General features: G+C 31.7%; 1 long non-coding RNA gene across 1 annotated transcript; it reads left to right on the top strand.

The window, feature by feature from the left end:
• The first annotated feature begins 34,468 nt into the window (after positions 1–34,468).
• On the top strand, positions 34,469–100,695 carry LOC125065685. The gene is made up of 3 exons (XR_007119636.1): positions 34,469–34,591; positions 48,786–48,886; positions 100,481–100,695. It is a non-coding gene; the product is annotated as an uncharacterized LOC125065685 (long non-coding RNA).
• Positions 100,696–129,451: the final 28,756 nt, after the last annotated feature.

Raw genomic sequence — 129,451 nt, forward strand, 5'->3', positions numbered from 1 at the left:
TCACCTCAGCCTTAAGGCTGTCCACCTCTTTGCGCAGGCGTCCATTATCAGCGCGGAGCTTTCGAGTTTCCTCGGCTTCTGTCCGAGACGCTAAGGCATCTACAATGGCCTGTAGTGCAGCCGCCGACTCCCGCAGTTTTTTGCCAAATCCTCCTTTTAGGTTGGAGGACTTTTGTGCCACCTCTAAAATGAGGGCTGCGCTTCGGCCCGCCTGTGCACGAAGTTCCTCCGCGCCCATTTTCGTAGGATCCTCGGCGTGGACATCCGAGGAGGAAGATTCCTCGGAGTCCAAAACAGTCTGAGGAGGTTCCTTTCGAAACGCTCGACTACGAAGCGATCGTTCGAAGGCCTCCTCTCTAGCCTCATTGGTCTTAGCCTTCAGCTCAGCCTTAGCCCGAGCGAGGCCACTGCCACGACCTTTGGCAGTTTTGCCGCGAATAGCAGGCTTGCTTTTCGCAGCCATTCTCGTCTCCGTCTCCGTGTCAGAATCGGAGTTAAAAATAGTGAGGCCCCCATATGGCCGTTTTCGGCGAACTAGGGCGTCGGACGATAACTCCGTGTCGACTTCCATCGCCGAGAACAAACAATACAAAAAAAAAAAAAAAAAGACAACCAAACAATAAAATATATATATAAATATCTGAAACAATAAATAAGGTCTAAAAAGACCTATTCAAAACAACAAAAACCAATCCTTAAACAAAACAAGTGTCCATATACAAAGCAAAAAGTCCAGATGTTACGCGTCAGAGATAACGAAAACCGGTTTACAAGCCAGGTGTCGTTTTAATTCATCAAATCGTAAATTTTTATCGCAATATTCAACACAACCTCAGTCGAAGACGTCCGAACGGCGAATCAATGTTGCCTACCTGGGTTTAGGTTGGGTAACACGAAATCATCGGTTAAGAAGCACGCGTTCTAACCACTGGGCCATCTCGGCTCTCTCCTTAACCTTGGGGGCTAAAATGTTATGTACCTTGTGCTCGTAACTGCGCCGACTCACTTACCCTTTTAACCGTAACACAATTATACTAAGTATTGCTGTTTGGCGGTAGATTGTATGATGAGTTGGAGGTACCTACCCAGACGGGCTTGCAAAAAAATTGCACCAAGTTAAAATGAATCATTTTTAACAAAATCAATGCGCCACCGACCTTGGGGTCTAAGATGTTGCGTCCCTTGGGTCCGTAGTTAGCTGGCAATTACTCGAGAATCGATATCATAAATTGCAAATTCAAAATTCATACTTTTTAGCTGCAAATTCTCCTCAATTCTCGAACCCACGAAAGTAGGTATTTAATGATATAACAATTAATATTATAATAGATGTTAATAGTGGCTTGGAATTAGTAACGCGTAGTTCGTCGATCATATCTACATTAACGTAATTAGATTCGAATTAATTGCGTACGTTTCAAGCTCGGGAGTAAATATTTCACAAACTGAACGTTGAATTAGATATTAATATAACGACGGCGCAGTTAATTAATGCTATCCAATTTTAGAAATGGTGATTTCGATAATTAATTTCCTAAATGCAATGCATGAGTATTAAGACCGTCTTTTTATATACTTTCATTATATTTATATATAGATTTTTTATTTTTTTTTTACAAATTAACAGCCTGTAAATATTCCACTGCTGGGCTAAGGCCTCTTCTTTCTTCGAGGAGAAGGTATGGAGCATATTCCACCACGCTGCTCCTGTTGCTGGAATACACATGTTGGCCCAATGTAAGGTAAGTTAATAGGAAGGAATAAAATTATTTTTAGTTAAATAAAAAAAAAAATACATTTATCATATAAAGTAATGCTCCTCTGACAAATGTTCTCTCACACGGCTTTACGACCGTTCTTAGACAGAGGTGTGTAACACTGCCAAAGCGTATTTCCTTGATAGAAAAATTCAAAATCTTTTATTAGAATTATGAGGGTACGTTGTAGTTAACCATTAAAGCAGTGTACAAACAAATATACACATTAAAATATACCTCTTAAAAACATATATAAACGGACTCAAAAATGTCTAAGCATGATGATTTGTCAACGTTTGGAAATCATATACATAAATAACCACTTTTTACATTTTAAAAGTTAATAGAAATACCGACCAAAATTAGACTATGTTATTCATACTTCTGTTTAAATCCTTATCCAAATAAATCATATTGTTTTCAAGACTGTTTCAATTACTTTTTGAATTGTTCAAATCGGCTATTACATTCAATAGATATTACCAACTTAATAAGTCATAGAAATAGAAAAAAAATCTTATTTACACCCTTGCGAAGCCGGAACGGGTCGCTAAGTAGGTTATATATCAAAATAAGTTGTTCTTAATTTGAATTAGTTACTAGTAGTGACATCTATTGTTTGTTACGTGATTTGTGATCTGTGCCTCAATAAAAGCGTCAGTCTGTTTTAATCCGTGCGACAAACATTTGGCTAACGGATTAGATTAGGAAACAAACTTACTTTGACCTGTATTATTCCGCGCCAGATATCTTATGTAACTAAAATGTTTTCTAAATAATCCTTACACAAATAAGTAACTTGTTCCGTGTTTAAAACTCAGACGGTTAGGATATACATATATGACGGCGCGCTGATTTTTGATTAATTTTAATGATAAAAATTACGAAATTATTATTTACGATTTTTAATAATGTTTTAGTTTTAGTTAATTGTGTTATAGTATTAAAAATATGAGCGGGTAACTCCGAATAGAGTAGTGAGTGTCGCCTCGAGGAAGAGCGGCCGGCATTCGTTTGACAGCTGCCGCACGAGGTGCACACGTGCTAATCTATTGGCTCTAATCCAATTATAATAAAGTGTTAATTGTGTACCTTTTGTGAAAAATTGCAGAACAATAAAACGATAAGACTTTATACAATACGAGTGTGCTTTTATTTTCAAATTCCTGCCGTTACAACGCCCACTATGGATAACGACACCCAGGATCGCTATGAGGCTCCTTCTGACGCTCCTTTATCAGAAGTGGGATTACCTGTGACGAATCAGGAACAGAATACAGGCCAGTGTAATAATATTTCACAAGTAAATGAGTGTGAACGTTGGAAAAATCTTTTTGAAATGCAGCAACAAAACATGATGGAGTTAATTCGTGCTATACGAGAACCACGTGTCTCCAGCATGATTACGTTGCCTGAGTTTAATCCCGATACTCCAGAGCACGACGCTCGCGCCTGGTGTGAGACGGTGGACATATGTTTACAAGAAAAACCTATTTCTGGCAGTGATTTGATAATTACTATGAGCAAGGCACTCAAGGGATCGGCGTCACCATGGCTAGCCCAATCTAGTTTTTCGGGAATTACATGGCCGCAATTAAAAAACCTGTTCTTGGCTAGATTTGACACTGTTGAGACTCCAGCTGCGAGTTTATGGCGATTACTGAATAGTACTCCAAAGGAAGGCGAGTGTTTGTCTGCATATGCCGGACGATTTATGAGTACTTTATTAGTGCAATGGAAATCTTTATCGAAAGAGCAGATTGCGATCGCGATTACTCTAGCACATGCTTCAAAAATTGAGCCGCGATTGCAAAGAATAACATTTACTACCGAGATTGACACTCGTAATAAATTACAACAAGAGCTCATGGCTTTTAGCTTTAGAAAAAGAGCGCCTCCGCCTAATGAGAAGACTACTACGTCTGTGGAAGCGAAGAAGCCACGTATGGAGAATACGCGGCGATGCTATAATTGTGGCAAGATGGGTCACGTATCTAGTGATTGTAGAGGCAACAGTAGTCGTGACAGTAATACTAATACGCGACTTGAGATATCAGACACAACCTCCTCTCAACAGTCGAAGGAAGCTGGCGCGCAGAAGAAGACAATCACTCCGACCTGCTTCAAGTGTGGCGAACGAGGCCACATCGCACCGCGCTGTTCCAGTGTGGATGTCAAGGGCAGCGATGCAAGGACCGAACGGCGAGTGAATGTCTGTTCCATCCAACCAGCTATGGATAAGCTCGTAGATGAAACCGGTGAGATGTTTTCATTTTATTTTGACTCGGGTGCCGAATGCTCTTTGATAAAACAAGTTCTATCAGATAGGTTTCCAGGTAAAAGACAATATAATGCAGTAACATTATTGGGTATAGGTAACGCTTGCCTTAATTGCAATATCCAAATTCTCGCTACAGTTTCAATTCAGGGTTATTCAGTGCAGATACTGTTTCACGTAGTGCCCGATTCCTGTATTTCCAACGATATAATGATTGGAAGGGATCTGCTTGCATTAGGGTTTTCAATTGAGATTTCTGAAAACAATCTTATTCTTAAAAAGAACAGGGTAGTTTCTATTTGTGTCATAGGTAAAAAGGTAGACAAATTCGAGACTATAGAGTGCGACGTATCCGATCGTGAGAAAGAGCAATTAATAACCTTACTGAAAAATCATTCTAGTTATTTAGTTGAGGGTACACCCACTGGTAGGGTTAGTACTGGTCAGCTGGTCATTAAACTAATAGACCCTAATCTCACGGTTCAACGTAGACCCTATAGATTGAGTCCAGACGAAAGACAGGAAGTACGCCGTCAAGTCAAAGAACTATTATCAGCTGGCATCATACGCGAGAGTTCTTCCCCCTTCGCGAGTCCAATTATCCTAGTTAAGAAGAAAGACGGGAGCGATAGGCTCTGCGTAGATTATAGGGAACTGAACAGCAATACGGTGCCTGATAGATATCCTCTGCCACTTATTTTGGATCAAATACAGCGTTTAATGGGTGCAAACTATTTTACTTCTTTAGATATGGCTAGCGGCTACCATCAAATTCCTGTCCAAGAAAATTCTATAGAACGTACGGCATTTGTTACACCGGATGGCCAGTTTGAGTATTTGTCAATGCCTTTTGGGCTTCGCAATGCACCTTCAGTGTATCAACGTGCCATTAATAAAGCCCTTGGGGCATTAACTGAGTCTTTTGCTGTAGTATACATTGATGACGTCATCATTCCATCACGAACAGTAGGCGAGGGCATTGAACGATTACAGCTAGTTCTTAAAGCGTTAACCGATTCTGGATTTTCGCTAAATATAAAAAAATGTAGTTTTCTTAAAACCAGGGTTGAATTTTTGGGTTATGAGGTGTCGGCCGGTGAAATAAGACCAAATCCTCGTAAAATTCGAGCCCTTACTGAGCTTCCACCACCTCAAAATGTCACTCAACTTCGACAATTCATTGGTTTAGCTTCCTACTTTAGGCAATTCGTACCTGGGTTCTCTCAAAAGGCAGCTCCTCTTTATGGGCTTACCTCGGGAAAAGGTAAAATCAATTGAAATCCCCAACTTGAGAAGATTCGTCAGGATATAATAGACATTTTGACTGATAAACCTGTATTGATGATCTTTGATCCTAAACTCCCAACGGAGCTACATACAGATGCCAGCGCTGAAGGCTATGGTGCAATACTTATGCAGCGAGTTGATGGCAAACTGCATGTAGTCGAATATTACAGTCGCCGAACTTCCAGCGCTGAATCAAAATACCACTCATACGAGCTGGAAACGCTTGCAGTAGTGAACGCTGTCAAGCATTTCCGTCACTATTTGCAGGGTAGAAGGTTTATTGTCGTTACTGATTGCAATGCTGTCAAGGCTTCTAAGTCGAAGGTTGACCTTACACCTCGTGTTCATAGGTGGTGGTGTTTCCTGCAAGCTTTTGACTTTGATGTCGAATATAGACTGGGGAAACAAATGAGTCACGTAGATTTCCTTTCCCGTAACCCGTTGCCAAACACAGTGCGTTCAGTCATCAAAGCTGAACAAAAACGTATCCATTTGACTATGATTTCAGACCATTGGTTACAGGCTGAACAACAAAAGGATAATGAAATTAATTCTATAATGACAAAACTTCAAGCAAATGAGCTTAGTAGTGATATCGCTAAAACGTACGAAATTAGGCGCGGTCTTCTTTATCGTAAAATTGACAGAAATAACAAGAGCTATTGGTTGCCAATAGTGCCTAGGGAATTTCAGTGGGCTATAATTAATCATGTGCACGAAAATATCATGCACCTAGGGTGGGAGAAAACATTGGAAAAGGCCTATTGCCACTATTGGTTCCCAAATATGAACAAGTACGTACGAAAATTTGTAGAAAACTGTATAACTTGCAGAACTGCAAAGTCTAATTCGGGAAAAGTTCAAGCTGAACTACATCCAATCCCTAAAACTCCAATCCCATGGCATACCATTCACATGGATGCAACAGGTAAATTAAGCGGTAAGAAAGACGCAAAAGAGTATGTTTTTGTATCAGTAGACGCTTTTACCAAGTACGTCATATTACATCATACACGTAACATAGACGCAAACAGTGCCATTTCGGCATTAAAATACAATGTCTCCTTGTTTGGTGCTCCTACACGCGTCATAGCTGATCAGGGTCGATGCTTTGCTGGAAAAGAGTTTAGAGACTTTTGCAATACACACAACATTAACCTACATCTTATAGCTACCGGCACAAGCCGCGCAAACGGGCAGGTAGAGCGAGTCATGTCCACATTAAAGAATATGTTAACTGCTGTTGAGGTAGATAATAATAAGTCATGGCAAGATGCGTTGCCTGAAATTCAGCTGACCATTAACTGTACTATAAGTAGGGTTACAAAGGCAAGTCCTTTGGAATTGTTAATAGGAAAGGTTGCTAGGCCCCTAAATTTAATGTCATTAGAAACCGATGACATAGAAATAGATTTAAATCATATTAGAGAGCAATCGACACAAGCAATAGAAATGAACGCTTCCTCGGAGAAAGTAAGATTTGATAAAAGTAAAGCTGTTTTAAAAAAATTTCAAGTAGGTGATTATGTGCTTCTTGAAAATCACGAGCGTAACCAAACCAAGCTTGACCCAAAATTTAAAGGCCCCTATAAGGTAGTTGAGCTGTTGGATGGTGACCGGTATTTACTGCGGGCCCTTAACTCTAATAGGACATATAAGTATGCACACGATCGTGTTCGTGCAATGCCTGAATGTTATGTTCCATTAGAGTTAAGTGGCGGACTAGAAATCCCAACCAACCAAATTGAGACAGAATGTGCCGATGACGGCCATAGTAAGTAATTACATTTTCTTTCAATTGTATTTTTGATCTATGTGATATTGACTGTGTGACAAAGACTAGCCTGTGTGGCAATGACTAGCCTGTGTGGCAATGACTAGCCTGTGTGGCAACGACTAGCCTGTGTGGCAACGACTAGCCTGTGTGGCAACGACTAGCCTGTGTGGCAACAAATGGCCTGTGTGGCATTGAATAACGTATGAACCATGTGTGACCCTATACTATGTGTACTTTTTATTTAATTTACGAAACATTACGTTGTATCTGGACGCAAATATTTGTGTGCTGTACCAAACGGAGTGTGCTATAAAAAAAAAAAAAAAAAACGATGTCTTTGGCTTACAGATGGGACACACGAGGACGTGTGATAATGCAGGACGGCCGTGACGGCGCGCTGATTTTTGATTAATTTTAATGATAAAAATTACGAAATTATTATTTACGATTTTTAATAATGTTTTAGTTTTAGTTAATTGTGTTATAGTATTAAAAATATGAGCGGGTAACTCCGAATAGAGTAGTGAGTGTCGCCTCGAGGAAGAGCGGCCGGCATTCGTTTGACAGCTGCCGCACGAGGTGCACACGTGCTAATCTATTGGCTCTAATCCAATTATAATAAAGTGTTAATTGTGTACCTTTTGTGAAAAATTGCAGAACAATAAAACGATAAGACTTTATACAATACGAGTGTGCTTTTATTTTCAAATTCCTGCCGTTACAACGCCCACTATGGATAACGACACCCAGGATCGCTATGAGGCTCCTTCTGACGCTCCTTTATATATATTAATATAATACATTTTTTTTAGATATAATTTTTGATTATAAGATAGATTTATTATGTACGCGTTAATCTGAGACACTATTTTCCTTTTAAAGGCAGTTTGTAATATAAATGTGACCCAGTTATTCATATTTATGTTTGGGATTAATAGACTAGGATTCTATTTGACACCATGAATTTGATATTTTATATGGAGAAGGTTTTTATATGTATTATACAGTATGTTGTAACTCGCCACTAGATAGCGGATCACATAAACATAAATGTACTCACACAAACAGGATTATGTCAGCCAGATTTGACAAATAATATTATAATAATAATATTTTAATAGAATTGGCAGGCCAACGGGTAAATGGGACATCTGATGGTAAGTGGTCGTCACTACCAATAGACATTAGATTAGTAAGAAAATATAAACATTCTTTACATTGCAAATGCGTCACCAACCTTGGGAGCTAAGATGTTATGTCCCTCGTGACTGTATATACACTGTCTTACTGTTCCTTCAAATCGGAACACGACAATATTAAGTTCTGCTGTGGGTGATACCTACCCAGACGGGCTTGCACAAAGCCTTACCACCGAGCTAATCTAAATAAAAAAAGGAATATAACTAACTAACAATTAATTATAACAATCAATCAATATCTATATATCTGTTTTCTACAGTTTTTTATATCACATTCGGTGATATAAAAACTTACTTAGGTCCATCACCTCAATCTCCAACTCCATCCAATCAACCTCTTCGAAAGGTTTTTCTCGTATGAACTCTAAGACAAATATCCATCATAAGTAGAAGCAGCTAGAGAAGGTTTTTTGGGGCTAATTTTATCACGCTGCTCTATTGCGAGTAGATTATACAAGCAGGTTTCGTAACGATGTTTTCCTTCACCGCCAAACACGGGACGAATTGTAAACACGAATCAAGCTCATGACAATCCAGTGGTCCATCGATCGATCGCCTTCTAAAACGCCCTGCTCCGTTCAATTATAACGTCTTTCCTTTCATTATCCTTTTTTTAATTCCATGTATAAATTTCCCATGCAATCTAATTATTATGTTCGTATGTATCTGAACTCTCCAAAACGGCTCGACCAATGTTGATTCAATTATAATATGTTCTTAATTGGGTCCCCGGACAGTCTTGAACCTTGTGGCGCTGCGAATGAGTTACAAAAAAATACCACCGTAGTCAATAAGGATAGTATTAAATCGTCACAGTTATTAAAGAAATAACCAACACACTTATTATAATATCAGTAATTTATACTTTGAAGTATAAGTTTCACGTGGCAAACTTTCATCCGTCACAAGCAGGATTCTTTGTAAGTTTTTCCTGCTCTGGTTGAGCACTATTAAGCAACTTACAATTCAGTGATGCTTTCTCCAAGCCCATGGGTTAAAATTTGCGATTAATTATAACCGTAATGTTCTTTCTATTTTAATCAAGTTGATGGTAAATTTATGTCATTTTTTAACTCAAGATTTAATTAAATATGATTTATAAACGAAACAAGCATCAATCACCATACTAAACGCAGCTAATTATTTTGGTAATTATCATTTACTAGCGACCCCGGCTTGGCAAGGGGTGCAATTTATTAAAAAAAAAGTTATGATATAAATAGGTATAATTTATACGTATATAAATAATAATAATCGTAGTTTTTTACCAGTGTTTTTTTTTATTTGGGTTACTGTCAAAACAACAAACAATGAAATTTAATATTGATCTCGTTTTAATATTAATATCATTGTGTTTAGTTTTGAATCAGATTAAAATTACTCAACCAAAATGATGAGACTGATATCGCTTACGTTTTTACGTATGACTTGATGTCATAATCAAAAAGATTTTTCAAATAAAAAAAATCATTTTTCAATACAAGCAATAGTAATGTTTTCTCGTTTCGTTTAAAACATTTGATTTTATCGAACAATTCGAATAAACATCTGATCTTTTATTTAACTTGATATGTCTGAAGTAAACTTTGTTCAAAGGCAAACAAGAAATTGTGACATGCTTCGAATAAGAGTAGAACTGGCTAGGCTAGGAGGCGGTTGTCGAAACTCGCAAGTTTAATTATTTATTCTACTGGCACAACTTACTTGTTACGCTTTATTCGAAATAGTTGTTCGAGTAGAACAAACATTTAAACTTCATTCGTAACTCAATATAGTTGATTGTGATAGCGCAATTAAGTTCTCGTTCTCGTATAACTTTGTAGTACATTAGTAGCTTAATACACATGCTATATATCAAATATAACTGTTTAAAACCGCTGATTAAAACAATAGTACGATATCACGATAAACTTATTATGATATCAGTATATAATTTTTAGTTAAAACTTTCTTTACGTATTAATAATTTTATTATCAGTTACTACACTTCATTCATATATTTCTCAAAATGTTTATCTTTGTTTTCGATATAGATATATGAACTTGTTGTACAGTTTATGAATATTTTTTTTTTATAATTATGATGACAACTCAAAATTAATTAAAAATTATGACGCTTTTTCAAAGTATTAGTAAACTCTTCAGTACGGTTACGTAATAAATAAAACAATATGCTTAAATCAATTCATGGAATTAACATGTTTTATGACTTTCCATCAATCTTCAGAAATAAGTTATTTAATTATTATAAAATGAAACTAATCGTAATTAGTTTATTTTATTTTTTTATTTTAATAAACATCATGATGTTTTATCTTTTTTTAAGATAATAATTTTATTAATTTAAATTGTATATAAACATTTTTTTAACTAATTAGGTATATATGATATTAGATATTTTATTATTGTTGTTGTTTCTTTGTTTAAAGTGTGTTTTTACAAATAAAATATAAAATATATATATTATACGATTAAACTCTATATTCCGAAGTTGCCTCCCGCAGTACATCCCTGAATCATTAGGCGTTACACTGCCACCGTATATCGACGTAAACACACGGAGTAAACATTATTAGGAGATTGTGAGAATATGAGCGACGTAATTATTTGTTAAACAAAGGAACTGTTTTCATTTAGTTTTTCACTCTTTTCGACGATATAATATGACTGGTGAGTCGAGCAAGTTAAATAAAAATTGTAATGCTTATATTATAAACAAAAACTAATTTCCAAATTAGCTTTCTAGATCCAGTAGTATATGCTGAGCATTAATAGTCAGTCGGACAAAAAACAGACGATTTTATAAGTATAGATTTAGACACACTAGTATCGCTACTTGTTTTCAAAAAAGCAATTAGTGGGAATGTAGATTCGCAAAGATCAGGCTTTAAGTAAAGCGACAAACGAACACTGTAGACCCTTCGAACCCTTCGAATCCTTCGAACTTCTATGTTATTAAGAAATTTATTATTAGTAATTAATTTTATAATTTTTACATTACAGAAATAAGTTACCCACCAACACTTATTTTAAAAGAAGAAGTTCTCTAAGATAAAAGCTTCCTCCATTGTGAATAATATCAAAATCGTTTCAGCGGCTCTAACCTGAATTGAACAGATATTTTCGCATCAATAATATTAAAATCATTTTCGTCCGTTTTCAATGGAAACACAACCTAGTGTCAACAAAAATGGTTGAATTCATCTGTAAATTTGTGTTTACACGATATTATTCTGTTAAAATTAGCTGCTTATAAGATATCTTCTTAAATATGCGTGCTAAGATTTGAAAGCGAATGTTAATTACAATATTCATTTTCCTGTTATATTATAATACAAACTTGACAATGTTACACATACATTGTGTATGTGTAACATTGTCAAGTTACACATACACAATGTATTTGTCGTCATGTTACTTAATACAATTTTTGAGTGTCATTAACATCATATCATCACCAACCCACACTAAATAACAGCGTGGTGGAGTTGTCTCCAAATGTACTAAGGTCCACTTTGCTAAGCAATGTAACGCTTAAAGGCCACCATTATAATTTTTGATATATCTATGCGAAAATTTTGAAACTCGAATATTTTTTTTATTTGCTATGGATAGACTCCAATATTAACTTGTTTTTGAATATCGAATAAATTTTAATAATTCTTTCACCGTTATAAGCTACAAAATCCAGCAGTTACATAGGTTATACTTTATTGCTGCAATAAAAAGATTTCAATATACGAATTCCAAGCTGATAATTCCACGCAGCGGTCACAGTCATCAATAATCTCATTAATTAATTAATATACCCATCGTTAAATACTTATTAAACGTTTAAATAATAAAGCTTAAACCTCTGAGCTATAATGCACAATGAATAAAGTAGCGTGCTATTGTCTAACCAGCTAGTAACTACCGTAAGACAATGGACTTCCTAGCAACAATGGTTTTAATCCTCTAGAGACGGTACCGTGAATGTTCACATATGATATATTGCACAACATTTGAATAGAGGACATGGAAAAACAAGGGAACGTGTTAATTTAATTAACGTTTTCGGTCATGTCAATTATATATATCAAACAAGCATATATAAATATAATTATGTATGTATATAATTCGTCTCGTGCTCGGCAACATCGTAAGGAAACCTGTGTTTCTCTAATTTCAATGAAATTATGCCACATGTGTATCCACTAACCCGCATTGGAGCAGCGTGGGGGAATATGGAATATGCTCCAAACCTTATCCTCAAAGGCTCACAGATTCAAAATATACAGGCTGTTAAAATATGTGTGTATGTATATAATAAATGACATGCAACGTCTGCAATCTTTTCCGAAACGCGTTGCATTTTCTGGTATCTGGTATTATTATTTGACTTGGTTTAGTCGTTTTTTTAGTTAGATAATACAAAAAAATCGTCGCCTCAGTTATTAATATAAATTACTAGCGACTCACCCCGGCTTCAAACGGGTGCAATTTATACGTTACCGGTGTATAATGTATAGCACTCAGGAATAATGTAGCTTTCTACCAGAGATTTTTTTTTTAATTGGATCATTAATCCTAAATACCACCATTAATCCTAGATAACCACCTAAATACAAACAAACGATTTTACCTCTTTATACTGTTAGTATATGTATTTTATATATAAAGCGCAGAAGTGAAACTGAAAAATCTCCTAATTATATATTATTATAATTTAGGGGATAATTTATTATTTACGTTTCAAAGAAGTCGAATAAATAATTTCTGTTTATCTGTCTTTATACAGAAATATATTATAATGGTATCACAATCGTAAATTCTTGGTAATAAAAAATATATACGACCATTATCGTGTACGTCCATACCAATCGCGAATAAAGCGAACGTACTAATATTTAAATTGCAGTGCAATTAATGTACTCGTACATACTAAATTTAGCAGGAATAGGAATTATATTAAATGTCGACACACGTCCTTTTAGTTAGCGAGATTTCTCATTTAAGCATTTCGGATAAAGTTAGAACTTGTTGAGCTTCTATAAGCACCCTCATACGTTTAAATTTGAATTTAGATATGAAAATTAGTTTGAAAATAACGCTTAATATGAACTTTGTTATGAAGTGGTTTTGTATAATATATGTTTTTGTTCAGTTTCAATATTAAGATGATGTCATTGGCGGTTAGTACTGGCCACCAATGTCAAAAATACGTAAATATACTCTCGACCAACGCATTGGGCCAACTTTCTGGCTCTTTGTGTCCTACGATTAGCCAGCACGTTGAGATTACTCAAAACCTTGGCACGTGTAATACTGTGCTAATCCCACATGTGGGAAATGATACTATCTTAGTATGAAGTAGAAATCTAAATGCAATTTGGTGTAGGTCAACGGGTCTTAAATTTTATTGGCCTTTTTTGATTTTAAGCTCAACTATTGCAAAACAATTAGCACATTCAAGAATTCGGACCTCAGATGTCAGATTGAAATCAATTCTCATCCCACCAATAATAAATGTTTGCGAAATGAATTGGAGTTAATCTAAATATAGCTTTAACAATACGGCGCCATTTTTGATGTTTCGAATGTGTACCAAATATGGAAATGAATAGGTAATATTTATTGCTTTATTTTTGAAATGTCAATCTGTCAAAAAATGACAATTTCTAGTTTTTATTTTAATATAAAATTATTTTAGTAAAATATATAGCTTCATGTACCTTAAAATGCAAATTGTAATAAATAAATAAATACATAACACTAACACATACGTAAATAATAATTAATCTTTACGAACATTACAATGTTTAATCACTTAAAGCCTCAACCGACTTGATAGATAGTCTTCAGTTTGATGGTAATATACTGAGAAACATGAAACCGCCCCCGTCCCGCCGCCCTGTAGCCTGCCGACGATCACGCCTTGTGACTAAAGTTTTCCGGGTTAGTTGACGCGTATTGTTACTCAACCGTTTCTTAAACTTTTAGTTTGGAGTTTTATTAATAGAGACTATTGAATAAAAAAAACACAAATCCGGGTTGTAATTCTTGAGTTTAACGTATGCTAAATTAAAACTAATAAATATTATGTGTCAAGATAAAATAATGTAACCTGTCCTCGGCCTTACGTATTCCCACTGTTAAGCTTTACTTTGGTGATGTAAGTAATGGTTAATATTTCTTACAGCGCCAGTAGGTGGTGGTGACCACTTTCTATCAGGAATATTTGTGCCTTACTTACTTTGTACAATAAAAAAAGATTTAACTTGCTTTCATTTTGAGGAGATATTTTGGAAGGATTACGAGCTAATTACTACGCAATGTTGCAATAAATGACGATATACTGATGGAAGATTTTAAGAATTACATACAAATATCTCTGTTTTCTCATCTGTAATCCATATCCCATCTTAACACGGAAGAAAATTATACTTAACATCTTGACGCACGTAAATAAGAATTGGATATGAGACTAACATGTGTAAAATGCCAATGAGCGCTATGAACCTTTGGATTGTGTACGAAAAACCGACACTCACCTGCACAAACACGTTCAACCAACGCATTGGATCACCGCTCTTTCTCTCTTTCTTTCTTCTTTCGCTCTCGATTCCAATAAGCCGAGTTCACGTAAGGCTTAATTTATAAAAATATCCCTGCAGTAGTTTTTGAGAATATCTCAAAAATATATACATACAGACGCGGCAGGTGAATTTCATTTATAATATCTATTGAAGCGTATGTAAGTGAAAAAAGTACTTTTCGGTAAGTAAGTATTTTACATTGTCGTTTTGTACAAAAACAAGTTTATGGTGCATAAAAACTCCAAGAAAGAAAGACAAGAAAATAAAACTTGCAGCAATAGCGGTCTTACCGGTATTAAAATAGCAATATTTTCCAGAAAAACCTTCGGATAACGGACATTGAATATTAAAGTACGCTTAGCAATGAATACGTAAAAACTGGAAAAAAATAAATAAAAAATGTTTCTTATTAGGTACATAAAAATTAAAAATAAAATACTCCAATAATATACAACAGCGGAACAAAAGAACATAATATGCAGGTTATATTTAGGCAGATTAGCAAAGATGGCGTAATTACTTACAGAGGCAATGTTGCCCATTTGCCTGTCCGCCTACCTATACTAAAAAAAAAACTTATTAAATGGGCACCTTCAACTACTAATACTGGCACTGCATCAATCTCTTTGTTCTCAATGCAACGATAACAGTGTAATATTATAAGTCTTTCGTGTCTTTAATTAAACTGGTTTAATCACCATGCAAACCGGACAAAAATCTTAAATAAAAATGGATATACGTTTTGTCTTGTGGCTATAAGTTGTTTCGTTGAGTGTGTGATGTGGGCAACATTGTAAGGACTTGCAGAAAATACAAGTAAACACTTTGTTTGTTAACAAACATTTGCGAGATAAATTATCAAAAAAATGGAGCATTTTTTATTAGTTACTAGTTGTCGCCCGCGGCTTCGTTCGCGTTTTAGGGGGTTGGTTGTCATGTGTTAGGCAAAAAAGTAGCCTATGTCCTTCAATGAAGCAAACTTGAACTCCAAGTTCAAGTTTGCTTCATACCAAATTTCATCGAATACGGTTCATTGGTTTGGTAGTGAAAGAGCGACAGACAGACAGACAGAGTTACTTTCACATTTATAATATTAAGTATTAAGTATAGATAGTATAGATAAAAAACTTACCGGCACTTATATATCCATAATGGCGAGAAGGGCCAATTGAGATAGTGATTAAAACATCTTGTTTTGGGTGGAATTAAAGTAACACATACATATATAGACCATAGTTGCCCGTAAAAGGGAGACCCGAGTTTGAACTTTTGATCCCCATCTTCTATCTACTAACCCATTTCGGCTCTCACATATTCACTCAAAGTAACTTAATTCAAATTCAACAGCATACATCTGTTTCAAAGCAACCATATTCTTGTTCCCAGTAACTGTACTTATATACTTACGTCAGTTTACGTGAAGTAAACTTCGTAGAGGTCCTGTTATTGCTAACATTGTTGAATTGGGTTAATATTTAATATTATATTTATATCTGTAATTATATTAAAAAAAAATACAGTTATTTTTTTTACGTATTAATAATTATTGTCATTAATTCTTTGAATATAAATCTCATTTACCTATATATATTTAAATACTATAGTTAATATATTGAAGTAAATTAAACTTTTATAAATTGTTTTTAAATATTTAAAGACCACAGTATCCACCTAATAATACGTTAAAAAATATTGTTAATTTTAAAGAAAATTGTAATTTAATAAAATATCTGTAACAAACCAATATTCAATATTAAATTTGAAACTTAATATTATGTAAAAATTAATGAATTAAAGTTAATAGTAATGTTTTTGTATGTTATCAATTGATTCAAAACATGTTTTTATCGCGACATTGTGTGTTCAGAAGTAGCACAATACACAAGCGATAGCAGAAAAAAAACACAATAAAAAATTATGATTATCTTATTCAGTAGGAAAGTATTGATGTTTGTTTGAAAATATGAACACAAAGGCACAAAGGCGAAGGCAATAATATGCAAATAAATAATGAAGTAGATATAACCCGAATATTGCGGATTATATTTTTTTTAATAATATTATCCTTTGAGGTCATATTTTCCTTCGCAGAAGACACGACTTTTGCCCAGCAATAGAACGCATCAGAGTAACAGCGTGTGTGCGCAAGTTGTGTGCTTGTATTTGTCCAAGTCATAGTGCAATTTAAATATAAACAACCTCTTGATTTAAAAATATAGTTTGTAACCAACAATAATTACTCAACGTTTATAATAGCATTTCACAATTAAATAAGTGCATTCATATATATGAGCGAGAAAGGGGATAATAGTTATCTCCTTAGTACCGAAGTGAATGAGACAGCCATAATCGGTAGTGGCGATGTATTATGCATAAACAGAACTGCTCGTAACCCTGAATAGCATAGTTGTGAATATGGCTGGAGTTTGTTGTGTCCTAGTTAAGCTAGCTACTAGCTTTAAATGAGAATTCGCAATGAAAATGCATTTCTGCGTGACAAATAAGATGTAATTATAAATGTGTATATACATATAAATAACCTTGTATTTTTTTTATTGGAAATTGGACTGATGGATGGGTCACCTAATGGTGGTCAATACTTCTCTGCCACTTTGACGCTGTAAGAAATATAACAACGCCGATGTATACCAACCTTAGGAACGAAGATGTCATCTCTTGTGCCTACACTGACACACTCACTCTTCAAATCTCAATACAACAATACTGAATAGTTCTCTTTAGCGACAGACTAAAATATGATGATTGATGTGTTTGTGGAACTTACCTAATAATGCTTGCTTTAAGGGTTTCCACGAAGTAAGTTGATTTTGACATAAACTGTGTGTTATAATCTCTTTCGTCGTGGCTTTTAATATTTAAATATAAATGAATACCTACGTCATAAAATACCTACTGACAAAGGGTAATTAAATGTAAGTAACATAATCCTAAGTATTATAATTATATATGGAATAGGCTTGCGGTTTGACTTAGACTACAATAGAAACCAATGATGTAAAAATACGAAAAGGCGCGTCTTGATTTTTATATTTAAATATTTTATAAATTAATAAAATCAATAAATATCGAAGTATATCGTTAATATATTTTAGTTTCTTAATATTATAAATGCAAAAGTGAATTTGTTTGTTTAATCAACCGAATATTATGAAACTTTGCATATACGTTTTCAAGAATAAAAAACATTACATACTAATCAGCATTGTATCTAACAAAACGAGGGGATTATCCCTCCTTGAAGACGCGGACAAAACAACGAGTGCATACTAGTTTATTTTGTTTATAAAAGCAAGTCATAAAAATAATTATCATTCGAAGTATGTATTGTAGAAATGTAACAAAATTGCCTTCAAAATAATTTAGTCTTGAATTTTAAAAAATCAACCACAAACGGTCCTATCACATAAAACTTTGATTTTTTTTTAGTAAATTAACGATAATCAGTTTGAGTTTTATGAATAATACAGTTATTGTTATAGAAATGGACCTGTAAAATCTAGTTTGTACGTTCATTTTACATCCGTGAATATTCGGTCAGGCTAAATCTGTAAATAAATAATTAAACTGCACTCGGCAATTGTTCTCTCCTAGGATTTTCTGTCGGATTCTCTAAAACGGACGGGGGTTTGACTTGGGTATATAGAACAAAGCAGGTTTTTAAGTAATGTTTTTTTATCTTTTTTTTTAAATAAAAAGGTTAATGTACCTTAGGGGTTTCGAAATAATTCATCAGTAAAGGAACAGCTCGTAAATATCCAACTGCTGGGATAAGGTCTATTTCCCTCGTGAGGTGATATTTTATATTTTGTTAAGAAAAGCAGCATTTAATTTTCATGTATTTCATTTAAGATCAAAAACAATCTAATGCCCCAAAAAAAAGTATCGTAAGAAATCTCGAATGTGTCAGAACAAGTTCTGTACTTTATGTATTTGTTTAATCAATACGATATCATGTTGTATTTTTCGTATACAAATTCATAATTTAAAGCAAGATTTTCAGTATCAGTTGACATTTAACGTGAAATTGGTGTTCTATCATCGAAAACTGTCATAGCAAAAACTCAAAATTTGGCTTCAGTTCGTAATATTACGAATTTTTTTTTAATTGCAACGATAACTTTTCCAAATTATTAAAGAATTGATGTTGATAATATATTAATACTTACAACTGACAGGTACTCCATGATAAAAACATTTTAAATTATATTTGATATAAGAATTACGAGAAAATATTATGTACTTGTTTATTTAAAATAATTCTTAAACGCCTTGCTTTGCTTGTTTGGTTGGATACCATCTAATAACCAGCTCTATCACCAAACGGCCACAGGGTATTGCTGTGTTTCAATTTGAATGGTCAGTGAGCCAGTGTAACGTTAGGCGCAAGGGACATAATTTCAAAGTTCTTAAGTTTCTTCAGAGACAATCTCTTAAAGTAGTTAGTAGTAGTTTCGCAAGTATTGCTGTGCATACACAAATACCCAATGATTGTATCGTGCCTTAGTGAAATCTACGGAGTTATATGGTTATCTAGCGTTATATACTATATATAGCATAGTAGCAAACTTCCTGCATCTAAGCCCATGCAGCGGCGTTGCGATCCCCAAGACTCAGTCTAAGACTCTGCACTTCATATACATACAATTGGGGCCGCAACGGGCATCGGCAAAGATCCAACACTCTCATGAAACGTGAGGCACAGAGATTACAGGCCACTCAATCTATAAAAAATGGAAGCTAAAATTGCACGTATCCCATGCAATGGTAACATTATCGCGTCACACGAAAAGCTTCGTATTTTATACCGACGATAGCTAATACGCGTTGGGAACACTGGCGAAGAGGGCACAAATGGGAAATACCTACCTTTTTGATTAAAACCATATAATAATAGCGATCCATGTAGTAGAGATGATCTGATTACTAAGAGACTCGCCGATTACCATCCAAATAGGCTAAGGAATCCTGAATTTCACAACAAATAACAACCGCCCCCCCCCCCCTTCAAGGACATATGTCATTCGAAATCTATTAATATTGCATTTGTATACAATGTTTAGATAAAAAATTATAATACACCATAATAATGGGTAACAACTCTGTAGAGATATAAATATAACAATAAAAAAAGGATTGGTGTTGCTTTTCACGATGTAAGAAATGGTTAATATTTATTTCAGCGCCATTGTCCATTATGGGTTGTTTGCGACCGCTTACCATCATACGCATTTGCCAATTCACCTACTATTAGAAAAAAAACAATGTACACTTACTTCATTCACTATCATAGCTGGCCAATCTAATTTCAATTTTACAGCATAATCATTATTCTATCATTCATTATTATATATATATAAGTAAAAATGCTTTTAAAAGAATAACTACATTGTCTAACTTAAATTCTTTTAGGTAAAACAATGTATCCATTATTTCAAATTTGAAACGCGAATATTTCATTCAAATTTATTTACCACTTAAACTGTTATATCTTAACTTTGATTAAAGAAACCGACGACTTTAGTGAAACTTGGACGTTTTTATGTTCCTGTTTTTAATAACGCTGATTACAAGTGCCCTATTAAAACTCAGAGGATGATAGAAATGCTAAGAAGTTGAACTAGTTTAGTTGGAGCTTTAATTGCTTAATACCTTTTAAGTCTTGTACATTTCGCTAATGAAAACATTAATCGTATGATTGATCTTTTGTACATTTTATAAAAAAAATTATAAAATGTACAAAATATATTATGTTTATATTATTTATGTTTTTGTTTTGTTTATAGTTACAGTTCTAGAAAGAATCAGAATTGATAGAATATCAAAATTAAAAATTAACAGCAAAACTATTGTATTTATAAGGTAAGTTTAAGAAGTTCATAGTAGGAAATTTAACTCCATTTAATTTAAGTTAAAAGCGATATGTATGCATTTTATACCTCCAGAAATTGATTTTTTTACTATGACGGTATCATAGAAGGCGACTCCGTCTCTCCACGCCTATTAACAGGAAAAGGTATCGTCAACTTCAAGAACCAGAATATGTTTCTTTGCGTTCGATGAGGGGAATGGCTCCGTATGCTGGGCAATGGCTCGGTCCACGACACAGTTATAACACATCGTTCTTCAAAACATCATACAATAAGTATATATATCGGTTATGGTTGCATAAACGGTCCTGCTAAAGACGTATGATGACTCGCTGCATTTATCTCATCCAGGCTTTGACTGAAGACTGCTAGGATAGGTCCGACGAACGTATTTTATGCATTGGGCAATCTTGGCTCTTTTCTTTAACTAATTCAATTTTAATTTCACGGAAGCATACGCAAGTCCTCTGAAGAAATGAAGTGGGTACCGCTGGTTTTTAATGGGGATTATGCAGTGTTCGTTCAAAATAAAAATAAAAGCAAATTTAGACTTTTTTAGTATATAAATTTATTTATTCAGAATTATAGATATTCATTTGAATATTGTTAACGTGACTGACCATTTGACCGCAGTCGTGACACAAATGATGACTGCGGTCAGGTGTTATCATGGCACATAAATGAAATACGCCTCTATAACAAATAACATCTACATCATTAAAACCTAATAATCCAAAAAGGTTTAATGGCACCGTTTAGTGATTATCATGATATTATAATTTGAAAAACCTTAATAATAAAAATGATCTTTGATTTGCTTAACTTGCTCAAGTATAAACTATGCTATCAAACCTTAAAAAAATAATTAACTTTAATAGAAGAACTTCTTATGGATTAAACGGTGCCAGGTCTATCGTTTGGAAGCAGGTCCCGGAACTTGCGATCAGGATGAAGGTGTCTCATTTAATGAGCAATTCGCTTATCTTCACTGCTCGTGATGCGCTCCCTACATAGCGCAGCTTTAGATATGTGTTCTAACATAGAACTTTCTGCAGTTCCCAACAGGCCTTTTGGAAGGTTAAAATGAGATGTCACTGGTATTTTTCTCGCTCCAACTTCAACCGCATATAAAATAAACACATATTATGATTTCACAACAAGTTATTATTTTCTCAAAAGTAAGGTAATGAAGATGCGAAAGATCCGGTGCATTGACCCCAACATTATAGTCATATGCTTAGTCTCGTCTTGAGTCTCTCCATATTTGAAGTAAATCGGCTTGCATTTTTATTTTAATGTATTTCTCATACAAGTATTGCATTTTCTTTTCCACTTTAGACGCTGCAGTAACCCTAGCCTCTAGTTGCATTTTAATTCCGTGATACTTTCAAACTTATCCTGAAAATGTATGTATCTATAATATATAATGAAAACTAGTACATAAGACTACATGGAAACGGCTTAATCGTATATAACTATACTGGCATCTCATAGGATATTGTGAACTTGTTAAAAGTCAATACCAAAACGTTAAAATGTACACGCAAACACACATATTTGTAAGAACGCACACATACACATTATTGGATACTCTGTTATATTGAAAATGTAATTCGTTTTTTATCTTTTGCATCTAAAATTATAATTTGTTATCTAAAAAGTAAAATTATTTTTAGGTAAATAACCCGTATATATATGACAAATGATAAATTTATATGTAAATTTAGAATACTGCATTGAAATATATTTCACAAGTTGAGCTGACGAGTAATGAATGTCATGATGAGGTTATACTAACATAAGTGGTCACTCGGTCGTGGAAACGAAGCTCGTGTCTTGCGGTTTTGCTAGTTAATCCCGTGACGTATTGCATTTTTCACCAACTATGAAAACTATATATAAATTTATGTACACGATGACTCATAAAACAAAATAAAAATTTAACTTTTAAATGTGAAAAGTTTCTAATTTAAAAAAAACAAAACATTATAATGACATTTAATGTATTTAGCATAAGTGATACGCATGTGGTAGTCATTTATTTTTATTGTTCATACAGATTGTTTGTTTTTAAATATATTTTATAATAACATAAACATATATGGTTCATGAAAATGGTAAATAATAAGTTTTATAGCAGTTATAATAGGCAGAATTCTCATTCCAAGTGGTACCTTTAGATTTAATTCAGATTGAGTTTCTTACATCGGTTTTTCTTTAGTTTGACATTTTCTTTTCGAACCGGCGGTGGTTTTTAATTTGACAATCAATAAGTAAGTGTAATATTTTCATGTTTAATCAAGGATTTTCATATGATTTGATTTCAATGACCATTTAAACGAGTTTTTGAGAACCTAATTGAATTAAATATAATAAGAATTCCTTTTATTTAAAGTAAGAAATTATACTATCACAGAAGTGACTTCTAACTCTAAACAAACGACGAAACCCATTAATTCTATAATAAAATAAATACATACTTCGTACAAATGTGTTACTAGGTCGTAATATTTGAGGCTTGCTTTAAGTGTAATAGGGGTTATAGATTTTGATGGATTGGGCAAACACTATGTGTTATTATTAATAATTAAATGAAATGACAAAATATTGATTTAGGCATTGCTACAATACAATACTAGTACAACTCATTAGTTTTGTACTATAGACAGAAATCTTTCTGATTGTAGAATAAAAGTTAATTATAAATATTCCGTTTTTAACGTTCTTTCAAAATAGGTTAAACGTGTGTTTTATTATCAATTTTAGAAAGGAAGAAACACAAACGTACATGTAATTGTGGTGGTCATTAAAATGTATAAACCATGCCTAAGATCATCCAGATTAAGAGACAAGCTTCGGTAAGGACTGATGCCCTTGTGAGTGTAATTACATTAGCTCACTCACCTTTTAGACTGAACAACAATAACATTTACTGTTGTTGTTTGACGGTAGAATATATGGTGAGTGGACGCTATTCAACTAGTTGTCAATATCCGTAAAGTTCATCGATATTATTTGAACAGTTATATTTGCCTTTATATATTTGCTTACGTATATTAAACTAATTACAATTCCTACTTACTATACTTCTTTTTTGCTATTTACTGATAATAGCTGTAATTGAATTCTGTAATGTAATAAATGTACCTATTGATCTACAAACGATTAATTTGCATACTGTTTGAACATTGCTGTTTTGGTCGGCAATATTCTGTTATTACTCACTTAGTAACTCACTCGTGAAATATTGAAGATACTCTTTTTGTTGTTATGCTATTTTAAATATTATAATAATCAATCACGGTCGTGTTCAACGGTGACTTTCGTGTTTGTAATTACAGAATAGCTCCACGGAACTCTCTTGACATTGTAAGACGATATTCAGTGTGACGCTACTAAGTAAAGAATTTAAAGCTACAATTTTACATTTTGAATACTCTCTTTTAATATAACTTAAAATAAGAAATGCATGCATAACTGTCTTAAGGTCGTTAAGAGAGTGTCTTATTACAGACAAATTATGATACATCAAATGGAATCTGATTAAGTGTATACATTACACTTTTATTACGATCATACTAAATTATTATTATTATTGTTCATTATTTTATTTATTATTGGACTGAAACAGAAAATTATTAAGAGTCGGAAAATTAAATAAGTAGTAGGCAAGTAGGCTCTTCCAGTCACTTTTAAATCGTTGTTTTACAAAATGATATTTATCATACTTAGCGATAGGGCTAGTGCTAGGGTTTGTGCAGGCCCGTTAGAGAATCAGAAAAATTCTCGTTACGAATTCTTTTCAAGCAATTAAAATACATAGACTTTTTTTTTAATTGCTTATGTGAAAATAAATAAATACTAAATTCTCTGTTTTTAGTTACTCGTCGGTGTGAGCTAAGATATTTAATCATTATATTTTTTTCTTATTCCATTCATAAAAGATCGGTGGAGTGCTCTTTTCTCCCATTAACTTCTAACTTTAATCATACTTTGAATAACTTCTTTCCGATATCAAACATACATTCTTTAGCTTGGTTACTTTCTTTCTTTATGTCTGTCCTTCATTTAATTTCATATCGTGGAAAAATATATATACTAATATAATATATGCGAGTGTAACTCGGTCTGTTACCTCTTCTAGCTAAAACCGCTAAGCCGATTTAAGCGAAATTTACTATGAAGATAGTTTGAGTCCCGGATCTAATTTTTTAATTCACTCCTTGAGGTGGTAAAAGGGGAATGACAGCTATAAATTACGCGCGGGCAAAACCACACGTTAGTAAATAAAAATGTACTTATCAATGAAGGAATATTATGTTAAATTTATTGAAATTTCACTTACTATTTATTTGCTTATTATTAATCATGATCAACACACCCTTAATACCTTTCGTAACCTTAATATTATACTACATATTTAAAATTAAACTATTAAAAAAAATACTATCCTTAAATCTTTTATAATAAATATATCCATTCAGAATAATTACATATTAACGATGAAACTATAGAGCTGGTAAGCCCTTGTTATAGCCCCGTTGGGAAGAAACTAAGCTGTGTTCTGTTAACATTAAATACGAATAGTTAAATACTTCAGCAAAATTCCCGGCATGCAATGTACCTTTAATTTTTCTTGAAAGCAATTTCGATACAATATACATACCAATATGTAGTACCTTCATGTCATTAATGTTCAAATTTAGAGCACAATTGTATAAACGAATCATGAATATATTGCTTACGAACAAGTACAAATTTACTTGGTGGTAGGCGAACCCGTCTGGCAAGGTACCACCGACTCATCAGATATTCTGCCACCAGGCAGCAATACTTCGTATTGTTGTGTCCGGTTTGAAGGCATTAAAGGGACAACATCTTAGTTCCTAAGGTTGGTGGCATATTGGCGAAGTAAGGGATGTTTAATATTACTAACAGCGAGAATGTCTATGGGCGGTGGTGACCACTTAACATCAGGTGGCCCATTTGCGGGTCCACGTACCATATATACGTACTTATTATATAAACAAATATATAAGATAGAAATGGCGTCTTCTTTAATGACACCACGTTTGCCACACTCGAGAGACACTAGCGGGACATATAGAACACGTGTGTGTACACAAGCACACGTGAAATAGTTATCCTATTATACAAGTACTTATATCATCCAGACCGATTTCAGCCACGTTGGCTAATCTCAAGGGAGACCAGCCCAATACGCAAGGTCACATTATTCTGCACAATCGTGGACGCAAACACAGTCTCTACTATCTTACTCTAATTATCCGATGGGAAAATCCAGCTCGACCGGTAAGAGTTCAGGGGCAGGACCATTGGTTTTACGTACTTTTTAAACCACGGGAGTTTACAGACTTCCAACATCCAGACAAATGGCTGTTACTAAGAATCTTTCGACAGAAAAACCCAATAACTTTCGACCCGAATTGGGATTATACCCTGAGATCTCGGGATCTGTGGCCTTATTTCTAACCACTAGATCAATGAGGCAGTCGCTTAGTAGTAAGTAATGTATTAGCCTTGAATAAGAATAATTAATTACCTTGGCTTTAGTAATGCACTATGAGTTTATTTAATTCCGTTACTTTAACATTTTCTCTATTATTCTGAGGCTGAGTCTACGTAACTTTTAGTGGAGCTAATTAGATACACGTAGTAACTGCCTATATTTTTAACTGAATTCAAAAAAGATATATTTTTTCAAAAATGTTGACTGATTACTCGCTGTGCCTAGTGATTAGAACGCGTGCATCTCAACCGATGATTGCAGTTTCAAAATCAGGTAAGCGCCGCTGAATTTTCGTGTGTTTAATATGTGTTTATAATTCATCTCGTGCTCGGCGCTGAAGTAAAATGTCATGAGGAAATCTCTAGGTGACTAGCCCGCATTGGAGCAACGTGGTGGAATAAGCCTCAAAACTTTCTCCTTTAAAAGGAGAGGGGACCTTAGCCGAGTAGTAAGATATATAAAGGCTTACTTAACCGATAACTACGGAATTATATTATATCTATTGTATGATTTATAATATATGATTTCGCTGATGATTTCTTTATACTTTTGAGGTAGGTGGTTTTATGTTCATATTCTTTTTACGTACAATGCACCATTCATTCACCAGGCAAAAATTCTTTACACGGTTATAAATGTAAATTTTTTATTGATTTTATTATTTATTTAATCTAAGAAAAAAAGAATAATGAACGCCGATAACAGCTTAAAAAGCAGACACGATATAAAACTCCTTTTTTTATAGTTTTGACGTGCTATCAATTAAAAACGTAGAGCCACCGTGCTGAGCCAATATTATTCTGTACTTGCTTTTTTCAATTTTTTAATTGAAAAATTCAGTACTGAACTTATTTATAGTCCAAATAAAAAAAATATTGGCAGTGATTAGAGCGCGTGCAGCCGTGCATCTAAACCGATGATTACGGGTTCAAATCCAGGCACCACTGAATTTTCGTGTGCTTAATTTGTGTTTGTAATTTATATCGTGCTTGGCGGTGAAGAAAAACATCGTGAGGAAACTTGCATGTGTCTAATTTCAACGAAATTCTACCACACGTGTATCCACCAACCCGCATTGGAGCAGTGTGTATGCATATGCTCCAAGCCTTCTCCTAAAAGGGAGAGGAAAATTTACAGGCACTTAATGTGGTTATAATTACAATGGCTTAGTCTCTTTCAAACACTTCGGACTAAACAATGCATTCTACCGCCAAACAGCAACACTTAGGTATTGCTGTTAGATTTGTGGTAACCTACCCAGGCGGACTTGCACAAAGCCACTAAGTACAATCAAAACATAAAAGTCATCTATTAGTACTCGTAAATCGGGTAATACGCCCTTTTTCAGCAAATTCGAAGCTCTTTCAACTGATAATGCAGCGCTTTTATGGCTTCAACGGGGTTCTTAATGTTGTTTTTATTACAAGTAGCACTATTACCATGCCGTATATATAAATCATAAGAAAATTACATAATACGGTAATTTTTAACATGAGAACAATCTATGAAGTTATGAAGAAAAATAACATAATAAAAAATATAAACAATTTTACAGGCTCGTCTAATCCAACGTTATACCAAAAAGGTGTGACAATTTATTTACCTGGCAATATTCATGGCGATTATGATCTGTGTGCTACAGCAATCAAATATTTTACGTTACTAGAATCTTTATCATGTCATGTAGAAAATGCGTAGGATTGTGATTCTATAATATTTCGCAGATTTTTTTTAACTTTGCTTTTTGATTCATAAATTTAAATCATTTGTAAAAATAACATTAATTAATGAAGCATATTATTCAAGCGTGGATCTAATATTTGTTGAATTTCAGGCAGGAAATATTATATTTATATATATGTATATACTACTTAAATAAAGATAATATTTGTTTTGATTTTGATAAGTATCTAATACAAGCTAAAGGATCCAGGCTGGTATGAATTATCAGGTTCACAAAAACTTTCTAAAGGCTTTTTAGAAATATATATATTTGGCATAATTGAATGGTTTGGGTTTGTATCGTAATTATGATTCTAAATATATGGTAAAGTTTAACTTGTTAAATAAACTCAACTGTACAATTATTTTTTAATTAAACAAATGTTAAAATTTTACAACATTGCGAATTAAATGAAACAAACGACATTGTTCTCATTAGTCATTTAAATAGCAGAATGTGAAATTAATATCGATCGCAATGATTGTACACCCAACCATACAGCGCGTATAATTTATTAACCTTATTTATTAACAGATAAGAACTATATTTCATTAACTATTGAAGGTATCTCTGAAGCCTGCCGTATTATTCATATCACTAATGGCACTATCCGGTAATGGATTTCTCTTAGTTTTAAAATATGTATTAATGTAAGTGAACGAATCGTGTAATGTTGTGTTTAAGCATCGTGGATGAAATTTTTTCAATGAATTTTATGCAAAAAAAAAATGTAGCAAAAATGTTTTTGTATTTTTAAGTCTATTGCTGATTTCGATTAATTAAAACGATAATTATTAATATATAATGTACAGACTACACAAGTGATTGTATTGTAACTAAAATATTTGGTAGTCAATGGTTCATGAAATAAAACGCTCAAGCAGAATTTAAGTACTTTTAGTTTTTATATAGTATATATAAAAATAACGTTTGTTACATTATTTTATATACTAGCTTATTCTCTATATGCTATACGTCCATGACAGAACCGTAATCATCGTTTCAATCGTTTAATTTCTCTGAATCGCGAACTTTTGATATGAAAATAATATACAGGCGAGGGGAACATACCTACACACAACAACACTACCTTAAATAAATTGAAATTTTGATGTTTTGAAGTTCTATTTCCGTACAAAGAAAGTTCACTTTAAGCAAATACGTCGGAGACTCATATTTTACAATGAAAGGTTCATTTTAATTACTCAGTCTGTATTAACATCCGAAATAGTACTTTGATGTCTTATTCAATATTTAAGAAACAATATAATACGAAGCGTTATATAATTGTTGCGTAAGCTAAAAATCGCAAGAATTGCAAAAACTTAAGGAACGACTTCAATAGTTCGTTTCTTGTAACTTTAAACCGATCATTCACCGATTTAAATTAACGATTCATCAAATATAGGAACCGAATATAATTAATTTATAATTTAACTGGCAACATCGTGGCCAACTCGGACTTTTTACTAAGACTATATTCACAGGATAGAAGGCCTCTGGCTATTTGCATAAAGAAATTTCAAATTTCAAAGAAAAAATGTATAATCTCCTACATTTTCATCATACAAATCAACCAGAAACCCTAATAGTAATCTCGCTGTTCATACACATGACTATAAAGACTATTTTTGCATGTAGTCGTTGCTTAACCTAATTTAACAAGTAACACAAAAGGACCACAAGCGAAACCCATTCGTACTAACATAATGATTTTACGTATTTCAGAGCAAAATCGAGTGACCAACTGAATACAAATGTGGCGAGCGAATGTTAAATACCCGACTATTTTCAGTTGAAAGTCTGTAAATTACTTTGATATGGCCGGAAAAAGCTGCGTTGTTGGTTTTTTTTACATTGTTGTATACTTCTTAATATACCTGCATTATTTTATTTCATATACTAAAAAATATTTACCGTAAGTTCTAAGGCAAATTTATAAATACATTTTTTAAAGAGTTCTTATTGTTATTGATTTTTATTTTCCCTGGTTCTGTAAGTATTTTCTGATGTGTTATTTTTTTATAATGTTATGATTTGCTTGGCTAATTTGTGTTTATAACGTTCTCGTTGGTGATGGTAAACATCGAGTAGAATATATATACAGGATTTTCTTTAAATCTACCTACTCACAGCGTGGTGGAAAAAGCTCCAAAAGTTTTTTTCAATAATATGCATACCTCTACCTAGCAGTGGGTGATATATTATGCTACTTACATAATATTTATATTTTAGTTTTGCCAAGTTTCATCAGAAAAGCGGTCCACGTAATTTTTTATCTTTATAAAAAAATAAACAATAGCAATTAATTTATACTCTGACACGCAAAAAAATATTTATAATTATTATAAATTATTATTAATTATTTTTCAATATGACAATTTCGTTACAAAAATGTATCAATCAATCAATCAATCAAAAGCCAATCGTTGTCCACTGCTGAACATAGGCCTCTCCCAAGGTGCGCTAAAGCTCCCGGTCCTCCGCCTTCCGCATCCAGTCGGTCCCCGCCACCTTCATGAGGTCATCGGTCCACCTGGCTGGAGGGCGCCCTACGCTGCGTTTGCCGATTCGCGGTCTCCACTCTAGGACTCGTCTGCTCCAACGGCCATCGGTCCTACGACATACGTACAAAAATGTATAAGTACCTTTAATGTAAAACATACCCACATTATATAATTTTTAACATATTTTATTACATTGAAGCGAAAGTTTAAAAAAGTTGAAAGGCGGCTAAAATATTTTCCATTCAACAAGTTACCAACACGAAGAATGTCAGAAAAAAGTTGGTCATATCTTTTCACAGCTCTCTTCTATACATTCGGGCTCGAGGACAGTTTGAAAATTTTAATCGTAGCGTAGAGGAGTCACACGAGCTGTCTAGATTTTAATATCACAGTTCAAATTCGTTGCAGACAAACGACAGCAGCTAAGACTAAACGCGATTTTTATTCTTATTCAGTTGGACAGACAAGTTTTGTAAAACTGACTTGTAATCCTCAATACACGAAAATTTGTCCATAGTGGTCTACGGAAGTAACCTTAATCGTATAATAAATCTTTGAGGGATAACAAATTGGGAGAAACGACGCCGACCAGCCTGTCACTGTCTTCTGTCCAATATAAGGTGATCCATATTCTATTCGTCCCAAGTTGACACCAGTGGTTGCTAATTAAGATGGACCATTTATTATAACCTTTTTTGCACCATCGTATTTTGTATGGCACGCCCTGATCTGGAACATATAAAATTTATGTAGCGTTCTTTTTTTGTGTAATAGCAATGCACTAAGCCATCTGTGTACTCGACTTCTCTTGAAACAAAAATAGACACGCAACCGTTTCTGTAGACATTCTTGAGATCTTTATGTCTATAATTAATTTACTAACCGCTGCATTAAAAATGAATGACTACAAGTCCTTTGTAATGAAATATTAAAATATATATTTTAAATTGAAAAAAGTGTTAGGATTATGCTATTTTTTAATTATATTTAAGTTTGAAATGTAATAATTGTTATTTCTATCAAGATCTAATTCGAATATTTTAAATTAAACTTATCAAAAACTTACACAACTACTTTTGAAGCGTCAATTTCATAACTGAATTTAATTTAAACCTATCCGTAATGTCAATTCTATCGAACTGGCAAGTAACAGTAGTGATTTTTTTTTAATCAATCATTTCATCAACATACACATACCTTGTAGGCCTTTTTAAATATTTAACTGTAAGACACGCCGCAAAAGTTAAATATTGACCGGAATAAAGCAGTTTTTGCGTGAATCTGTAGAAAAAGATAAGGATATTCTTCTTAATCATATTGAACTGTATATAGCACAAATTATTTGTAATTTTGGTGTGCAGTTATATCATTAATTCATATTAATAGACAAAGTAAAATGTCCGGTAAAGTCATACAGGTGGAAAACGACATCATACTCTTTTAAATAGGATTTTACTTTAAACTTATTGGTCACACTTATCTACTGCGGCTTAATAACTATATAAGTACAACGATCATACTTTATTATGAGGAGGAGTCAAGAACTAATTTCAGCACAGTGCTTAATTCATTGTGTTGCTTGCCAAGATCTAAAGCCACAACTTTTAATCGATCTACCAGACCATCTTGAAATTATATTGTATGATACTGTTTTCGTAAATTGAGTATTTGTTCAGAATAACTTACCAGTTAGGTTCTATGTTCGACGAATTGTTCTCGAAACAGGAAACTCGGTCGCAATAAGCATTCATATTCAAGACAAGACGTCTTGTACAGCTGAAGTGAAGGACAGTTTAAGCATTTGGCGATGTATAAGGAATGACACACAAGCAATTCAATCTTTTATATCTAGGCCAAGCAAGGGTAAGTATAAACTAACACTAATATAGTAAAATAATGGTAAATTTATTAGTAAGTATTTATAACAGAATATTCTTTATTATTCATTTAAAACTTTAAATAATGCGTTTTAATGGCTATATTGACATATGTTATATTTTTTTGTTCCGAAGATATTCAAGGCGAAAAATACAAATTTTGAAAAGGTAATAAGTTCACACTCTAATTTGGAGAAATGCACGATTTCATAAATAAAGAGTAAAAATTCTGAACGACATCATTAGATTTTTTCAAAGGTTGTTTAAAGAAAAAACTTTATTTATATATTTTGCCTTAAGACTACCTCAGCCAAGTATGAGTGTGTCCTAAATGTGTTTCATTTGCCGTGGCCAGATGCCGCCGTCAGGTGAAATATTATACGCAATTTGGGAGACCCCCATTTCTTTTCAGTAACCCTAACTTCTATGTAAAGTATTTTGGACATATCTACGCCAGTGAAACAATTAAGACTTAAACGTTTTCTTGGCAATTTAGATACACATACCATACTTTTCACATAATACTTATAATATTTTAAATAAAAAAGGCATATGCACGTTTACAAATGGAATTTAGAATCTGTTCCATTTTTGCAGAATAATAAGCGTATTGAATATGTGACGATTTAAATTTAATATCATATGGAACGTGACTGAAAATTCGAATGAAAAATAATGTTCGCTTTTCGAATTCAAAAACAGGTCCGGTAACATTTCCTGGTAATCGTTTCATTTTCTCCGCAGATTAAAAATTATTACAAGGACTGAATGGACAAATATAAATCTATAAGAAAATATACTGCCACTGATTCACATTAAGACTATGAGGTTGAAGGTCATGCTTCAAGTTACCCATTGTCTCTTCCACATATTTCTCTTTTCTCTATTATACTATTTCTTTTCTTTAATAATTTAAAGGTTTATTTGTTAAGTTGCCTTTTTTATTTTTGATATTATTATATATGCATTATTTAAGAAGAAGTGATAAACAAGGTTAAATACGTTATATAATGCAGTTAATATTTTAATTTATTAAAGAGAACCCTGTCTACTGGATATCAATATCATAGATATACTTATATACTTCATTACATTAACAGCCTGTAAATTTCCCACTGCTGGGCTAAGGCCTCCTTCTCCTCAAAGGGAGAGGAGGCCTTAGCCCAGCAGAAGAGCATATTCCACCAAGCTGCTCCAATGCGATTTGGTGGATTCACATGTGGCAGAATTTCGTTGAAATTAGACACATGCAGATGAATTATAAACACATAAAATTAATTAACAGATAAATTAAGCACATGAAAATTCAGTGGTGCTCGCCTGGGTTTGAAACCGAAATCATCGGTTAAGATGCACGCGTTCTAACCACTGGACCATCTCGGCTAGATATACATATAACTATTATAATTAAAAAAGCAAATAAAATACAAAATCAAATAAATTTTTCAAAATAAAAATCGAACAAAGTTCTTGTTTAAATAAACTGAAATATGTATTATGAAATACGTATAAATTAATTGGAATTGCTCATTATATATATTAAAAAGATATATAAAGATTCCGACATAAAAAACACAAAAAAATAATAAATAAATAGAATACCAACAATTTTTAAAATGCTCGTTGTAACATTTCCGAACACGTTACAAAAATACAGACGTAAAAGACGTAACGATTATACATATACATACATATACAAACAAACTTGGTAATATGTCACAACCATAAGCTTCGCCGTAATTGGTCAAGAATCAGTGATGTACCCAAAGTTCGCAAGTTCGTTAAATTTTAACGGTTAAGCTATTCAGTGCCGCACTATACTGTTATACAAAACTTCAGTAGACGATTCATTTTAGCAGTATTGCATCACATATTGCAAAATTACTTATTCCACATTTTAATATTATTTGTAATGAGTAGTTAAATTAGTTATTTTAGTATATTAGTCATAAAATTAAAAAGAAATGAACAGCTAATCGTCAAATGGACATGTTGTCCATCAATATCAGCTACTTACCTTACCTGTATCAGGTAGGGGCTGAGGTAGGGCGGGCGGGAGAAGCAGTGCAACCGCTGCCTCGGCGCGAATCGGACGCGTTATAGTGACGTTCTAAATCAGTGCCCGTTCTGAAACTGTGTTGTTCTATGCCGTTTTGTTTGGTTTGTTTTAACATTAGGATCCAATTCTAGGTACGTCAAATATATTAAATTAATTATAAAATAAAAATCTTGATATAATAAATATTTTCAATAATTTTAATTAACAAAGAAACGAACACTTAAATTATTAGTACTTAAGAAATTCCCACACATATTTATTTTATGTAATGTAACCTTCTTACGGATTTAAAATAGGTAACATTCTCTTTTCATTTAAAATAGGTAACATTTTAATTCAGTATTGTAACGAAATAATTACCGCCAACGGGGCTCGGACTAACGTGGATTTAACTTGTTGCATACGTCGTTAATGTTCTTCATTTACGAAATTACCGCTTCAATTATTTTCAGTTCTGCTCGTACATTTTAAATGTACGTAATTAATTTAAAAGTTACAATCACCATTTAACGCTTATACATTTATTTGTATTTCAAACACATTTATACTTTTAATATTATTTCTATTAAATGTTGTAATTTAATTTCATGTAGAACACTGCACTGAAGGAAGTATATTTTTTTTAATTAGTATAAATTAATTATTATTGTCCGAATGAATCTTAATGTACGATACGAAGTAACATAAGGATTAGTAGTAAATTAAGCTTAAATAAAAACTGATTAGAAAATAATTTCGAAATTTTCTAATGGACCAGTCACGAGCTAGGAGTGACCACGTCTCGTTTCCATATATAAAAACAGTTAAAACCCATTTCTTCGTCTTGAGGAAGTATAAAAAGTTAAACATCATAAATAAATATGTTTTAATAAGATAAACTAATATGATCTGGAAGCTTGTTCCGTAGATTCGTTTGCGACAAAGCGAATTAATCGACATCTGTAATCTGTTTTATAAGGAGCTAGAAGGTGCTTTGTTCGCTATTAAATTAATATACAATGTCTCCATTATCTTCCTGAATCCGTTAATTTTCTGAAATAATAAATATCAATCTCGTGTTATCTTTACCCTTCGATTAACAGACTGGTAGGCAGAGTGTAGATTCCATGACTTCAGTATATACCCCGTGATTTCAGAAATATACAGATAAAGATATATATAGTTTTTATTGTGTTTTATATATTTTTTGTTTTTATGGAATAGGTAAGCGGACTGGCAAATGGACTACCTGATGGTAAGTGGTCACCACCACCCATAGACAATGGCGCTGTATGAAATAAAAAAAAACCTTACATCTCACAAATGCTCCACCAACCTTGTGCCCATAGTTATACTGGCTTACTCATCCTACAACACAAAATAGTAAGTATTGTTATTTGGCGGTAGAATATCTGAATTTTTATATCGGTGAGAATATTTCCCACACTTATTTTTTGTAAAGATAGAGACGGCCTTGTTATTTAACATTTTATTGCGAACACATATTATTACAAAAAATGGTGTGTTCAGAAACTTGATACTCAAAAAACGTAAAGACATAGAACTGTATCGTCGTGATCTAGTACTCGGGGTATATTTTTCAATAATTCATCACATCACATTTACATTTGCAAAAGAAACAGCGCAACAGCTAACTTATTATTTGTACGAGATGAACCATAATATAAAATATTATTACGATGTATTTGATGTACTTCGGGGTGAATTTCAGCCGTGCCTATCTCAGGGTCTAACAATTAGCGCATGTTTCTTATTCCTTGGACTCATCGTCCAATGGGAGAACCAATTGAAAGACCAGAGCAAGATTAAGTGCAGGACGGCTGTACGTGGTTACAAATGTAGAAAGTAGAGCAATAATATTATTCCTATAAAGTCAATAATTAAGTCGTCGTAATTGTTACGATTTTAAATTAAAGGAAAAACATTTCATAAACAACATTTTGTATGACATTTCACATCATCTGACTCAGGTTTGTCCTATTATAAAAGAATGAAGAAATAAAATAAATGAACATTAAATAATTTATTTGAATAGAGACAAATACTTCAGAGACAGTCTATTCTATGTAACTATGTCCTAAAATCTCAAATCACTTGTAGAGTGGTCTTACAATACGGCGTACGAAAAAAAACTTGTTCAGTATAATCGTTTATCATTTTTATAATCTAAGTTCTAAGTAAGTAAGAGGGTGAAATAAAAATCTTTAAAGTCTTTGCTCACACTTTAAGAGGCTAAAATAAAAATACAAGCTATGATTATTTTATTATTTCTAACAAAGGGGTTTCAAGCCATTCAAGTCTAAACACACACATTGAACCCACATTACGCTTGGTGTTAGAACTTAGACCAAACCCGTCTAGTTGGGTACCACCCACTCATAATATATTTACCGCGAAACAGCAAAACTTAATTCTTTTTGTAGGGTTCTGGTTTAATGGGTGAGCGATCCAGTGTAACTACAACCACAAAGAACATAACATCCTAGTTTCCAAGGTCGGTGGCTCATCGTTCATATGAGGAATGATTAATATTTCTCGCTGTACCAATGAATTTTGGTATTTGTGACCACTTACGATCAGTTATCTCATTTATCAGTCTGTCTAGCTATGACATATAAAACATAATAATTATTAGTGATATTTTAGTACTCTTTGTTGGTTCATTGACGGTGTATGGAATGGAGGGCAGTTCATATTCGTCCCTTTGCTCAATTGTTTAATCATAAAATAAAAACCAAATAGATACTAAAACTATTTAAAAATATACAGCTTGTAATTATTTTTTGATTCCCAGGTGGATATTTAGATGATTAATGAAATAACTTCGATTTCATAACTCTCGAGAAAACTTCGCTTGAAAATGATTTTACGTAAAATGATGTTGAAGATAAAAAGGGAAGAAGAAAATTATAACATCGGATTACTTTTAAATTAAAAGTTAAAAGTTCTATCAATTTAAGATGAAGTAACGATTGACAAAAGTTGGAGTTAATTTCTTCTATTTTAAATACCAGTCCAAATTAGTGATATTATAAATTGATCAAAAATTTGTTTAATGATATCTCATTATTCAATAAGAGTAATTTAAAGACACTATTTTTTTTTTTACTAAAATATCCAAAACAAATTGAATATTAAGCCCGCTCGAAAATATCAACAGCGCTTTTAACGACTGGAAATTCTACCATTTTCCATTGTGTACTAAACTTTTTATTCAATAGTTCGTACTTTTTTTTTTCAGTGACAATAGAAATTATAAAGTAAATATTATATGTTTCAGTTTCATGGCTATAGTTTATATTTGGACGATTTATGACGATAAGGAACAGTTAGAACCAGGACCATGTTTTACATAAATGGTATGAAAAAAGAAGATTCACGATCATAGGAAAATAATACTGGCAATATATTTTCCAAGCCCTTACTAAAACTTCTTGAGATAATATTCAAAAATCAATTTATGATAGTGACAGGGTTTTGTTCAAACCCGTCTGGGTGGTTACAACTCGCCATCAATTCCACCTAAAAACATTAATAATGTGTTGTCTGCCTCAACTTAAAGGAGGAAGAAGAATATCGTAATTTTTATACCATCTTAGATACCAATGATAGCGAAGGTTTTTTTTTTTTTTATAACAAAATTTCTAACAAATATAGTTGCTTGTATGAAATAGTATGTGTGTGAGTACAGACCTATCTATTATACGAGTATAATGTATATATACTAATATTGTAATTGAAAAATTAACTCGATCTGTGTGCTTGTCCGTCTGTTACGCTTCCATAGCTAAGCCGATGGATCGAATTTAATTAAATTAAAAAAAAAAAAACGAAAATTCTCTGTAAACCCTAAAATAAAAATGTTCATTCTTACTTGTATAACATACGCTCTACTAATGTACATTAGCATTTTTTTTTGCATTAGCAGCCCGTAAATGTCCCACTGCTGGGATAAAGGCCTCCTCTCCCTTTGAGGAGAAGATTTGGAGCATATTCCACCACGCTGCTCCAATGCGGGTTGGCGGAATACACATGTGGCAGAATTTCGTTGAAATTAGACACATGCAGGTTTCCTCACGATGTTTTCCTTCACCGCCGAGCACGAGATGAATTATAAACACAAATTAAGCACATGAAATTTCAGTGGTGCCTGCCTGGGTTTGAACCCGAAATCATCGGTTAAGATGCACGCGTTCTAGCCACTGGGCCATCTCGGTTTACTAATGTACATTTGTCTAAATATACTAATCTTTCATAGTCTTTGTTTGTACTTCTATACCGGCCGCTATGGGTATATTTAATAATAAATAATATGAAAGTCGGCCAAAGCTCTGCGTGATTGATTTTTATAGGGTTAGTTATTCCTTTGTGTGCCTTGTATACGCTTTATAACTGGACCTTTTATAATGTTAAAAAAACAATTGTTAATGTTATATTAATATACTTTATTGTACACCACAAATATAATATACAGAAAAATTAGAACTAAAAACAGAAATAATACTAAAAATAAAAACAATATTTTTTTTTGCATTAACCCAAAGATTGAGAATTAAATGACACACATTGCCCTGAATACTATTTTTAATGGTTTTTGATTCGTTACAAATCTGGCTATAGTTAATTTTAAAAACCCTTAATGATTGTATTTTTTTAGAAGCCCGTGACTCGCAAGCTACGCTTATCTTTGTTATTATTCAATAAAACAAATGATAAGTAATCTAATATTATATAACAATGAATTAAGTTGTTTGTTATTTACTTGAGTTTGTTGTCAACTTTAATTAGTATGGCAGTAATTAAAAACTTTACATAATAAAAATACAAATGAGTTAGTTTTCACATTGTATCATACAAGCTGAAACTGAGATTTCCGCACGAAATTTATAAAACTAACCAACCTCAACACAAATCGTCAACCCCCATTTTACCCCCTCGAAGGGGTGGAAAAGTAGCCTATGACTAAAACTATCTCCATACCAAACTTCATCGAAATCAGTTAGCGGTTTAAGCGTGAAGAGGTAACAGACAGAGTTACTTTAGCATTTATAATATTAGTATAGATACATTTATATGTATATATTTATGATATATTTTAATTTTTTTTTTTAATATACAACATCCACGGGCTCACAGTTGCCCTTGCCTTTTTTTACATTTTATTTTTATAAATTGTGGCGTTATTTTATATTTTTACTAAACATCAGCAGATCTTCGCTGGACTTCGCGAGCTTGTCGTCTTCGACATATATTTTAATTAAGTCATTCGATACTTTATTTGGTTCGTTCGATTTTGTCAAAGCGATACTTATACTGATATATCCATGAAGTTTTCGAATAGGTTTAGATCAGTATTGATGCATTCAAGGTACACAAGGCAAAAATTTATGTGGAAATTGGAATTTACCACGAAAATATTTGCGTTGAATGCATTCAATTCGTAACGCAAACTTTTATCGATAGCGATAGCTTTAGATCCAACGGTTGGCAGCACATTAACAATGTTATGCTAAATATTTAAAGCTATTAGATATGTTTATTATTATATATCCGCATCACATATGTATGCATATAGTATATATATTTTTTAATAATAGATAAGAACACAATCAAGTTTATTTGGTGGTAGGGCTTTGTGCAAGCCCGTCTGGATAGGTACCACCCACTCATCAAATATTCTACCGCCAAACAGCAATAGGTACTCAGTATTATTGAGTTCCGGTTTGAAGGGTGAGTGAGCCAGTGTAAGTACAGGCACAAGGGACATAGCATCTTAGTCCCCGAGGTTGGTGGCGCATTAGTGATGTAAGGAATGGTTAATTTTCTTACGGCGCCATTGTCTATGTCTAAAAAAAGTCGAATCCGACGGTTATGGTTACCTTAATTCTTGATAATTATAACATTACACTGTATATGTATTATTAACATAAAAAATTAATATTATTACTATAGAAATATGTAAATGGTGCATATTCTATTATAGATTTATATAATACATGCAGAAGCATGATAATAACCGCCTACATGGCCTGAGGCGTCGTTGTCACGTTCATGCACTACCGCACTCGACGTAAAATAATTTTATTGACGGTTCAAATATTACATATTGAACTCCTGTTGCAATTAGAATATAAAATGCTACAAAATTCATCTAATATGACAAGGATTTATAAATAGAAAAAAGTTAAGAAAGTTTTAGGAAACAAATTTATGCCGATTTCAAGATTAACAGGCTTGAGCCCTGTGGAAAATTAATTCGTAATTCCTATTACAATTTAATATAATCATAAACAAACATGTTCTGTTGTGTTTCAAGTATTTCGTTTGCTTCCGTGAGCAAAATTTAGTCTGATAGGAATTAGCCGAAATAATTTAATTAATGTACAAATATATGTTTAAATAATCAATAGATCTGCTTTTAAACGTAATAGTTCCGATAGACGCAGCCAAAGCGCATTTTCAATTTATTGGCGTGCCTTTAATCAATGATAAAATGTACTAAAAGAGGACTATACGTGTGTATTTAATTCCAAAGCCAAGAATTTACTTACGATTAACATTATACTCTTGTGTCCGTTTTATCTCGCTTTTGAATAGGTTTTACATTTCTTGGCAGACATCGGTTAATTTGGCGTAAATGACGCTACTCAAGTGTATAAGGTTTTGGAACGTACGATAAAAAATAGTTGAATGTATTAAATTATGACGTAGTGTCGTTTCCAGCCGAAACGCTGAGGCCTCGGAGTAATTTAGTGCGAAAAAAAGACTTAACGCTCCATCTCATTGCATTCACTGGTGACTGGACCCATTTTTCTCACAGAACATCGGAACTGCGATTCAACAGAGAAATATTAGCATTTTTGTGAGCATTCCGCATGCAGATTTATTCCGTAATTATTGTTAGGTCATCTTTTTATTCTTAAATATTATTTTCTATGAATAAACGTAAACATTTATTTTGAATTTGTTATTTTGTAACTGAGAACGTTTAATACTGTTATTACAATCGACAAAAATAATAAAAACTATTTATTATTTTTATGCTATGTGACATATTTTTTATTATACCTATAAAATAAAAATGTACAGACATCATATGTAAAATATTAAAAAACCACGCCTTTCAATATTGTTAGTCAGACAGCAATATAGGAAAATATTTTCAATATGTCGTTGATCAAACAAAATACAAGAAGTTTTTCAATTTTGTCGTTTTATCATATTGAAGGATCAAAATACGTTGGACACTGGTTTTTATATAATTAAAATTAGAATCCATTATTATTATTTTTAATCTTGACTATAATTTGCGTACAATCTTTATAAAACATTAATTTCAGAACGAACAAGGTTTCCAGGTCAAGAATCGAAATGGAATCCACTTGGGACGCGAGTTTTAAACGCAGACCAGTCTGATTGATGTACATAGGATGTTTTTTTTTTTAAATTATATCTTTAACTACACGCAACTCTTGTATAGTATAAAGTACTGTGATCAAATTTTGTTTTTTTGGAACGAAGTTCTTTTAAGCTGCTTACAGCATAGAGTCAAATATTAGAAATACTCCAGGTGACATTTCCCTCTCCTGCTTATTCTATTATATACAGTTTATACCATATCACTTGATTCATGCGGAATTTTAATAAGAGAAAATATATTTTATCATTTAATTATTCTCAAACATTCTTAATTTATTGCATTGTGTCTTTCCAACTGCGTCTACAACGACAACTCTCGTTTTTTTTTACGTTATATGAGTGTATCCAAGGTACATACCTAATAAGAGAAGATTCTTCCCCTTATTTAAAAAAAATATACTAACAAATCTACGGGCTATTATATGTCTACATAATTTGATATAGATTATATGTGTAGTATGTACCTTAAAAAAAATAGGAAGCAAATTAAAACAAGGTTCCTTTCCTGACGATTTTTTTTAATTTAATATAATGGAAACAAATTAGAAACAATTACGGCAGTTTCAAAATTAAGAAAATAATTCATTGAATAATAGCTATTGGCGAGCTTTAGTGTCATCAATAAAAAAAAAATGGAAATAAAAAATCGAAACGAACGAATTCATATTACGAAATAAAAGTTAAAATAAAAAATCGAAATGAACAAATTCATATAACATCTTTTCCAATTTCCAATAATGATTACGTGTGAATTTCGACCACTGGACGAACATTAGTAAGTATTGATGTACGTCACATTTGTCATAACGAAAAAGAATATATTTTTATTCGTAATAAATATCCTGGTGTGCAAATTATTTCTTTTTTTTTGTTTGACCAGTTATACTTAAAATTGTCGTGTTCTGATTTAAAAGGTGAGTTAGCGAATGTAACTGAACTATAGGTCAGTGGTACATTGGCAAAGTAATGCATAGTTTAGATGTAGAGATCATGTCTGTACTTTAAGTATCTGACTGCATGTTTTTATTTCCAGGCAGCATTTTTATTGGACTCGTATAACATTTCGTAACCCTATGTTTGATGTTATTTTTTATATTAACTTTTAGACTCATGAATTAACTTGTCCAAGACAAACCACTACAAAGAAAAGTAAGAAATAAAACCTATTTACCGAAAAAATTTAAAGCCAATATATTCTAATAAAATCTCAATCCCTCGCCTCGGATAGGTCTCTTTTCTACCTCATTTGTCGGCTAGATGCCGTTCTGTACCCTTCATGCTGATCTATGGAGTGATCCCATTCACAAGGGGACCCGCTAAGTGAATATATTTTTCCAATTTCGTTCACACGGCAGTCACGCTCAAAGGCACGGCCTCTGGCGTTTACCTTGCGGCTTTTTTAGGAATAAATTCTATTCAATTTATGCTGTCCTGGTAGGAATTTGTTATTTTTGCGTCGAGAAGTTTATTTGAGTAATTTATGTATTATATTTAACTTTTAAAGCAACAGAATATTTGTTTTGAATCATATTTTTTTATATATGTATGTATAAGTTAATGTACTAATTTATCAAAATTATTATTACTTAATAAGTATTTATTTATTTTAAATTGTAAGCAATAAATAATCTTATACTAAATAATATATTGACAATTCATTTATAACATTAATATATTAAGGGAAATTAAGGTTCCAATTGCACTTCGGAGAATGGCATTTTTGTTTCTCTTTACTGAGCGCTATTTGTGTGCTTTTATTGAATAGTTAAATGAAAATAATTAAAAAACCTTCACAGCAAACCATTACGAGTTTGTAGTGTAAACTAAAGTGTTTCACTAAAATGAATTGAATGTACTGATAAAATATATATGTTCGATACTGATACAATTTTCAAAATGAAATAGTAGAAAATGAAATCTTTTGACTCCATGTTAAATAACTGGTATAATTTGGCCTTAAATACGTTTTCTGAGACCAAATAAAGCGTGAAATCAGTTTTACGCTCGTGGGACAAATTTCAACATCGCATCAGTACTAACAGTTAATGGTTGCTTATTTGTAACATGTAGGAGAATTGAGTCGCTTTTAGGGATTGGTTTTTGTACCGCAGCAATGACTTTGTTTATGCTCGAATATAATATACATAAAGAAATAATTCTGTAACAAAACCTGAGTATGTTGCACAATTATTTATTGTTCAAATGTGCTAGCTACTTTTAGTAGGGCTTTGCGCTTACCGAACTTTATTTCATAGTAGCGTTTCGTGTAAGCCATGGGTAGGCACCATCAACGAATCATATGTACAACCGTCAAATAGTAAAATCAGTATTGTGTGTTTCAATTTGAAGGGTGAGATTTTGAGCCAGAGTAACTTACAGGAATAAAGGACATAACATTATTCTTCCCAAGGTTGGTAGCGCTTTGGTGAAATGAAGAGTAGTTAATATTTATAACAGTAGCAATGTGTACCGCAGTGGTAATCTTACCATCAAGGCCATTTGCCAGTTCGTCTACTTATAAATAAAAGTTTATCATAGTTTTATTACGACTACTGGTACTTACATCAATATATTATAAAGATTTCCTCTTTAAAGATTTCGGATATGGGCACCCAATGCACGTTTTCTGTGAAAATACGGATGCACTCTTTAATTCCTCAATCTCACTGTCCAATAAAACGGTAATCCGATGCGAGCTAAGTTAGATCACGTATAAAATCATCGACTCTAGTTTTGCTTTCTGAGGCATCAGAGTGTGAATCTATCCACTTCCAAACTCCGGGCGCTTTAACATAATCAACCCTGTACATATTATCCACAGTAGTACACTCTTGCTACTAAGACAACGAGGCAATTTATATATTATTAATATGTATTTGTGTGTAAAAACAAAATATAGCTCTCTTGTATAAAGTTTAAACGCATTTTGGCCCGTCACGAACATCATTCATCGAATGGGTGGACGTAAAAGGTTTAATGATTTGGAAATCTTTCTGATAATCTATCCCGGAGGTATGTTTTTATTTCGTTTAAACACATGTCTTTTTCCCGTGTCCTAAATATAATTTTGATTGGTGTTTTAAATGAAATATTCCAAAAAAATATCACATTGATTGTTGATAATGGCTAAAGATATATTTACTATTAATTACGAAATAGAGGATACGTTCGAACATGAGCAAGCACCATGGAGTTTTCATATAAAAAAAATTATGTATACACTTGACTATAAAGAAAAATTCGTAAGTCGTAATAATCGTATGGGGTAGGGTGGTATAAAAGCTTTAAAATGTACTCCTTAAGAGGAGACGAGGACTTTATCCAGTAGGATATTTATGGGCTTTCACTTTTAATGAAATGCGTAATATCATCCTCTGGATTTGGATCTCTCTCAAACATGTAAACGCCCTCTAATTACATTTGGTATGATATGAAATATCAAATTATAAACATTAATTTAATGTTCTATTTACAAAAAATATAAGTTGAGAAGTTTCCTAGTATCAATAAAAAACAGCAACTGATTTATTATTCCCTTAGCGTTTCCGAAAAGCTTTCTTTAAAGATGTTAGATTTTTTTTTCCACAAACATTTCTTTTATGTTATTCAGAAAATGTAGGCATTAAAATAAGGCTTTTCTATGCTCAAATATTTCGGAATACGCGTTTTTTTCATACCCGGGATGAGGGTAACATTTACATTTCGGTTTCCATTCGCGTCAGCGCATACATACGACGCGTTTTTACCAATTGATACGACCTGAATGAAATGAGAAGCAATATGTGAGAAATCCGGATTATTATCATATTTCTATGAGTGGTTGTGTGGTGGTCTGATTCACTCAAGGCTTTGTGCAAGCTTCTGGTGCCTCTGGGTAGGTACAACCCATTCTACCGCGAAACAGCAATACTTAGTATATTTGCGTTCCAGTTTGAAGGATGAGTGAGCTAGTGTATTTAGAAGTAAGGAAAAAATTAGCCAATTATGTACCAATCCGTATTGGAGAAGCGTGGCGAATTAACTCCTAACCTTATTCTAACGGAGACCTTAGTCCAGCATTGAAATAATTACAGGGAGGTTACTTTACTTGCTAAATGTATTGTATTAGTAATTCAAGTATGTACGCAAATTTACTCATTTATTTCAGTACGTTAATATAAGCTTAAATCTTGCTAGTAATTGCCGCCCAACGGATTATCTATAAATATAATAAAAATGGAGTGTCTGTTTGTAATATTAAAATAATCCATTTTTACTAAATGCATATGTATGTATACACGGTACATATGTATACCAAAATAACATTTTTTACAATTTTGGTCTGTCTGTCTGTCTGTTTGTTCCGGCTAATCTCTGGAACGGCTAAACTGATTTCGACGGGACTTTCACTGGCAGATAGCGGATGTAATAAGGAGTAACTTAGGCTACTTTTATTTTAGAATAAAATTAAAATCACGCTACAATATCCAAATAACTTAAATTCAAACAACGCGCACGAAGTCGCGGGCACAGCTAGTTCTGATATAATAGAACACAACTTTTTGTACTGCAAACAAAACAGACTGCTTATAAGTAAACCAGTAAATCGTTTTATAAACTTAATAGCAATTTATTACTTTGCAATTTGTACTTATATTTTGATTCTAACATTGTAATATTGATCTCGCAGTTACAATTGTATTAAACCCGGCTCACCGAACTCATTTAACAGGATCCGAGCGCACGAAACAGATACATTTGAGACTGCAATGATAAATCTCCACTTTGAAACACAAATACATATTGGATAAACTAAAGCGGAGTGGTGCTAATGGATAACATGATAACTAAAAGCTCGTTCACGTCACTACGTAAGCCCATAGTATGTTCAAGGTCGCTTCGGAGAATTTGCCGTGAATTTTTAACTAGCTCCTATTGATGAACGAATTATTTTATTTATTAAAAAAATATTATCGATAAAAATGATAATGATTGCTCTTTGCGTTTAAACGATTTCTTTCAAAATATCAAATCTAATGTTGGTTTTATTAAAAGGTATTTTTAATCAAAGTCTTTGTTTTAAATAATTTTATTATATTCAATAATAATTGATTGTCAAAACGTTCTGAAATCACAACGTCTATAATAATATTACTACAGTAATTTACATGCATGTTATCGGTGTTAGTCGAAGCGAGGCAAATCTATTTAATTATGAACACCGACTCCAGAATTAACTGATTGGTAAATATGAAAATATTTATTTTATGTTTTAGTGTAAGTGTTCATACAGGCAAATGTTTGAAGTCGGTTTTATTTTTAACGTATGTTCATTTATCTAAACGCTATAATGATGAACTATTTAGGTTACGCTTACATTATTATTTATCGAGAAATACTCGACAACGTTTGTCAGTTATTTAACGTGATTTCACTCAAGGCGAGTGAGATAAAAGTACATAAATGCAAACGGAATGATTACCTGAACGTCATACAACTCTACGTATAGTTTGATGACATTTTATGTCTTATTAGCATTTTTTTAATTGCACGTATTAGTATTCGTTGCTCAAATCTTGCAACCGAATTTACAAAAATTACCACTCAACCAATTGAGCTGATATTTTGACAGTTCTTTTAACTAAAAAACTATTTTTCTAGTGAAAAATATTATTTATTCTAGTGTATAGTTTTGTATGTAAGTTATGTTATTAAGCACAATCAAAATAAAAAGGTTGTATATTATGTAAATCATAACCGCGTCAGTTGAATAAAATCTTGATTTCCAGCGCCTTTATAAACTTGATAAAAAGAAATAATATCAAATACACTTTCATAGTATCATTAACATACCTACTTTGTAACGATTCCTTTAAAAAGAGTTTTATTTGAATACATTTAAATACTATTGATTGTTTGAACATCCAATCAAATGAAATGTTACATACTGTCGATTGGCATTATGTTCAATGTACGTTTTTCGCACTATGCTTTTTGTACTAATGCAAATCCATATCATAAATTAAAATTGAGTGCTACAGTATAAATAAAACTGATTTATTTCTTTTTCTATATCTATGAATAAAATAAAACAGATTATACACAAGTATAAATAAATATCTGTCTCCGAATTAGAATGAGTAAAAATGTGCCGTGTTAAATTTTTGAAAAAGGATCTTTTCTAATAAAATATAATCTCCGACAATTTTGACTGCGCCTTTCTCCATAATTTATCATTAATACAAGGTAAAAAAGGCAAGACAATCTCGAAAATAAAGCTAATCTTGAGTAAAAATTTAGACGTTACTTTTGATTTTTATTTATGTTAAAATCTTTGTTAGGAGAATACAACATGCTCCTTTTTCTTGAATAATTGATTTTCTCATTACGGCTGGAACAATCCTGTAGATACAAAGAGAATTCTTTACACGGGTATGAGATTAGCTAAATTATGATGGAGTAGTGGATTTGTGGTCTAATTCAGTATTCTTATTTGGTTTCAGTCGATCTCATTTAATGAGTTAGTAATTTTCTATTGAAAATTATGTCGTATTTTCTCTTTGTTTTTTACAAAGTATAACTCGACCAAATAAAAAATAATCATTCGTGATCTGAATACAATTTAAGGTTTGGTTTATTACAATTTTCAACTTCTAAATCGCTCTTATTCTCGTTTTAAATTAAGTAATAAAAAAAAAATTGATCGAAATATTATTCGTTAAAACTTTATTTACCTTATTTAAGGTATGTAGTACTTATTCTTATTTATAAAATAATAAGATATTTAACATGTTTATAATGACAATATAGTAAAGACGGATAATTAAAAAACTTACTTTTTCATACAGGTATACTACGTCTAAGAATATTTTTTAGGTTTATTTTTAGTCTGTTGCACGAAATAATATTATTTTTTCTCTGTTGCAGATATCCGTGTTCTGTGGTCGTAAAAGAGTCTGGTTAATAATAGACAATTATAGTGAAGTGTTTGATACATTTAGTCTTCTATTCCTTCCACTAAATTAAAGGTAAGTTCTGTTTTTCATAAAAATCTAAAATACAATTAAGTTAAAATAATACTTATACATTTGCTTTTATACCCATATGATTTGTTTGATAAACGATTAAATCGTGATAAATAATATCTAAAAATATTATAATTAATTTATGTACTTACATATATTTTAACACCATAACTCAAAAGCATTAGATATTTATAAAATTTAAGAAACATTCGGAAAACATTTTTTATTACACGAAGGAGAAAAGGGATTTTCTCTGAACACATTATTAAACGTAAACCGCTTTACCTTAATTACGTGTAAACTAAGGGCTTTACCCCATTAATGCGATTACGATCGTTCATGTCGTGAATGAGGCGGCGTGCCAACAAAAGTGTATTGTCAACTTTATAATCGCTACGGAACCGCAAGATAAGGCCTGACGATAACGGGGACTGTCCTATTTTACACGCGACGAGTGAATTGTAAACGCTTGACTAAAGCTGGTTACAGACTATCCTACGATACAAACAAATGAAACTTCGTGTAATCAAAGCCTTAACCTCTAAATAAAGTGGCGTGTATACAAAAAATATTGTCGCTCTTAAATCGCTATAGAACCGCAAGATAGCACGATAACGACGTGGTCTGTCCCAGTTTACACTCTACGGAAACGGAATCGTGAAGGTTTGTTGTTTAAAACGGGCCATAGACTTTCTTACTTATTTACTTATAAGAGTTAAAAAAAATCTAATAAACAAATATACCTCAATAGCTTTGACTTTGTTCACGATAACATTAATTTATATTTAAAAGTATTACTTAGGCTTTACAAATAACGTTTGAATTTAAGCCAAATTACTTATTTTCATAACAATTATTCACATGCAGTCCAAACAATATATCCAAATTAAAATTAATATTATATTGTGCACTAATTATTATTTTCTTACTGGAACAATTTCTAGAACGTTTTGAAAATGAATTTGAGCGCAACACATCACATAAAAAGTCAGGCATATTCTTTTTCGTTTCTTATTAAATGTTCATTTTTTTTTGCTTTTGTCATAAAAAAATGCTTCGATATTAATAAGATTTATGCCTAATTTAACATTTATGCGTCTTCTTAATTGAAAAATATTAAGGAACGTCTATGGCAGGCTTTATTTCAACGCCGACATTTAGCGGTGTATTGTGAAGCTTTCTTGGCTAAATGAATGTGTTGTACTCTGAAGCAGATGCTTGGCAAGACCGTGAATAATGCGCAAAATTCTCAAAACAGTCGGTCGAGATCGTAAATCGTTGGATGAGTAAAGATAACGTTTACACCAGATATTTCATCGTAAAGATGTAGGAACTATTTGCTCAATGATATATTTTTTTTAGAATACACTCTATTTCATAAAATAGTATTTTTTAAAGGACTTCGTTCTTTTTTTGAATATCATGAAACTTATCTAATGTTAACGCTTCGCTGAGTTCCGTAAAAAAACCCATATTAATTTTCTTTTGACAAAGGTAAAAAATAATGCTTATACATAAATTTGTTACTTCAAAAGTATATACAGACTAAACATTCATGATATACTGTGTCAATACAAATTACAATATCAGATATTAATCTAATACTACTCATTAGTCAATTTTTTTATTTTTAGCTGCTTAATATATTCGTAAAATATATTTTTTTAACTGTAACAACAAGGCGTCCATTCAATTTTTTAAAACAAGACTAGAGAATAGGTATATCAGCTTTTATTTATGTATGTATGGAGTAACAGCGTGATACATGTCCCACTGTTGTGCTAGGGCCTTGAAGTTATATTTTTTGGAGCTTAGTCCGCCACGCTGCTTCGATGAAATTGGGGGATACATACAGAACCTTAACGGCCAATGAGAAAAATATAAACACAAATTAAGCGCGTAATCTTCGGTTAATATTCCTAACAACTGTACCTACCAACTGAATTTTCATTTAAAGACTGAAATTAAAAAAGGCCGTTTCGTCGAAAAAGAAATTCTAATTTATGTTACGCTGACTTGAAACTGTTGTTAACTTACCCACTTAACTTTTTATGAAAAAAACTTATGCATGTAGGAATTACCACAAGTTACTTAAGTTCATTTGAATTGTGCAGCAAAATGTTTAATTTTCTAAACTAGTGTGTAATAAGAGTGTTACAGGAACAAAAGCAAATTTTCTTTGCAAAAACAAATCTTCGAACAACATTAGTATATAAATGGACAAAGAAAAAAAAACAGTTCTGCGGTACGATTTAGTAAGAATTCACTTCGTAGCTCACTCGTGAAATGTTGACAATCGACTTACAATTTAAAAATTATTATAGTAAATATCGCTTATGATATTTCGCAGTGATATTCTGCGGTGAACTTCGAGCTTTTTCTTAGACAATACTTCAGCTGTACCTTTTTCTCATCTGACATACAATCGTCTTTTTGTTAGGTTACTATTGACGAGCTTTAACATAATCGATAAAACAAGCGTATATGAAAAAAGGTTCAAAACATGCAAATTTTAATATATCACTTCACTTTCTTAAGAGATATTTGTCGTTAAGTACTGCAAATTCCTTTCAACTTTTCTTATAAAATCTCCCAAATATACTCTACTACTAGTATTCAATTTATTTTCTAATTTTACTAACTTTGTAGTTCACATCTACGAAGTCGGAACAGGCAGTTACTAATTACGATTAAAATATATTGAATGGTCACATAATAAAAAAACAATAGCTCCGCAGTACCTCAGGGCTATTTCAGGAACATAACAAACACGCTTCCAAGAATTTATAAATGCGTTTGAAATCCGGAAACATGTAATAATACAAGAATTATAGACACATCGACTATAACCACACATTATCGATTTTTTCATCGACCAAGTCGTAATCGAATTTCCACTGTTTTAAAACTGTTGATGCTTTATAATAATTCGATATATTATTTCCGTACATTTATATTATTTTTCTGCATAGAAAAACCACATAATGTTCTAAATTCTATCAGTAAAATGTTAATGAATATTATTAATTGAAATTGTAATTTTTAGTCTGAATAAATAAAATACTTCTAATATACTCAGAGAGAATGTATTATAAAAGTGTTCTTCATTAGTTAAAAAATTGACTATCAATTTTCACATTTCGAACAGTTTTTTTCTTTTTTTTTTTAAATTGATAATTCTAAAGCTGGTCAAAATAAAATAAAAGACGGTCGGTAGTGAAACAGAGGCGAAAAAGGTACTGAAATATTCTTGTCTATTTATATGACTAATGTTAATGACTCTTTCAGTATATATTACTAAAAGAGTCATTAGCTAGATTACTTTTTTATGTAAGATGTTTAAGTACTCGTGGCCTTAGTATTTTATATATAAAAAGTTTAAGTAAACGTCACACTGCTGATCTAATAACTCTCCCTTTGAAGAGAACGTTTTAAAGGTAATAACCACGCTACTCACCTGCGGGTCGGGTTTACATGTGGAAATGTTTTAACATTTAAATTAGACATATGCAGGCTTCCTCCCGATGTTTTGTTAAACGTCTGAGCACGAAATGAATTATAAACACAAATTAAGCACATGAGACTTCAGTGGTGCTTGCGTGGGTTTGAACGTGTTCAATGGTGCTTATCGGCTAAGATGCAGCTAACTACTAGGCCATCTATGTTATTTTTTTTAAATAAGCCAGTTTCATTGAAATTTGTTCTAAGATTCGTCTTAAGTTTTCTATGCAAAATTTGAAACTGGGTGACTAAATACAAATACAAGATATAGCAAAGAATGCTCAAAGGAGTATTTTATCTATCTTCTATCTTGAATCTTCGAGATAGAAATAAACACAGTCTGTAAATATATTTAAAAGGCGTGTTCATTTTTGAATCGCTAATGATGTTCAACAAAATTAATTATTTAACCGTAATACGTAATACGTCACAATTTTTCCATTGTATAAATCTACCTCGTAGAAACTTTAATGTTTCGTATTAATTTTATTTATTTATTTTTTTATGGCATTGGTTGGCGGACGAGCGTATGGGTCGCCTGATGGTAAGTGGTCACCACCGCCCATAGACAAAGGCGCTGTAAGAAATATTAACCATTCCTTACATCACCTATGCGCCACCAACCTTGGGAACTAAGATGTTATGTCCCTTGTGCCTGTGATTACACTGGCTTTCTTTCGTTGAATTGTTTTAATTTCTCGTTCTTCTAAGTGTAATTTTATTTATATGTTTGTATTTGCTTTTAAATTATCTTATATACATGCTTTGATTGAATACCGTATGTATTTTATTATTAACATGATTATGTGAACGTATTTAGTACACGTATTTAATTAATAATTCAAACGTGTTCTTTACTGAAGGCTAGGCTAACTAAGCCATTTACATAATACATTTAGTTACATAAGAAATATTTAGATTGAGACTTACAAATTGGCCACCAGGGTTCCAACCAGCCAGCCTCTTACCAGTGGCATTACTTCCAACTGATATTACACCAATCTTGAGAAACAAGAGTTTGTGGTTGTCAAACTGGATCGATCACCACTTAAGCCGGATCACACTAATACAAGTTGCTGTTTGAAGGTTCTATGTGATGTATGAGTGTCTAAACATACGGGCTTACATAGAACCCGTCCATTACTACCAGAGGATATACAAAATCGTCATGGCAGAATGCTGGCAGCAATTCCCTGTTGAATAGCAGTTCCGATTTCCATCATAGTAAATCCGTACGGAGTTTTGAATATCGATTCAATGTAATTGCAAGTCATTTATGATTGACTGACATGACATAAGTATAATCGTGTATCTCAAACTCCAGAGCACTCAGATGGGAACGATTCTAATTTCGGACCGGAGAAACAGATCATAGTGAGATCAAAACAAGTTTAGGATTGGAATTTCGCATCGGAAATCTTATTTAGAACACTATGCGCTTGTATTATCAGCGCTCTACTCACGGGTTCTAAATATATTATATACAACTAGTGTTTTTTACAGTGATCGAAATTTGAATATGGTCATTATGTGAGTTAAAAAAGAAACATTTTGCTATTTGCAATATTCAACCTTTTTTTCAATTTTTTTTTTTATTTATAAAATCAAGGATCGTCATTAGTTCGGGTATTAAACTCTAAGTTAGAGAAAACATTAAACAAAGTCAAAATATTCTTGATTCGAGTAGCATTATAAAGGTACTGTTAAATCGTCATTTACGTCATACTTAAAATTGTACTAATCAAAGCGTTGTAGCGTTAAATGTAAAGCTACCGTCAGTTCAGAAAGTATATTCGAACGCGAAGAAATGACAAGAAATGAGGAAAAAGATCGTAATGATTTACTTTCAATTTAATATTGTAACTTAAATATTAAAAAGTACCATAAGCACTGAGATCCTTTCATAAAGAATATTTACAACGTAGTTTAAAAAATAAATGTATTCATTGAATCGTTTTAATGAACTAAAATGTGAAAATTATTTTCTAAAAATAACTTCAATTACAAAAATAACCTTCTTAATACCAGTTGTCTTGAATTTTTCATCGCTGTCCAAATTACAGAAATATAAATAAACACCCCACGTCTTTTTTTACTTTAATTAATGTTATATTTTAGTTGATTAAAGTCTAAATTTTGTAAGCTAAATCTTTTCTATTTACGATTTTTTTTTGTGTTAATATAAATTATTGTTACAAATTAATTTGCGACTGGTATTAATGAGCAGCTCTGATGAGTTTCCCTTGGCAATTGTGCATTAATATCTATGGGTTTTTTTTTTTACCATAACACTGTTTTCATGCCAATTATATGTTTGACATTAGATATATTTTATAGTATATGTTACAATGTATTTTGTTTTATATTGACTTTTTTAAAATTGGTCTCTTCTTTAGTAGACGTCGTTATCCTAATTTTCTTCTTATTTTTACAAATTGCAATAAAAAAATAAAATAAGTATGCAAAATAGCTTATAAGACTCTTGTATGATAAGTTAATTACACAAGTACTCAAAAAAGAGAGTAATGTGTTTCTTCATTACACCGTAACTTTTAAATACCTAAACAGATACGGGTGTATGGGGTATCGCTAGAATCCTTACATCATCCTGAGTTACACTGGCTATTTATCTATTTCTTTTTAGTTCATATTTTGAGAGTCTATTACTTACAAATTACTGTAAATTTAGCTGTTGTTATGTTTTTTAAATTATAATTTTATATATATACAAGTATGCGAGTTACAGAAGAATTAAGCTATAAATATATCATTATGTTAATACTGATAATAGTTGAGTTATTACAAAATGTAAAATGACTCATTAAATTCACGCAAAGTTGAACTCCAGTTGTATATAGTATTTATAAGGTTGCCTATACAAATCAGTAATATTCCGTATGTGTCCAATATTTTACAAAGGTATTCCTCCTATGATGAAGGTTTTCATAAGGATTTTAATCTCAAATCTTAAATAATGAGTTACGAACCACTAGCCGACCCACTGAGCCGTTTCGGCTATTTTGTTTGTGAGCGTTTATTTCAATGCTATCTCTGAAATTTCAACGAATGTAAAATTGTTTACTAGATTTATTATATGCTAAAATAGTTTCTTCGTAATATATTTCATTGGTATTCATATATATTGATTATTATATATATAATAGCATCTGTCTGCATTCCATCGTCATGACAGTCAGCATTCAATATAATTTTACAGAAGACAAAATCTATTTGATAAAAAATGTTTGAAATGTAAGTCAAAATTAAAAATCTGTATTGAATGAAACCAATATAAAAGGAACTTCATAATTTTTTTTAAATAAACGCGTCAAACTAAAGCTTAACAATGTTCAATATCAATGAAATTGAGATGACTCGAAAATACCTACGTGCCTACGATACCTACGTCATACAGAACACAACGAAGATGTATCAATCGGTTAACAAACAAAATATAACCGAACAGACATCATATATAAGTATATATAAACATATATCTACATAAAAGTTCGTCCGTCCTCCTTTTTTGAAGTTGGCAATCGTTGACGAATTCTGAAGTTTGTCGACTTGTCATCGCTTACAATTTATACGCGTCTAAAATATTTGTACGATCATTTAAATGTACTTTACAAACCACTAATCACGAAATTAAAAAGCAATGCTTTAAAGATTTCTGCGACATGTGATTTAGTTGACACTTATCGAATACGATTCGGGGCTCGCATTTTGTATGTGATAATATTATGTCAGGTGCATTCACGCAAATGTCGATAACAACTGTACAGATTTTCAACTCGATCGGCTGAAACACGCGAACATTTATAACGGAAACAAAACAACTACTAATTTAGAAACAATATATAAGATTAATAGACAAATGTACTATTCAATAAAAACCTTATATACAGCCTTTACAATTACCTTATATACAGCCAGTACGAAAGTGCATTAATAAACTTTTTTGTAAAATTAACCATGTGAGTCATTGATATCGATATAAATGCGAAAAACACTTTTACATTAACTTGATGGTAAGGTTTTGTACGGGCCATATAAACTTGATGGTAGGGCTTTGTGCGAGCGATAATATCTAATGCCCAGTGTTTATACGGGTACAAGAGACAGTATCTTTGTTTCCAAGATTGGTGGCGCATTGGAGGTGTAAGGATGATTACAGATCTCTTTACAGTGCCAATTACTTGCGCCCTTTACTCTGTTTGCAACGTAATGCTCAAAATGTTCGCTGTTCATGCTAGTTACTTGAAAAAAATATTAATTAGTATATACATCTTGAACCGGTGGTATTTTTAACTTTAGTTATTAAGATAATCTTGTAAAATATCACCTGAATGTATATTTTAATAGAAAAGAACGATATTTTTTCCCGACATTTGTTAATTTCTTATTTATGTAAAAACAAAACATATTAAGATAGCTAAAAACTTAAGATATTAATTATTCATAACATTTTTTTTTAAATATGTAGAGGGACATAAATACAAAGTTTTTTAAAATGAGTTTTAAAATATTACAGTTAAACCACTATGTTCATCATTCAAGTAATAATTAATAACGTCATTTATAAGCCGCGATTAAAACAAATTTCTATTATCCCACAAAATATCATTATTATTCAACGAGCTGCTCTATGTTAATACTAGGATTTTTAATTTATTTCCGGCCATGTATGAGTGTATAGTAAACAAAAAAGTTCATATCTGACCGCCTCCGCATAACATCCAATAAATAAGACCAGTATCACACTTGCAGCTGTATCTGTAGAGCTATCTACAGTGACATGAGTGAGATCTGTTCATATAAACGCCATACATTTATGATCTGAGTTATTGCTATACGCTACGAAATAGCTGTGTGATACGAGTCTTATTCAGAGCGTGGCTTATAAAGGACGGTTCGGATTTGTACCAGATTTACTTTTCGAATTTCTCTCTTGCGTATCAAAAATGAATCCCAATGCTGGGTCAAGACAAGCTGATATTGGGCTTACAAAATTCAATACTTCGTTCACATCTGGGTTTGATCCATATGCATATTGTATGCGATAACCAATTATCTTTGACCTTTAAGCAGAATAGCTGTATTATAATTAACAATAATAATAACAGAATGTAAATGTTCCATTGTTGAACAAAACTTGCTCTTCTCTTAAAGCAAGAACTTGGAGTTTCTTCACTACCAGTCCATAAATGTAGTAATTTTTCATCCGACGTATTCTCGTAATTTTTTCTCTACTTATATTGAAATTTTAGTGTTGATTACAGAAATATTCGTTTAAGATTCTCAGAAGTGTTCTAAGCCCGGGACCATCTCTGCTTTATAAATAAGCTAACAGGGACGATTTTATTATTATATCAATCTTTATTTTAACAATATTAGCAAACTTAAAGTACAAAATAAATAAAAGTACGTGACAAAAGTAAAGACTATTTCATAACAAATTTCATGATATTTTATTCCAAATTTTCAAAACGATGCCGTCAAATTCGACCTTCAAATATAACTCGGTCGACCTTTTTCTGAAATTTATGGCCATTTAAATATTTAATAATTTAATGTTACATTTAACATTGCTGGTTCTTTATGGCCAAAATATTGGAGTTTTAATATATATTTTATGATACCACACGTACTATGTAGATGAATTTTTATTTTCGTTACTTTTGTCATATTCAATATAGCTTTTTACTTCGACAAAGAATTCACGGTACGGTCACGGAATTGGAGCACGTTTATACCCGCATCTTGGCTTAGTTGAAACGTAATATTTATTCTGTGACAAAGAAAAATATGATTTGATTCGTAGTTTTGTAAAATTGATATCAGTATCTGTTTTCGTAGAATATTCATAATATAGTTATATTATGTAAGTTTTTACTTAATTTGGTTTCTTATTTGCCAGAAAATAACTGTAAATGTTTTATATAAACATTTGAACGTAATTTTTATTAGCTTTGAGGCTGTTTGAGATGTATGATGCGCTACTACCTGGGTAAATTGTGGTGGGAGATTGTGCAAGCTCGTCTGGTTAGGTACCACCCACTCATCAAATATTCTCCTGCCATACGGCAGGACACAGTCGTTTTTGCTCCAATTCGAAGTATAAGTCACAAGACCACCAACACCAACGGAACAGCTTTGTTCCCAAGGTTGGCGCATTGGTTATGTAGTAAATGGTTAATTTTTCTTATAACTCCATTGACTATGGGCGTTGGTTTAGGTGGTCCATTTGCTTGTCCGTTTACCAATATCATAAAAATAAAATAGTAACTTATATTTTCCCATTAGTATAAATTTTTATAATTCTATTGCGTAGATGCAACCCACTCATTACTTTGAATTCGATTTGAAGGAGTTGCTTATATTTTTCAATGCCATAACTTAAAGTGAAGCTGAGAACATACTTTCAGCTGGCATTTGAAAATTTAGAAAAAAAAAATGAAGATGTTCGCAAATTCTTCAATGGTAATAGGGCAATACATGACAGAGATTAAACCGTGATGGAAGGAGTAACGGTGCTGCATCCACTTACGTAATTATAGTTAAAGATTGCAACATAATGTACGTTGTTCCTTTTTTAATAGACGTGATCAATCAAAATATAAATTATTAAGCTATCCAGTGAAATTCAATACATTATTTACATATATTTAAAAAATATCATCGGCGTACATGGGTCCCTTCGGCCATAAAATTGTTTACTAACTACTCTATGGCACTTTTGCATATCAGCGTTCATGCTGTTTATAAAAGAAAATTAAAAATCGTAAATACAACTTTAATTTAATTTCAGGCGATGATTATATTCGAATCACGAATTATGTAGGGGGTTTTTTGCGTGGCTTGAATATCCTAACAAGGAAACAGGACGTGACAAATTTCTACACTGACAATAGATTTATTTTTGTTTTTTTTTTCAATTCCTGCGTCCTTTCGTTCCCACATAGTGACGCAATAATGTAATTCCCTCGTTTCGTGGATAGGATAGCTGGATGTTTGCCATATATTGATAAAACAGACCTTGACTCCCCGAGATTTTTGGTTAAGACACCAATCTCATAGATACCATCATACAACATAGCCGAAACATTAGTAATGTAATACAAAATTAAATTTAAAAGAATTCTCAACGATATTTCTATTTAAATTGGAACGTAACTGCAGTTTGAATCTTTACTGATGTTATAAACAGATTCGTTTACTTGTTTAGTATTTAAAGTAAATTCTTCAACAAGTAGTCTTGACTGAATTTAAATACAAAGTTAATAAACAATTAATTAATTCCAATAGACCTAGAAACTTAAGACCTTTTCTCCTTTGTTATTTTAACTATATTATATATAAGACTAGTGCTATTTGTTTTTATTAAATAATAATTTAATTTCATATGTGATAGAGCGAGAGTTATTAGAATGTCTAATTTTAATTTTCTTCATTTGTGTTTATAATACACCTTGTGCTCAGTGTAGAGAAACATATTCTACTACATACTCAAATTACAAACCTGAAACGCTGATCAGCGTAGTTAAATATGATCTAAATCTGTGGAACAATTAAAGTATGTTGCTTTACGAAATGTACATCACTATGTTTAAAAGCTAAAAACAAAATTTCAACAAATTTTGATCAATTTGAACGGTAGGGTGAAAACTGGTAGGTATGCATATTTTGGATGGCAATACATTTTTGTCAATAAAGGATGTTATTGTACCTTGGAATATAAAGTAAAAGCAATTTAAAAAGAATAATTGATCTCTTCCATAAAAAATAACTTCAATTTCGATTTGATTTCGATGGCTGACAATTTTCTTATCAAAGACACCCAAACTTTATTCAAAAGTCATGAAACGTATCCAAGGCTGTAAGATAGTCGTAGAAAGTAATTAAATACTGTCCCACCGCTCAGCAAACTGCGACGGAAAGTTAGAATGATCTGAAACTCGCTCGCGGGTGCTAGTTACTAAAAAGCTTAACTGCTTTTCGCGGTACTTTGTAAAATTTTCCAGGGCCCTCTGTAATTGCCATCACACATATGTTTTTAAATACATAAAAGGGTGTTAATGTTCGCTTTGCGGGAACACATTACAATGAAAAATAATTATAATTACTTTTGATATATTGACGTACTTATTAATATTTTAGATGAAAAATTTTTTTATATCTAAATTACAATATAAATGAATTTGATATTTTTTTCACTACGATACAGCAAAAAAATATTTCAAAAAAACCAATGATCATTAGGAACATATCACAAACCATTGCAATAACCCGAAACGCAGTTCTCGCGTCCATTCCGATGAATATAATATGCAAATGGAAATGAAAAATTTAATTTTATATTTTCAAAAGTGAACGAGGTCCACGACTCAGAGGAAACATAACACAGTAAAATGGGGTCTTCATCGCGGAAGCTGTGAAGATAAGAGCCGTTATATCTAACTAAACTTTATGGTGCAGTTTGCCTATAAACGTGTTCGTGAATGTGAAGTGGACTTTTTATTTTTATTTTATCTAGTTTATGTTTCATTTTGATGTAGTGAGAAATGGTGGTCAGGTGGGTGAAGGAGTTAAAGTCAGTTTTCAACTTAATCTTTTACCACATTTAACCTTTTTCTTGATAGGGCTTTGTGCAAGCTCATCTGGGTATGTACCACCCACTCATCATTTTATAAGTTGAAATTCAAATCTTTAATCAGTTTTTAATCTACTCAATCCTTTTTTCGTTTACGTTTTGCATTGTCACGTGGCACGATAGCTACGATACTTCCTGCTTAAAGAGTAATTAAGATGATATGTAAGAACTAATAACCAAACTACACTTTCTAACCTCAAATGGTTATAAAGACAAAATTTGGCTTTAAGTATAAAATAAAAAGAAAAAAAAAGGTTTCCAAAATTTTTATTGAGAGTACTGATTTTTTTTATTTACAATCTTATTTGTAATAAATAAGGCTTATAAATAAAAATACTTAATAGAAACGCAATATAAACAAAATTAATACAGCGATTTCTTTTTTTAAGAAGCACATTATATTTGTATAATGAAGACACTATTCAACACAAGTTAATATTGTATGGCAACAAAATTTAGGACACAAGACAGACTTATCACAGACAGACTCACTCTACCGCTGAATAGCACTACCTAGTAGAATAATGTTCCGCTGTGAAAGTTGAGTGAACCAAACCAAGACAAAATGAGTATTCAAGGGAAACATAACTATTTAGTTCTGACTTGGACTTTGATGTAAAATCTAAGTCTTTACAATAAGTCACGGTTAAGATATATTATAGTTTTATGTCGGATGTATGTATATATACGAAATTATTATATTGTTATTTTAAAAATATAAAGTATTATATGCACTTTGTTTCGAAAGAAACAGGTCCCGGCATTTCTAAGGGAACACTGCCAAAACGATTATAGAGATTAAAAAGATTTGTTGATGTCCTGTATATGCCTGAAGTAAAAATTGTTTACATAAAATAACTATTTAGAATATACTACTGATTTCGATACTTAAAAACAAAGTTTAATCACAACATTAAAAGTTTTAACTTAGCAGTAATCTTGACACTTTTATATTCCTATAAATCTAATCCATAATCACTGGGTATGAAATAAAGCGGCCAGAAAAGGAAGATTTGATGGTGCGTGTCACCCTAACGCTCTTGCATAAAACACCCATAGCTTAACATTTAACGATAATACCTATCATAAAATCAGCGTACGAAATACGATATTTATCAGCATTAAGAATATACATCAGTTAAACCTATATCATTACATACCCTTTTTTTGGATAAATTATGATGACCATATACTCAACCCACATTGGAGCAGCGTGTTGGATTATGCTCCAAACCTTCTCCTCAAAGGAAAAGAAGCCCTTAGCCCAGCAGTGGGAAATTTACAGGCCTTTAATGTAAAAAAATGTACTCAAGGCATACTAACTAACTACGTAATATATGTCGTAGAGTAAAAGTTGGCGTAAACACTCTTGACTTTTTCTTCACACTCATAGTCCATTGATAGATCTGACACGACCAGAGACAATACAGACCTAATACCAACTTTAACTGTTTTCCAAGACTATAGAGCCAACTCAAAAATTATTCGACGATTATATCGATTAAACAATATAGTTTTCTGTTGGCCGGAACCAGCGTTTAAGCCCAGGAATCTTGGAATCAGTGACGCTATATAATATCGTCTGTGGACATAATTATTCTTTTCTAACAATTCTGATTACAATATTTGCGCAGCTTTGGCAAAATATATTTTATTTCTTTCTCTTCATTTTGCAAATGTCTCTTTATCTAAATGAGTAAAATCTGAAGGAAATCATTGTCATGAATATAATTTGGTTACATTGTTACAAATATAACGTTGACGACCGTAGTGGCACATATTAACTGTTTCAGCTTTCAGAAACATTTCACTCACCTATATACATACACGAAAATATTCAGGCACAAAGTACTTTTATTTATTTCCTGTCATTAGGTAGCAATTTATTCATAAAAGCAAAAACTCGTAAGATATTTTCTTGGAAAGTTTCGAAAGCGAGTATTTGATCGAAACAGTTTGTGTTCAGTCACAAGAACAGAAACTTGAACAACGTACTTCAAACATGAATGAGCGTTAAGCTGTTTGAGAGACTAGGCATTTTAAGGTCTTTGTTTCTTTAAGTATTATCTTCTAAGTAATATTTCTCTAAAATATAAAAATATAACAATTAAATGAGCGACTAGTTTAATTGTGCTAGGGCTTTGTGCAAGCCCGTCTGAATAGATAAATCACAGCCAAACAGCAATGCTTAGTGTTGTGAGCCAGTGTAACTATAGGCATAAGGGACATAACATCTTAGTTCAAACATATTTTCTAAGAAATGCTTAATACTTCTTATAACTCTAATGACCATTTTCCATCAGATGGCCCATTTGTTCGTCCACCTAACTCTACAATAAAAAAAAAAACTTCTACCGCTAAACAGCATTACGTATTATTTTTGTGTTCCAGTTTGAAGGGTGAGTGAGGCAGGATAATTGCAGGAACAAGAAAAATAATATACATACATACTGGTTCCTAAGATATGGGGCGTATGACCAATGCTAGGAATGTTAATTATGTTTTACAGCGCCAATTTCTGTGAAAGTCTTCTAGTTTTAAATTACAATCGATTTAGGTAAAAATATACTTTACTAAAGTCTAGGTACATCCAATATATATCTTTTTTCCTGTTTTTAGGATTGCATACTTGAACTGCAGCATCCTTAGCTGTGCTGAATTGAATATTTGAGCTTGGTACAGCCATTGCATAGTGAGTAGGCATCTTTATAGAAAACGATTATCTGACGTTTTCCTTGTGTGGCAGTTTTACTTATCTGATTTGGTTTTCCTTAGAAAGAACTTTGATTGCACACGTAATGGACCCAATCCAACAGGGATTACGCTCTTTCTGCCGCCACCCATTCTCTTTTCGAAACATTTCCCTCTTAATGTAAGGTTCCAAAATTTATATTCATGCTTCCCGAATGTCTTCGTAATTTAATCTTTATCAGTTCAATGATTCAGTTCGCTTGAATATAATTATTGGCATGTTTTACGAAGAATATTCAATCTGACATTTTACTTGGTGCTAAGGTTTCGTGTTATTATTTAATTACATTAGTAATGATAGACAAACAATTCGTGTCCCGGTGTTAAAGGATCAATGAGCTAGTGTGCTATTGGCAGAAGAAACATAACACCTAAATTCTCAAGGTTGGTGGCGCATTGGCAATATAAGAGGTGTTTAATATTTCTTACAGTGCCAAATTCCATAACCCAGTAAATTGGTTACCATAGACAGTCTGCCGACGTATTTACAAGAAATAAAAACAAATACCATTTTCAAAAGGGAAAATTTATTGCAAATTGTAATGTATTTTATTTGAAAAATTGGTAAAGTTCATTATAAAGAAATTTGTAAATTGTTCTTGGGAAGTCAAATTGCCTTGTAAGCAGTTTAATAAGTCTTTATCGACTCACAAGTGTGGCAAAATATGAAAGATTTCAATAAACGGAGCTATTTGTTCTTAATCTACCTTGGTGCCGTGACCAGTCTTTATTCCCAATACTGCAATAGCAACATAGTCTTGTATTCCCGAAAGATCAAATAACAGCTATACTGGTACATACTAGCTCGTGAGATTTACGCTTATTAGATTTTACCACAATGTGGTGCGCTATATACGAGTACACTTAGTTCACGTGAAAACTGTTACAGATTAAGTTTTATGTATGTAACACAATTAACATTATTATTTTTTATTTCTTTTACTCTTGATGTCGGCCCTTAGATAATTTTTTGGCGTGCTTCTGTGTTTTTTTAAACATGTGTTGGTAATTTTATAGAAGCCAGTATTTATCCAATAGGTGTTAAACAATATCGAATATAAATTATAAAATATAAAATATTTTTTTTTGCAATTTGGAACCATATCTAGACGACAATAAAAGTTTAAAGCTCATGTCAAAAAACATTAATAAATTAGGCATTTTATCAATACGAGATTATATTAATGATAAAAAGGCGTCGAATTAGTATTTATTGATTTCTTGGCATTTCATGATTCTTTGGCGGTTCCTCTCGGTAGAATCTACTTTCCAAAACTGGTGGTAGCTTTACATTTAATTCACCACTATAACATGACAATTCAAAAGTGCTTTTATGAGCCTTTTTGGAAAAAGAATATTTTGATTTTAAGAGATGACGTGATATGTGAGTAAACGCAAACGATTTACGATCATTACAGTATGTTCACGAATGTGTATGCTTTAACAATTTGATTGCTTAAATTTTTTAATGTACATCTGAGAAGTCATTCAACGACATTGTAAATATTAATTTTACAAGGTTAGAATAATTAGTTAGTTTTATAATCTGATACTAAAATAAACTATTCAGTCATTCTACTAACCTGTCCTCGATTTGGGCTTTAATGACTATTTGTAGCTAGTAGCTACCCGAACAAGCTAAGTACGGTAAGAATATCTTTGTATAAAGTTTATACTAAAGGACAAATATTGCATTATTGGCCAGAGCCTACCCTGGCGAAGGCAGAACGCTTCACCGAAATGACATCACAATTAGGTGAACAGCTTAGGACGCTTAGAGGACATACATAAAATCATTCATTTTTATTTATAAACTATTTACTCGTCATGGTCATATAATAAGGATAGCTTATATCATTACACGATTGTAGGAAAAAACGAATAGACCACAAATACCAGAAATATTTGAGCGACTCGTTATTTTCCTCTCTCCAAAGTCATTAAAGCTGTTGAAGTTGTAATGAGACTCAATTCAAGAACTGGAAGCCAACGTGATTGCATTTTATGACATGGAGTTTTCTGTTTGGACCATTGAGTTCGCACATTGAAAAACAGCTACGACCTATTCACCAACTTCTATAGCTTTTTGTACACTTTTATTTCATTACAACGAAATCATCCGATATTTAATTTATCAACCGTCGATTCAGATCACAACATATAAAATCTTCAATTGAAATGTTCAGAGCAAATACGCAATGAATATTACCCTAACTAAATGAAAAGCAATTACCTGTATGTTCAAAAATGATTTCTAAAGAATATCTGCAAATATTTTCCGTTCCGAAAGTCACTTAGAATAGAAAAACAAGATAACCCAACGAAAATCAAAAGTCCGACTTCCGTATCGTCATGTTTAGTATCACTGAGCTATTAATTGTCTACGAGTATAGTTAATAGTATTAGGTTAACAAAATGCTTTAACGTTGTTATAAATTTGGCCTTCGCTTCAAACGCTGACGGCCAAGGGAACGGGATCACGATCATGCACGGAAACACGTGTTCATTGGCTGAGAATATCAATATGGTTACAACTGAAACACTAACACTATAAATTACTTGTGTGTAAACAAATTTATTTACGTTATACACTAATTAATTAACCGCACCTGATTACTGTAATATATAGCCATTTGTACGAGATAATTTGTAACAATAAGAGTAACAAGTGGAACCGTTTAGCACGCTTTACTTCTGTTAATTCTCGAAATCATCATTTGTTGCCCTTATACAATTTATTCGGACGGCGAAATACGTTTCTACCATTTATCTTTATTCCTATAATTATATCATTACTGTGATAGCGTATTATTGCAAATGTCATCTCTACACATTCAACTAATGTTTCTTTCTTTTCTCTTAACTTGTAGCCGTGCTCATCCGTAGTTACTACTTACTATTGATTTTTTTTCATAATTATCGCGTTTAACGTCATCACATTAATACATATTAACCATTTACTAGCAGAAGGCCCTCCTGCGTCATAAAACAATAACTTTTTTATTTTTTCTTGCATTGCAAAAACTACTAAAAGCGTCTACGTGTAAGACTTTTGATGACAAAAATTGTTTCCACATTTTATTTACAAGCAAACGAAATCTACACCCGTAATTTCTTAAAAAAAATGTTTTTAAGACGCTCATTGTAAAAATACAAAATCAAACGTTAATGTCATATTTTTAATACTGAGGACATACTGAATAAATCATAATTATTAACTGTTTTTTTGTCTCAATATTCGTTTCGGTTATCGTTTAGAAACATATATCGGTAGCATTTACATGCTTTAAAAACAACTTGGTAATTTTAAGTTAAGCATGATGTTTGTGTACGTTTTCTATTTGATTTAAGTTTGTACCAATAAGGTTCTGATGTGTAAGTTTTCTTGGAGTTACTGCTTGCCTTAGTAATTAACATTATTAATGAGTTTGTTCAGTATATATGTATCATTCAACAAAATAAAATAAACAATAAACATAACGCTATTTGCTCAACCGCGTTATGTAAAATTTGGAGTTTTGTTTCAGGCGTTAGCTCTTCTCTCTAATAATAACATATTTTAGTATAATGACAGTTATTTAAAATATACTTAATTACTGTTATTATTAAATTCTTAAAAGATATTTAAACTGGGAGTATAATAATCGATATATTTGTAAATTAAAGTATATAAATATTTCATATTTATTTTACTGATAAAATGTAAACGATAGAAAATAAATTATAATAAAAACTATTTGATGAGCAAAGCTATGAGTGCTTTATTTAATTGGATAACAGAAATAAAACCTTGTCTCAGTAAGTTAAAGTAAATCATTGAATTAAACAGATTAGACCGCAGAGAACCCAATACATTCTATAATTTTTCATTAGCAGCCCGTAAATGTCCCACTGCTGGGATAAAGGCCTCCTCTCCCTTTGAGGAGAAGGTTTGGAGCATATACCACCACGCTGTTCCAAGGGTTGGTGGAATACACATGTGGCAGAATTTTGTTGAAATGAGACACTTGTAGGTTTCCTCACGATGTTTTCCTTCACCGCCGAGCACGAGATGAATTATAAACACAAATTAAGCACATGAAATTTCAGTGGTGCCTGCCTGGGTTTGAACCCGAAATCATCGGTTAAGATGCACGCGTTCTAACCACTGGGCCATCTCGGCTCAATATTCTATAAATAAAATATTTATTTATTTTAATTATATAAACAATTGTCTAGATAATCTTTATTTAAAATACAACGTTAACTTTATCAAAATGAATATCGAAACCACGAACGTATATTATTCAAATATTACAGGTTTACATGCAATATTATACACCGCGTAAACCTGCATTTCACATTAAATACAAATAAGGGGAATATTATGTTCATTAATTATTCCTTTAAACCTTTTGTAGTTGGTAAACTGAAATAGGTTATTATTATACTATGTTTGTTTTATAACTTACAGAAGGATTTGAATTACATTAAAATGTTTAAACAAAGATTAAAAAAAATACTTTTATTTTGGTCCTGGGCCTCTACTGGCATAAAGTTTGACCATAATTGCATAAGTATTTTAGGAACGCATAAATTAAATAAACTAACATACATTCTTCTTTTTTTATATTAAACTAGCGATCCGCCCAGGCTTCGTACGGGTACAATGCTGATACTTAATATACTACAGAATGTCTTACACAGTTTTTCAGTCATTAGAAAGTACAAACCGCTATGACCCTGCATTTTAAATCTGTAATATCTTCGAAATTATTCATTTAAATTACATGCTATAAAGGTCCATATTAATCTATATTAAACGCACAATTTATTTAAGGTTAATTGGTTAAGGATTAATTCTGTATTGCTTGAAATCACTTTGAAAATAAGCCATTATTTCTCGTAAGAAGTAAAGGATAAAAAATCTTTGTTGTGAGCTATCTCTAAGTGTGTGAGAGTGAGTACATATACCATTGCGGACTTTTTAAGACCTTTTTTAAGGTGTACGCTACTATAGTACATTATTTTAATTAATCTGGTAAGCCAGTAAGGTAAGTAAGTAATCAAGCCAGCGATTGCAATGTAAGCGCAAAAAATGTGTTTATTTACGACATCACTTCAGAAATCTCTAAAATTATCCGTGTTTCTATACTATATTGTGCATGCATTATACATATAAACCTTCATCTTTAATCAATCTATGTATTAAAAAAAAAACTCATCAAAATCCGTTGTGTAGTTTTAAAGATCTAAGCATATATAGTGACAGACAGCAGTAAGCGGCGACTTTATTTTAGGCTTCTGTTCTTCAAATATAATTTGAGGAACAGAACCCAAAAATAAAGTTCTATACTTCTTCTATCTAATTCTCACATACTTTAATTTTGCATGAAAGAAGAAAATAATTTAAAAATCCTTTATATTATGTTTATATACAATTGTACGGACTCTTTAATGTTTAAATTATATTCGAGCTTGGCTTAAAATAGATGCAATGATCTGGTAAATTGAGGAGAAAACTCTCCGTTTCGATAATATTTTCCTTTATAATACAACGTAATTCTAATTGTTAAATTTAAAAATAATTGCGATATCTTAAAAACCATTTGATAGTGGTTCAACAAGTCAAGACAAGTCTTGAAGATACAATGATAAAATATTTTTCTATAACAAGTGCAATTTGAAAAGCCTTATTATCCATAACAACCCTCGAAGTCACGTAGGAACTTAAGAAGCCAATTATTGCACGCTGAGCTTTTGCATCTATCTCTAAACTTCATATAGGAACCACTTAAGTATCTACAACCACTTAAGTAATATATAGCTTAAAACTAAACCTGACGATTTATGACACTATTCTGGGACCTTTGCCAATACCTTATGGACTATTTTCGCGTGCAAATTCGTAATGTTATTGCTGTAAGAATTTGCTTCACTGTTCCCTTACTTTTAAAGCGTTGGCTATTCTGCGGAGCAATCAAATGGAATGGTAATGAGCTGTATTCATACAGCAGATGAAAATAGTCACTCATACAGTTTCTAGTTTCTCCATTTGTGTTGGATAACGATAGGAAAATGATCTCATACCTTCGGAATGCTGCATGCAATATTGTATCAATACACGTTTCGGTTATAGCATTAGTGATTTCTGGTCCGAGAATATCAAAATAAATTTATTATTTAATAGAGCGTCACATTTTAAATCAAATAACCGTGTATCATAATATTTAAAATCTTTATTAATCAATATTTTTTAGAAATATTGTTCGATTTTTAAATTACAAACCGTTTTATTATACACAGGATTTTAAAGCGTTTTTTTTTTTTTTAAATAAGAAAGTAATCTAAGACATTTCTGTTGCAATGCCTAAAGAAGTTTTGTTGAAAATTATGTCACATTATACTACTTCATAATAAGTACAGTTTAAAAATAGAACGGTTAAAAATATCATCTGCATTTATATTTACAATTCTGAACAATATTGTTCTTTTTTTTTATTCTTATCTTCTTGTATTTTGGGTTTATTCAATTTGAAGAGAAACAATTACTGACGAGTACAGAAGTAGCCGCGAGAGTTACGGTGTGACCGTTTCGATTGGCTGAATTGATATTGTGTCGACCTTTTCTTTTGTAAATGTATTTATTTTATTTATGAAATGACAGTGCATCACTAAATATTTATATCGATTATGACTACAATGAACGTTACTATTACAGTTAACAACACTAATATATTTGGAACATATGCCAAAATAATAACAAATTAAATTAAATATTAAATATAATGAATAGTATAGCAAAGATAAAATAAAGCGCAAAAGTGAAATAGGTTTTTTTATAAATGTGTGTGTGTGTGTGTGTGTGTGTGTTAATAAACTTTTCAGTTTTAACATTGCTCGGATTAAAAAGCCAATTAGTAGTTTTTAATCTGTGTTGTCAGTGGGTAGAGCTTTATTTCTTTATTTATTTTGTTTTAGAGTAATGAGCTAATTTAGTAAGCGTGTCGTCCAACAAGAGGCATCTGTGCGGATATTTTGCAAGCTATTAACATTCTGCCCTTAGTATTAAAAATTATTTAAAATGATTTCAAAGATAAATAATTAATGTAATAAAATAATATAAATAAATGAAAATATTAGTTGTTCCAGCAATTGAATTAAAATAAAATTCGAGTGCAATATGCATTTCAGATTGAATCTAACGACAGGATGATTTAAATAACCACATGTACATCTGTGTACATGTAAAAAGTTTTAAAATATATGTAACGTATTTTCCAGGCGTTCCAGTTAAAAAGCAGGAATCAGGCCACAGCCCTTACGGAGCATCTTTTATGAGCACGCCTTCTGCGTTTCCATTGTATGCGTTATTCTGATGCGGCATAAAATAGGTAAATACTAAATATGAAAATCAGGTCGCAAGCTCATAACAATGTTTGAACAATGTTCGCGATTTTACCTGCGAGTTGGAATCGAGTGTGAACTTTTCAATTCGTATTTACAATTATTTTTACAAATTCGTTTGTGTTTTTGTTTTAACATTAATATTGTTGCCACTAAAAATATACGTGTTAATTACTTTTGAAACATTGTTACCATTGGAATGAAAATAATATGTATATGTAGATGTTTGTTTGTTTATTCTCTTTATTGTGTTCATAATATAAAAAATTGTTGTACACAAAGAATACTTACATTAGTATTGCATTAGCAGTCTGTAAATTTCCCACTGCTGGGCTAAGGTCTTCACTCCCTTTGATTAGAAGGCTTGGAGCATATTCCACCAAGCTGTTCAAATGCGGGTTGGTGGAATACACATGTGGCAGAATTTCGTTAAAATTAGACACATGCAGGTTTCCTCACGATGTCTTCCGAGCTCGAGATGAATTATAAACACAAATTAAGCACATGAAAATTCAGTGGTTGAACCCGAAATCATCGGTTAAGATGCACGCGTTCTAACCACTGGGCCATCTTGGCTCTCTAGTTAATGTTACTTAAAATTATAGGTATATTTACGGACTTATCCAGTTAATCGGTCAATCAATGTTAGAGTACTAGACACACTGCTCAAAGAACTAGCCCGGTACCCCTTGGCTAATTCTTTGAACAGTGTGTCCCACATAGACCCCTCCCCCTCGTGCCCCCTTCATGCGAGAAAAATGCGTAAATGCGTTTTTACAGCGAATAAAAAAGAGGCAAATCTGTTTAGATGGAAACCTACATTATAACTTTTGCAATGTCTTTATGACTTAAATTTAAGCCCAAACTGCCAAAGTATAATTGCCTGGCTATTCCGTGCTAATCCTTGGTGTAATTACCGCTAATAATTTGCAATAAAGAGAGAAAAGTGATTATTACGAAGCGTTGTGTTTTAATCTTAGCCTTTGAAACTAGTTATCATCTACGGTTTATAAGTATTTCGTATATTTTTTTCTATGAATAATATTGTGCCAAAGTTTGCTTATTTAACTTTTGAATAATATTTCTTTTCAGAAATGAGTTTACCATGCTTCGTATTGTCATAGTTGTCATACGTACTTAGGTTGTAAAATTCAGTAGGTTTATTAAACATAAATAAACATTTAACAAATTCTACAGAGTTCAACAAAAAAATATAGTACTCAAAACGATTAAAATGAAAACCATTGAAACGTTTAAAAAAATAATTAGGTATTAGCCTACCCACATACTTTAAATAAAAAATAAAAATTAAATGGTCGACTTTGTGGTAAGTGATAACCACTGCATCCTAACATCGTCACTGTAAGAAATATTAAGTATCCCTAACATCGTCAGCACACCATAAACCGTAGGAACTAAGATGTTATGTACCTCGTACCTGTAGTTACCCTGGCTAACTCATCCTTCAAGCTGGAACACAACAAGAATAATTATTGTTGTTTGGTGGTAGAATATGTGATTGATACCTACACAGTACCAGTATGGCTTGAATACAGCCTTATTGCCAAATAAACAGCTCCAGTTCCACAACACTGTTCTCCATATTTAAATGACGTCACCGAATTTTGAAGTGACCTCCTTATATTTATAGGAATATTTTCCTGAAACAACTTTAATTTTTACAACCAATTGTAGTTAAATAAGGAACTTATTAAAAAAATCAATATCGACCAAATCAGTAATATAGAGTTATTGAAAGATACCATACCACGAATTATCGCGGTGTACGGTTTATTGACGCTGTAAAACGAACACGCAGGCTATAAAAGACTCACTCTGATTTTGATTGTTTAAAATGATAACCTCTCTATCTCTGTTTACAATTTTTTTATTACAATATACCAATTAATCTACTGCACATAATATAAGAATGTTTCACCTCTTTTTTATGTGATAGGTGGCAAACGAGCAGGAGGCTCACCTGATGGAAAGTGACTACCACCGTCCATGGACACTGCAACACACTCTTTTCTTGAAGGGTCCCAAGTCGTATCGGTTCGGAAAAACTGCCGGCGAAAGCTGGTTCCACAGAGTGGTTGTGCGAGGCAGAAAATGTCTTAAAAATCGCGCTTTTGTGGATTTTCGGACATCTAGGTGGTGCGGGTGAAATTTAGAATTTTGACGAGATGTCCGAAGGTGAAAAATTCGGTAGAAGATGATCCAACATCTCTACGCAAAGCATCAAGTAGATCGAAAAGGGCTGGATCGTTAATAATTCGAGCTGCTCTACGTTGAATACGGGAGAACCCGCCCAGAGGTGAGAGCATTACTCCATGTGAGGCCGAATTTGCGCCTTGTCTTAGGCGGTGAGCCGACGTGAAATACTGCCTTGCCTTGCTGAACACACCGAGCTTTTTTGATGCCAATTTGGCTTTGCCTTCCAATTGACCCCGGAACTGAACAAGGCTTGAAATATCGACGCCAAGTATTCCGATACTAGCTGTGGCGGCTATCGGAATGTTCTCAATCGTGGAGATATGACAAATTGTTTTTTTTTTTTTTTTCGTAATGTCGCATAGTTTTAGACACCGTAGGTGAATCCCTACAAACAGTGGCGTTTAGTTCTTTTCGTTTTCATAAAGATCCTCAAACTCTATTTACACATGGTAAAAAAGCGAATAGCCTAAGGTGGTCCTGAAGTTACCAGAATTATGTTTTTAAATACTTTTACCAATAAATAATAGAAATATTACATTAGCACATATGCTTTTCTTTAAATAACAAAAATAATAGACCAAAATCACGACCTGAAAACTACCAGTCGTAAAAGACTCAACTGGATCTGAAGCCTTTTCTCTCAAGAAGAAGATTTGGAACTTGTTATACCACTACGTTATATTTTTGCTACGCCGCAAAATTTCATCCGAGACCCGCAGTTTATCTTATGATGTTTTCCTTCACCAAACTCAAGATGAACTATGAACACAATTTTTTTATTAAAATTAAAACTCAACGACGCTTGACGAATTTGAACTCGGGATTTCACCATTAAAATTGTTTTCTATATATTAGACCATCACGTTCTCTATTGGCCACAAAATAATTGATAATAATTAGCCGGAAGCTCGCCCATTGTACGATACATTAATTAGTTCTAAATTTTTTCTAATGATGTACAATAATGTATAAATAAATAAAATGATACAAATAAAATAAGCAGGTCAATGAAGTCTAGTGATAGTTATACTTGCACCATGAAGATTGTTTGTAGTACATTCGCTGTGTAAATACATGTATAGGCTATATTAAGTTACCTTTTATTTATTTAAAATATATACTTATCATATAACACGTACTAAATGTAAACGGATAAAACTAATATAGATGTTTAAAAAAATCAAAACCAAAATACTCTTTACACAAGTAGTCTCCTATGATCACTGTAGAACGTTCCAGAGACAAATTTATAGCTCTACCAATTTGGAATGTAGATTCCAAATTCTAAAGTCAGTTATATATAATTACATGCATATGTTTGAATTAAAATCAATGAACATGAAGTACATTCCTTTTAATCATTTGTACCTAAAGTTCACCTATAATGTAATAATATTTATAATTTTTTTTTGGTAGCAGCTCAACCTTTACAGGCTGTAACTTTACTTTATTGAAGGCAAAGATACAAAAATTTAAACTTTATCCTTTATAATCTTCTATAAAAGCACGGTCACCTAGATTTAATTTCATTCTGTTCTTCCCCAGAGTTTTTGGAATGTAATATTTCGAGGCGACACTGTTTCAGGAATTCGGGTTTTAATATTTGAGGCGCCTTTCGTACTTCACCAGATTACCAAAGTAACATTTTATGAAGTAACGTCCCAGCAATACTTTTGCAAAAGAATGACTTAAAACAATATAAAGAGTAAAACCTTACAAATTTCACAAAGAGCCAAAAACAAAACTATGGGCTGGAATACATACATAATAGTTTTTATGATAAGTGGCGACCTCTGTTTACTTAAAACTATGCATCGTACATTTTCAAACACTTTTATTCCTCCATATTAGTTATATTGTAAGACAACCGTAAAAAAACTTCTAGACTAACATTTCAAATATTCTTTATCTTTAAATTATTCGAAAAGACATCTGTTCTATCAGAACGCCTGTTTATATTTATAACAAACTAAAGGTACGCTATTGTAAATCTCTACTCTTTAATCAAAATGAATATAACTTATTTAAGTAAATAAATAATCATTTCCCTATATATAATAAATAATAAACGTATAGATTTTTAAACGTTACAGCTATTGTACAAAATTTAAAATACCAAAAACACAGGCAACGAACATACTCGTAGAGTTACCATAAACAGAAATCTTCATCCTTTATGGACGCGAACGTGAGTCGGAACAGACGTATAGACGGTCTACACCTTTCCACTGTTTATCTATGCCGGTCGTTACCATGATTCATGGCGGATTCGGCTCATGCCAAACTTTCGAAACAAAATGTGCACTCGATAAATCACGCATCATAACAATTGGTTTCTACGTCAGCTATGTGTTCCGTGTAAATTGCCGACGAAAAATTGTTTGGCCCTGAACGGTTCTGGTTTTCAGTGGATTTAAACAATACTAAAAATATATACTCTAATCATCTCGTCTTCACGAAGCGACAGAATATTACTTTTCCTTTTTATTCTAAGCCTGAAACAAAAATACGTACGATTTTTTACTGAAAAACAACAGGGATTCTGTTGTTCATAAAACTATTAATATCATGGAATATCATTTTACTTATTCAATGTTATATAGTCTTGTAACTTTTATAAATAAAAAAATAGACAATATAACACAAAAACTTTTATTAAATCGAACTGGTAGACCCTAATATTATCCATTTACAGTCTAACGAATAAACTCGTCAGCTTCATAATTTTAGTACAGATATAATGTTTGATATTAATGACACAATTATTATGTTTATCTTCCAAGTTTTATATCATAAAAATGAACGAGATGCGTACAACTTTCCAGACTCCGAAAAATATAGGTCGAGAATGGCTAGCGAAAAAATGATCTTTGCTCCCTTATACAGGCACGACGTAGAGTCAAATATTGTTTAATTATTTTAATATTCGTATTATGAATCGTTTTTAAAAAACCTCGTTTAATACTGATTTGAGTATTCCGTAAAACGACAAATAAATGCTGTTATAATGAACGTCGCATTCAGAAATTGTTGCAAACTCGGTCAACGATTGAGGTTTATTGGAAAGAGAAGTTTTCTCCTCCATTAAATTGAGTCAGATACTTTTCTATCATCTATACATTGAATACAATTGTAAAGAATCAATTACAGACACATTCTTTTATGGGATTATTTTATATCTAGAACTTTCTATCGAAAACACATCCTGAAATATAATTACGAAATATTTTTATGAAAAAAATATTTCGTTTGTATAGTTATATGTTTATCAGGAAATCGTTATAAGAAGATTCAATACGACGGACATGACAAAAGACCATGACAAAAGATTTCTGTGGGCAGCGGCAATTGCTTACCATCAGCTGGTCTATTGGCCTGTCTACATGACGTAAAAATAAATATTTTTTCCTCGTATAGAGTCGAACAAGCCACTGATAAATACATGCTCGTAACAACAAAAAAAATCGGGGAATTTTGCTAATTCTAAAAGTATTGTTTTAAGAACTTCGAATATGCTATAAAATTGTATCAATTATTGTGTAAGAATATCCAAATATTTATGGTGGTCGCCATAATAACCTTGTCTCCAGTTTCACTACACTTACATTTATACACCACACAATTATATACGATTATACCTTCTCTTCTTCCTAAAAAATATTCGCAAAACACATACAGGAATCACTTGAGATACAATAAATATTTGTGTTTCTGGTGTGTTATGTTCTAAGAGTTTTACTTTCCAGTCCGACGGACTGCATGTCGGCAATTTGCCAAATGTATACGTATTTGGAAACTTTATAACAAACTTTAGTCACAGCCGTTAGAAATCTAACAAGATTGACAAATCGCAAGTAAAAATACGCTTATCCCATCTACACAACGTCACTTTATAACCGCCTATAAGTGTCCCACTGCTGGGCTGAGGCCACTTCTTCTTTTGAAGAGATGTTTTGTACCTTATTCCCCCACCTTCTTACGCGGATGAATACACATGTTGTAAATTCCTAAAATCAATTATAATTCTTGTCCAATAATCTATTTATTTTTATGTGGAAAAAGAATGATAATTCGAAGGAGTCAATCAAATATGATTTTAATTTAAGCGAGGTCAGTGTGCAATTCCAAATCTAAATTTGGTTAAAAGAGAATTTTAGTACGCGATCACTCGGTACCTTGCATTTCATTGATTCAAAAAAGAACTATAAAAATATTTACTTCAAATTTATAACACCTACAGTACTCTTGGTACCTATAAAAGTTTGCACCGCAAAATTTATTTGAACTACAAACATTGGAAGAGCAGGAAAAGTTTTGTTTAAATTGAAAGGCTTTTCAAAATAAAAATGCATCTGTCATTGGACGACTGGCAGGTGTAAACAAAAAACGAAATAGAAAAAAAAGTGTCATTAAAAACAAATGATAAAAGATATAAAAAATTAAGGTAATAAGTCGTCCATCGAAAAAAATCAATGAAGACAAAGAAGTCAGTTATTATACTCTAAATATTTTCATTAACACTAGTCTCAGTAATTTGTAGATTAAATCCAATTATACAGATTCTATATCTTCAACTTCTGATGTAACAATCTATAGTTTTTGAACAAGTATCAAACTGTCCATATCAATGTCAGTAATGGTACGAAAATTTCAACCGAATAAAGCATTTGGTTTGGATCCTTTGACCAAAGTTAGGGACAAGATTCTCTTGTGGGTATCTTAATATCTCAGTCATCCGTCTAATGCCTCAAAAGGCACGTTTACAAGTTCGTATCGATTCTCACTCTAATAATGTCAATTTTGAATTGATAACTTCGTAATCTATAATAACTGTTTGATAAGTCAACCATTTCCTAGAAAAGAGTAATTGACATGAACAATAACTAGTGTTTGTCAATCAAAGAATATAAATGAATGGTAATTGAAGGATCGATATAATTGATCAAGTATAGGATACGTTTTATTTAATAATGGTGCATAGACAATTTAATAGTGTGTTTACTTTGAATCATAAGACAGAATTTCATTATATGAATTATTATTTATAATAAATACGTAAAAACCAGTAGCTGTTGATACTTACAATATAATTCGTGATTTATTATTGTTGGTATCGATGGAATTTCTTTAAAAATTCTCAACATATTCAACATATAAGATTTAATATCTTATATGTTCCTGAGTAAGTAGCTACATTCTGTTAATTTAAATAGATTATTAAAAATTAAAGTAAACGACGAATATTATATATTTTTAAGCTATTCTCAAGTTAGTGACGTTTTTCTTTCTGTTTTTTTTTGGATAAATATTCTAAACCTACAATAAATATTATGACGTCATTTAATTTATTTGAAACAAATAAGTTTTATACATTGCATAAAATAAACCCTCTAAATCCATAATGTAGTTTGAATGTAAATGTGAATCTAAAGAGCACAATACACTTAAAATGCTACGAAGATATTTGAGAAAAAAGTTCTTAATGAATCAGGTGAAATAAAAAAAACTATTTTTCTAATTTCTAAAAGACAAATACCAACTTCCAAAAACTTCAGATGCTATAAGTTGGAATGCTTTTAATTAAATTAAGCCTTTATTCTTATATTTTCTTCTCTTCAAGACAATGAACTCATATTATCTGCAGAAAACACGAATGCGTCAACTAAATGTTAAACGGAACAGACTGTCTCGTACGAGTTTGTGGTAATTGTATCAAGCGTGTTTTTCTAACAAATATTATCGGAACCCTGGAAAGTTGAGTTAATACACTAGCTCATCTTTCAGACACAGACTATTAATCTCGTAATAATCTTTGACAAAGTAAAGTCGTAATTATAGTTAATATTTTCAATTAATCATCATATACGCAAACAACTATTAAACCGTACTAGCTTAGTAAGCTTTATAAAATTTAAGTAATACGTCCCACTACTGAGCTAAGACTTAATTTATATTTTGAAAGATTTGATCATTATTTCACCTCGCTGCTCCATCGTTCTCTTACTCTATCTTTATTTCACTATGATTAAGAAATTAATTACCAGTAAAAACACAAATTAAAAAAACAATAAAATACCTTGATAATTACGTACGTTTGAACTTGCAATCTTCGCTTCGCTTCTCGTTATATTCATTGAGCATTCACGATTCTCCAAGCTTCATGTTATACCATATTTATAGAATATTTAAGGTTATATAGTTATATGTATGTATAAGTTCAACCCCAAACTTCTTCATCATGGGCATGTGCTTATTTACTCATTGCCATTCGGTGCAAGCCCAGTGTTTGAAGTGAGTTTGCACAATGTTTTTGAATATTATTAACCACCCTTAGACCACTTGCCTGTTCACGGTAACTCACCTTGGTAATGCTTGTGCTGATAAGTTCCTTTCCCGTCACTATAAAAGTTATTAAATTCAAAAGGTCTTATAGTATTGACAGATAACCTTAATACAAGATTTTCTTAATTTGGAACTCCGCAGTGTGAGAGTGCCTCCGATATTATGATTACTTTAATTTAATAATATTTATTTATATTTAATGACGATTTCATAAATAAAGTATTTAGCAAGCTATAGCACAATTTACTAATAACAAAATCGATATTATTAATGTAAACAACGCTCCCACAATAAGAGTAGAGATCACTACAATGGATTATATCTTTCATACAAACAATAATAGTTCCTTCAAATAACGGAAGAATCAAACGAAAGCGATCAACAAACAAACGCCATTGAATGAACATGAACTGCTACATAACATTGCTACATAACGTCATAATAGACAAATATGTATTCATACACTTCGTAAATATATTACTTACATTATGAAATATAATTTATGTGCATTATACTTTACTTATTATAAAAAAAGAATTCTTTTCCACGTTTCCTCAAGATGGATTCGTCAACCAATGTATTTTCCATTATTCAGAATAGAATTTATATTAAAAAAAATAAAAACCATAGATAATTTAAATTGGAAAGACGTGTTTTCGTTCGTGAACAAATCTATACCTTAAGATTTTGTTATTAATATACTAATCTCGAGTCTTTAATTTCATGTCACACGAGACACTATTCAAATCAATCCTCATGCCACACGAGAACTTAAACAATTTCGGTAAAGGCGTTTAAATATTAAATATGCCTGTTAAAATCCATATTGCAAATTACAAATTGTTATTTTTTAATTGAATTTTCAATTTATAAAATAGTTCACTAAACATAATTTATTGTTATTTCTCTTTTCATTATGTTATTTGAAATTTATCGCACAAATAAATGAATTTCTTAGAACATCTTTAAGTTGGATGCGTGCTGAACACGACTTTGATGTTAGTTTATGCAGCGTTGCGATTTTGTTTAAAACTTTTAATATAAACGAATTCTGTACAACCACATGTAAAAGCGTACTAATAAGAATTACGTATGTCGAATTGATGATGCTTTGAAATAAGGTCATTATAAAACACACTTAATAAGTTTTTGATAATTTTTTATATATATAATGGAATAAGATATTTTTATTATCATTAAATTAAATTATATTGAAAGTAATGCTACCTATTTAACACATAAATATTTTATCATGCTCTTCGTTGATAACGGACATGTCTACTTATTATAAAGGTCGTTTAGTCGGTGACTTTCAATTTTGAATAGTAGGTAGGTTAGTTTTTTAGTTACAACGTCGATTAAATGTTCAATAGAGGATGTCAATTCTATCTCCAAGCTGCTCGGATGCAATTGGGTAATCCATTTCAGATACCATCTATTGAATCGTATTACACTCTTTATTAAATGGGATATAATTTAATACCGGCGACAGCAGGGCGATTCGTTTTTCGTCCAGAAAATCGTAATTGCAATCCAGAACTGCAACGAGGAAATGCTACTAGCATTCTTGTTACTGTTTGAAGCGGTAATTATTTGTACAGAGTAATCAGTGATAACAATAAATGTCTTTATAATGCATATAAAACATAAAGATTTTTTTTTTAAAAAAAAGCAATCGTTTTCAATTTTTCTATAAATATTCTTTATAATAAAAAAAAATAGTTTATTTTTGACGCTCTAACAAAGAGCAGATATTATTAATTCATAATTTAGTTAAGGCAAGTCGATATTATTCTAAATTAAAATTACATGATTTTCAAGAAAGAAACCATTTGATTTTCCGATTCTGTATAACACATTTCCATTCCAACTACACACAGATTCATTGATACTGCGTATATATTTACAATACCAACGCCTGGGAATGCAAACTTGATTTTGTGTTTTCAGTATTTCCATCCTGTGTGCTTGTATTAATATTGTGATCTAATAATACAGCTGCCTCGCTAAATATACAATATACCAAATAAACGATTTTATTAACTATGCCTCTTGGTATACGTAAATAATATTCGGCTAGCTAATCTTCGAATACCTAAATAAATATCAACCGCACAATATAATAAATCATTCTTTCTTGTTACATTCGCTAAGTATGAGGGTCTTATATAATGCTGACCCTTGTTACGCTCAATGATTGAAGACTGAAGTAAATTATAATTTATTTTAATTACGATATTATTTATAATAACTGCCGCCGTATTCACTCTTATTAAGCTGATTATGATATGATATATTATATACACGTTTAAAAATAGCAACACGAAGATAATTTTTACTCGCACGGGTAAATAAGCAATTTTAACTTTACCGTTTCATAAATTCAAATCATTTGTAAAAAATACATTGGTTAAGATTCAATATTCAATACCAGATTATACATATGATAAAAAGCGTAAAGTTAATACTTGATGACTTCCCGGCAGGATAATTATATTACATACATATATAATTGTATTTAACTAACATGACTGTATTTTTAGATGTTGAAAAATAGTAACTACATATCGGTGGTAGATTCACTTAATATAGTTTGTTAAATGACGATCCAATAGTGCTTGTGAAAGCCTACTTGAATAAAGTATATATAGATTTTAATTTTGAATAGTTGAAACCAACATGGATCAAGTATATACCTTGTCTTTAACATTGTCTACTTTCAATCTGAATCAAATTACCCACAAGCATTACAAAAACAATGATCTTAACCAATAACTACGCATAAATACGAAGCTAATCAGACCACAAAAGACACGTAAGACCACAAGCATGTGCCACAGTCCGTCCAATGCGCCGTAAACAAACTAACAATGGCCAGATATAACAAAAATAGACGGATAACGTAAACATTGCGGACAAAGCGATCGCTGGATGAAACAGGCCCCACTCTTGACCTTCCACATCGGTTTATAATATACTCGATTTTATTAATAACTAATTAATTACATCTCATACGTATGATACAATAACATTTTCACTAAATGATATATATTATTTTAAATTCGTTTTTTGAGTTTATATTTTACGTATGGAAAGCGAAACGTTGGTACTTGTGCTGAAACATGCACCTTTTTTATTGTGTGACTATATTATTAGTAAGCGTAACGTTTACAAAATAACGCAAGTCATGAAATTATTTAGCCATGGATAGAGCAGGTGAAATTATTAAAAAAAAAACATCGATAAACAACAGACATCGGCCGTCTCAAAACTGACTAATCATGATTGCGCTAGTGTTATTGACCATAAATACGTTCTCTATGAAATTGGATAGGTGTTACGCCTCTTAAGATATAGCTATGTGGCAAACATACCGACCATGTATATATCTAAGTACATGAAAAGGTAGAAAAGAAAATTATTGAACTTAATTGAACCAAACGCCTACTAGTAAAGCTAGTCAATGACGCTACTACAGTATACTATCGAAATATTATACTTGGTTGTAGGGCTTTGTGCAATCTGATTGGGTACTTACCACTCATCGGATATTCTACCACCAAACAGCAATACTTAATATTGTTTTGTTTGAATTAAGAGGGTGAGATCTCTCAATAACTCCCGAGGATGGTGGTGCATTCGCTATATAGAGAATAGTTAAAATGTCTTACAGCGCCAATGTCTATCGGCGGTGATTCACATATAAATAACTCAAAAACGTAAAAAAGTGCCTACGATGATTGTAATATACTAACTGACATAAGACTGACACACAATAGGCATTATTGTACTAATCTGGGATTTGAATCCGTAACCTCAGGATTTACAGTTTTATGAGATAGCCATTACGCCAACGAAACAGTTTATTACTTAGATAGTAATACTGGAAAGATAAATCTCTCTTCATTACAAAGGGACTCCTATCAAGTAATGTAGTGGAAACAAGATAACAATCGGTCACAATATTCGAATGGTCTGAAACAACGGAAAACGGAACTGCTAATTACATTTCTCTTATTATCTGATGAATTTATTCGAAAACACATTATTATATTGGCTACGTTATGTTACTGGCAGTCGAGAAAACAGTTTTTACTCTGTTCTGCTTTTAAATGTAAATAATGTAATCAACTATAAGGTTCTCTAATCTTAATCTTTTGGGAGTTAATATGTAGAAAATAAAATAAGACCCAGTAATTGGAGCGCGAAGAGCTTTACCAAAGACGGATACGGGTTACGGGTTTAAATCAGTACAACTAACACAGAGTTTTCTTGTGCTTTAATTGTGTTCATTTTTCAAATCATTTTTAGAGGCGAATAAATCATGCTTGTGTCGGATAAAATTCTGCCACTTTTATATCCAAGAATAAGCATTGGAGCAACGATGAAATTAGCTCCATGCCTTCTTTTAGGACATTTATTAGCCGTTAATGTCTATTTTTATTACAGATTAATAAATACACTCAGTATATTTTAATCATCATAATTACTTGAAAGAAATTAAATATATTTTATTTCCTTATGGATTGTAATATTATATTCAACAGGTAAGCCCAAATGGAACTGTAATTTCTCATTTTATTCATTTCCACCGACAGCTGTCAATACCGATCACAACGGCTTTGCCCGAATTATCATAGCCTGTGTACACAATAAATCAGCCTATGTTAGGATTTACTGTCAGTTGCTATGCGATAAAGTTTGAACGGTATAGCGACGTCACAATAAATATACGCTATTCGCGTCATGAAGTTTTCAATAAAACTACTATCGTTTTAGTTACAAATAAATATTTTGACGTCGTTATTACTTTTTTTTATTATCTGTGAGATAAAATGCAGCCGGTCTACTCAACGTGTCTGGATAATAAATAATCTGCTTTAAGAATTTAATCCGAAAATAATCTTTATTGTATTCTATAGATAAATCTAGAATGTTATTAATTTATCAATTTATAAATTGAAAATATGTAAAAGCGTATGCAATTTGAATGATAATAGAAAAAATGAGTACCATCAAACATCCATCAAATCATAGTGCAGCTTTTTAATGGCTACCAGTAAAATCTTCGAAATTGTTCTCATTTGGCATTTTGACGAGTTCCATAATATAAAAACTTATTTTTTTCTTTAAGATTTTAAATTAACTCAAATTACATGATTTACATTTGGAACTCATTGGAAGCTATTGGATTAATATTTCAATGTCAAATAACATGAGTTCAATGTTTCGGCAGTCTTTGAGTATAAAGCCTTTTTTTTAAGATTGGAAAATAGAATTAAACTGTGCTCAAATACCGATATTGCGTTTTTATTTAAAGTGATTTTTAAGTGTTCGAAAGCAATAATTCTACTTATTGATTAATATGAAAAAAGATAAATTACTCCTTTCCGACTTCTTGTTTCAAACATATTTCAATTCACAATTGAGCCATTAAACAACCCATAAGGATGAAAATATTGACGTTCGCGTTATGAAAATAAACGTTCTGACATTGTTAGAAATAACCCTATTATGAAATGGTTATTTTCAACGTAACCAAAAGTTATATTTGTGCGTGCTGACAGAAGTGTTTTACTCTTAGCTAATCATGTGCATATTCCAATTTTTTGGGATATCCCTTAAAAAAATCTTGTTTTTTTTTAAAAGAATGAATTCAGCCTAACTTGGGCAGTATGGATATTATTATGAAGTAAAGGTTAACTAACATTTAAACACACACATAAGTTACACACTCTTTATGTTTGTATTCCATTATAATTTTAATGTACCATCGCTTTGGATAAACTTTAATTTTCCTGACTGACTAACCCTTCAAATCCTAAAACAGCAATACAAAGTTATTTATTAAAATTTTGGTTTGTTGAATTTGTGATGATAGGAGCACGGCTAGCAAGTAAAAAATCTGTGGTGTTTGTCCGGTCTTGAACCCGTAACCTCCGGTTAACATTTACATAAGAACCGCTGAATCAACTCGACTCAACTACCTATTATACCTTCTTCTTTATTTTTTAAAGTAGGTAATAATATTCTTGTATTATTACTTGCACAAAGTCGAGTTCACGTTAAACATTTATGACAGCAATTTATACGTACGTGTATATACGTGATCAGTCATTTGAGTAATTACGTTCAAAAGTGGAGCAAGTGAATTATGAAATGAGAAAATTTACGTCGCTTTATTTTGTAAACAGTTTTAGTATTGTTTTAATACTTGCTCAATGATATAAGGGGGGAAATTTTAATTTGTTATGCTACTTTGAAATAAGTAAGTCTTTAATATAGGCTGAACTGTAACGTTTTCCGACAACTGCTTTTCAGATTAATGTTAAATATATATGTTTATTATAATCGCCTTTAAATCTTTTAGAGTATATTTTTTTAAAGTTTTTAGAATATAGCACTACGTATGCTTTCCATATAACTTCCTTCCTCTCGGCCATATATGTATATGGCCGAGCGGGAACTTCATATATTGCAGAACCTTTCTCTTCCAGGTACCTTACACGAGGGCTTGTGAGATGTCACGACGGCCGCGTCGAAGCATCAAAAAGTTTAATTAGGATTTATTTATTTTTTATCGTACCGTTATGTGGACCGATATTATATTTAATCAATGTTATTAAAAATTACAAAAGCTTCAAAAATTTGAATGAAGTATATTTTGATTTGAATACTTAACTTATCAGTTATAATAATAATGTCATCCTGACAGCTTTCTGTCACACCGGCCAATCTCAAAGGATACCGGCCTACAAGAGTAGACATGTGTACCAAACACGGATGCACATTCCTCATCCTATGGGACGGAACATCGACTTCCAAACTCCGGTCTGTAACTGAGGATTATCCAACAGATGAACCCAATAACTTTTATATCGGCCCGAAGTGGAGTTTGAACCCGAAAGACCTCCGAACCTGTGGACTTATATAAAGCCACTAGAGGAATAAGGCAGTAGTGACTTGACAGGTCATAGTGCCGTACCACAGATTTCATAAAATAGGATATTTACGCTTGTTTTATCAATTAACACGAACATAATCACTCATTTGACTAATGTCGTTCTAAAGCTGCGGCGGGTGAGTTATGACGTCAAATCATTATATTACGCAACAGACGTACCGCCTAATTAATGAGGGTGGGTAGCTTGATGAAATAGGTATTCAAGTTATTAATTCACTCAATTAAAAAAGAAAAAAGTTTCATTTAAACATACAGATAATTAATATCAAGTTTGTTTTATAATTTATAAATGTGTGCGTTATTTGTGAATGTGAATTGGTTTGTTACGCTTTCATATTTCAATTAATGAGCCGATCGTCATTAAATTTTGCATAAGGATTGTCAAGGGCGTAGAAACGAACGTGACTGCTTAACACCTGACCTGCAGAAAGACAAATACGAGCGTAGCCGCGATGGGAAACGAATGTTGTTTTATTTTATAAAATAGTTTGACGGTCGGGCGAATGGACCACCTGATGATAAAACGTCACCACTGTCCATAGACATCGCCGTGAAAATATCAAACCGGGAGGTTTGATATTTATTATTATTATTAAGGGATTAACGCCAATGTGCCAGCAACCTTAAGAACTAAGATTTTATGTCTCTTGTGCCAGTAGTTACGCTGGCTCTCTTGCCCTTAAAACCGAAACACAACGGTTTTAAGTATTGCTGTTTGGTTGTAGCTTATATAATGACTGGATGGTGCCTACCCGGACCGGCACAAAGCCCTACCACCAAGTTACATAATATGTTAAAGTTATTCGTTAATATAATATTTAGTGAATACTCTTCTAAGCTATATCAAGAAGATAATTTAAATTAAATATTTGTGCATCCAATTTCACAAAGAAATATTAAAAGCTACTCAAATAAGCTTTACAAAGTAAATTAAATGTAAGACTACCGCCGGTTCGTGGCTTAGATTATACCAAAATAAACTCGATAGTTACTATTTTAGATGAATTCATTATTAACTTGGTGGTACGGCTTTGTGCAAGGCCGTCTGGGTAGGACCCACCAACTCATCAGATATTCTACCGCCAAAAAGGAATACTTAGTTTTATTGTGTTCGGTTTTGAATGGTGAAAAAATATAAAATAAGGTAATGAAAATATGTGTACTAATAGAGCTGTATCAGTATTGGTTAGTGGTCTAATTTGTTATACCGCGCACATTGCGGGTGCTCAGTCATCCTCTCATCAGCTCAGAATCTAAAACGATTCTTAAAAATGCATTAAATTTGTTGTAGAAACTTGTTGAACTCACTAACTTTTAATTATAAAAATAAATTACCTTCGACGCCATTATGTATCAGTCTATATAAAAGCGTTCCGTGTAGAACACAATTAAAGCTTCAAATAAATGTTTTATTCGTTGAAAATGATGCACTAATGACTAAATGGGATATATTTTCGTAGGTCACGTGATTCGTAACACAACCACATTGTAATAAAACGTAATAATGTTATTGTTACTGATTTCATTTTTATAACTAAATATATAGCCATTTTTTATCATTTACTTATAAAAATTGGTTCATATCTATATTTATAATTCCTGGAGGTCTATGATAGATCCAATCGAACTTATCTACAATTATCGTTATAAAATAATGATTGATTGAATGATTTTTAGTCGACAAGATATATCGAAAAATATAATCGAGATATTTTGAAATTCAATAACATAACAGTTGAACGGGCGGCCATGTTTGACGTTTACGGGTGCTTTCAGCAAGCTGTATGAGGTGATGATTATTGTTATATTTAACCACCTAAATAGAAAATATAAATGTTTGATAATCACATCGTTTATAAATCATATATAAATAAAAAGTAAATAAATCGTATTTGTTTTGTTTTATTTATTTTACCGAAGCAAAGCCGGGTTTTCATCTAGTAATATATTAATTTGGAAAATGTATTAGCCGCTTTAATTATTGCTTACATACATACATTACATTTTACATAAGCAGCCTGTAAATTTACCCACTGCTGGGCTAAAGGCGTCCTCTCCCTTTGAGGCTTGGAGCATTTTCCACGTAAAAACGTATAAATCTTTCGCCTTTTTAATTATTGCTTAAGACATTATATTAAAACATCTATACTAATATTATAAATGCGAAAGTAACTCTGTCTGTCTGTTGCTCTTTCACAGCCAAACAAATGAACCGAATTCGATGAAATTTGTTATGAATCAAGCTTGAACTCCAGCGGCTGACAATTATTTATCAATAAGAAATCACCGATACTAAATAAGTACATGATAACAAATTCACTGCTTATTATAAGGTAAAGGATATGAATTATTATATAATACAGAGGTATAAATATTTAATTAATACATTTTGTCGTTTGAGTGAATTTGTAAAGAATCGTAATGAAAATTAATAATAAATCGTTTTAAATATACAGGTTGCATGTTGATTAAAATTTTAATATAATGTGTAATTTTTATTAACGATTTTGAATAGGAAGTTGTATATAAATTAAGCCTTCATTAATTTAATTATATAATAGTAAATATTAATTTAAATGACATTATTATCAACGATCTGGTACGGACAAAATTATGAAAATTTGTTTCAATTACTAATTTTATTACACATAATTTATATTATTACACATCTATACTAATATTATAAACGTGAAAGTAACCCTGTCCATCTGTTGTCTTTTTTTATGGTATAACTTGGCGGACGAGCATATGGGTCACCTGATGTCAAGTGGCCACCACTGCCCATAGACAATTACATTCCTTACATCGCCAATGTGCCACCAACCTTGGGAACTAAGATGTTATGTCCCTTGTTCCTGCAGTCACATTGGCTCACCCTTCAAACCGAAACACAACAATACTGAGTACAGTTGTTTGGCCGCAGAATATCTGATGAGTGGGTGGTACCGACCCAGACGGGCTTGCACAAAGCCCAACAACCAAGTCTACACCTACGTTTCATTTGTTTTAACCACTGGAGAATCTCGCGAATTAGCTAATTATTATTTACTATTGACAAAGACTATTAATTAACAACTAAAAAAAAGGAATCGGTATAGTTTTTCTCACACTTTTATATCGTCCATTATTTGATGGATTAGTACAGTGATGTTAGGTCGGTACATCATGTAAAAAATCAATTTGAAACCGAAAACCAATTAAAACCTTACTATTTCAAGTCACGACCCTATTAATATAAATGCTAAAACTAATCTTATTAATACTTCTTACATCGATATTATTTCCAACCATCCAATTCATATGTCCTCGTCGGAAAACATAAACCCAGTTGAAATATTTTATTACTATTCTATTAGGTCAAGATCATACTGAGTTTTGAATGTCTAGTTGAATGTTGGTAATTTCACAAGGTTCTTATTAAAATCTTAGACGAACAGTTCAAGATATGTTTAAGTTTACTGTCTAGAATAACGGACACCGTTCTAGAGCAATACTAACCTATTGTAGCTGTTTGTTGTGTATATTTTAGACCTGTTTTAGTATTACACCAACAATTTTGAAATAAGTTCAAAGATATATTGAAAAAAATTCAATAAAAGTCACGCATTAAAATATTATAAAGTACATACTATTTGAGTAACTTAAGAGGAAAGAGTAATCCTTTAACTTTTACCCGAAGAAAAAGGTCAAATTCTTTGGTAATATGACATTCGCACAACACCTTCACAAGGTTCACAAGAACACAGCGGCGGCAAAGACATGATGGTATAAGAGAGCATATCAGTGACTCATATGCCACGTAACGTTTGCCGTCATGGCATACGACTCGGTCTTAAATCCCAAGGCGCGAAAAAAATGATTTTCATAAAATACTTAAATTACATTACCATTTTAGTTTTTACCTTAACATTTCAAATATGGTTTTTTCCTTTATTTCGTAATATCAAGTCACCTATGTAGGAGACATTATAATATATCCTCAAAAGTGTGTACACTGCCTATTGCTGTAACTGTACTTTTGCTGTCACGATTCGACTGAATATTAGAGAGTTCAGGTGTCCATCGACTTTACATAGCACGGGAAACATTGCCAACTAATTAACTCTGGATTGCTTTTCTTGACAAAAACAACAGTTACGTTTTATTGGCCTGACATAGAATTTGGACCCAAAAACATCGGAATTCATGCAAAAAACTAGCCACTAGAACAATGACTTGTCATATAAATCCTAATCAGAGTAAGAACTCTATTTGAGTCCAAGACATTGTCACATCATTCACCGTCTGGAGTCACAGACACCGATCAAAAATAACACTAACCTATTGAGCCTGTTAGCTATGCTGGTACATATATAATTATATATATCGGTATGCGGTAACCGTCCACGTAGGCGGTCATTCAAGACACGTGCTTCACTGATTTATAACTAAAATAGTGCAGTCGATACTATTTTAAATAATATATAATAAAATTTGTTTCCCTGAATTCAATAGACTGAAATAATGAGAAATATTTGTTATATTATATAAATTAACGCTATAATAATATTTAAAATCAATACTTAATCACAAGACAGTAATGTACCGTTAATCATCAAAAATTACGCGCGTTTCAGTATTTTAAAAGAGCACTAGAACCCTTGGCATCGAATGTAGTTACGTCACTTGTGAAATTAGGGAATTGCAAGATGTTTGAATATTAATATTATAATATTAAGAATATTATTTTTTACTCAATTTCAACTTTATTAAATCAATTATAATACAAAATAAAAGTCAAATGTTGTTACAAACGGTATCTGTAACCCATTTGCACATGTGACCTTTAAGGAGAATGTTTTTGATTGCTGGCGTTGGCTTACTATACTAGTAATGCATAAGTCACTGTTTCTATTGATAAAGTGTTCATTTGCCCTTTAATCATACAATAAAACATAAAAGTCATTTATAAATTATTACCCTGCAATGAATTGTAATGGACAATTAAATTTGTTATATTATTATACACACAACAAAACATCTTCTCATCCTTGCACTCATGCATAAATAACATGTAATTACACAAATACATACATAATACATACATATTTACACATACATAAAAATGCAACAAAAACAAAAAAACATCGACTTTAATTAATTGTCTCAGAAAACGAAAACGAGAATATTCGTTCGATAAGTTGGCAAAACAGTCGTTATTAAATACCTTAATATATTTAACAATATTTGCCAAACTTACTCGTACACAAATTCAAACAATAAGGCATAAGAAAACTTAGAATCTACTATTTACGTAACATGCATCCTTCACCAGCATCAGTGTAGTCAGAATGTTAAATTATTTGCTTCGTATAGTCTGTTTTTCATAAGGCTTGCCAACTAAGAGCGCGGGTCGTAACTTATACTTTTGTACTAAACTGTAATTCTATACATCATAATAAGGGTATCCCTAGTTTAACTTATTAAGCAACGCTATTTGTTGGAAAACAATATTATTATAGAACTTATTCCTGAAATTCTCATTTATTTTAGACAGGAATGAGAAAAGAGAGAAAAGAAATGTCAATAAATGATTGTAACTTAATGTAAAAACGGTTGTTTTTCCTGATAAAAATGCCGAATTTCTCAAATAACTGGAGACTAAAAAAAATACCGTCTGAAATTTTCTTTTCATAAAAAAATATCCGAACTTTATAATCAGAAATGATTGAAGTTTGTAATAAGATTTCATCCCTGTAAACCAAAATAGGAAAGATAAATAATATCGTCCAACTTTTTCTATGAAAAAATAATGTACAAAATATATTTATTTTTTATATAACTTCTATTTACTTTACGAGATGGTTCTGTAATGTGATGTTTTTGAAATTTTTATACATTATTTAATTTACAAATATTCGAAAAATTAACATCCATAATAATATTAAATTTGATTCGAAAATTTAATTTATATCAAGTGTAAAAAAAACATCATACAAGTCGTAATATTTTGTGCAATTTTTAGAGTGCGTGTTATAAAATACAAGAAATATGTATGCCATGTACACAAGTGTCGTTAAAAATAAACAAATAATTGGTTTATTTTTGTTATCATTATAATATGTGCTAATTATTATATCTTATATTATACACCCTTTATTATCTTATATTATTAATTTTTTTCAATATATAGTTAAGGTTTTATCACAAAGGTTGCCTGATATCACTATGCCGAAAATGCCTACCATACACGCTTTTAATTTGCTCATATATCTATATCTGTTTTTTATGATATCTGTGCAATTAAGTTCTTTTAATTTAAACAAGATTAAACGTCATGATAGGACTGACAATGACAATGTGTCAGTAAGAGAGGCTTTACTACTACTACTAAGATGATCTACAGTGTGTAACATATCATGTGTATTCTTACAACGGATCATGTGTTCACATTCGAACAAGCACTATATGCTAAATTTTTAAAATTAATTTAGTTTTTGGCGGTGAAAGATTCATCGTAAGGAATCTGGCACATGAGTATGTCGGATGAAATTCTACCACATGCTTATACACCAACCTGCAAAATACTTCAACTAATACAGTGAAATAAGTTCCAATATTTTTACTAGAACATCGGCTTTTTCCTAGCACTGTTTTTTTAATATTTTATCTTTCCAATCACTGAAGACGTATTATCTAGACGTGAAACATTCTATAATTTTGAACTCAGTAGTTTGATGTGTCTGCATGTTTATATTTCCTTATATTTATTGAATGTAGTATCAGTTACCTTTCATGTATTGATGTCAATTGACCCATAAGATTCTGAATCTTGTAGGAATTCTTGATTGCCAGGTTGATCTGAATGGTATTTGGTCATCCTGTCATGATGGGGTCATCTGTATTATAAATCGCCTTTGTGACGTTACCCTGTAGTTGTATTTAATAAAACTTAGTATTAATCTATTACTAAGAGTTATTCCGTAACGAACGCTTAAAGTTAAGTTCAGTAGACATGTGCCAGACACATGTAAACTTTTGATTTATTACTTCTACGTGTTCGACTGACTCGATTGGTATGGAGTTGTTAGTTTGTCACGAATGATTAATACTCGCCACGCGGAGTCCATTTATATGGCCTCTTTACCGTGATGGATTGTTCAGGATGTCATTCCCTTTCTAAATCATAGCATGTAATGTACTTCGAATTATGATATTATTAGCATATATCATTATAATGGCGCATTGAAAATGTTATTCATAAAAACGTTCATACGAATTAATCTTAAGCGATACGAGTTCTTTGTTCTTTTACCTTAACTTCTCAACCGATCATCCTGATGTTTGCATATTCTTTGTCAGGGGTAAATAAAATGACATTGGATACTTGACATACGCATCCCTTCACGTGGATATAGCCGCGGGCGGAAACCAGCTAAATATAAAAGTACCCATTTTTTTGTTTATCAAATGAAATTAATATCGTTTACTACTAAGTAAACGTTACGAAATTTCTTCGTCGCATGAATTATAAGTTTATAATTTAAAAAAAAAAACCTTGTTTAAAACATTCGAATTCATAATATGGCCACAAACCTTTATGGCTGTCGTTTCGAGCGTATTCCTCGCTCACATAAACCCGTATCGACCAAAGTCCCACAGTAATGTTAATTGCCATATCTCTTCGGTGTCTGTAAAGGCACTACGGTTAATGAGATACAGTGCTATATGTATGAAGGCAATTCAACGACGTAATAGACAAAATATTTTTGTTTCATTAGAATATTTGACTAGGCCGACGAAAATGTTTAAAGTACATGCGTATTGTCTATTGTAAAATTGTAATTTGTATTAGTCAAGCATCACGGAAAAATAAGTGAACAAAGATAGACTGAGCATATTAAGATAAAACTTTTATCCTCATAAATATACGTAACTTTGCTACGATAACGGAAGTGTTACTTAAGTTACATAAAGTATGAATATGTTACAAAAAAAAAACAAATGATGCAATAAAAAAAAATTAAAGAAACACATACAAACTACAACTTAAAGAAGCTAAAATTAAAGCCCACCGAATCTTTTCTAAGCCTCAAATTACAAGACAAGAGGCAAATGGAGCGTGCGGAACATTATATTGAAGCAACAACAGCGAATACAAACTCAAAACCAATACACACTCGTTTCACACTGAAGGGAATGCCGTTTGTTGCGTTTGTTAGTAACTGAAAAGTGCTGTCTCTATAGTTCTTTTTTTTATTTTTTATTAAATTAAATATTAAGATATCTTTATCGCAGTCTCTCACCATACCAAAAAGATAATTATGCAACACAAGTTAATATAATTCACTTGCAGAGATTCCAATTCAAAAAAAATAGAGAAATTAATTAGTTGCTTATTAATAACAATCTGTTTAAAACATATTTGTCACTGTCCACCATTATGAGAGACAGATCAGCAAGAAAAAGATAGAGTATGGTTGCAAAATGAGCTTCACAGATAGGTAACTAAAGAGAACAATTTATTTGATCATTTTTAATCATTTAAAACTTTTCACAATGTGCAAAGAATACGTATATTGTTCGTGAAAATTGATGTCTTTATTTGAAGCTAGAAAAAATATAGGAATAAAATCAATATACAATGTTGATATTGCATAATTTTTTTTATGTACTTTATTGTACATACAAATAATAATTTGGTAAATCGCATTTGCAGCAAAAAACAGCGGTTATTTTATTATAAAAAAAAATGTCTAATTTCTTTGCTGAGGTGCCATTAACACTTTAGTACCGATATTTCTTTTGGATATTACGCACACTAATATTATATTCACTGCAAAAAGTTACAAACATAACACAACAAAAATAAATACATTACATTTAACCCTACCCAAAATACAATATGCTAAGAAAAATATAATGTTTCACAGCCTTATAATAAGTTACCTGTACGTATAAATAATAGCTTAATTAAAACTCAATCCTTTTAAAGATATAACATTTCTTGTTTAATTATATTGTTCACTCAAACTTCTATTAGTAAGTAATACAACAATGAAATTATTGCTATTGTCCGTCTAGCTATTTGATGGCAGAAAACTTATACAATTACCAGTTCGTCAGGTACAACATCAATCTTTTAGTTGTTTCTAAAAGTTCACAAAGTAATCTTATAAGTAACCTTCCAAACTCCAATATGTATTACATAATATTTCGCAGCTACATAACGGTATCATAAAATGCTGTATGATGGGCTTTACTTTATACATAGTAAAGAAAATTATGATACTCAAATAACATTCATCGCAGATACGAGTATGCAGGCAATCTTTATTACTTCAAGCTTTAATATATACCAGATTGAGATGTTAACATAAATTCATGCTGGTTATCGTTGTTGACTTAGTTCAGTGGATTGAACACGTCGATTTTTTTCGAAGTGCGTGGTGTAAATCCAGGCAATCACCGTAATTTTGTGTATTGTTATAATTCATTTTAAGCCATTCAATTTAGCAACATATAAATCCTCCAACGTTTTCCTTGTCTGAGAAGGTTTGTGTCGAAAATAAAAACATTTGAAGGCTATTTCTTTACTACATACAACGCAAAATATAACTTATTTGTTGTAGAGAGGCAGACGAGCAATGCGCATAGGAATTACATACATTACATTAACAGTAAATTTCCCAATGCTGGGCTAAGGCCTCCTCTCCCTGAGGAGAAGGCTTGGAGCATTATATTTTACCACGCGGCTCCAATACGGGTTGGTGGATACACATGTGGCAGAATTTCGTTAAAATTAGACACGCAGGTTTTCTCACGATGTTTTCCGTCACCGCCGAGCACGAGATGAATTATAAACACAAATTAAGCACATGAAAATTCAGTAGTGCTTGCCCGGGTTTGAACTCGCAATCATCGGTTAAGATGCACGCGTTCTAAGCACTGGGCCATCTCGGCTCGGCTTGCATAGGAATTCCTATTCCTAAAATTGACAATGCGACAACACTAAAATAGAAAATGTTTTATTCCTGATACCTGCAATTATTTCGGCTCACTCACCGATGAAATTGGAATGTAGCAATACAAAGTATTGCATTTTTATAGTAGCGAATGAGAATTTACAAAGTCGTGAAAGGGCCGTACATGCAGATGTTACGTCATAATAAAGGACGACCAATAGTTCGTTGTGTTTTATATACACAGGCGACACACATCAACACGATGACATAGAGCAAGATTATATTTGACATGCATTTTTTTAAAAACCCTTTCAACGTAGTCTTTCGTATAAGACTTTTGCTATTTTTTGATATAATAATAAACTTTACCAAGTATAAAAATAAAATCTTCTCAGTTTTTGTAGCCATATTTTTTGCGTTTATAAATGCAGATGACCTTTTTATTTTTTTTATTCAAAGTCACATTGTGCACTCTATGTAAAATACATAAATATTACAAACCATTATAAGAGTGCGTGTCTATTAATGTATTTTGCATAGTTTATTGCTATTATTATTTGTAACAAGAAATATCATAGATATTTTTTGTCTTTGTTTTTATTAAATATAAGAGTCGTAACGTTTTTTATTGCATTTGAAAATGTTGTAAACATACCTAATTATTTATTTTACTGCTCTGTTAGATACATCGTCACAAAAGCGATTCTTGAAATATTTTGCATAGTTTGGCGAACATCCATACCATTAAATACCATTTAGTACCATAAAGAGGGTAACGAAATATGCATAAAACATAACGACATAGATATGAACTCGCAAGTTACACGATATTTTATTGACTTGACGATTGCGTATCTCTGAATTTTATGCGACTGGTACCGAAATGAAAAACATGACATAGATCGTTCTGCGTAAATCGGAAGGTGTAAATGTTGTCCATCATATAAACCGAACTCTTCTAAATATTTGCTTAATTATATCATGGCCATATAAGATATCAAATAGACCATATTTCACAACACATTGTTACTCCAAAATCGTGCGGCGGAATTCTAAGCCCAATCCTTTTTTTTGCTGCGATACCCTGGTAAAGTGTGTAGGCTGTTAACTAAAAGGCTAATTTAACCAGTTGGCTGCGACATACACAAGGGACAGTACGATCGATCGACATATAATCAGTCAACTTCTTAAGTAAGCAAGAAGTTAGCTGATTACTAAAGTTTAGTCGGAAGTAACAACTTGTTTGGAATAAAACTATCAAATTAAAAAGGATTAACTGATTGAAATTGAATTAATATTAGTTTTTCAGATTAAATGTATGTTTTGATTTAACAGTTAGGCAGTTGTCACTGTATTAATATCATATTTTATAATTAATTATCTTAAGGGTGTCGTATATCATTCTAACTTGACCAAATAAAAAAAATAAAAATGTGAAAAAAAACAACGATAATTAAGGTATGCTACTCAATACAAGATTATATTTCTGATAAAAAAGCGTGGACGTATTTGTTGATTTTTAGGCAGGATATATATAATTTTAATTGTAATTTATTGAAATATTCTCTAATTAAAGTGGTGGTAAAGAGCAACTCCTGAGTTTATTACCAGTTACTCTCGGTAGAATCTGCTTTCCGAAACGGTGGTAGTTTTGCATTTAATTCAATACGTAACATGATAATTCAGAAGTAATCTTATTAGCCTTTTTTTACTCGATGGAAAAACGCATTACGCGTTTCCCCAGTAAAGTGGGCGGGTATGTGGGACTCACCGGAGCCCAGGACTGCGCTTAGTACACCGGAATACCCACTAAAAAACGGTACCCTCTCCGTCTTTTCAGGGGACGCCACAGAATCGCTTTCGCATGCTACTGTGACGCAATCTTAGAAGCCTACATGAATAAAGATTTTTTTTTAAATTTTGTTTCTCTCACTTGATTGCATTTATTAGGGTCAGCGTGTTCTTCTCTAACATTGATCATCATCACCTCGACTTATATACTACTGAATATTCTTTCACCTTTCAATCAGCATCTCATTACAGTTCATCCATTTTTTGAGTGCAGCACCTGCTTTATACGTTCACACTTACAAATATATAAAACGTATGTTACGTTCTTATGATATTATTTTACATATTACATTCTCATACCGTGATTTTTGAAGTGATTATGATATAATATAATTTTACATTTTTATGAACCTTTCACATAACAGTTTTTATTATATTTTAAAATTACGAAGCATGAATTTATATAAAATAATATAGTATATTCAAAGACATTCATACTGTATAGGGTTACACAACGTAGAGTAATTTCTCATGGAATTCGTTTTATTCAAAAAAATCTTTTCACAAAAATACTACATGAAAATATGTCCCGATTTATTTCCTGCCATTTCTACCCCACGCCTCACCCTGTAAAGGCTGTGGTAATCCAAATCATATCAGGTGATCCATCTGTCTGTTTCCGATTAGAAATCAAATATAAATGATCCATTTTTATTAAATAAAACAACAAACAAAGGCGAGCGATCCTTTTCAATACAGTGTTTATTTACAAATGGATGAACTAAATTAGATTTTTTTATCATTAAGTTGGTATGTCACATACAATTTCGCATGAACTTTCTGATGTAGCTCATGTAATTTCATGATGTGGCCATCAATTTTCATACAAAGCGTACGCTCCGGTAATTTGGCAACGCGTGCCTCTGAACTCAAGTTAATTGTTAGCTGTAAAATTTTTGTTTGTGATAAAAATATTTCAACATCCGTTGAGCAAATGAGGATTGCCCTCATTGCGCGCCACAAAGCGCTCTTTTTTATCTTGCTCCTTAAAATCACGACAATTTTTCTTGAGTTTTTTTTTAACAAGTTCTTGGTACTTTTAGCATACCCTTTAATGAAGGGACGGAATCTTCTAAGGGTTTCATAAAAACACGGTTACGAAATTTGATTCATATTTTATATACGTCGTTAAAATTATTTCTAAAGTATAATAACGATTTCGAGTGAAAAATTCATGTTAGCTCTAAAGAGTTCCACGCTTTTATATTAGGTCAAATTTAATTTATTTTTAAATCGGTAACATATTATTATTATTATTGACTATTATATATTAAAAAAAATATCAAATATGTCATACAATTTATGGATTAACATATTGTAATAAAAACTAGAAAGTATTTTTCTAAAAAATTATTAAATTTTTTTTTTCTTTAATCTAAGAATTATGACGAGGAATGGTGGGGAAAGTACTGGAATATTATAATATAGTCCCCGTTGAATTGCGTTTTGTATTAAATATGAATATTAATATATATATAGTATATTTATAAACACATCAAACGTATTTGATATCAATGGTTTCAAAACATATTTCTAGAATGATCGGTACTCAGTAAAAAGCACTTATAACTTAAATAGCGTTCATTATGCGATAAATTCTAATTATGATTAAAGAAAATATCTTCAACTTAGTACGAAATTATCAATAAATAATTTATAACTTCCTTCATTCATTAGTCCTTTTTGAACTACAAAAAGGAGCTTCTCAATTCGATTTGTATATACGAACGTAAGTATGTCGGTATGTTCTCAAAAAACTCCTCAAATATTCTTTAAAAAATAACTCGTTTTGTTTAATCGTTGATTAATAAATTGGGTCAGCACTTAAAGTCTGTTACTCTAATAAAAATGTGGAATACTTTTCCCGTATTAAACTTGTTTTTGAGTATCTAAAAATAAAAAAACTTTTTAGATTTATTTAGATAACTAAATCATACAACTTTTATATTGAGTAGTATTTGATCTAATGTATTTTTTCTTTGTTGCAGGTTTTAAATCTTCACATTCCAAAATCATGGAGCTCTCTTCTCACTCCCTGGTAGAACAGTGTACGCACTCATTACCAATCCAAAGCGACACCTATCTATACAGTTGAAGGTCTTCCGAAGATGGTGAAATAATAGTGTAGTGTAGAATAAGTGATAAAATGAGCTTATAAGTTAAGTGAATGTCGGGAGAACGGGAGATGCCTTACTACGGGTACCGCGAGGGTGGGTCGGACTCGAGTGGGGGGTGTTCAGATTCTGAAGGGGGGGAATCGGACTCAGAGGGTGGATTGAGCACGGAGAGTACGGTGGGCCAAGGCCTACCCTTTCCCGGCTTTACTCCAGTAGCCCTCAGGTATTTGACACAGGACACGCGGCCTAGAAGTTGGTGTCTCAAACTCATCACAAATCCATATCCTTTTCAATAGATAATAATATAAATTCTTAGAATAATATTTCATAGAATCATTAGCAGATAATCATTAATTTTCTGTGTAACATTTTAAGCCTGATTTGTAATTCCCTGAATTCGGTCGGCAATAAATATTATTTATATTTAATGGTTTATAGGAAAACTTTAGGACCTTTTGCGATTAATTAATTTGAGTTACTGTTTTACAGTCAAAATAATTATGAAACAAAATACAATTTTAGAATAGCAATTTTATTATAATTAATTGTGATATCATAATAAATAGTCTGGTTTATATGATTGAGTACCTAATAATATATTAAACAATGATCAATATTTTATTATTATTTAACTTCATGTATCAAAACTGTTTTTGAGAGCTGAGAATAAACAGTAACTATAATGAATATTATAATTAAAATACATAATTTTGATTTGATTGATTATAGATTTTATCATAAAAGGCTGATAATGTATTCCATACGGCATTATGTCATGAATAAATGATAACGTTAGATCAAAGTACGACTCAATTGGTCAGGTTTAATTGCGTACAGAGGAGAGGAGTTATGTAAATTTATAATCAAAGGTACCGTAAAGCGTTTTCGGAGACTTTGTTGATGAGGATTTGGGAGGCACATCCTTACAAATCCTTCGAGGTCGCGGGATTTCGAGTCGAATGATGCTAAGTTGTTAGCCTAGGAGACAGCAGAGACAGATTACCTTTATTTAAGCACACTACTTAAAAGTGCACCTTAGTTGATTTAATAGATTATAGCAAATTCTAACGTACACGTAACGTACGTACGTACGTAGCGACGTATAGATAGGCGTAAAGGAATAAATATTTTCACACAATCAAAAGCTAAAGCCGCGCATACCTTTTTAATTCCCGCCGTTATATAGGCATTTTTTTTTACTTTGTATTATCTTTATTTAAACATATCTGTGTATTACTATAAAGGCTTAATTTCAATGACTATGAATACGTTACTAATTCGAACGCAAATCAAATCTAAAAGAAACACCGAACGAAATTACAAGCCGTTCATTACTATGGGAGTTCCCAGACTATCGTATAAATTATGAAAAACAAATCTGGCTTGTTTCAATCTAACAACATGTGTACAATACCGACATTTTTCATGCAGTAAAAGAGGCGAGTCTACAGCGAAAATCATTGTAGGTAATAAAATCAAATACAATACTGCGTCTAAATGGAAAAAGAGATCATACGTGCGTTGGATTTTACGCTACTCTTACGTACAATGATACGTTAAATTCCAATATACAATCATATGATTATCTATTGGAATTATTATTTCGACGAACCGAAATAACTGAGTGATTAGAACTGATAAATGTCAACTGGAGATGCGGGTTCAAATTTATATGTATGTGTCAGATACATTTCTGAAACACGAGTATAAAGCATACGGAAATTTACAATATACGACCTTTTGCTTTTATCTAATGATAATAAAGATAAAAGTTAAAATATGAAGTAATTTGATTTGTGAAAAAGAGAAGGAACTTATACTCTTCTAGATTCTTCTCAGGAGAGTCAACATTCTATACTACTACATATTTAATTTAATCTGGTTTTTTTGAAGATTCAATTTGTTTGTTTCGTTTTGAACAATGGAATATAGTAAAACCATGTGGTGAATGATAAAATAATATATATAACGTAATATACGTGGTACTTTCATTTGCCCTAATAATTATAGTAAAAATAAATGTTCTTTAGAAATACAGAGAAAAAACTGAGATATACAAATTATAATTTGGCTTAAGCTAAGCTAAATATACACTTTATGCAAAAAAAAAAAAACAAACAAAAATACAGCTATATTTAAATATATTATAAAGAAAAAAATACAGCTATTTTAAAAATATACCATTCACCAAAATGTTTAATATGAAAGAACAGTTTCAAAATATTAAAATTACAAAAACCATCAATAGGTACGTACTCGTAAGATAAAGGCGGTTAGCCACGCTCTATAGACGACTTGATTGAAACCGCAATTGAAAAAACAAAAACAATTGCTAAGCCTTCAAATTTAACAGTGGAAATGTTTGAATTTAGAATTAGTTCCACTATACCTTGTTGTGAGCAATTAGGATATACGGGAACTATAAGCAAAACAAAAGCCAACGAGATCGTACAAATACAGCTATACAACAATGGGAGTAGAGTTTTTGTTTTTTATTGCTTCCGACCTACATTTACATAAATTAAACGTCTGTTGTATTAGTGTATATTTTATTTGAAAGAATGCCCTCTTAAGGGGACAGGTTTGATGATACACTATTGTATAGCTTTATTTAACTTTTGAATGCTTTGGGTATGCAAGATTTTTGTTTCTCTGATTTGATATTGAAAAGATATCTTAATTTTGTGCATTTTAAATTTTAAGAATGATTTCTTAAATAGGGCAGCTATAACAGCACAACTATAAACTATACAATATATTGTTCTGCTTTTTTTTTGTTTGTTTATGATTTCTTAGATTTAAGACATTATAATTAAAAGCCGACAAAAACTAAATGAGTAAACATATTTAGAGTTTCTTAATAATTAACATTGATATTACTTTAATTTGAAGGGTTTTTGATAATCAAGATCTTATTTTGTTTGTGATTTAGATGGTCTTCTTAAAATCCTCCAATTCGTCTAAAACATCTTATGTACTTTGACTTAAGATAATTTATAATTAATCCAGCAATTTATTGCTCCTTAACGAACGCGAATACAGAAATATATAAAAGATATATATAGATAAAATTGCCTTTACCATTATGTTTTAAAGCCTTGCGATTATTCGAATAGAAACAAAATCTAACTTTCGTTTGAAATTTATCGAATTATTTTTGGAAATGGCTAAACTATTTTGAAATATAAAACAAGTCAGTCAAGTCAAAGTCAAATAAATTTATATAACATCAACAATCAGGTCAAATTACAGTGAATATAATTTATTGTTTAAATCACAGATACAATAAAACAATAGATCAATTTGTATTATTATTTTACAACAATGAACGACTACGCTATTAAAAACAATATGATTATGAAAAGACGTATGAGAATACAAAATTATTAATTAAAATATTCTATTGTAGGTATTTCTACACGTGATAGGGCTGAGTGCACACCTGGGTACTGCGAACTAATTTTTATTTATTCTATCAGTAAATAGTAATGTATTATACACTCGTAGTTATTTATACTTTTGCGAGTAATTATTTAAATTATATAACAAATTTTGTCTCATGGTAGGGCTTTTTGTACCGACAGGAAGTACCCCATAAATTACTTTAAAGCCAAGCAATCAATAATCTCTGATTTGATCTCGTTTAAAAGTGTGTTTGCAAGTGTAATTGCAGGATATACAACATCTTAGATGTAGGAGCTAAGATGACTTACCAACAGCCGGTATAAATGTCAGATCGTCTGTATTTTTAATAAAAATAAATCTGTTCCCGTACATTGATTTTTATCTTTCTCTTTCCCTTATATAAACACGAGTATCTTCCGTCTCAGAAAAATTACATGACGTAATCAAAATATTAATAATCTTCTTCACTAGGAACATCAAACTAAGGAGTTTGCTTGGATAACTTCTGATTTTAAGGTAACACCATTTGTAACGTTGGAAATAATATAAGTGACACAGTTTTTGACATAAATAAGAATATATGGTTCTGGTTGTGGAAACGTTACATTAAACGTCAACCAGAAGTAATATAATGATACAAAATATAAAATTAGAGAGACCATTCATGAATCCCTAAGTGCGTAATTAAACAAAAAACATGAAAGCATTTTGTGAAATACAGCGAAAACTTAAAAGCGTGAGGATGATTACATTTTTCCATTCATATAAAAAGTTGAAGCATGAGCAGGACTCCTACCGTATTATACTTTATTTGGGTTAGCGATGTCGCTTTGTTTGACCGATTTTATTTTATGAGTTTGCGTGAAATTTTCCAGACTTCCCTATCTGATATACCTAAATATCTAACTAATTGCGCAGGGCTTAACCGCAAAAGTATTTCCACAAACACTGGTCCAATAAGAAGGCTAAACGCCACAAGCGGACAGTACGTAGTACCAACGGCTTAACTGTCCGAGGCACAATCGTATAACCTCATTTTCTGAACAGATAATCTCAATATATTTTTATTAGTCCAAACCGAGATACTAATTCAAGACATAGAAAATATAGCTTTATAAATTAACCTCTAAACCAACGAAACAGCAGATATAAAATTATAAAATATATCAAGGCTCAGGGTCACCAAGTGGGTAAGTGGTCACTCTATAATATATACACTAATATTATATATAAAGCATGTAATATAATATTATTACATTATATTGTTATTGCGGTTTCTAACATCTAAGATATTCCCTCACTTGTATTATCCCTCAAATGATTATACCCGTATAATCATTTGTCTACCTAAGACTATCAACGTGGTAGAGAAAAAAAAACACTTTTTTAATCTTGACTTGTGAACTCTTGAATTTCTTAAAACACAATTCGATCAGTGCTTCAACAAAATATTCGACTTCAATTAACAAAATATTTACATAGGAACACAATAAATTAAGGAATATTTTATTCTTGTTTGATTGCAATTTATAATGTGGGTGCCCATTGAAATATTTGCGAACGACTTTGAATTATTAAATCGTTATGATTATGAATTATATTAAATCGAAATAAGAAGTAGAAAATGTTGTTAGCGATCTTTAATTGCATAAATTATTAATTAGCTTAGAGATATGCTTGAAACGGGGTAACATAAATCAGAAGTTGTAATTAATTAGAAAAAATACTACTTCGACGTAATTTGTATACGAGTTTATGGTACCTCTATAATGTGAATTTTATATAATAATTTTTATATTCGTTTGCTTTCATTGGTTATACATTAAAAAAAATCTCCTATATATATTAAAAAATTATACATTAAAAAAATGAAACTGTATCTGAGATGAAACTGACGCTGGAGCAGCTTTGAGCTGAGAAATTATTTTATCGTGATAATTAACATAATATTTACATTACATTAACAGCCTGTAAATTTCCCACTGCTGGGCTAAGGCCTCCTCTCTCTTTGAGGAGAAGGTATGGAGCATATTCCACCACGCTGTTCCAATGGGGGTTGATGGATTACACATGTGGCAGAACTTCGTTGAAATTAGATACATGTAGGTTTCCTCACGATGTTTTCCTTCACCGCCGAGCACGAGATGCATTATAAGCATAAATTAAGCACATGAAAATTTAGTGGTGCTTGCCTGGGTTTGAACCCGAAATCATCGTCTAAGATACACGCGTCCTAACCACTGGGCCATCTTAGCTGATAATCTATATAGTCAAAATTCCTGACTTTCGCCCCCCAGCAACAATGCCATTCTAAACACGTTATAGATGATTTATCTCGTATTTTATTTTTACTCGTCTGCTAGCTCTATAAAATTGTAATAATAAATAAACAAACGCGCTTTGGCTTAAATCCAAGAAAGTTTTAACAAAATGTTAAACCAAATCACGTCGTTGACGCAATATTTACTATCCTTTCTGATTAAGATATCGATGTTAAGTAAAAGATACAATCTTTATTATCTTTGAAAATATTTAATTCAAAAGAAACTGTCATTAAATTTATACTACTGAAAATTTTTCATAAACAGCATATACTCATATTATTTAATTGGTGAATTGAATAAATGGGAAAAAGAAAGTATTTTAGACTCAGTTTTTTTTTTTAATATTATAGAAGAAGGATTCCTATGCTATGCAGAAATTACCGGCAACAGGCCGGTGATATTTGTACGTACTAGTAGCATTTATGGAAGACTAAAATGTGTCCATACCTTTGCCGATTTGTTGAATATTACAACTGCATATTAATAGTACGTGGTTTGACTATTTTTCGAGGATCAAAGATTTGACAAAACAAAAGAATATTTTATAAAAACTGCGACACAACGAATTATCAATTGTCTCCTTTGGTATGGATGGTCTTTAGCCATTGAAGTAATTAATAGATAACGTGATTTTTTATGGACACCTATTCTATACCGTGACGACGACGTTCTCTTATGACGTCATGCCGGTAGTGCGACTAAACTATATTCACTGTTATATATTATTTTATTATCAAGAAAAATATATATATTTTATTAAAGAAACTCTTCGTTTTTATACAATAATTTCATTCCTTTTTTTATTTAATGACCATCAATTTTAATTTCACTTATAACACAATCAATACAAAGCTACCCGGGGTTCTAATTGTAATGTGTCTTCTGCTTGTTATTACACTTACCTCGAACACCAATCAAACCGGAACATAGCAATAAAAAGTATTGCCGTCTGGCGGCAGAATTACTGATGAGCGGGAGGCACCCACCCAGATATCTACATACCTATGTACATTTGTTACATAATATTTGAAAGTATTACATAAAGAATAGTCGTTCAAATACGAACTATACTTACCTACTACACTTATAGCGAAATTCAAAATAAATATATTTTTATAAAAACATTACGTTATTCGTGAAGCCTAAAACGATGTTAACGTATCTCTTTTTGTATATTTTTATTCAAAAGAAAGCCAACAAGGAATTGTATTTTTGTTCTTTGTCTAGCAATTCTATTCAAACGTCTAACATGATCCTAATGGCCTATAATCCTTGTTCCGCGCCGAATAAATTCTCTTTATACGTGTATCCTTAGTCAAACGGATTACGAAGACATCTAAAACTACGAAAATGATAATTCGGTGCTTTTCGGGCGGACGAGATACATTTACATTTCAAACGAGTAATACTTGAGGATTATATGTCAAAAATATCAAGCGGTCGTTGTATTCCGTTTGAAAAACTGGAAACCATTACATAAAGCATTAAATAAAAACGATTTTATAAAAAATATTTATCTAGCATTATTATAAGTTATTGTAGCATTAGTATAAGTTACAAAAATACCTTTGTTTTTAGTGCGATGTCCATTTTTTTAATTCGCTGAAAAAAAACAAATCTACGCCTTTCCCCTACAAGGGAGGTTATGGTTATATGAAACTCTCCGGCGCTGACTGCAGTGGGATAGGTACCCACCAAAAGCCCAGCGGTACCCACTCCGTCTTTTCGGAGGGCGTCACGATATCGCTTGTGCATCCTACCGTGCCGCAGCGCGACGTCTTAATATAAGCTCAAAAACAATCAAAATGTTATACTTGATTCTAGTAGGATCTGATTTAAGTCAGCACGATTAAATTGTTATTATTATTAGTAACAAGATTTTATTATTATTAATGCATAGCAACAACTAGTCCGGAATGTAGATTCTACCGAAAAGAACCGACAAATATAACTTAATCTTAGCTCTTCCCCGCTATTAAAATAATATAAGTTTGTCCAATAATAATAATAATATGTAGTTACATATATTTTTTTATGATTGTATATTAAATAAATAATACTTAAAATGAGTCAATTAATCTTGAAGGTTGCACAATCAAAACGTCGTAAAAAATATAGCAATCGTAGCGAGTTTCGCCTTTTTTTTTGCGCAAATATACCATTGCGTGTAGTCCGACAATTTAATGGAAATCCATATGCCACGCTATCCATTATTGATGTGTTGTTTGCTGTTTGCACCGTACATGTCTTCATTTAGACTTACCATGTCAGAAACTATTTGCGATAACACCTTGATTGTTGTTATTAATCATCATATTTATATATAAAAATAATACATAGATTTCTCAATGGAAGTGTTCAGGTACAAAGAAATGTTGACAAATTAAATATACATTTTCAAACATCCTATATACGTTTCAAAGATTCAAAGAATCAGTTCACTTTCCATTTCGCACTAAGTGGACGATGATACGAAAAGTAGGCCCGAAACATTTCGAAAGTTCCTCAATAATTGATGAAACAAGAATATTGTACGGTTCAATGGCACTAGATTCAAATATACAAGCTATTGAAACTATGACAGCAGATTAGGTGAATCCTATTTCGAAACTCAGGTTGATCTTTAATCAATATTATTGAATGTCCGATGTCTAGGAAGACAATAACAAGCACATTAAACCAATACTAATAATTACTCCCAGTTCACAGTTTAATTATTTCTATCAACAGCTGTACCTATAAATATTTAAGGGGTGAACAGTTAAATAATGTTGTTCCCTTCATTCAAATAGCAAATCAATGGTGACAGAAAGAGAGCAGTCAATGTTCAACGTCAATCGTTAAATCGTAAGATACAAGACGAAAAAAACAAGCAATCATTGAAAAGTGTTGAAAATCAAACTCATTATAAATAGAAAAACCTTGTATTGAAACATGCCAATGGCTCTGAAAATGTTGTAATGTATTCGTTCAAAAATGTTATAAGGATTGATGTCACTTCCGGTGATGAACCGCGGCTTCGCCACGACATCCGACTGACATTGATTCTATAACTGCGAACGGTTCCGGAAGCCACAAATTTAAAATAGTGTATTCTATATGTAAGGTTGAGGTTATTAGAGTTATGAAAATAAACTCTTATTAAGATTTCGAGATTGACTTTTGGTTTCTATTCAAAAGAATGTAAATTTAATGAGATATTTGGAAATAAATATATTAAGTCTGATTTTCAAATGATATTTTGTTCTTTTGTTAATTCTAAAAAGGTCTCTTATAAATGAAAGGGTCATATCTTGATGAAACGCAAAGTAGATTTTGTATAATATTAATATTAATATCTGAATAATTGTAAGAAACCTAAAATTTCATATATATTTTTCTTTTATTATTTTCTGCCATAACATATTCCTCCATTACGTAAACAATTGTAGAGGTTTTTAAAATAATACAAAAAAAAAAATCAGTGATTTCATTCGTATTTTCCTTTAATTCGCATAATCTTTATATCTGTCAATATGTCATAACGATCAGTTCGGTTTAATAAAGAAGAGGTAACAAACAGACAGGCAGACTTAATTTCATATTTAATAATAAATACAAGCAACCTAACTTAGCTTAGCACGGATATAAAAAATATTATTATTAGAATCAGGGATATTCTCTTATTGACACAGATCACCTCACCTAATTTTCATCACAATCGTATCAATGTTTTAGGAACGAATACAAAACATTAATTATTACATTTATTAAGACTATAATCTGAATATAGTCTGATCATTGAATCAGTCTATCTTATCTTTCGATTGAATCATTTCGAGTGCTTGCTATTTGTATCAAACACCGCTTGCCTCTTTGACGATTGAAAAATTAGTCGTTAAGGTACTAAGAATTTCATTTCATTTATTCAATAAATATGTACAAAATGACCTCATAACACAGTCTCGAACACCTGCAAACAATTTTAGAGTGTAAAATATTTGTCAATAGAGTGCGCTATGGATCGCCAATAAATAATAAATTATAGCTTGCTCGGCAATGCTATTTCCAAATTCCACTCTCCGTACGGAACAAGAGAATTTATTTTATGTTTAAATATGATAGTTATGAAATAAAATGAATATTTTGTCATAACAAATTTCAGTGGCATGGTATTCAATTTTACGACAAGCTGATTATGAAAATTGTTAAATCGAATTATTGTTACTTAAAGTAATTTGGTTTATTTTAATATGATTATTTCACTAAAATCATGTTTATTATTTTATGAATTTTCGAATGAAACATTTATATTTAACTTTCTTGTTAAACAAGTAACTTTACATCAAAATTGGTTCTAGTAACTTATATGACTACAAGTTCTGATGATTTTGAATTCAAACAATAAAAAGCGGTTTATTTTCAAAGAATTCTCATTACTAACCTAGGGTAAGTTGGGTAGTCGATAGTGTATCACTTCCACCTCGATGCATAGAAACGTGCTTGTTACAATTATTTCAATACTATATACACTAACATAGTTTTTAAGCTTGTAAATAACACTATGGATATTTATCTGGAAATACAAGTTTATTGTTATTATTATTATAATTCTTAATGGAATTTACACGTGTCAAACTATACAAAAGATTTTTTTTTATGTTATCGGTAGGCGGACGAGCTAATGGGCCACCTGATTATAAGTGGTAACCACTGCCCATGGACAATGGTACGTCACTTGTGCCTTTAGTTACACTGGCTCACTTACCCTTCAAACCGGAACACAACAATACAATTTTAAGACAAAAGAGATAGTCTCTGGCTCAAGTATTATTAATACTAATATTAATTTACCTAATAGTAATTTAACCTTGGATAAATTCCTAAATCTTAAAATTAGAAATAATCAAAACAATAATAATAGTAAACTTGTAAACCTGGTGCACCAAAACATTCAAGGAATGACAGGAAAAGATTTAGAAATTGAGTTATTCATAAACAGTAATGCCATTGATATTTTATGTATAACAGAACATTGGCTTGTAAATTATCAGTTTATGTTTAACTTTAGTGGTCACCAGATGGCTAGTATGTTCAATAGAAAAAAAGCTATACGTGGTGGCTCATTAATACTTATTAACAAAAATCTAAAATTTAAAGAACGTAAGGATGTTGTGAGCCTTTCTATTGAGCAGACTATTGAAATAGCCTGTGCAGAGCTTGAGCATGTCATTGTTGTATGCGTATACAGACCTCCTAGCGGGTTATATGAAGCATTTGAGAAAATATTGGAAAGTGCATTATTGAAATTATCTGGATCAATTAAATATATTTTTATTTGTGGTGACTTCAACATAAATTTATTAGAAAACTGTAGCACAAGTATTAGATTCAGATCATTATTATATTCATATAACCTCATTAACTTATTCTTAGAGCCAACTAGAATCACTGAATCCACTGGAACATGTATTGACAACATATTTACCAACTGTGTACCTAATCATAAATGTATTATAAATATGTTAAGTTCTGATCATTGTGGACAGTTGGCTTCATTTAATTCGCAAATAAATAACAATGCGAAGGATTTAAAACAGACATTTGTTCCAATCAATTTGTATCGAATTGAGAAGTTCAGAAGTAATATCATGGCAAAGCTCTCATATTTACAATTAAATGATAATTCTAATGAGCTTTATAACAATTTTTTTAAATTAATTAAAACAGAATTTAATGCCATATTTACTTCCAAGACAGTCTATTCTAGGAATTTTCTTAAATTTAATGATTGGGCGACTGTCGGAATTCACAAGAGTAGGCAGAGGTTGTATGAACTTTATAGTGAAAGATCATACAACCGGTCTTTTTCATTTATCAGTTATGTTAGTGCCTACTCTAAACTATTCAAACGTGTATGTCATACAGCTAAATCATTGCATATAAAAAAAAAAAATATTGAGGCACCTGATAAAATTAAAATGACATGGAAAATTATTAATTGTGAAACTGGAAGAGTCAAAAATAACATCTCCGACTTTAGCTTATCTATTGACAACAATTTATTTTCCTCAGATCGGGATGTTGCAACTGTTTTTGAAAATTTTTTTGCTGACATTCGATTTTCGACAACTAACTCATTAAATTCCTCTCCTACCGTTGCTGAATCATTATTAAAAAACCATGTGGAAGAATGTAATATTAGCTTTAAATTTAATACAGTAAGTGTAAGTGATGTAATAAGTTCCTTCAGATCACTAGATATTAAGAAAACGGCCGATCTGTGGGGGATCTCTGTCAATGTAGTCAATTCAATAATTGATGTAATCGCACCCTACCTTGTCACTATATTTAATAAATGTGTCCTTAGTGGCGTGTTTCCTGACCTCATGAAACATAGTAGAGTATTACCAATATTTAAATCAGGTAGTACATCAGACCCCAACAACTATAGGCCCATCTCTGTACTACCAACTCTTAGCAAGATCTTTGAAAAGTTATTACTAAATCAAATGCTAGTACATTTTAACAATAACAAGTTGCTACACAAGAAACAATTTGGATTTACAAGGGGTCGCTCGACAACTGACGCTGGTGTTGAGCTCGTTAAAAATATTTACAGGGCCTGGGAGGAGTCACAGGATGCCTTAGGGATATTTTGTGATTTATCTAAGGCCTTTGATTGTGTGCAACACGAAACTTTGGTCAGGAAGCTACGTCATTATGGAATTAGGGACACTGCACTCAGTCTTCTGATTTCGTATCTGAGCAATCGCATTCAGAGGGTTGATGTAAATGGAAAGAGATCTCCCGGGTCTCCAGTTACTGTGGGGGTCCCTCAAGGATCAATTCTTGGACCATTTCTCTTCCTTGTTTATATTAATGACCTGCCACATCTCCTAGGTGATAAACTCGAGATAGTATTGTTTGCTGATGATACTTCTTTAATTTTTAAAATAAAAAGACGTCTTTCAATATATGACGATGTGAACAATACTCTCTCTGAAATAGTAAATTGGTTTAGTGTTAATAATTTAATGTTAAATAGTAAAAAGACTAAATGTATTAAATTCACTACTCCCAATGTAAGATGTGTCAAAACGAGTGTACGTTTAAACGGGGAAGCATTAGATGTTTTAGAATCAACAGAGTTGGTATGACAATAGACTCTAAGCTCCAATGGGGCCCCCATATAAATAAATTGGCGAATAGACTTAGCTCTGCAGCCTATGCGGTAAAAAAAATTAGACTTTTGACTGATGTGGATACGGCACGCCTTGTGTACTTCAGTTATTTCCATAGTATAATGTCGTATGGCATCCTACTCTGGGGTAATGCAGCTGACATTAATACTATTTTTGTACTGCAGAAGAGGGCTATTCGTGCAATTTATAACCTGGTCCCAAAAGATTCGTTAAGAGGTAAATTTAAAGAAATTAAAATAATGACTGTCGCTTCTCAATTTGTTTTTGATAATGTTATGTATGTACGCAAAAACATAAATGATTTTCCCAGAAATTGTGACGTACATTCTATTAACACTAGGAACAAGAATAAACTTGTTACTCCAAGTACCCGATTACACAGGGTTAGTAACTCTTTTTTGGGGCAATGTATACGTTTTTACAACAGGATCCCAGAAAACGTTCAAAATTATTCAATTATAAAATTCAAAAGAGTCGTTAAAGAGCGTTTGTGTGCTAAAGGATATTACAACACTAATGACTTTTTAGTTGACTGCACACCTTGGGAATGAAATGATCGCCTCCAGGCTGTTTCAAACAACTAATATATACTTATCATTGTACCTACATGGAAAATGGTTAAAAAAAATGAAAAAAAATATATCCCGCTGAGTTTCTTTCGCCGGTTCTTCTCAGGTCCGAGGTGCTAAATTCCGAACCGGTGGTAGATTTTTGACAATCAATAAGCAAGTGCAAACACTTCTATATTGAATAAAGATTTTTGACTTTGACTTTGACTTGACTGAGTACTGCTGTTTGGCGGTAGATTATCTCATGAATGGGTGGTACCTACCCAGACGGGCTTGCACAAAGCCCTACCACCAAGTAAAGTCTGTGTAGTCTGACAAATATTAACTAGCTGTTCAATTTTATATTATGTAATATGTCGTTTCATACTCGTGACACTTAAACTTTGTCAGATTCGTAGTGTGAAGTTCATATAGCAGAGTAGAACAGAATAGCATAACTATTCTCAGGGATTGAGCTATCTGACCTTAGCTCGAATTATATTATTAAATAGATATATATTAAATGAACAATTTTTAGTGACTTTTTAGCGATAAAATTTATTCATATAAACTAAACGCCTTCTATTGAGATACAATGATAAGTTTCTTATACGACCTGAAAGAATGATTAAAATTTCTTGCAGTGCCATTGTCTATGGACAGTGGTGACTACTTACCATCAATAGGGGCAATTGCCCGTTCGCCAACCTAATACATAAAAAAAAATCTGATTGAATGTCAAATCAAACACTACCACTGGTTCGGAAAAACATACTCTGGCCTGTGAAAAACCGGCGATAGAAACTGAGCAGGATTTTTAGTATATTTATGACTATTTACATATATTAAAGTTAACATTGACGCTGCAAACATTTTCAATTTTCATCAGCACAGTGCCTAATTTGTGCTATTCAAATAAAACCATTAAATATTAATAGCATACTTACGTTCAATTCATTCCATGGCAAATATAATCCTAACTGAACAATATTTTACTATCATAAAGCTGAAGAGGAGGTTTATTTATATATACGAACATACATGTTTGAAGTAAAAGCTATCATTTTAATTGGCTTCTGTGTACAAGCATTAATCAAAGCAACTGTATCCACGTTATCGGTAATCGATAATATTGGAACAATAAGTACTAGACGATTTGCTACCAACCACTCATTTATAAATTACTAGCGATCCGCCCCGACTTCGCGCGGGTGCAATGCTATCAGCATAAATATACTAAATATACTACAGAATGCCTTACAACGTTCACAGCCTTTTTGTCATTAGACAATACAAACTGCTATGTCCCTGCATTTTAAATCTGTAATATCTTCCAAAATATTCATTTAAATTACATGCTGTAAAGGGCCATATTGATCTCAATATGGCGCTTTAGCACAAATTAGGCACTGTGCAGATGAAGATTGAAAAGTTATGCACATACTTTACGCATTTAATAAATATTTATTAAATGCGTAATGTATTTAATGTAGGTACTTGATTGGATTAGGATTAATGTTGTATTGCTTAAAACCGCTTCGAAAATAAGTCATTATTTCTCGTAAAAAGTAAAGGATAAAAAATGGTCATTGTGGTTTATCCCTAAGAGATAAACTTATACCATCGCGAACTTTTAAAGACCTTTTTAAGGTGTACATTATTTTGATCTATCTTCTAGGGATCAGCCAGGAGTGTGTGATGTGTTTATTTACGCCATCACTTTAGAAACCTCTAAAATTATCAGTGTTTCTTTACTATATTGTGCATGTTTTATACACAAAAATATTTCTCTTGAATCAAGCTATCTTTTTAAAAAACCCGCATCAAAATCCATTTGGTAATTTTAAAGATCTAAGCATACTCAGTGACAGCGTATTTGTCTTATACTATGTAATGATTAACAAATACAAGTAATATATAAATCATGAAGAATTGGAAGTAGCCCTAAAAGCACGACATATACACTTAAACGTGACGGTATTTAAAGATCTCCTTTTTTATTGGCACAGATTGGCAGACTGGCAAATAGGCCAACCGATGGAAATTGGTCCCCATGGCAATCACCGCTTAACTGTGACATCAATTCCATCGCACACAAAGAAATATAGTAATTCTGTCTTTGTCGCACCCCTAAAAAATGGAATTCTCTACCAGCACACGCGTTCCTCTCATCTTATAACCTGGGTTCCTTCAAACGAGGCGTCATCTCCTGGGCCGGCATGGCGAGTGTCGCTAGGGTAGTTCATTCCTGACTGTGCTGTCTGTCTCCGCTTTAGGTAACTACCGCTTATCATCAGGTTGAGTGGAGTCATATGCACACGGAAAATATGTGCCTTTTATTACACTCGACAATTGTCAATTGACTTTAAATTATCTAATAACAACAAAGAATTTGGCAACAATACAAAAAGACACTATTCACTATAAGATAAAACATTTTGTTTTCCATTGCATTTCATTGCACTTAAAGGTGACGCAATTTTATAAGATCACAGTAAACTTCAATTTAATATTTGCATAAAACGACTGCCGGTATTTACTCACAGTTTTTATTTCAAAAGGTTTCTACTTAAGATGTCAGACAATTTCTATAGAATGAAATATTAATGTTGAGTCGATGATTTGAAATCAGAGTTCCTGTCGTCCACTCTTGAGAATAGCTTCGCTCTTTATAAAATATTTTAAGGCTTCTTGCTCACAATGCGGTGGAGTTTCAAAAAAGTCGTCACGAATGAAAACCTTAAAGAAAAATAAAAATTATTTCACTTACGTAATTTCACGCGAACAGATAAAATAATAATTCTTTGAAATTAATAAAAATATCGATTTTCAAATGAAAACAAATTATTTGGCATATGTATGTATAAGATCGAGCGACAGGCTGTCATTTCGTAATATTGTATTAACCAAAAATGTATATGAATACAGAAATAAAAAATACTGTTAAAAAAATCATTATATAATTTAATCATTTGACTTTCATTAATATAATTTATTTTCACGTGTGAGGTGTTATTATTATGTACACTTAACGACACCATCATATCAGAATGATACTTAAATATAGGCATAACTTACACATTCAAATCACTATAATCATGTCATATGTACTGTCATCCAAAAAAATGCTTTAAAATAATCGATATTGTAATCGAATAAAGGATGAACGATTTCTCGTGTGTTAACGACTTATAATATCCATTAGATTGTTGTCAACAGAGTTTTGTTGTCTCGGTTGAAACATTTGCAATTTCTCAGAAAGGGACGAACAATTACCCAACATTTTATCAATTACGTTTGCCAACTTCAATTAATTACACAAACTTCTGTTGATAAAACTTGATAACACAAGTCGTTATTTTTCCTTGGGTGGAGACGCAGCTTTATAAGCATTTCTTACTGAAAGAAAGGGTATCTAATGCCTGAGGTAAGATTCTTTATTTATTTTTGTTCTGTAATTTATTCAATGATGATAATTTTCCTATTTAGTTTTATGTTTAATATTAGAACCAATACGGCTTATTCTGCCTTAATTTAGTCTATTTGTCAAGTAGTAGGAAAGTGTTTAGTGAGAAACCATTCGAAAATAATATCTGGTTTATGTAGTTTCAATGTAAAAATATTAATATAGAACAAAAAACTAAAGGAGAAACCCATGGTCGTCTATAATTTTATTGTTATTTTCTTACAACCATTTATATATATATGTATATAAATATATAGGTTTATTATATCAGATATTCTAGCGCCAAACAACAATACTTACTTTTATTGGGTTATGTTTTGAAGGGTGAGTGAGCCAGTTTAACTACAGGCACAATGTACATACCATTGTATCTCTCAAGATTGGTGGTGAATTGGTGACGTAAGAAATGGTTTATATTTCTTTTCACGCCAATATCTATGAGCGGTGGTGACCACATACAATCAGGTGACCCATTTGCCGGTCCGCGTAACTATATAATAAATTAAAATGTCGTAAAATCAAGTTACATGTATATAAAGTGTACATAAGATTATCGAGATAATGACATTATATCGATTTTTATTGTATCGAATTAAAATATTCGATATAAATCGAGGCAAAGAATATATTTTAATATATTTTATTTGTACTTCCATCCACCGCCACTATTTGCTAATAAACAAATAAATACACGTTTTATTAGAAGTTTATTTATTTTATTATATTTATATGCAATACATCATTCCTGAGAGTCGTAAAGGTTCTTCGATAAGCATATAAAATAATTTTACGTCTTATACAAATCTTCAAAGCCACATTACCATCTGGGGTTGATAGTCACAGTTAATATCGATTTTTGTTTTCTATGTAAGACTGAAATAAGAAAAGAAACTTCAATCTTATAACACATACTAAGTACTCTTCCCGGGTTCGTACGGGTAGAATTACGGTCTACATAGAACCTTTATATAAAATAACACACTTACGAAGAAAAATCTAGGTATCTTCGTTAAACATACTACATTTTTGGGGTAATGCACTATTTTTTACTCTGGATTTCATTTAAGTAGGCAACCATGTTGTTGTAGATTCGTAGGAATCCTGGCCATGTGCCAAAATAATCACGAAAAGCCAGTAGTATCCTATCTTCATAGTATGATGCCACGGATTGTTTTCGTATGCTATAGTAATATTCCGACGGTCAACCTACAACAGCGGACCCCTTTCGCCGCGAGATTGTCAAGATACTGAAAACACCCTGAGTGTGGTTAGACTCCTCTATGGAGACGAGACTGAGTGCGCATAGCGCGGTCCTCTTCGCTTTGATGCAACTGTCTCACGTTCCTGCCCGAGGATTCCTTCAATGACTGCCTCGTAGAAATAGGCCACAGCGTTAGTCGTAATGCGTAATACTTAACAAACAAAGCGAGTGATTCCTACCGCTATGCTATCTTGAGCTATACGTATAATCCACGTGGTGCAAGCCCCAAGCTTAACACTTAGTTGGTCGGAAATAATTAGTAAAGACGCATAAAATACACGCTTATTATGATTATAAGTAACATATGCTTAGTATCAAAATACTTGTATACTCAAGCTACAATATAAATCTCAGTTTTTATCCATTGAATTGGAATTGGTTTGGAACATTAAATTCAATGGTCTTTTGCACCATCAAAAAGGGTTCGAAGGGTTCTTATGAAATTGAATAATTAAATTGGCTTTGAGAGAACTTGCCTTGTATACTGGAACAATTCAAACATTGCTTCAGCCGCTTAGTAGAACAAAAGCGCGGTTGGCTTTCGGTATTGGGAAACAGCCTTTTGTGATCCTAGACAAGCCCACTTGGTATAATGTTAAATATTATTTATTGAAACTGCCAAATTGATTTAGTTACAAATTATTTTATAAGTTACGTTATACAGTATAAATACCATTAAGCTTTAACAAAATGAAAAACAATTTTACCAATACGATTATTCGAGGAAATTTGATTCCAGATTAAATAATAATATATAGGTATTTGTTTTATTTTATTTAGACTTCCAAATTAATTGTAGTCGCTCTCACGTCTGAAAAAGGTAAAAAAAATTATAGTCATATTTAATATTCAATTTTTTACAACATGGATGATGATGAAGGATGATATCTCTAAATAATAGTAATCCTATCGGGAAATAAATTTTGTCCGCTGAGTTTCGTTCTCCGGTTCTTCTCAGATCAGGGTGTTTCCTTTTCCGAACCGGTGGTGGTGTTTAATTTGACTATCAATAAGTTAGTGTAATGCTTCTATATTGAATAAAGGAATTTGAGTTTGAGTTGGAGTTAATCCATTTATAATAAAAGAAACCTAATGAACTATTTTTTTTTTATTTGGAATTTTACAATTGCTGTAAAACATCTAGCGAAGGTTTATACGAGATAAGAAGAATCGATTGGAAGTTTTTAACGCGAGTGAAACGAGTATAGCTAAATAATATTAACAAAATTTCCGTATAATCAAGTGAGAAAAATGATGAAAAGCTAGCGTCGAGGCAATAAAGATTATACAAAGTGGTATTGGTTCGGTCTCAGGACGCTTATTAATGGAAATATTTATATACAACAAACAAATATTTATCATTCGCTTTCTCGTAAATACCAGACGCAAATACATATACTTTTGACGTTAGAACAACGAACAGAATTCCTAGGTTAAACGTAAATTTAAATATTCCTATAAAATGTATGTGGAAAGGTAAAATTAAACATGTTGGTAATGTATGTTTCTATAAAGAAATTCTATCTCAACGATTCTTCTTCATCTTTACCGTTAATATTTCAAATTAACTAAATCTAAAACATCAATGAAGTTCTACATTTATCGTAATAAATGTACGATAAAAAATATTATGTAAAAATATCTGAAAATAAGGTTAATTTCTTGTTTGTTTGATCATTAGATTAACCTAATTTTCAAAGCATTGTAATTAATTTACGTAAGTATATATGTTTTGGTCTAGTTTTCAAACATTACAACAACAGTCTAATGTTTCCTTATTTTTAATTTTAATATTAAGACAGGCAAACATTTAACATTATGTACCGGATGTAATAAGCACTTAAAGATCGTCTTCAAAAAGGTCGTCAACCAAAAGTATAAACGAACGAGCGTAAATAGCGTAGCGAAGACAATTATCTGATTATTCTTGTGCATTTCTCTCTCTTAAGAATACAAAAATATTGCATTAAAACCTCAAACTTTTTATAAATTAAATACGCATATCTGTTTAAATATATATGCGACCATAAAACTATAAATACCGTTAGATTCATCTATATCGAGATTGTAAACTATCCGTAACATCCTTTTTACAATTAAACACAATTATCGAATGAATAAAAAATTAAATTAAAGCATTAAAACTGAACATTAATTTCAATGAAAGTTTAACTGTAACCCAACCTAACTGAAAGATGAAATTACCAATCTTACGATAGTTTACAATTTGTCTTATCTTATATATTATTAGCGTAAGCCGATTTTTGTCCCAGTGATTTTGGGACGATAGCTGCACTTAGCAGATCGAAGATCTAGCCTAAGATGTGCAGAAAATTAAAGAGGATTCTTGATTGCATTTTACTAAATTGTTACGATTTAACTAATAATTAATTTTAGAGAGCGGAAAAAGGTTACTGGCCAGATAGAGAGCGATGCTATGGCTGTATAAAAAAAATCGAATGTAAAACGTGCGTACAGACGCCGTCAGCATACAATGACTTTAAACCAAAACAAAACCCGTCATAGGTTTCGAAATACCTCAAAAACTGTCGAATAAACACGAAAAGTTTCACGGGTGACCCTCTACTATATATTTAATATCAGTTTTTATATTAATAGTTTCAGTTATTGCTATATTCCTCCTACATCCATTTATCTTATGTTTTTTAACAGTTAGCAAATAAATATAAACAAGGACAAGATCGCTAAGTCTCTGGAGATTCATTATAAATATATCTATAAAACGTATACGACATCGTATACGTTATTCAACAGATATTAATAGCCTCTTATTGTGATCTAGGTCTGCTTACAAAGCTATATAATATGATCAATCGCAAGCAATAAATAAAGGCCACTTGATTAATTATTACAAATAAAATTTATAACTGTACGTATATAATTAGTAGATATTAGGAATATCTGTAATAGATACATAAATAAGTACTGCAAATAGTATTTTGAATACATTTAAAAATCTTGATGTTATCTCTTACGATATGCGTAATATGAAAGGCAAAAAGTGTAGGTAACTTTCGTATTAAAGTTACATTATTGAATTAATTTTATTTTTTCTCTTATTACTTTCAAATAAATTATATTAATTATTTGCTATACATTAAAAACTTCAATGATTAAGACTACTATGTGCTTTTGTTAATAGATAATCACACGGTAATTAATATTTCTTTGTTAAAATCTCGAAATGGAAGGTCGTATTTTTTACAGACTCTCAACACATACATAATAAAGAAGTTTCAAAGGAAGATAAAAGGTTGCGTAGTTATTTTTTTCACGGCTGGTTCGTGAAAAGGTACGTAAGTGGGAGTAGATTTCACAGGTCATTAGAGAGAACTAGGGCAATGACCTTCTTAAATTTATTTCGGACACTTTTTATTTCTAAATAAAAATTTAAAAAACGTATATCGTTTATTATATCAATTTTTTAACCTTTAGCGCACTAACATAATTAAATTTTTATATTCGTATAAGTATAATTTTAAATATAATTTATCGTGTGTTAGACTAGCCCTAGCCTCCAATACGGTGCTCCGTCATAGGATATCATAATTAATTATACCATTAATAATATCACATTATTATTATTATTACATATTTAAAACTTTACTTAATATTATTTTATATGGAATAACATTTAATACTGGCATGTAGCACTATTTCTTATTTTAAAAATGATTGAGCTGTCATAAGGAAAACAATTAGATGATTGTGATCATTGTAAAAATATAGAGAGAGATTGAAACATCATTGTAAAACATAATTTTATTTTGCCATCCCGAACTACTGAAATTACACGTGATAACACAAGCATATATAGGAGGCGCAGGGGATAAAACTAGTCCAATCTATTTATTGACCGCCAAATTCATCATTCATCTACTACTACTTTAGGAATTAACTACACTTGTGTTACCACAATAAATATATAGAAACAATATTTTTATTAATTGTCGTAATAAAAACTACCACCGCTCTCCCTTCGTGTTAGTTCAAGTTTGAACTTGCAATCTTATTTTAATATTACGTATTTTATCTTATAAGAAAAATCGGCCATATTATTAATTTAATAAAAATTAAATAATTATTAGGTACTCATCAAGTTTGCGAACTGGTCTAATATCCAGAATACATTAAGAGCTTGTTATTAATGTGCAGAAGGGATTTTATGCAGTGGTTCCGAAGTAGTCCCGATGGCCAGTAAAATTTATGGTCACTTTGTAAGGCACAGGGGAGATAAACATTTACCTCTCAAAGTATGCACTTGGTAAAATAAATTGAATATTTTGAGCCAACTGTATATCGTAATATTATGTAAACATCCTGGTATTAAATTTATATATATAAACTCTTTTGAAATTTAGATTTAGAACACCATAAATATAGTATATATAAATTATTAAGATTAACAGCCTGATCTTTTTTTAGAAAACCCAAAAAGATACGGACCCAAAATCTAATTGAAAAATAAATATATATTTTTGTTAAATAAAACTTAAGAAATAACAATATTTACTGCAGACAAAAATATAGCTGGTTTTGTTTAAGTTGTATAGTATCAATAATAATTATGTTCGCGGCTACGGATGTCATTCTAAAAGATAAGGCAACTAGACAAGTTATTATAATAGCAATTGCACGTGCATAAAAACAGTCGACCTGATCAACAACACAACCGGAGGGCGATCGGTCGTAGAACTAACAACTTCACATGCATTAGAGGCTCGGGAGAGTAACGTTGTAAGATAGAATAATCTAGATAACTTAAAATAACCCGATCGTAGACTCGAACTCGAAACTTGAGGATCTGTAGCTAATTTAATAAGGCATCTCGATCTCACTTTCAGTAGGAAGTATTCAATTACTTTAAAAACTTCCAACTTATCGGAAAATACCTTATAACCAGAGATCTATTATTTAATTATTGGGAAAACGAGTTTCAGGCACAAATTGCTTAATGAACTCGGTGAAAACAAGAAAATTGCAATCGTAAATCACAATTTTATAGCGGCGAAGAAAATATCAATTTCTTTTTTAGAAATATATAAAAATATATATATTTGTTTTAGTTGTAATAAAACTACGTCCGGGAAAAGTAATTTGAGCTGAACGCTGGAGTATCACCGCTTCGCGTATGTTTTAGCCCACATGAGACGTAAACTTCCGTCCGAATAATAATCTGGAAAGATTTCAAATACCTATCGTTTTCATTAATATTATAGTGCTTAATTCGACCTACGGAATTTTAGAAGTATGGTGGGTTCGTGTTGCATGCAACATACTTTGGTCTAATGGATTGCAAAAATACTTGAAATATCACATTAACGATGTGAATGACGTTTTTAACGCTTTATAAATGTGGAATGGCATTTATATAGAACTCATTATTACAAACGTAACTTTCAGGGAATGCTTACCAATTATAACTACTAAAAATAATGTATACATTTTTTCTTTATTAAGACAAAAGAGTTAAAATTGAAAGCGATCGTCATAGTAAAAAATTAAATATTACTGTGGATTTTTTTATTTCACCTTCATTTAAAATTACGTTGTTTTATAATAGCAATACACATGTTACGTTAGAATCTGTTCTGAAAATGTGCAAAATGTGCTAGTTATGAGCACTGTATTCATAAGTGCTCTAATTTCTATGTTTATAGCTGCAGATATAAGAGACCCAACATCTTCGTTCCCAAAATTAGTGGCGCATTGACGATGCAAGGGATGGTTAATATTTCTTACAGTACCAGTATTTACGGGTGGTGGTGACGAGCTACCACCAGGTGGCCCATTAGACCTCTTACCTATTTTATAAAAAATAAAAAAACTCAATGAAGGGAAAATTTCATGTGATGTAAGTTACATAAAAAAAATCATATGATCAAAATGACGCGACTTACTTTTAACGTAACACTCAAAGGGATTGGTCGAAAATCCAACAATCAGGTGGAACATGTAGCTCGCGGCGAACGGCTCGGGTCGCAGTACTGACTGCGAGCTCACATTGAAACGCTTTATACGCGTTAAAATAGTACAGATTAGTTTCGAGTTTATGACTGCAATGCTTTCAACGATTTCAATTATCAACCGTGACATATTAAAGTACCTAGTAGGAAACGAAACGCAACTGAATGTACGTCATGTAAACCTTGCTAAGGTTATTTAACGACTATTTTATGAGGAAGTGGAGCCGGTCCGACTCAATGTCACCATGTGTCTGAGAGTAACAGAATCTACTGTTATGTGTATTAACCAGCTAGCTAGAATTTTCTGAACTATTATTTATTCTGAAATTAAGTATTAATTTTATACAGTAAAACTAAGTACAGTAAAATTAAGTAAAACATCTACTTCATAAGATACTCCTGCAAACTTAAAATTTAACTAGTGTGTGAAATGATTAAATATATAATTTAAGCGTTCTATGTGCATAATAATGAGTTGAGTGCTACAAAGCATCTGAAGAACATTTTCGACTAAAGTTTTATATCAAACGCATTTGTATCGCTATAAACTTCCAACCCCCTTTTAAACGCTTGTAAAGAACTCATAAACGCCACAATGTTTACATTTTAGGATCTTTTAAAGAATTTAAGACAAATTGAAGTAAACGTACTATTATTCGTCGGAGGAAAATGTATGCTGTAGAAACTAGTTCAAACATAGTTTAAACAATTGTACATATCTTTTTACTTACTAACTAGACGCAAAGAAACAAGAAATAATTGAACACGTTCCACCAAATATCGAGGAAATATTACGAAGCACAATTTTTTTTTCATAATATTTATTCTGTTAAAAATAAAGAAATAAATACCTAAATAAATAAATAAAACCTAACCTAACCTAAATTGGTGCATTCGTAGATTTTTTTTTCTGCGATGGCGATATTACTTAATTACCCAATCTTTATATAAATCAATAATACAATTACGATAAGATTGAATCGACGTTCTTAAATATTGAAGGGTTATTAAATTTAAATTGCTTCGCTTAATACATTGCTAAGCGCTCTTAAGCTGCTTGCATTTTACGAGATAATCAGCTACTCGGCGAGACTATAAATGATAACAGCTTAATTTTAAAGTGAAGATGTAAGTTATATTACGGTTGTTTTTCTAAAGGTTGAAGAAAGTTCGCGATTACGCTGGGGAGAAGCCAAATAAAAGTTTAAGGTGAGGGACTATGAGGAAATTGACAATAAAGGCAGGGATCAACAAAGGCTATGAATAAAAAGTTAGCCAACGATTTTCAAGACAGTCTTGGGTCATGAATGTTTTATTTAAAAAAAAATAAACATTGTTTATTACTAAAGAGCTATTTAGATCAAGGACTTACATATATGAATATCGGTTTAATAAAACGTAGGTGACCAAACTTATTAAACTAAATACATTTTATTTCTTAATTATTATTTTTTTCAAAAATCGTCTTCTTGTACGCAGAGCTTTAGTGATAATTAACTATTTGATTAAAACTTAGAGACGATTAATTTTTTTTTTTCTAAAATTAAATTAAATTACCTTACACGAAACATATTCAACCTCCATGTCTTAACTTACAGAAAAAAACGGTATAAGTTATATATAATTTGTTTAGAAGTTTTTTTTTCGTTAGAGAACTCAAATTAAAAAAAAATATTATTATATATCTAAGCATGACTCTATTATAAAAAAAAAACATTAAACAATATTATAATACAAAAAATCTAGTGATAAAAAAAATGTTTTTAGTAACTAACTAAAATATAACTTTAAAATAAGATACAAAACCTTGGTGGCAAAGCGTTCTCCGTAGGTGACAGAACTCAGTGCAATCCCTCAGTAGGTCTCATTCATCCCTTATTTTGCCTTTTAACAGCAAAACTTTGTTTTGTTGTTTTCTAGTTTGAAAGGCTAGTGTAACAGACGCGAGGGACATAACATCTTAGTTTCACATCATGTAAATTTTACAGTGGCAATCTACAAGCGGTGGTTACCACTATATATCAACTGGCCTAATATAGCTTATCTTCCCATTAAATAATAAAAAAAAAAAATTAAAGTAATCTGAGTCAAAACCTTTCGATCATCGTACAAAATTATAAAAGCGTTTATCGACAAATTGTCTCGATCATCGATCAGCTGAGAGACAATAATTACGACGGACCGAGTTGTTTGTTCTGCCCATACTATCCGGAATTACTGTTTGTTCACAAAAATAAACGCTGTATTCTTCGTTCTCGTGACGCGTGCTATAAACGACGCGTTTTCTGATACATAAAATCTGATTTCGTAGAATATAACATTCAAAAGACGGATGAATCGTTTGGTTACTATTGGTGTGTAATAAAATTATATGAAAGATAATACATTTATTGCGTCAAATTATTGTATTTTAGCTAAGTAAACTAAACAACACACATTTTTTTTATTTTGTACACATATAACATTATTTATTTTGAATAAAAAAAAAACTTAATGTCTACTTACTACTAAAACCGCAACTACTCTTGGTACATAGCGATCAAAATCAAAATAGACTTAATTCAAGTAGGGTTTTCCGAGCACTTTTGAATCCTCTTTTTACAGAACTATATAAAGTAAAGCTACCGTAATGGTAGGCTTTACCTACGAAGGTCTTACCTGCTGTAATATGCTTGCACAGATATATATTCAGTTTTAATATTGTGACGTAGGTCAGGCGTTTAATGTCGCTCGAGCCATTTGATGCATTACATCATAGCCTACGTATTTCAACTGAAAACGTATATGTAAGTTTAGTTACAAATAAAAACGTTTTAAAAACAGCGTAATTTTCATTTAAAAACAATTATACAGCAATTCATTAAATAACTATAATATAAAAAAAATATGTGTTTGGTACGGAAAAGTAATATAAATAAGTTTTATTTTAACAAATCTATACATATAATAAAATTGGACTGTATGTTTGTAATATTAAAATAACCCATTTTTACTAAATGCATATGTATGTATACACGGTAAATATGCCAAAGTAACATTTTTTATAATTTTTGTCTGTCTGTCTGTTTGTTCCGGCTAATCTCTGGAACAGCTGAACCGATTTTGACGGGACTTTCACTGTCAGATAGCGGTTGTAATAAGGAGTAACATAGACTACTTTTATTTTAGATATTAGTTATTTTATTTTTTAATTATATATAGAAGAAAAATAAAATCACGCTACAATATCCAAATAACTTAAATTCAAACAATGCGCACGAAGTCGCGGGCACAGCTAGTAAATACTTATAAATGGGCTGCTCTTCTCTCTTATTTTCTCCATGCTGTTCAAATGCGTTTTGGTGGAAGATTCTCATCTGACACATGCACTATGTGTTTCTTCATCACCCAGAATAAGATGAACTATAAACAGACATTGTGCTTGCCCAGATTTTGAACAACTCTCTCAACTCGTTTAAAGCAGTGTAATTATTGTATAAATATGTTTATACAAAGTTTTCTGTATCCTCATTAGAAAGTAATAAAATTATAATTATGTTCTTTATTTCGTGTTGCTACGCTAGTATATCATGTATATACTAGCGTAGCAACACAAAATGAACAGACATTTGTATATCGTAGATAGGGGCATATCTAATCCAGTGTTGTTACAGGCATAGGATCACACTTTTTATAATTTCAACGTGTATGAACTGAGATATCATCAGTTCAGTACGGTATTTAAATATCTGTCTTTCCGTTCTAAATTTAAATAAATATAATATGATATATTCGTAATCGTACGAACTGAAAGCTGGTTTCAAAATTTCAACGTATGTCTAAACGAGAAGCCGAGATGGCCCAGTGGTTAGAACGCGTGCATCTTAACCGATGATTTCGGGTTCAAACCCAGGCAGGCACCACTGAAATTTCATGTGCTTAATTTGTGTTTATAATTCATCTCGTGCTCGGCGGTGAAGGAAAACATCGTGAGGAAACCTGCATGTGTCTAATTTCAACGAAATTCAGCCACATGTGTATTCCGCCAACCCGCATTGGAGCAACGTGGTGGAATATGCTCCAAACCTTCTCCTCAAAGGGAGAGGAGGCCTTCAAACCAGCAGTGGGACATTTACGGGCTGCTAATGTAATGTAATGTAATATGTCTAAACGATACACGAACACGATACGACACGACATAATTTTCCCATAAAATTCGTGTAACGCTTCGAGCGTATTATATAAATTATATAAATTTTCATTCTCTTCCAAACAAACATGTAAACCAGACATGTCTCGAAGTTAAGCTAAGGCCAGATATGTATAAAAATATTATTTTATTTTGATAATTAATTCGAAATAAAGCATCGCAAAGATATTTGGCACTGTAATAGTAACGGATGACATAGTTACTTTCACATTTACAATATTAGTATAAATAGTTAAGGATTATACTATATTTACATTTCTTATCCAATATATATGCGTCTTTGCCAATAAATGTTTAGTTAAACTATACTATATCTTCTCCAAAGTCACTGATCTCTCTTTTTATCCTTATTTATATTTACAACTTTTATAAATAAGGCCGGAAGAGTTTCCAGAATTATACAGCTAATTAGTTTGTGTGGTACACGGTATATCCAGTACGTATGTATATCTTCTAACTTTGTAACAGCCTTTGGTTG

The sequence above is a fragment of the Vanessa atalanta genome, chromosome 8 (genome assembly GCF_905147765.1).
Source record: "Vanessa atalanta chromosome 8, ilVanAtal1.2, whole genome shotgun sequence".
Taxonomy (NCBI): domain Eukaryota; kingdom Metazoa; phylum Arthropoda; class Insecta; order Lepidoptera; family Nymphalidae; genus Vanessa; species Vanessa atalanta.